The sequence below is a fragment of the Ursus americanus genome, chromosome 15, assembly GCF_024610735.1.
Source record: "Ursus americanus isolate L20-20 chromosome 15, mUrsAme1.1.p, whole genome shotgun sequence".
NCBI classification, from domain to species: domain Eukaryota; kingdom Metazoa; phylum Chordata; class Mammalia; order Carnivora; family Ursidae; genus Ursus; species Ursus americanus.
In genome coordinates, this window is record NC_142141.1 from 26177592 (window position 1) to 26321770 (window position 144179).

At 44.1% G+C, this 144179-nt stretch overlaps 1 protein-coding gene and 1 long non-coding RNA gene across 10 annotated transcripts; one reads left to right on the plus strand and one right to left on the minus strand.

The window, feature by feature from the left end:
• Positions 1–358: 358 nt before the first annotated feature.
• On the minus strand, positions 359–16329 carry LOC123803706 (uncharacterized). Of its 7 annotated transcripts, none has more exons than XR_006782954.2 (5): positions 16192–16329; positions 15704–15897; positions 14898–15000; positions 6156–12021; positions 359–3863 (listed from the first exon to the last, which is right to left on the minus strand). It is a non-coding gene; the product is annotated as an uncharacterized LOC123803706 (long non-coding RNA). The 7 variants fall into 7 exon arrangements; XR_006782953.2 differs by lacking the exon at positions 359–3863 and having other exon boundaries at positions 5140–6258; positions 11903–12021; XR_015726859.1 differs by lacking the exon at positions 359–3863 and having other exon boundaries at positions 5140–6321; positions 11903–12021.
• Positions 16330–16422: 93 nt separating this feature from the next.
• On the plus strand, positions 16423–80109 carry LOC123803704 (chondroitin sulfate proteoglycan 4-like). 3 transcript variants are annotated; one of them, XR_006782949.2, is made up of 11 exons: positions 16423–16556; positions 27314–27477; positions 27815–31378; positions 32784–33251; positions 38198–38374; positions 46415–46613; positions 50100–50231; positions 58283–58455; positions 72607–72790; positions 73422–75897; positions 77759–80107. XR_006782949.2 is itself a non-coding variant. In XM_045815360.2 (10 exons), the coding sequence occupies exons 1-10, from the start codon at positions 16478–16480 to the stop codon at positions 75467–75469; spliced, it is 7188 nt and encodes a 2395-aa protein (XP_045671316.2). In that variant the 5' UTR covers positions 16423–16477; the 3' UTR covers positions 75470–80107. The 3 variants fall into 3 exon arrangements, 2 of the variants coding, with proteins under 2 accessions (XP_045671316.2, XP_045671318.2); XM_045815360.2 differs by having other exon boundaries at positions 73422–80107; XM_045815362.2 differs by lacking the exon at positions 38198–38374 and having other exon boundaries at positions 73422–80109.
• The last annotated feature ends 64070 nt before the right edge of the window (positions 80110–144179 follow it).

The window sequence follows — 144179 nt, forward strand, 5'->3', positions numbered from 1 at the left end:
TTGGTCCACATCCGCAGTCATTGCCCAGTTAAACCCCAGACGCGGAGCTCCCAGGCTGATATGACATAGGTGTTTATTCCACTTGCTGTCTCTGCACCTGCCTGTGCTCTCTCTTCAGAGCCTCTTCCTCCAGCTCTGCCAAAAAGCGCAGCCTTCCAGGAGGTGAGGCGTTTCGTACACTGAATTACACCAAGCTTTTTCTTCATCTGGACTACTTCATCACACTATCACACTGAGGAGCATGTGCGTCTAAACTGAGGGAATTGCCGGAAACAGGGTGGGGTTTAAATGATCTCTAAAAGCAGAATTCCAGGCACCATGGAATCTGTAAAACAGGGATATTAATAGTATTTATCTTATAAAGGTATAATGTGGATTAAATGAGTAAAACACTTACAGCAGTGTTTGTTAAAAAGCAAACACTCTCAAAATACTAATGTTTGTGGTTATGATTAGTAATTATTTTTATCAACCCAAAAGACATGTTGGGAAGAGAGGTAGAGTTTACAGCCTGAACCAACTTCCCATTAAACTATTCTTGTCTCCACGACCTGACCTGCATGCCTTTTCTAGACACGTGGAATAGACCCATGCGGATAGCAGAGCTCAATGTGGAAAAATTCATCCACCCTGAAATCACCCCCTTTGAAATCACTTTTTAATATTCCACCTGGAGTCCAGAAATCATTGAATAAGTGAGGGAGTAAACTATAGAGAGAATGGACACGAATATTTGTGAAGCGTCTACCCTGTGCGAGGTGCCGTGAGGCTATCTAAAATACTAGATCTACTCTAACTGTGCTTTATAATGACGATGCGGGCACTCAAGTCATCAGGACGCAACAGAGCTCAGGCCAGTGGGGGAGCGGGTAAGGTGTACGGTGTGGCGTGACGAGGAGGGACAGGTGACCCACACACAGCGGTTTGCTGGGAGGGCATGTGCCTGGGTGGGGGAGGAATGTTCTGAGCCTTTATTTTGGGGCCCTGCAGTGTGAGTGTGTTACCAGGAAGCCACTGCCCCTCAATCACAGAGTCTATGCTTGGCGCACGGGGTGGGGCGGGGGGGGGGGTCACTCATGTGCCATTCGCAACGCAGCATTTGTGGGATCTGAAACCCCAAACTCACACAAAGAGCCTTTTCTGAACCTTCCAGTCATGCGGCCAGCACTCATGTTCTCTATGGTTTCTGGAAAATGCTCCGTGGAGAGTAAATGAACTAAGTCACGAGTTTTGCTGAGCCAGAGAAATAGGAGCCTCGCAAAAGTGCACACTTTGCCTAATTTCCTCTGTCCCTTCCCATTCAGGCCGAGAAGTGTGTGGAAGATCTGTGTGCGTGTGTGCGTGTGTGCATGCATGTGTGTGTATGAGACAGAGAGAGAGAGAGGGGAAGGGGAAGGAGGGAGTTATGAGTGCGAGGGAAATAGAAATAGAAACGGAGAAATTGATGGCTAGTGCTTTACACTGGAAGGAAGGTGAAAGCTACCCATGAGCGAAGGGCACTGGGGTTTCACTCCTGGCAAGTAGCGGCAGAGTCAATGATATATCGTCTTTAGATTAGTTTACTTTAAAATAATTTGTATGAACTATACTTTTTAAAAGATTTTTTATTTATTCATTTGAGAGACAGAGAGCGAGCAACAGCACAAGCAGGGGTCGGGGGTTAGAGGGAGAGGGAGAAGCAGACTTCCTGCAGAGCGGGGAACCCAACACCGGGCCCGATCTCAGGACCCTGGGATCGTGACCTGAGTTGGGGGCAGACACTGAACTGACTGAGCCACCCAGGAGCCCCTAAACTATAATTTTTGTGTACAAGTTCAGTCCACGCTTCCTCCTAGAGGTGGCGAGGAATTTTTGAAAATCACAGGGTTATTAGTTATGCAGAATGCTAAACAGAAATCTAAACCCCAGGAGTCGATTTCAGGGCACTTAAAATATTCTTCTTGAAATAAAACCTAAAAGAAGCATGTTAATTAGTTTAAGGGATGTCAGATGATTATAAGTATTCAGTTTCGTGGTGTGAGAGAGAGTTCGATTTCGATTCTCTGTAAGACTCACTGCCCTTGAATGAATGGTATTTAAAATTCTGCAAAGCCCAGGATTTTAATAATTGGTTTCCAGATCTAAAATCCCTTTGGACCTGCTTCTGCTGGCTACAAGGAGGACGTTAACACTGGGCTTAACTACGAAGATGGGCGCCCACTCACTCATGTGAAGGCAAGTGTGTGACATGGGCAGATATGGGGCCTCTTCTCCCCCACACAGGAGAGGGGACTGAAATGGGACTTCGGGTGGAATTTGTCCCTCTCATTGTTCCACCGCCTGGTAGTGGGTTATGGTGAAGGTGGTATCTTCCAACCCTGCCCCCCACCCACTTCGAATCACCAAAAGATCAGTTCCAGTATTGACCAAAAAAGCACCAGACATGTGCTGATGGTCAAAGAAACTTAGGCTGGTTTGCAACAGTGTAAGCAGACCTTTGACGGCAGTTCAGGGGATGGGGAGCTGGTCAAGACCTCTCACTTGAAAGTCTCTTTTGGGAAACCAGGCTTCGTGAAGAGGGGGAGACACAGGGTTCCCCCACGTTCTGTGGAATGAGTAATGGAGTGAGTCACCACCGGGAGGATCTCTCCAATCCCCAAAGTTTCAATGAGGAGGCACAGAGCAACAGTCCCCCAGAACACACACCGTGGCTGGGTCACAGTTGTTTCCTGAATACCGCTCCATCAGGCGACATTTTCCAAGCCCGTGCCTGCGGCCGCTCTCACAAACTGCCTGGCTCGGTGCCGAGGGTATGGGAGCCAGGGTGGCATGGCACCTAAGGGCCTTGGCTTTAGAGAGACTTGGCTTTTGGTCCTGACTCTCTTACTGGTAGATGGGGAGGAGATTCATCACTCATCCCATGGGTTCTTTAGTCACATTTCCCTCTAGATATGTGTCTTTCTCTCTTGTGACGTAAAAACAGAAGCTGTCGCCCAGTTCCTTAATAGGAAGGAGAGATGGTGGGGTTAGAGGCTAGAGGGAATGCAGAGAAATGCAGATACATCGTGATGCTGTCACCTGGAATGCCACCTCTCGGTTTCAGCAACTCTTCGGGCAACTGTGAGGCCTACAAGGGACTTCTGGGCAGCTTGTGCTGAGGGGCTCACCGGGAATCTAATCGTGGCTAAAGGAAGAGTCTCCCACCGCCTTGAGTCTCCAGAGCTGACTCTGAGAGGAAACAGAAGAAGGTCCCCACGGGCCCCTATCTGTTTTCACCTTTCTTCCATCATTTTAAGGTCTGGCTCCCAAATGCTCTGGGAGAAGAGTCCTTGAAGTGGCCAACGGTGATTTCTACTTCCGGGTGGGAAATCTCGGCTCCTATCTTCAGCATCGGCTTTCATTAGGAGAAGTCATGAAGACAGCAGAGGAACAGAAAGGCCCCAGGGCAGCAAGGGCAGGGCTGGCAAAATGGGGTGTTAGGAGGTACACCTCACTGACGTCTAAGTTTTTTCCGGGGCCTCTAAATTCTGCTGCAGAAGGAATTCCTGGTTCTCAAGTATTCTCCCACGAAATCAACAAACAACTGGCAACTTCAAGTTGAAAAAAAAATACTTCAAATTCATTCCTTCACCAAATATTGATAGAACACCTGCTATGTGTCAGCCACTGTTCCAGCCCCTAGGGGTATGTCGGCAGAGATGACGGTGACGAGCATGGGGGCAGCAGCAGAGATGGAGTGAGGCAGGCCGACTTGGGTCATGTTTAGGAGAGATGCCGAACTTGCGATGTGAGGAGAAGAGACGAATGAAGGTTGATTCCTAAGGTTGGACTTGAACCACGGGGTCCCCATGTGGTTTTAGACACAGAGATGAGGGAGGACCAGGCTGGGGGGGGGGCAGAAATGAAGGGTTCTACTTTTGTCACATTAATTTTGAAATGTCTATTTGACCTCTGAGAGAGGAGGCAAGTAAGCTTTCCTTAGGTAGCCCCGGGCTGCTCTCACAAGATACCATAGGCTGGGTGGGTTACATGACACACGTGTATTTCTCAGAGCTCCAAAGGCTGGGAAGTCCAAGTTCAAGGCACAAGCAGATCTGGAGCCTGGCGAGGGCTCGCTTTCTGGTTTACAGATAGCCCTCTTCTATCCTCACACGGCCGAGAGCAGAGACAGGAAGACGAGCTCTCAGGTCTCTTTCATAAGAGCACTAATCCCATCATAAGGGCTCTGCTCTCCTGACCTAATCACCTCCCAAAGGTCCCATCTCCTAACACCATCACGTTGGGGAGTAGGATTTCAACACACGGATGGGGGGGAGGTCACAAACATTCAGTCCTTGACAAGGCTTTTGGCAACACGAGTAAGGCTGAAACCCAGGGGGTACATCAGAACTAGAGATACGAATTTGGGAGTCATTTCCATGTACTACTTCAAACCAGGGGATGGGAAAGAGTTTGCAGACGGAGAAGAACGGAGGAGGCAGGGCCGAGCTCTGGGGCTCTGCAGCGGGCAGAGATTGCTTGGAGCACCAGGAGCCAGCAAAGGAGCCGTGCAGGTGCAGGGACTGAGGCGGCCCCCAAGCCAGGAGCTTGTGCTGGATGGAAGCCAGGAAAGGTAAATGCTTCAAGGAGGGAGGAGTCAACTTGAACGCTATGGGTGGGATGTTATGAGAACAGAGACATGCCATCGGATGTGGTGACCAGAGACTGTGATGCAAACACATGTTGGGGAGTTGGGATGAGAGACCAGGGGAGAGTTGGCCATAAAGAGTTTCCTTTCTCTGTTATAGGAAGGAAGGTGTGTTCGGCTATAGAAACGTGATGAAATTTGCAGTCAGAAGACTGAACCCTAGGATTAAGACTCATCGGCTGGATGATTTTGAGCAAATACTGTTCCACATCTCAGCGTCGATCTGCAACGTCGGTTTGACAATAATGCCTGCTCCCCAGGGTTCTGGTTTTTGTTTTTAAATATTAATATAGTTTTTTATACCCTTGATCACAGAAACTGAGCATAGCTTTCCTGCCCAACAGATTTTCCGAGTGGGAAAGAGGCAACTCACCTACTCATATCTTAAGAATCAAGATTCAGTTACTCTCTTAGAATATCTCCCCAATTTGCCCATGAGAACTTACCAAAATTCCATGAAAACAGTCACTCTGTTAATATTCTTAGTAACCTATTCATTTATTTATTTATTCATTCATTCAACACATCGTCATTAAAAACCCATTATGGCCCAAGCATGGTTATAGATACTGGAGCGAGTGCAATGACCAAACCAAGTCCCTGCCCCATGGAGTCCACATTCTAGCGTGGGAACGCAGACAATAACTAAGCGCGCGTGGACAGCAGGTGCAGTAATAGACGCTACGGAGGGAAGCAGAGCAGGTTAAGAGGAATGGGAGTTACTTTCCAAAGGTGACCAATTAAAGGACATTTCAGCAGAGACCGGTAGGCATGAGAATGCAGAAGTGTCACGAGCAGAGGAAACTGGGAGTATCAAGCCCCTGAGGAGGGAATGTACTAGTCAGGTGGTTGTGTAGTGTGGAGTCAGCCTTTCCTTATCACTCCGCTCCAGACATAGCTGGCGTCTTGCTGTTCCTTAGAGCTCTGGGTCTCACAAACTGCTACTTAGAGAAAGGAAATAACGTTTAGTAAAATGATAGGTTGCTGAGGTTTGACTAGGAAGCATTGTAATCTCTTTAAAAAGCACACAATTGCCACTCCTTCCATGTGGCCTTTTCATGTTTGCTAATTTAGGGCCTACTATATTGCCCATCCTCTGGCGATCCCTAGATTTCCCCTCTAGCCCAAGGCCCCTCCGTCTCCGTCTGTGTATCACAGAAATCCCACACCCCTCCTTTGGCATAAGGCCGCTCTCGGGTGGTGGTAGTTGGGGGCTGTCTTCGGTTGTAAAACAGTCTGTAACTTTGATGTGTTAAGGATCTGGGCTGTGGTGTTCGCTGAACTTCTAGGCACTTCCCTCCTTCCTTCCCCTCAGTGCAGTCCTCACATAAATTCTGAGGCCATCTTCTTTGCCACAGAGGAATAAACAAGAGAGAGGGTGGAGGGTCAGAGGTGAGCACAGGTCATATGGGCCTCAGAAGCCTTTGCAAGGATGCTGGCTTTTTCCCTGAGAAATCCCTAAAATCGTAAACTTTTCTTGTCTCCTTACCTGTAGGTCACAGAAGCAGCATTGATCGATGTTATTGTCCCCATGCTGCCCAATTGTCAGAACTTTCGGGTCTCATGAAAAGCCATCCTTCTACTCCACCTACCTAGAACAATGCTAACACTGGATCAACATTATACTTTACCTCCTCTGTGTCTGATGCAGGAGTCTGCACGACAGGAGAAAAGAACACGGTTGTCAGGCTAATGAAAGACCAATCTCTCTCTCTCTCAAATATACAGTCACCGTATACTTTACTGATCCAACTGGGACACTATAGAGATTGAATGCTTACTATGAATAATTACACCATGACAATAGACATAAACCAGTCCTGTCTTGGACACACCAGGAGTAATGTCAATGTGCATACAAATAATTTTACATAACCAAAGGGAGATAGGAAAGCTGAAGGGACTCCATTTTAGAAAGGCTCCACCTCTGCTATTTTCCTGCTAGACCCTATTTAGTCATGTTCTATATTTTTCCTTGCATCTGAGTAAAAACCACTATGTTCCCACTCAAAGGAGGAAGCAAGAAAGTGAATCATTCTCTGAGAGTCTCCGAGGCCCCAAACACCTAATAACATCTAAGAAGAGCTGGATCCCAAACATGTTCCAGAACATTCGCCTTGAACACACCCTGGCTGACACTGGCATCAGTGACTCCTACCTTCAATGATTTATAAAATAACACCTAGTGTGCACCTGTCACTCTCCCCTGATGAGACCCGACTCTGGATTTCTGAAGGAACATGTGCCCTGGACCCCTTTCCAATATAAACCTCTAGCCCCAAGCAATGAAGAGACTCTCCTTTCCTTTCCGAGTCTCCCAGGTACCCCGTGTGCTATTCTCTGTCTGTCACTCAAGCTATTTAATATACTGTGTTTTCACGTTTTTTTGCTCAAGTTTGATTTCTATCCTGTGCAAACCCAGGGAACCTCTTGGCTGGTCCTGTGGGAGCCCCCTCAGGGTCCTCGGCCCCAGCCTGTCTACATCAAAAGGAAGGGGAAGAAGGATCACACCAAGGACAATTCTAAGTCTTTCCGGCCCATGTGGACCCACCTATACTTAGCAGACACCTTTCATCCCATTTCATAGAGAAAACTGGGGCTCAATTCTCTGTGTTCTGACTTATACACTTGCTATATGTCCCAGTTCATCCTCCCCGCCTCTCCTCTTGTTCCAGACCAATGTGAACTTGTGTCTGGACCCCATTTCCTCCTGCCTCTTCCAGGGCCTACTTCTAGCATCCCTCTTCTAGGATGGTCCATCTCTCCTTCTTTCCCCACCTAAAAGCAAGCTTGAATTCTAAAACTCCCTTTCCTGATATTATGTCCCCCTTATTCTTCATCTCACTTCATTCCTCCTCTTCGATCCAAACACTTGAAGCACCATCCACACATGATGTCCCTTCTTTGTGTCCCACCCACTTTCGGCACTAACATTGCTGTCTCCCACTAAGTTATTAGAGCTATGTGCATCAAAATTAGCTTTATCCAAGTGGCCAAAACCAGTGGACGGTTTTCATCTTTATCTTACTTGACTTTTTTTTTCTTTTTCGCTGCCTTTAGCCCAGTTGAGCATTTGTAATCAACACTCTGGATTTCTTCAACCCCCGTGCAACTAGAAACCCCCGGTCTCTTGGCCTCTCTCTCAGGCGGCTCCTATGTGGTCTCCTCCAGAGTCACCTTCACCAGTACCTTACTGATGAACTAATACCAGAGGAAGACAGAAAATACTTGGCCATTTCTACTTCCTGAAGGTGGCGCCAGAGACACAAGATCACAGGCAGGTGGGCTGAGACGGGGCTGTGCAAAAGTTGCTGCTGCTCCTTATTTCTGCCTTGAAAATACTCAATACTCAGGGCTCTCTATCTGGAGGAGCCGCGTGGCCTAGGGGTCTCCTTAGGGCATGTTTATCTTTCCAGGCTCACCAGTTGGGGGTGGAGGTGGGACTGAGTCATATGTATAACTTGCCTAAGGGGGAGGCCAAGCGCAGCAGTAAGTAGTCTTTGGAAAGCATAGTTCAACAATTTAAAAATCAATTTTTTTTGTCCTGAGATAGCCCAAAATGGTTGCTCGTGGTTTCTTATGTTTCTTTAACTAGGGTTACCAGAACCCAGCTTTGTATTAGAAATGCAAGCTTGGCAGAAATGTGTCTTCCCTAATGAGGCCTGGTGCCTACTGCTATTGCGTCTGAGTCCCTGGGGCTGGTCAGTGGGTGGTGGTGGCACTCTCTGATTTCCCAGTTGCTGAGAAGTCCACAGGCCTCCTGTGGACATACTAAGTGGCCATAAACTACCCCGGAGCTTGGGGACTCAGCACAGGGCTTCCACACGGGGCCTAACTCTACAGGGGCCCTGAGGGTGGGTTTGTGGGGAGAGATTCCCACTTAGAGCTGTCCACGGGGACCCCTTGTCACTCAGGGGGTGACTTTACATCAAAGCCTGTGGCCTGATGGAGCCTTGGTTCTGAATGAAGCCAGGCAGAAAATGGTACAGTTGGAAACGGAGGATTCACCACTTGTGGGAAGGTTACAAGAATTCCATTGTGGCTACAGATAAGAGCCAGCTTTGTGTGCTCTGTGCTGCTGAAAAGCCTCCGTAAGAGTGGATTTGTTCAAGGCAACATGGAATGTCCAAGCTGGCAGGGACCTCCCAGACCAGCTAACCCAACCTTCTCATTCTTTTAAATATGGGTTTCAAAATGCAGACTATGGTGGGACCCCCATCATGGCATCCAGTCACATGATCTCAAAAATTCTTTTTCCCATCCCTTCAATGTTAAGCTATTTGTTACCAACAGCAAAACAAACAAGGATAGTCAGGTAAAACATGGAGATTTTCGAAGCTAAATTCTTCACACTGACTGCTTCCGGGACGACCCTCATTTCTTTATCAACCCATGGCCAACTGACTTCTGCCCTCAGTCTCTATAAAAACAGTTCTCAAGGGCTTTGGGTCCCCCTTCCTCTTGGGTTCTTATGCCATTTCCACTGACCCATTCTTCAAAGTCTAGCTTGAACATTGAAGAGGGCCCCTGCGCCCCTCATATCCATCATATATAGTCTTTTGTTCTAGTTAAAACCCCCTTTGTGGGGTTCTATTCCTGGCAAGCAAACTAGTACGGGGGGGGGGGGGTAATATTTTTTAAATGAAACAAATCCCTGCATCCTTCCACACCCATCTATTTCTTTGTTCCCTTGATCTTCGCACATCTTTGAACAGAATCTTTCAAGGAAGGGATCACTCACTTTGCTTAAGGGCAGGGATAGTGAGCAGTCCAAAATGCTGCCTCCCACCCAGTGCCAAGCATATTATGTAGATGGCCTCATCTCACCTCAAAACATCCATACGGAGGTAGATAGGACACCATGTCCATTTTTCAGATGATAAAGCAGAGGCACGTAGGTTAAATAGCTTGCCTTACTGAGCACTGGAACTGGGATTCGAACCTCTCACCACTCACCCAGTCAGAGGCGATAGAGCCTACATGAAAAGCTGCCTCCACAAATCATGGGGCTGTTACCAAACTGCTGCTCAGCTGTGCTATCCCCCACCCTCCCCCTCCTTACAGTTACTACTTAAACTTGAGTCTGGGGGTTCTTTGATGTCCTGAGGAAAAGGGGGCTGAATGAGCCTAGGTTTCTGACAGACTGGACCAACTCCAGTCTCCCAGGTTCCAAGCCTCCCCCTGCCAACCACCCGCAAATATGCCTCAGCATCCACATTAATAGCTGTGGGTTCTCTTCTGATGTAGAATCTGCCAGAAAGTGTTTATCTTTCTACAATCAAGGAAGAGCAAAAAACATCTGCCTTTTCCCACTTGGAGAAATTTCCCCTTTTCTACTGAGAACAGCTATCTTGAAACAGTTAGCTCGGGCTAGGCTGAGCGCTCCCCTGGCCTGAGTGGAGACTGCGTGCGCTCCAGGCCACGGTGGTATGTGAGTGTGGCATTAGCTGTGTGGGTTTTGCAAGGTAAGAAGGAACCTCTTGGTTGTTGGAGATGGTTGGTTTGGCTGGAATCATTCTGCTCCCCCTGCTCAGTGGTTCTGCTCTTTGAGAAATTCAGAATCCTTGACAGAGGCCCTTACTTTCCTCAGGTAGCTTTCTAGAACTCAGAGAATGTAATCTCTGCAGCAAACTCCAACGAGGTTGCATTTGCCCTTTCTTCTTTTTTTCTGTTGACTTTCCAGGAGATTTCAAGCATCGAGAGCTGTTCTTTTGAAGACTGGTGTTTCCAAAGTTAGCACTGACTTCTCAGAGTTCGCCTCATTTCCAGATATCAACCCCGCTGAGGTCACAGCCATTGCCTCAAAGAAACTGGTACAAATTAATCACCTTTAAACTAATCTCAGAGTAGGTTAGGTTCCATGAGAGTTCTTAGCACTCCTGGACAGGCTCCTTGATATGGCAAATACAAATCCCAGTCTACACCTCAGATTTGCAAGAATGGTAACATTATTTTTCAATAATCAAACTCATGATTTCATATCCTATTCTGCTGAGTGGCTAAACGCCATCTTGGTCTATACAGTGCTCTTTCTCAACACCCAACTGGCTTAGAGGAATAGGGTTTCCTGCCTTGGGGGACAGGATGATCGGGGGGAACGGCCAGAACAGTGACATTAGTGGATCCCAAAGAAGGGCGGGGCCCCGTGGAAGCAGTGCAATCCCTACATGGAGATTTATGGGCCTCAGGAAGATGGTAAGACACCAGGACAGAAAATGTCTGTGGTGAGTTTTGGCAGCCAAGGCCTTTACCCAGCCTCACAAAGAGTTCTACCCCAGATTGGCTGAGAACATTCCGAGTGGCTTGGAAGAAATAGAAAAGTTTCTGACAGAGCCATTCATGTGGGAATGAGATTGTCTCTGTGGAGTCTGTATGGACTGACATCCAAAGTCCACATGGGGTAAGGAATGTCTCAGAAGTCGCCCCCACAAGAGCACTAAGGAGCAGATAACCACCATGGCTCTTTTCTCAGTCTTCCCTGATGTCCTGGCACTACGTAAGTCCCACAGAGTGTCAACACAACGTGGGGAGGGCGATGCGGGAGCAAAAACCTCAGTTGACTGAGAAAATTTTGCATCCACCACAGCAAATTGGGAGGTCAAAACGGAAAGCAAGTTGAGTTTGGGAAAAATATAGAAAAATTATTATTCATGCACCCCTGAGTTCGTGAAGCTAGAGTTGTGTACTAGCTCTAGTAAAGTGTGGATTTATCAAAAGAGCTCCGAAGAATGTCATGGAAACAAAATTCCAGAGGTGTATCTGGGCTTCGAGAAAGCCACCAGCAGCTGCTGCCTGAGGCTCTGACTGCCCCTCACAACCAGTTTTTCTCTGGGACATGGTGCCAATCTCCTCTTGCAAAGACTGAGACGGAGGCAGGTGGTTTTCTTTCCTGACTCACAGTCCCTGTTCCTCCATAACGTTGGTGGACATGGGTCTTTGCTTGGTGCTCATGAAGAAGCCATCTCCACGTGACCTACTGGCCCCATGACTGCCACAAACTCATTGTGTTCTTAGTGCCTCTTGGTTGAAAGTTTTGAAAGGGTATCACCTTTGACATTCTTGTGTGCCCTTTAGATCAGGAACCCACCCTGGTTCCATTCTGTGGGGTCAGAGGGCGAGGAGTCAAGTAAATCAGACAGGACTGCTCAAACCAGTCATGTCATCAAGGTATATGGGTTAGAAACTTTAAGAGAACAGGATCTTGGGCCCAGAAGCCTGGCCCAGTCTCTAATTTACCTTTGTTAAAATTACTGCTACATGGGTCTTATACCCTTCTCTATGTTGTCACATCCTTGAAGGTAGAAGCTCGAATTCATTTCTGTAGGCACCGTGACATCTTCGTGTGCCTCTTGCATCTGGGAGAGAGAGTTCAGTGAATACTGCATGAGTGCACATCTCTCTACTCTTATCCCTTCATTTCTCTATATTCATTCTCTTTTCTTTATACCTTAATTTCTGAGCAAACAGTCTTCAAGTTAAAACCCAAATAGAATAATTCTTGCTGCTGAGGCATACCAGGTGAGTGCCAGCCACAATGACTGGATTCGAGTGTGACCCTCATGCAGGTGGATTTTCTGACCAGACACTAAAGAAACATCCCCAGCGTCACCATATTTACATCTGGGCTTTCCCTAACAACTGAGCATCTGAATTTCTCATTATTTTAGAGCTGTCTTAACTGCTATGGAAATTGGAGGGAGACCACATTCAATGTTTGAAGCATGTAAGTGATAGATTACAACTAATTTAAAGAAGAGGAGCAAGTGGCTCTACAGGAAGAGAGCTCCTACTCTCATCTTGACGCTTTGAGCGATTTTTCCAAATTAAAGCTTCAAGTTTATCAGCAACCATGGCCTTGGTTTGAATAACGAAATTCAAATATTTCAAGTTTCTCTGTGAGCTAATTAAAAGAGCTCTGTTTAAATGGCAGGGCTGTCCTGATGCCGATGATGACAAATGAGAATCATAAAATTTTGAGCCTGGAGGGAGCTTACAGATCATGGAATCCAATCCTCTCATTTAGTAGGGAAGGACAGAGAAGCAGCTGCAAGGTGTGTCATTCCTCACACTTCTAGAGCCAGAGCTACAACTCCCACCCACGGGGCCCAGGGTTCTTCTACCTCAAAAAAATCAGAACTACTATGGGCAGTGGGGTAGTGCTAGAAATTAGGAACATGGTATGATTTGTGATTTATAATAAGAAAGAAATACTTTGTCTTCATTTTTTGCTTGTCCTAAAACCCTTGGAAGTTCCTAGACTAGGAGAATGATAAAAAGTATCTTTTGTTATGTTAATGAGGTGATATCTGGAAAGCCCCAGGTAACCTAAAGATAGTGGCTGGTTGCCAGAGGAACCAATTATGTGATTAGAAGGTAGGAACTTTAAGTCCCATCCCCAGATCTCGAGGGAGGGAGAGGGGCTAGAGGTTGAGTTCAATCACTAATGGCCAATGATTTAATCAATCATGCTTATGTAATGAAGCCTCCATGGAAACCCAAATGGAAGGGTTTGGAGAGTTTCCAGGGTGGTGAACTGGAACGTTTCCATGTGCTACTGGGAGGTGGGGCCCTAAGCTCCACCAGGACAGAGAAGCCCCTTTGTTTTTGACCTTGCCCTATATATCCCTTCACCTGGGGCTTGATTCCTGTAACAGTTTCAAGTTCACCTTGATTCCTGTAACAGTTTCAAGTTCACGTTGATTCCTACAAGTTGATTCTTTCAAGTTCTCTCTATGTGGCTGGGGTACAGGGGTGCCAGACCAGGTTCAGCCACTCAAGGCTGACAAAATCTAGAAGGCAGAGAGATGAGTGGTGGTGAAACCAGAAAGTAATTTATTTCGGTGAGGCCAACACCGGAAAGACAGTGTCCCAAATTAGTGTCCCAAAGATGATCTCCAAGTGCTGAAAATACTTCCAGGTTTATGTGAGGAAAACATGGGACAAAGGTCGGGTGGGTTTGTGCAGGTGGGCGGTAAAGGTCAGGTCAATCATTGTCTTGGCATCAATCACAAGGAGTCTTGCTGGCTCAGGGCAGTCCTTACTGTGTGAGGGGGTAGTTTCGTTGCCATCAGGGGATACTTTGCCCACAGGGTCTTTGGAAAGGAGACCTTCATCAGTTAGAAAGTTTGAGGTCAAAATGGAGGTAGTTGAAGTCCTCTTTCATCTGCACTAATTAAAACAGCTCCTTCATATCCTTTAACGTCCTTTGTCATTGAACAGGTTCAGGACAGGCTCTTCTCTCCCCTCAACCCCCAGAATGTGCCATTTGGGCATGCGGATCATTTTGAATTGAAGGCACTTAAGATCCTGCAGGTTCAAGAGAAACTTCTGCCCCTCCCTTAACCACACAGAAGAATTTAAGTTGGGGATTTAGATATTCAGAATACGAGTTACTAACAGATATAAATTTTACCCGAGTCACCCATCTGTACAGTAGGGCAAACATTTAATTACCAAACATCTGCTCTTCTTGTCACCTTGTGAAATGCATGCAATGCATTTGTTTCCTCCAAAATCCCAGATCCTCACCCCCTTCTCCTTAGTTCAGAATGACATATATAAACTTCATTTTGTCTGACTGTCTTTGAAATTTCTATGTCTATGTGGACCCCCATATTTATGCCTGCTAAATTTGAATTTCTCTTGTTAATCTGTCTCATGTCAATTTGATTCTTAGTCCAGTTAGAAGGACCTTTGAGGGAACAGAAATTCTCGCTCCCCAACATAATAAACCAGTATGTAGCGAGTAAACTGGTTTCCCGAGTCCTGTGAACCACTCTAGCAAATTAGCTGATCCCAAGTAGGGAGTCGTGGGAGCCTCTGATTTATACCCAGTCAGTCAGAAGGCCTCGTAGCAATCTGGACCTGTGATTAACATCTGCGGCTGGGGGCAGTCTTGTGTGACTGAGCCCTTAACCTGTGGAATCTCATGTGCCAGAATTGAGTCCAGTTGTACCCAGCTGGTGTCAGGGTATTGCTTGATGGTGGGAAAAAGCCACACATTGGAACTGGTATCAAAATCGTTATGTGGATAACATGAGTAGTCTTGAACGGTATATATGGCTAAGCTCATGGAAGGAAAATAAGACAGTCCTCCATCCTGAAGGAAAGATAAAAGATGACTCATTTTTAGGAGTCTGTGTCTCTCCAGGGATGCTCAGAAACCAGCCAGAGAAGCCCCACAGCCCCGACTGGAGTCCCAGATACAATGAGAGTGCCAGGGATTCCTTACCAGGTACCAGGCATCGTGCTCAACAAGCACTCCTCCTGAGCTAGCCGAACCACACAACCCACCTCTTGGGATCAGCGTTATCTTCATTTCTCAGAGGAGGAGCCTACAATTAAGACAAATGAGAGATGTGCTCAAGGTTACATACCAACGTCACTCACTAGTACCCAAGCTATCTGCACTCAGTTCTCTTAAAGTGCCAGGCCTGTGTTCTTAACCAGAGGTGACATGTGACTAAGCCTCCTTGGTGCACAGTGGGGCCTCTCTGGGGAATCCGGTTCTGCACCGCCCATATTTTCAATTTATGTGCGTACCTGAGGCTGCCAGGAGAAATTTCGCATGCCTGGACAAGTCTGAGCTAAACTGGCCTTCCGGCCCCAGGCGAACGTACATGACAAGCTGCATCCCCAACTCTTCTGTAGGACAGAGCCAGCCAGTGGTGGCGGGCAGGAAAGGGGCAAGAAGTGGGAGCAATTCCCCTAGGGAAGTAGGGTGACGCTGCCAGGGGGGCTGCTGAGCAGGTGACACATGTCCGCTCAAGAGTAAAACAAATTACAGATTGCTAACAAAAAGGCCAAAATTGGATTCTATGCTTAAAAAAAAAACCACAAAACTTTATTACAGAACTAAAAGAGGAAAGGAAGGGGATATGACATTATCCTTAATTTTATTAGGAACACAATGTCACTAGCATTGATTGCCCCTATAGCACATTCGTTAGCATTTTGTCAAACACCAATGTTGCAGAGAACACAGCCAGGGAAACTGACAGGAAAGAGAGGTTGAGCTGGAAGGCCCTTGGCTCTTACTGGTCAAATCCTGTCCTTGTCAGATCCTGGTCAAGTCCATTTTACTGGAACCCTCACACCTGGGTGGAGGCTCTTCTTCCCTAGGAGCATGTGGCCCAGATCTGAAGGTGAGTTTTTGCACACGACTCTTGGGCCTCGATTAATTCTCTGATAGCGGCTCCAAAAAATTCAATGGAAAAACTCGAGGGACGGTCCTTTAAATACAAATGAGGTTCACATTTAATAAGGAACGATTATGTCACCTTATTACCTCCCACTCTAAGTCACTCATCCGACACGCACTTGCTGGTGCCAACGCGCCAGGTATACAGTGGAGATACAGCAGTCCGCAGAACAGACCCCTGCGCTCCAGGAGCTCCGTCAGTCAGTCCGGGGGAGCTAGCCCACCTCCTCCATTAGTCCTTCCCCAGCCTCCCTTTGTCACCACCTCCTGCTAGCCCGTTTCACCCTACCACACCTGTCGCCCGGCTGGGCGGGGGGCCACGTACCCTCTGTCGTCGGCGCCTCTTTGGGCGCCGGGCCCCCTGCCGGCCCGGTTCGGTTTCGCCAGCGGCTTGGAGAAGGCCCCGGCCGGCGCTGGCGCTAGCGGCGCGCAGCAGCTGCAGGTCGCAAATGGCTCTCCCCGCCCCGGCCCAGCCCCCTCCCCCCCGCGCTGGCTGGGGGCGACGCCCCCTGGCCGGGCTGCGAGCCCCGGCCGCGGGGCGGAGAGGGGCCGGCGCAGGTAGCTGGGGCGCCGCCCGGGAGTGAGCGCGACCGCGGGGCCGCCGCGGCGGGATGGGGCGGCTTGGGGCCCGCCGCCTCGTCCTGTTCGCCGCCTGCCTGGGGCTCTGCGGGGCGCGCAGGGCGCTCGGAGGTACGCGCCTAACTTCCCCTCCCGGTCCCGTCCCCTGGCCGCGCCGCGCCCGCTAGCAGAGGGTGGGCGCGCAGGGACGGGGGCGCCGGCGGGGGCCCTCCCCGGACTCCGGGGGCCCCGGGAAACCGCGCGGCGACCCTGACTCGAGCTCTCGGGCTGGGTGTCCTGGGCTGGGCGGCGGGGAGGAGACTGCTCGGCCCTGCGCGGGGGCGTGGGCGCCGCCGCGGAAAACTTCCAACTCCCGCCTCCCCCCCGCCCGCGGCCCCCGCCTCGCGCGGCCCTGCCCGGCCAGTTCGGGGGAGCCCCAGGGTGGGGGTCCTTCCTGAGCTTCGCGGGGCCCTCGCCGCCGATCGGGGGTTTCAGAGTTGGACTCTCGGTTGCACTCGGAGGAGCAGAACGAACGAATCCTGCCGCCCTCCCTTCCGAGCCGTTGCAGCCCCGGTGAGAGGTACCAGACCCTCTGGCGCTTGGGGCCTTAAACTTTTCCCGAAATTCTGTGGTCGCTGGCCTGGCCTTTTGTTCTATAAGTACCTCCACAAGCCCACTTACATTTTCTGGACCTAATTCACTGGAAAAGCTTTGCACTCCCATGGCGCGTTCCAGAAGTCAAGGATTACTAATAAAAGCATAATTATTGGGACTTTTTACACAATGAGCCCCGCACTTGGGCCTTCTCGCCCTCCATGGCTTCTTGAAATTTAATTTAGTTCAATGAAAGGCTTCCTTTGAGACTTTTTAAGATAAAGCATTCTGAATCAACGGCCTTGTATCTCTTTGTAGGATTCGAATTAAATTCTGAACGCTTATTTACTTCATTTTGGGCATAGAATAGACAAATAGTGCCATTGGGCCTACACCGCCTGATGATTTCACGAGGAGCTTCGGAGTCAGGTTCCAGCCACGATGGCATCCGTAGTATGGACACTTCACTCTCACTCCGGTTGCTCAGGGTCTGACCGCACCCCCCCCCCCCCAGCTCTGCTCCCACCCTACTGTATGTGGGCCCTTCCAAGCTCCTTCTCCCATCTTCTTCCCTCCTTCCTGATTCCTGCCTGGCCCGGGAGTGGATTGGGTCAAGAACTGGAGGTCTGGGGCTGTGGTCTGAAGCTTTGATGTGGCTTTGAGAGGGAAGGTTCCAGTTCCAGAACAGGGAGATCTGGGAGCGCAGTGAATGGTTCTGACTGGGTGGTGAGTCAGTGAGCCAGTGGTCAGTGTAGGGTGTTGGCAAGTCCATAACTTTGGAGTCAGATGGACTAGGGCTTCAACCTGAGTGCCATCCTATGTTCTCAGAGTGGCTTTGGGAAAGTGACTTTGCTTCTCTAGGTCTTAATTTTGCATCTGTAAATTTGAAATAATGACTTCTTCAGAGAGGCTTGATTAAATACTGTGTTAAGATTTCCTTACCACCAGACAACTGCTCAGTAATGCTCATTTCCCTCCTTTTCTACTCATTACCCTCTTTCCTCCTCATCTGTGCAATTACCTTGGGTATAAGGCTGAGAGCCAATGGATTAGATAGCCATCAAGGGTTACAGAACATGGATAGGGAAGTTTTCTTGAATTCCATAGGATATACAGTAGTTCCCCCTTATCCAGAGGAGATACATTCCAAGACCCCCAGTTGATGCCTGAAATCATGGATAGTACTGAATCCTATATGTACTATGTTTTTTCCTATAATACATACCTATGATAAAGTCTAATTTGTAAATTAGGCATAGTCCATGATCAACAACAACTCACAATAAAATAGAACAATTGTAAAAAATATACTATATGAAAAGTTACATGAATGTGGTCTCACTCTCTCGAGATATCTTATTATACTGCATTCACCCTTCTTGGGATGCTGTGAGATGTCTGTGTGATGAGGTGAGCCAGGTGGATGATGTAGGCGTTGTGACATAGCTTTAGGCTGCTGCTATTGAACTTCTGAAGATAGGTCAGAGGGAGGATCATCTGCTTCTGGACCGTGACTGACCACGGGTAACTGAAATCGTAGATAAGGGAGGACTCCTGTACTTTTAACATATATACTGTTTCTCATCCGTGGTTCTAATGGCCACACACATATTGGATACTGCAGTCTTACCAAAGCTACTTTGGGGCACTTTGAAGAATATCTTCTTGAGTAGCTAGAAATCTGATTTAGGTTTCTTTCTGACTTCCTTGCATGATTCAGGCTGTGCTTTGAAGAAATTTAATTGTCAAATATAGGTGAACTCTGCTGTCAGTGCTTGAGGGCCTGATGTGTCCTCAGCCTGGAGAGTCTCGCCACAGCAGGGAGCCACTTTGTCTGGGAAGCGGATACTGTCTCAGTAAGAATATCCCTCCGCTTACCTCTCTTTGCAAATCAAATATCAATCCTACTATCACTAACTACTTTCTCACGGTATGACATGTACTTAGCGCTAGACTCATGTTGTCAATAGTTCAATAATTTTTGACTACCTTCTTATCGGATCTCATTAGAATATTAACGCTTTGACCTTGTACCAGCGATGATCAAGAGCTCCAACAGGAAGAGGAGAAATGCCAGCCCTTCCAATTCCTTGTGCATTTACTGGTCCTCGCATTGTTTCTCTATATTTTTAATCTATGGCTTATTTGCAGGAATTTTAAAAAACCACTGATCCTGTTAGTGAGGATTTGTTTAGTTACAGTGAGATAACACGGTTGTAAGGCCGGTTGTCCAGGCAGACTGCATGTGGTGTGTCCCTGACCGGGAGAGAGAGTGAGGGCATCAGCGTCCATCTTTCTGTCTTGCACAGTTCCCGCTGCTCCCTCAGGGAGACTTGCGTACCCAGCCGGTGAGACACATGGCTGGTCTCACCTGGGCAACAGAGGCAGGACACCCATCAATCTGTAAATTAGAGATGAATAAAGAATCCTGATTTTTTTAGATTAAGGCAGCCTGTGAATTCATAATATTTTCTTCTGGCTCCACGGTGAATATCTGGGCACCCCACTTTGCCGATTCTTTCTTTCTTTCTTTTTTTTCACCTTGCCGTTTCTACCCGAGGCTGTGGTGTCTGAACCCAGATACTCACTGTGGCCAGCGTGTTATGGTCAGCCAGACACCAGCTTGTGCGGCAGGAGGTGACCCAGTTTGGTGGCCCCTGGAGCTGGCTCATCCAGCCCCACTCATGGGTGCTGTGCTGCAGGAGTGGGTAGGTCCCGGGGTGGCCTCATCAGCCGATGAGTTCAGGTGTTTGATGCAAATCTCTTTTATTTAAAATATCTTAATATTTTAAAAAATAGAGCTGCACAGGCCATACAAAGCACAAACAAAACTCATAACCTCTGCTTCTGGGCCTTTCCCAACGCTCCTGCTTTATTTCCCTCTGTATTTCCTGCACTTAGTCCGGTACCTACAAATGACAGGTGCTCAACAAATCCGAACACCTGAATGACAGAATGCACCTGGGGACTGTGGAAGGCAGAGCGACAGCTCCCCAGGGAAGTTTGCATCTTAATGCCCAGAACAGAGAATATGTTGCTTTACAAGGCAAAAGGGGCTTCATAGCTGTGATCCAATTACGGATTTTGCAATGAGGAATTACCTCGGATTGTCTGTGTGGGCCCTAAGCAAACGCAGTGTTATAAGAAGGAGAAGGTGATATGTTGGAAGCAGAGGTGGGAGTGATGTGACTGCTGGCTGGGGCCACCAGCAAGAAATGGGGCAGTTTTCTAGAAGCTGCAAAAGGCCAGGAGACTGATTCTCCCCTCCAGCTGCCAGAAAAAATGCAGGCCTGCAGACACCTTGATTTTAGCTCAGTGAGACCTATGTTTGGACTGCTAGTCTCCAGAACTGTAAGCAATAGATGGGTGTCATATTACGCCATTACGTTTGTGGTAATTTGTTGCGGCAGCAATAGGAAGTGGGGGCGGGGGAACCAACATAGCCCTGCACGAGGGCCACGTGCGGAACATGCAAGCTAGGACCCGGGCTCTATGTCAGTAAAGAGGGAGCTGTCCGCTCAGCCAGCACCCAGCTAGGGGCCAGGACTGCCTCACCGCCTCATTGCTGCGGGGCTACGGGAAGCTATGGAGTCTACAGGAATAGCCACCCCCACCCCTGGAGTGGTGCGGGGCCCTGTCTGTGTGACCCTATGCAGCAGGTATAAGGTGGAGACTAACCCCTGGGAGGAGCTCAGGGCAGGGCAAGGGCTAGTTTTCTTTTTGCAACCTGAGCGGTTGGCATGGAGACTCATGTTTGGGGAAGGAATGAAAAGTGAGAATGTGGTGGGTCCTGTTCTGCAAGAAGAATTCCAGGGCCCCAGATTGCTCTGGCCTCACCTGCAAACCCAAGATCTGCATCTTCACGGTGGCCCCGGGCCTGCTACCCACTCCTTCCCTGCCCTCCTACAGGGCCGGCAACACGGTTGGCCGAGAGATGTGGGGCCAGAGGTCCCTGTCACCGCCCCCCTACCCCCCCGGCCAACTAAGCACCTGCCCGTCCATACCTCTTCTCTCGCTGACTCTCTTTCCCAAGCTCTATGTTAGTGGACCTGAGTTTTGTGGGAGAGACTCTTAGAGCTTCGCTTGTTGGGGTTTGCTTTTAGTGAACCAAGGAGGTTGGGCCTCTCAGGCATGTTAGATGCTTGTACTAAGTTATTTCATACTTAGAAGTTTTCCTTTTCGCAGAGTGTTCTGGATGGTTAGTTATCTCTTGAATAAATATTCAGCTTCGGTTTGAGAAAGCGTGCAACATCAGTGCCACAGTAAAACCCTACAGACATTCCTCAGAGCAGATTTGTGAGGCAAAAATGTGGTTTTTCTTTCCAAGCGCAGTGACTCCCCTCACAGGGTCAATGTGAGGAAGAGCTGCTTCATAATGTTGGCCCTCGTCGGAGCACCTCGTCTTAGGACTTTGTATAATGCAAATGCTTTAGCAGAGAAGTTTGTTTTTGTGGTATTGTATTTTATTTTTTAAATAAGCTTCTACGCTTATGCTATATCATCTATAGAATATATTTGGAAGAATGGCAATACATAAAAAGGTACAGTATAAAATTGTCGACAGTGTGATATTATGAAAAGGCAGCTCTTGTTTTCAGGGAAAGCAGACAGTTCTGAAATCTCTTTTTTGGGAATACTTTCCTAATTAGTTTCTATCTCACTCTGGCTTTGCCCTCATACCATCTCCAGGCCGATGTTTTTAAAATCCAGAACTGATGTGTCTCCTTCCAGCTAAAAACCATATCTTCCCCATTGTGTGCAGAATAAGGTGCACCCTTCTTCAGATGGTTTGTAAGGCCCCTCCCCAACCCTGTCAGTGGGTCCCTGCCCATGGGACCCAGTTGGTCAGTCAGCCATTTGCTCCCCAAATGTTCATTGAGAATTTCTTGTCATATATGTGCCAACAAAACAAAGCAGAACAACACCGAAGCTTCCCTCCCAGGGTCCCCCTCTCAGGAAGTGGATACCCAGCCAGAAATCTGGAAATTCATCTAGATTGCCCCCCGTCCTCTCTCTTTCCCTTCTGGACAGTCCAGCTTTTAAAATATCTCTTGAACTTAGCCCCTTGTCCTCCTGCCTGCTTCCCTACTCCCTACCATCCCTTGGAGCCCATTTTCTGCCCTTCCGCCAGAGTCATCTGAATTGCAGTCTGGGCACAGCATCGTCCTGTTTGATCCCTTTATGGCTGTCTTCGAATAGAGTCTGAACTCTTACCTCGGCTTCCAAAGTTGTCATTTACTGAGGGCCTCCTATGTGCCGGGCACTGTTGTAGGCACTGAGGACGGAGCAGTGACCAAGACTAGCCAAGCCTCCTGCCCTCAAGTCCTCACATTCTGTTTGGGGTGGTGTGGGACTGCAGCTGGGTAATAACCCAGGAAATAAATAAAGAAGGTAACTAGCGCTTACGATAAGAGCCTTGAGAGGAGTCGCTACTTTAAACTGACGGTTCAGGGAAGGCCTTTCAGCCCTCTGACCCTGTGCCCCCTGACCCCTCATAGCCCTGGAGCGTCACCCCAGTTGCTCCCCCCTCACACCGTGCTCGGCCAGACTGGACCTTTGGCCCCTTACAGACACTGGCCTCTTTCTCTCTTATCTCTCCCTTCGTTTCTCTCCTCTTGCTCTCACCCGTCCCTCACTAGGTCTTCCTGGAAGCCATTGTCTTGCCTGCCGGAAACACCCTCAGTCCATCCCCTTGACCACGCCGAGTGCTTCCGTTGTGGTCTCCGTTTCCCAGGTGCTGAGCCGCTCTAACTGTTTGATTGGCAGTCTGTGTCATTCACCTTTGAATCCCCATGTTTGTGGTTTATTTGGTATATTTGTGGGCAGCATAAGTACAGGGAGGATGGGCCACTTCAATCTGTTATGGGCACAGTGCTCCTTCCTTCATACCCCAGCGGGGCCTTGAACACGTGGCTGTTGTACCAACTGTGTGCTATCGCCTGGATGGGATATACTCTTCTTTTTGAGCAGCTTTCTCTTCTGACAGATGCAAGCCTCCTTAGTCTCAGCAACTTCCTGCTTCCAACTCCTGATACCTGGCACGTAGTAGGGGCTCAATAAATAGTAAACCAAAATACCCCCAAACAAGCAAAACCAAAATCAGACAAAAACCAAAAAACCCAGGAAGATGTAGTTTGGAAAAAGAAATGGGAACCATTTCTAAGGTAGATAAAATGAATCGAATAATCACACACACACCCACACACCCCCCGGGGAGAAATTATAGACAAATAGAAATGTTTACTTTCCCTGAAAAGTCTTTTACCCACCTTATTACCAAACTTTGGCTTCCATTCAACCATTTCACCTTTTACAAAAGCACATAAAACCAGGAAGTTGCTCTGATGTTTGTTCACCTTGACTTGCCCTACCCACAGAACACTGAAATCACACTGTTTCCTTCGCTGCAGGTGAAGATCACCTTTCTTTTTCTAGGACCCAGTTTTTGATTGGCTCGTTGCTGTTATTTTGAGGCACTCATCAGGAGCCACAAAAGTTGATTGAGGTCACTTCGGAGATCAGTGAGGACACGACTGGCTTCAGGCTGTCAAACCAGAGGTTTTAAACCTGCTTCCTTGTTTTTCCCCTGAGGCAATGGAAATTTCTAGCCATCAGCTGATCCTGGAATGGATTTAGTGCCAGGGAGGTGAACTGTGGGAAAATATAATATGACTTAGTCATTCTCAGCGGTAGGTTTTATGATTTAGAAAACATTTCCTGGTTTTGAGAGCTTAACAATACAGCCTCTACGTCTGTCAAAAATCAGAGTGAGGGGGATTTGGTAACCGGAAGGCCAGCACCATACACTCGGTAGGATAGCTAGTGGGTTTGTAAACGCTTGTTTCGTCTTTCTGACCTTATTGTTACATTCTTGTTTTCCTGAATTTAATTATTACTGGAGAAGAATGCTTATAGCTACCTGAGAAAGTTTGTAGACATCATATTCGTCTCTATATCCGCTTTGTATCTTGGTGAAAACACTGGATCAGAGGTGGGGAGTACTGGGTTTTTGTCTTAGCTCTGTTTTGACCCTACATAAATCCCTAACCTTCTCTGGGCCTGAGTTTACTCAACTATAGAATGAGGGTCTCCTAGGTTAGTGTAGTTTGGCTCAATAAATGCTTGCTTGCTACTTATCTGACCTTGGGTTCCCTAAAGACCGCAGCATAGGCAGGGATTCTTGTGCAAGTAAAATGCTGAGTGAGGGGACCAGGAGAGAGCTGTAAGGAAGGAGGGAAGTAGGATAGGGCAAGAGAAGAAAGCAAGCAAAGATCTGGGTGTAGCTGACCTAATCTCTGCCTGATCCCAGAGAGAGTTCTAGGATATGAATGGCAACACAGAGCTCTACATATTTTATACGTCTGTTTCAATCAGTCATTGTCTATAGGTCCCCCTTTGGTCAGGGGGACTGAAATTTCCAGATAACACAGTGAAACACTAGAAGGTGGGTATAGCAGCTTGTTAAAAGGGATCTCAGGGGGCTGCCAACAGAACCTAGCATGCCACCTGTGGCCAGGCGCTATGCTAGGTATTGGAGAGGGAAAGATAAACAAAGAGATGGTTCCTGATCATAGGAAACTCATGGACTATTCCAGGAGATAGATGAATAAGCAGGGGATTTCAGTACAACATGGTGAATGGTGGAATGCTGGAAGGAATATGCGGAGTGTTGTAGGAACAGAGGAGGCGACATTGCAGATCGGGTCCCGCAGGAAGCAGAATCCAAGATGGAGATAATCATGCAGGAGCCTTACCGAGGCCTGTTCTTAGGGGTCAACATTTGTTCTCAGACCCATATATGGTACCTCCTGGAGACACAGCAGGAGGTGTTTAAAGATCTTTCATTAAAGTCTGGGACCCGCACTCCGATAGAGTGTTGCTTCTGAGCCGGCGATTCAGCTGTACCTTCGTTAGATGGTTCCAACACTCTGTCAGGTCCTCAGCTTCCGTGGGTGACATACGGCAGGACCAGTGATCCTATGGCCTTAGGCCCATTACCACACCTTCCTCGGAGTAAAGGGTGTATCTTTGACTGCTGTGATGCTATTTGGCCTCCGCTGAGTGGAATAAACACTCCATGAGCCCTTCATATAGTGGTGCAGTCGGAGGCAAGAAAGGCAAATATACGCCCAGAATATGTGTCTATTTTATTTTTGGAAACAAATCACTGGCCACTCTAAAGAGAAAGGGTTTCATTGAGATCAGCTCAAAACCACGTAGACAGTTGATCTCTCTTCAAGGGATCGTAACATACTGGGGATTGGTGTTGGACCCCGTCGGAGGCATGTTGGGCATTCCAGTAGCAGTAGCTAGGGAAGCCTTGGTAAGAAGGAGCCCAGACTCCTGGGTGCTTGTGTAGACTCCACCCCTGCCACCGTGGCTCCCTGTTGTGCCAACATGGGGGGGGGGGCAGATGCCAGAGGCTGGCTGAGGTCAATTGACCAAGTCACTCTGTCTGCCTGGTTGTCGAATGCACATTCTGTGTGGCTGTTTTCTGGTGGGCATTAACATGCAGTATACAGGTTTTCCCACTTCAAGCGTCAACCCCAGACCTCCTTGTTCCTACTCTTTCAGTCTTTTGCATCCTAGGTTCTTGATCATCTGGCCAGGCCAGTTGCCACTCTCTATCAGCCTTTATTTATTTGAATCTCAGTCCACGTTTCTCTGTGTGTAGGGTGGATGATTGAGTGTTCTACCAAAGTTCTATCCACTGGGAGGATTTTTTCTTACTAGTGTTTTTCATGGCTACCGCTAGGAGGCGCTATGGTGCAGTTGGAGTCTGTTTTCATCACGCAGCCACACGATGAAGCTGACTCATCTGTGCACCACGCCCAGGTGTTCTGTTTCTCCATCAGCTGGTACCACGGGATTCGCCTGTGCAGACGTCTGTGTGACCTGAGGAAAGGTGCCGGCGCAAGAATGGCGATGATGGAGCACTGGGCTACCATCCTGTGCACTCGCTTGTGCCTTCTGGTCTATTTATTCTCAATCTTGGACCAACCGTTTTCATCCCTTTCATCCATCTGTCATGGTAATTCTGTCCTGTCTCACAGCGGGTTGTTGCATTTTCTGTGCATCTAGGAGTCACTGTAGCAGTGAGTTCACACCATTTCTGGTAGTCTTTGCCAGGGTGTTATATCCTGTATCCTTGGAGAGTCCTCCCAAATCTATAAATTCTTCCTTCCCCAACTTGACGCTTTGCCCCCTTGATCAGGCACCCTCAGCGGTTTGTGTGTTCTGGCAGCTGCAGGTGGTAGAAGACCCCTGGAGAGGTCCTACAGCTACATCAGGGTCTAGTTCTCTTCCACCCGTGTCAAGCGCAGCATGCCCCCACACACGTTATGTTGTGACTTAACCTTTGTTTTGTTTTTGGTCTAGTGGCCAGGAGGGGAGATGGGAGTTTATCTTCAGAGGTCAAATGCTGCTTGTGGGGAGAAGCCTCTGCATCCTCTTTCAGCAAGGGGCATGCCAGCCTTAAAGGAGGAATAGGCCACTTCTGCAGGCTAAGACGGTTCAGAGACAATTAGGGACCCAAGGTATTTGAATGCATCCACCCAGATGTCTCCAGTTCCTTATGTCAAGGTTCTATTCTTTCCCAACCAGGATCTTAGCTTTGTCGGACCGAGCCTGTCATAGATGGGACTTTAACTCTATTTTCAGCTGGTTAGTCTGACGATTATTTCCTGGGTGGGTATCTTACCTTCCACTGGTCTCCTGCTGTAGGAAAGGAGGACTCTATATGCTACCACGGAACCCCTCTTGCTTTCACACTTAGCTTGTAATTTTCAACTGATCTCTCCTAGCGTTTCCTTATCTTTTTCCAAAGCTTTATTCAAATTAGCAATAGACACCCAATTCCATAGTCCTCATGGCTACTATTTGCCCTGTATCTTTCATGGCTTGAACTTTCATAGCTGGCTAATATGTTCCCTTCTGCTCTTACACCAGTTCACCACCAGTGGCTTGGGATTATCCCTGTGACAGGGAAGGAAGCAGGTTTGGGTACATGGAGAAATAGATTTGCAATTCAGTTTCAACAGAAGCCTTGACCACCCTTCTCGAGAGTTCTGAAGAGAGACTGACCCATCAGAGATGTTTGAGTTGGGGCAAGAGAACACTGAGCCTTTGTACCCCCACATCTGATCTGTGGGCTACCCCAGGAACCAGCTGTGGCCTTGGGCAAGGCAGCTTTCTTCAGCAGGGTCAGTGCCTGAAGGGAGATGGCACTCTAAAATGGAACTGTCATTGTGTAATAAATTTACTCATTTATACTCCTTTTAAAAATCTTTCCCTAGCATCTTTTTATGGTGAAAGCTATGTGGAGCTCAACATCATAGAAGCTTCATCTGAGTTATCTCTTCAACTAAGATTTCAAACCAGCAAACCACAGGGATTACTTTTTCTTGCAGCTGGGAAAAATGACTACTGTATAATAGAACTTCTATCAGGAAACATACGGGTAAGATTTTCTTAAATCTTTAAAAACGTGTAACTTTTCAATGACTGGAGGAAAAACTGTGGGAGAGAAAGAGAACAAAATAGCTATCCATTTGATTACTGTTATTTTACTAGAATAAAATCATGTGCCATTTGAAAAGTTAGGATGTCCTCTGATTTTACCAGCATGCCTGAAATATTCTGACTCTGAAATTTTTAAACCTCATTGTGTAGTCCGTACATGTGAAAAGTGGTTTCAGGTCCAAGTTTCTCTCTCTCTCTCTCTCCTTGGATGGCCCTGTGTTCTCCATAAAACACTATGAGATGAGACAGATTAATTATGGTTCTTTCTCTTTCAGGTGAGGCTGAATTTGGGTGCAGGTGAACAAGTCCTCCTTTCTGAGCAAAGACTTCGTCTGGATGACCTGCTTTGGCATTCAGTGGAACTGTACTATGTTAAAAACAGTATCTCTCTGGTTATCGATGAACATTATGAGACAACTGGCCAAATCACTGGTGGGATGCACAATTTGCACTTTCAACATGGAATCTACATAGCAGGCCATGGCGGACTTACCGTCCCTTACCTAGAGGGAGAGCTCCCCAGTTTCCGTGGATGTATGGAGGATGTGGTATTTAATCAGAGGGAGATCCTCGCATCCCTTAGGTCTTACCCTGGTTTTAAGAAGGTTTATGAGGTGTCACTAGGATGCAATGATGAATTTTTTGCAGGGGAGGGTGAAGCTATCAATTTCTTCAGCTCCAGATCCTATGTCACTTTCCCAGAATGGAGGGTGCGAAGGGAAGGGTTGTTGGAATTTGCTTTGCAGACTGGAACTCAACAAGCTTTGCTTTTATTTCAGTCAGGTAGAGAAGGAAATTTTGTTGCTTTGGAAATAGTTAATGGTCTGTTGAAGGCTCATGTAGGAAGGAGCAAAAGTAACACCCAGCTCTCTTCTTTTAGCTTAGTTAATGACAATAAGTGGCACATTATTCAACTCAAATTCACTGGAAGGTATCTGGACCTGATGGTGGATGAGCAAGGGGAAAGGACGTTGCTGCCTTTGCAAAGCAAACCATTTGTATCAGAAGGTCCCCTCTTCGTGGGAGGTCTTGATAACCGCAAGGGAGAAGAAGTTAAGAAGTTAGAACTTGCCTCTGTGCCCAGGAAATCTGCTCGAGGAATCTCTTTCAAAGGGTGCTTAAGAGGCTTGGAAGCCAACTCAGAAAAGAGAGCATTAAAGAACGCCCTTGTGTCCAAAGACGTAGCTGCCGGGTGTAAATTGCAGAGTAGTGATGATGAGAACCCTTTCATAGCGACAACAGAAAGCCTGCTTCGGTCAGAAGGTCCCCTTTCCACTAGCGGCCCTGAGGCGGGCAAGCCTTTTCCTCACCATGCGAGTAGCTATTTCCTGAATCTGAATAACTTGGTGGTCCAGGAAGGTGGGCGGGCCGTACTGGAACAAAGGCATATGAACATGGCTGTGGCATCTGAAGATCTGGGTATCCATCCTTCTCAAATATTATTTAACATAGAGGAAATGCCCCTTCATGGGTTCCTTCGAATCGATGTCACCCCTGCACAGGAAAGGGGGGAGGCTTTCACTATGTTAGATTTGGGGCAAGGGAAAGTTTGGTATGTCCACGATGGTTCAGAAGAACCTAGGGATTTTTTCACATTTTCAGTCTCATCCAAGAGCAAGAAGGAAATGCCATTATATCTGCAAGGACATGTTCCATATGTGTTTAACATTACTGTCCTTCTGGTAAATGATCCCCCAGTCCTTAAGCTCCCCGAAGGAAACTTGCTTCTCCTGTTTGAGAATTCTAAGAAACGACTGACTCCGAATATAATACACGTGTCAGACCCTGACACAGATTCCTTGAGTCTTAGTTTCTCAGTACTTGGCAACTTCAATTCAGATGCTGGGTTTTTAGAAAACACCAATGGTCCTGGGAAAGCCATTACTGGTTTTACACATGGGGATTTAAGAGATGGCAACATTTTCTATGTGCACAGAGGTCATCGGAACTCCCGGATCCTTCTGAGAGCAAGCGATGGAGAGCTGGTTAGCAATACGGTAGTGTTACGGGTCATGGCTGTTCCTTGGGACTTTGAAGTGGCTGTTAGAACCGGGGTAGTCGTCCAGCAGGGTGGCACGGTTCTGATTACACAGAGCAACTTGTCAGTGGAGGTTAACGGTGAACCCCATGAGATGGAGACCCGCTATGCTATCACTCATCCACCCCAGTTTGGCCAGATTCAACGGCAGGGGTCAAGGGGCGAATGGAAACAAGTTAGTTCCTTTTCTCAGCGTTCCATTGATCGGGGTCGGGTCCGGTACCATAGTACATTTCAAGAATTACAGCTAGAAAATGTTACAGATCACTTTAAATTTAAAGTTAACGTAGAAGGAAAAATCAGTGAAGAGCTGATGTTTCCTATTACTGTACGCTGGCTAAAGTTTATACTTCTGAAAAATGTGCCTCTCGAGGTCAGTGAAATAAGCAGACAAGTATTAAACTCTGAACATTTGCAGGCTCTGACAGAGGGTGTGGACGTAACTCAGAGAGAACTGCATTTTAAGTTACTGACCCCACCTAAGAAAGGAAAATTGCTAGTTGGCAATAAAGTTCTAAAAACAAATTCCGTCTTCAGCCAACAAAACGTTGCAGACTCTAAGCTAAGTTATGAGCCACAGGAGAGGCCCAGGGAAGATACACATGATACCTTTAGGTTCCTGATTGCCGCAAAGCACATAGAATCAAAAGATTATACTTTCAGAATAAACTTTGAAGGAGATAAGACACGCATTATTGTAACTAACAGAGGATTACTTGTAAAAGAAGGAGAAGGGAAATTAATTACGAAATCGGAATTATTTGCTCAAACGCTGGACAATCAGACCTTCCAATATAAAATCACCAAGAGTCCTCAGCATGGGAAACTGAAGCTGGTTGACTTTGCAGATCCTCTGGGAAGTCGTGACAATATCACCACGTTCACTGATCAAGACATACTGGGTGAGCGGCTGATGTATGTCCACGATGACTCGGAGACCCAGCAGGATAAATTCCTCCTTGTGGCCTCCGCCACAGGACCAGGCCCAGTGGTCAGGCATCTCGACATGGAACATTTATCCACAGAAATTCAAGTTGCCGTTTCTGTAGAGTTAAAGAATGATGAGAAACCAGTGCGTGTGGTAGATAAGGCCTTTCATGTTGTGAGGAATGGCCAGCGCCTACTGACCCTGGCAGATCTCTGTTACCATGACCCCGACTCAGATTTTGATGATGGGCAGTTGCTCTACACCCGGCGGGGCATCCCAAATGGGGACTTGGTGAGAGCCAGTGATCTCACTCAGAAACTCTACCAGTTCAGGCAGGATGACCTGCGGGAGGGGCGAGTGCTCTTCCGGCATCGGGGTGTGGACTCCGCCCGCTTTGTGCTGTTTGTGACAGATGGTGTCCATTACACATCATCCCTTCTTGAGGTCAGTGTGTCAGACCCTTACGTCCAGATAGCCAACAACACGGGGCTGGTTGTACAAAGAGGAGAGGACAGCAGCCTCACAGCCTCTAACCTCAGTGTCACCACAAACCAAGATGTCAGAACAGACCACGAGATCGAATTCCACATGCTGCAGCCCCCAAAGCATGGCAGAGTGCTGGTCAACCATTCAGTGTCCCACTCATTTTCCCAGCATGACTTGAAACAAGGACGTGTGATTTATAGGCATGATGGCAGTGGCAACTCTGATGTGTTCAACCTGACAGTGAAAGTTAAAGAGATACATGTAGACGTGAGCATCTATGTACGAGTGTACTCAGAAGACCACCAACATCACACCCAAATTCTGCTCATCAAGACCCTTGTAGTTGAAGAAGGAAAACCAGTAAAACTGAGTAGAGGAAGACCCCAGGTAGGTAGTTGTCCTACCACCAAGCATTCTCTCTCTCCCAGAGTAATCTATTTCTAAGGCTATTTTTGTGTTGATTTCTCCGTGGTATTCAGAATGACTTTTTTTCTAAATGTAAATGCCATTGAAAAGCAAAGCTGGAAAGTCTCATGATTTGACACTACTGATTTTCCTATGGTTGGAAATGGAATATAAGTGATAATAAGCCTTATGGTAAAGCCAAGTGCACACCAGCACACAAGTATGTGTGTTTGTTTACTGTACAATGAACAGGTAATGAGGAGATGATGTATGTATTATAGTAAATTAAGAGATCTTTACTTTTTAAATTTTTTATAGAATCACTGCCAATATTTCATTTGATCTGCGTTATATTTGTGATGTAATGAAGCAGGGCATAAAAATTTAGAGCAACTTAAACATGAAAAGGATTCCTAAAACAGCAGAGGATGCTGTCTTATGCAGTTAGTTTCCTTAGCTCCGAAGGTGGCCTCATTTCGTTTCCTGAAATTGATGGATAAAATTGGCACAGGCTAGTGGAATGCCAGGGGTGAGACCTTATACCAGAAGCTACCAGGTTTCCTGGGTCTCCTACTTAGAAATTCCCAGCAGGCAAAGCTCTGTTGATCAGAGTTAGGAGAGAGTGTTCGTTATAGGGTAATCCTGCACGGGGTTTGTGAACTGTGACTTAATGACAGCTGACCATAAATACAGGCTATTCTGAATCTACCCTCAGGACTGCAAAGGAGTTTCCTTGTTTGCTAAATGCAGCCAATAACATCAAGGAGAAATGAACTCAAATCAGAAGCAGTTTACTAAATGTGTTTGCTTAGGGAAATATGGGGCTCACCAGCATTTCTCGATTCTTTTTTAGGGTCTTGGCGAGTTTATGTTTTACCACCAGGGGGCATGTGTAGTTCAGTGACTATAACTCAGTTACAATGAGTTTTGAGGTGGATTTTGCTGAATCAATAAATTAAATCTATATTGAAAACGCTGAGCTAGTTAAAATGGAAGAGAAAACTTTCCTTTACAGTCTTGCAATTTAAGTGATTCAACTTCTGCTTCTTCAACCATCTTTTATTTCTTCTCCTTATACCATCTTATTTCTTTCACCTCAACTTGCTGAGTCCTGGGTGTCTTGCTGCTGTGAATGATGCCTTGTTAATGCATTAGTAGCTAGTCAGATGTTGTCGACAATTATTTTTCTTTGCAACCACGGCTAAATGCAAATATTGACGTGGTCACCAGAACAGACCCAGGCTTAAACTCTGTATCAACCCCGATAGTAACTTAAGCCATTTGTAGACGTTAATAGAGAACAATTGGGTTCATCAAGGGTCTTGACTCTGATGAGTATTGACGTGTTTTTCTTTTTGTGTCTGTGTGCTGTATATACGGACTCAAGGCTGTCCGTGAAGATAGTATTCCTTCAGAGGCAACGTTCACCGTCAGAATTCCGCCAATGCACGGACACCTCTGGAAATCTTTCCCAGAAGGCAGCTTGGGTGCAGATGCCAAGTCCCCTCTGATTTTCACACAACAGGATATTGATGACGGGGCTATTCTTTATGTGCAGACAGCTCCTGACCAACAACAGGACCGTTTTTTACTGGATGTGGTGACTGGTTTCCAAGCTGTGAATGGAATTGAAATCTTAGTGGATATCGTCCCTAAGCGGATTCCTCTGGAGGTACAAAATTTCACAGTCCGAGAAGGTGGTTCCAAAGTACTTCTCGAAGACTATCTCAAAATTCCCAACAAATATTTTGAGGGAGTTGACTGTGAATTTGTTCTACTCAGACCACCGAAACATGGTTATGTTGGAAATTCTCATTTTCCAAGAGTAAAGCTAATGAAGTTTACCAGGAAACAGGTAATCATTCTCAGTTAATACATTTGGGTATGTGGGATAAGAGAAAAATACTCCTATTTATTATTTAGATGAATGGATTCTCAGGGGTGATGAGACTTGAAAGGGTATCTAGTTTAACCTCCTAAGAGATGCTAGAAGCCCCTTTCATGGTAACCCCATAAAGAGGTCATCTAGCCATTGCTTAAATATATTCAGTGATGGAGAACTCACTAGTTCATGCAATGGGCACTTCCAGTTTAAAAATACTTCAGAATTGTTAGAAAGCTCTTTCCAGGGGGGTGCCTGGGTGGCACAGCGGTTAAGCGTCTGCCTTCAGCTCAGGGCATGATCCTGGCGTTATGCGATCGAGCCCCACATCAGGCTCTTCCGCTATGAGCCTGCTTCTTCCTCTCCCACTCCCCCTGCTTGTGTTCCCTTTCTCGCTGGCTGTCTCTATCTCTGTCAAATAAATAAATAAAATCTTTAAAAAAAAAAAAAAAGAAAGCTCTTTCCACTGACCTGAAGTCTGCCACTTAGACACTTCTTCAAAGTCCTGGTTCTGATAGCTCATAGCACAAGTCATACCTCCTTTCCTGAAAGCTCTTTAAATATTTGAACGAAAAAGTTATCGAGTTCCCTTGGATTTTATCTTCTTTAAGTTAAACATCTCTAGGTTCTCCCACTTTGGCTCATAAGTCATGTGTTCTAGCCCCTGTGCCATCCTGGCTGCCCATTTCTAGAGGAGCTCCACACTGTCGCTGTCCCACTCAAAGTGTTACATCTAGATAGCTAACACAGACATGCTTTAGTCATTAGTGGGTTTACTCATTTATTCATTCCATTGTTCAGTCAACAGATGCTGACAGAGTGCGTACTGTGCCATGTCCTGTGTAAGCACAGTGATATCAATGGCTAAATGGCCCAGTCAATGGCCCACAATCAAGCAGCTGGACACAACTTCTCATCTAGTGTTCAGCATGAAATAATCACTCAACTCAGAGCTGCTATCATGTTTCTTTGCTTTGGGCTAGGTTGGTATTCCTGTGAGACTTGGCTTTCTTATCAAGAATAAAAGAATGATTTCCATTATTTTCTAAGTATTGAAAGGAGCTTGCCACCATCTTCTTCATTAGCTCCTAGGAATACATACTCTTCAAGTTGGAAGCTATTAGCAACCACCTGGCATGTCTGGGTATCTTTGTCCAGTTAGCTGCAAAGCCATGTGGGCTGCTTTATTTTGCTTCTAAGGATTTCATCTTATCAACGGACTTGAATTGATTTGCTAACCCCTTCCTCTTCAAGTTACTGGGCAAGGTTGCCATGATAAGGAGCCATATTCCTTGCCCTCAGGAGATGCTGGGGGTGGGGGGAAATAGGCACAAAAGCCTTCATGTAAGTACACCCTTCCGATGCTTCTCAGAGCATTCTCACAGTGGTGCTAAGGAAGGGCAGAGTCGGCACATCTGACTCTGATTGAAGAGAATAGGGAAGACTTCACAGAGGGAGTAGCGTTTAAGCAAGACTTGAGGAAAGGAAGAAAGAGCAGGCAGGTAACAGGAGAAACAGAAAAAAAAAAAAAAAAGCAACTGAGCAAAGGGAACAGTGTGGCCAAGGATATGGAGGCATTGAAGTGAATGTGTTCTGGGGCCTGGGACATAGCCCACAAGACTTGCAGGTGGGCTCAGGAGGAGCAGAGAGAACTGAGGCCAGACTGGGGAGAGTCTTGAATTATATGTCAAGAGGGTCAGACTGAACCAGGAGGCATCAGGGAGCCATGTGAAGAAGCAGAGAATCCTGAGGGCTGGAAACGACCTTGGAAATCAGTGCTTCTCTGCTGGGGACCCTGGGAAGGTGATCCTTTAGTGACTTCCTATAGACATCTCTTCATCATGGCTTCCTTCTCAAAGGCTGGACAAACCATCCAAGACAACCAGTTGCTCTGGTGCAAGTTGAATTTAGTACTGTTTACCTCAGGGACGCTAGGGGAGAGACTGAGCACTAAATTTTAGTCCTGTCTTGGTCAATTCATTATTGATGGTGCTTTGTAAGAAGTGTGCTTTTAGAATGGTTGGTTGACATCTGAAAGTCAAGTATGTGTGTCCCTTCTAGGGTCTATGTTATCGTGTAGCCTTGTTCACAGTCAGGGTCATGTGTCCCTGCTCTTCCAGATGACCCCTTGGTACTTTCTCTTCCTGTATGACTCCAAGGTCTCCAGGTTTTGAGACATTGTTGTTTTCATATAAAGTGGCACTAACTCCTAACAACAGGTGGCTACCGTGTTTAGTGGCTTGGAGGAGCCCATGGCCATGTTTGCCCTTCATTCATTCAGCAGATCGTTTTTGAGTATCTTTCATGTGTCAGGCATGCCAGTTTTAGGTAGTGGGGATACAGCAGTGAACAAAGCCAGCAACAAGCTGTGCCCTGATGCCCTGGTAGGGGAAAGAAGCGGCAGAGAGAGACTGCAGATAAAATAAATGAAATAAATGGCATGTTGAGTGAAAATTAGTGTTGTGGAGAAAAACCAAGCAGGAAAGGGAGCTGGAAAGTGCTGGAGCCATCTGTGGTGTGTATGTGCGTGTTCAGTTTCAAATCAAGTGCTCAGGGGAGGTCCCATTGAGGAAGTGGCATCTGAGCAAACACCTGGAGGGGGCGATGGATGGGTGAACCAGGGGGACATGGAGGGAGAACATTCAGGCAGAGGGAAGAGCAAGTGAACAAATGTGTGGAGAGCGGCAAGGGGTTTGGTGGGACTGGGACGCGTGCCGTGGGAGGAGAGCTGTGAATGAGGTTAGGGCGGTCCAGCGTGGGAGGGCCTTCTACCCCCTTCAGCCCTGAGGGAGATGGACGGCAAGGGGGAAGGGAGGCGAGCAGAGGCATGACACAGTATGTCCTGAACATGATTGGTGACAGGGGACTGAATACTTCTCAAACTTTTAAGATTTTCTACAAGTGTGTTCTGCCTTTTCATTTCAGGTCAACAGACATTTTTCTAGTGTTAGAAGTCGAGGAATAGGCAAACCCCCACCAAATCTTCTCTTTGCTTTTACATTAGTACATATTAAATGGCATGTAATTTGGGGGAGTGCCACTCCTTTGAAGAAATGCTATATTTCTCCAGGAAAGATACCGAGGAGGCAACTTGTGTTAACTACGATGTTCCTGAAGCATTTTAGGTACAAATTTTCTCACATTCGGATCAATGCCATCTTCTGTGTTTATTTTCAAGTAGCTTAAAACAGCATGTTTCAGAACTTGGGGTCAGGCCTATGGTCTGGGACTTCTCTGCCCACAGAACTCCAAAGAAATTCTCATAGCACCTGTGTACAAACGGCCACAACTTTCCCTTGAGACGCTTCCTGAACTTTTCAACTCTTGTCAGAAACACCTCTGAGAGATCAAAAGTATTTGCTCAAGGGAAGTGCACTATAGGAACAGGCAAAGTTGAACTGCTAAAATTTTTGGCAGTATTTTATCAAAACAAACACAACCCCAGAGACTTTTCTAGAAGTTCAGCTACTCCTGTTGGGCTTCAGAAGTTGTCTGCCATTTTATATTTGGGTCACAGGCTCACTGAAGCCAAGTTTCCTTCTAATTTTAAAATTCTCTTCATCTCTAATTATGATCCTGTGCTCTTCAGCATTTTCCATCAGAGCCTTAAAGACATGAAAGGCATTCTGATCAAATGTGTGGTATTACAAATCCAACAGGAATAATTAATTCATTTGATGGCCGTTTCAGAATAAAACTTAGAAAATGAAATCTAACAGGGATAAAAGTGAGTGTTTGCATTTGTGGTGTTACAGTAAGGGAAATCTGCCTTGATAGAAATTTTTCGATATATTTCATTATGTTCTGTCCCCAGGAGATGTTGGGCAGCTAGTTATGGGTAGCATCTGCTGAGAGAGGCACCAGAAAATGATTGTGTTCTGAGGGAGGACCAGGATGAGGAGGTAGCATGTATAGTCTCTCATACAAAGAATAGTTAAAGGAAGAATGCATGCTTAGTTCGGAAAAGAGAAGTCTGGGGAAACTTAATAGTTGCCCTGGTCCAGATGTCTCCAAACAACAGAAATCCAGCAAGTGGATAGACGGTGGAAGCTTCAGGGCTTACACCTAACATTCTGAATTGTCTAACGAAGTAATCCACAACTTCAAAAATTAGTCACTGGAAGGAAATGAGTAGCGTCTGAATTTTACTGCATATTGCTCCTTTGAAAGAACAGTGGAATTGTGTCGCTTACCTATAGCAGTGTTAGAAATGGCCTGTAGGGGCTCCTGGGTGGCTCAGTCGTTAAGCGTCTGCTTTCGGCTCAGGGCATGATCCCAGTGTTCTGGGATCGAGCCCTACATCAGGCTCCTCCGCTGGAAGCCTGCTTCTTCCTCTCCCATTCCCCCTGCTTGTGTTCCCTTTCTAGCTGGCTGTCTCTATCTCTGTCAAATGAATAAATAAAATCTTAAAAAAAAAAAAAAAAAGAAAAGAAATGGCCTGTAGGGGCTCCTGGGTGGCTCAGTTGGTTAAGCATCTGCCTTGGCTCAAGTCATGATCCCCGGGTCCCGGGATGGAGCCCCATGTCAGGCTCTCTGCTCAGCAGGGAGCCTGCTTCTCACTCCCTGCTCATGATCTCTCTTGCTATCTCTCTCAAATAAATAAATACAAATCTTAAAAAAAAAAAGGAAGAAATAGCCTTTGACTCAGGTCTCCTGATGACCAGTCCAGCGTTCTCTTTCCTACCCTATGTGCTACATCGCTCCATTCCTCCTTAAACGTATTCCTAAGATGTGGCGTCACTTCATAAAAACTATCCCATCCATCATAATTTCCACTCTGAGCGCCAGAATCAGACCTCATAGGATGAACACATGCTTCTGTGTTTTAGAGAGACATAAAAATTAGGATTATAGAAACGTATTCATGTTTTTAAATCATGTTTCAGTCAGTTGGTGATTTTCGTTGGTGGTGGTTACAGGTGGAAAATGAATTGATTTACTACGTGCATGATGATAGCGAGGAGCTCCTTGACAATTTCACCATCTTTGCAAATAGCTCAGAGCTTGGAAAACAGAGTTTGCCCCGAACTCTTTTTGTAACTGTGGAATCCATAAATGATGAGGGTCCAGTAATAACGGCCAACAAAATCCTGCAGGTAAGTGCTCCGTGCTTTTTCATTTATCATAATAACTTTACGGCTACCAATCTGATTTTTTGTATTATTTCTAATGTTAAATAGTAAGACATATGACGATGTATGTACGGTTAACATATTCCTACTGGTTTTAAATAAATGTTAGCTGTTACCAGGACATTCTGCTGGGTAACTGTTGGGAGTTGATGAATCCCAATGAGTAACTGTCTTGTTGTATTTCTTGAGTGGGTGTCATTCACACTGTATTCCCGGAGGCATCGCCTTTTCCAGTTAGGGTGGGAAGGTGAGAATCAGCTCCCCGGTATTGAATGTGTGACCTTGGGCAAGTTATTTAGTCCTTCAGTGTGCTCTCATCCAGGGGGTAGGAAATGGAGAGTTGTGAGGAGCAAGAGATAAAATGATGTAAAACTCTCTCACAATTCCTGACATGTTGTTGGGACTCAATAAATGGTAGCATTATTACTGAAAACCTCCAAGGCTATACCAGTATTAGAATAAAAAAGCCAATGTACTGTCATGTGATGGTATTTTGCTGTTTCTGGAAACTTCCGTCACCCTTCACTTTTTCTGAGAATCCCCTGGGGGTGCTTCTTAGGCACTCACAGATAAACATGTTTTGGCTATCACATGGTGTCCACTATTTGGCTCCTGTCCTGATTTGGGGCCCTGAAGCAATGTCATGGCTTCTACTGGCCACACAAAGGGCTTGACGCTCAGGAGTCCCTCTGGCTCTGAGGGCGCCATTTCCTCCCACACCAGCACTACCCATGTCAATGCTGATGAACCCATTTGTGCCAGTTTACACTCAAGGATCCCAAAGCTTTCACTCAGTAGATTTTCTTGGTCTTAAATCACTCCTTCTTACTGTCCCTTCTTCTAAGGAATTGGGCATGAATTTGCTATTCTGGCTTGGAGAAGAGTTATAGCTATTATAATAGTAAATGTTCAAAAAAAAATTGTTAGCTATTATTACGTACCAGGTATCCCTCTAAAGGCTTATAGCTCACTGAGAGATGTGCTGTCATTTCCCTCATCGGACAGATGAGGAAATTGCATGACAGCTGAATGACAGGCTGAGGACAGAGTGACAGAACAGGGGCCTGATGACTTGTTCATGCCTCTTTTCAGGCTCTCTGGCAATGACTGACACATAGTAAAGAAGAAATATTTGTTGAAGGGATGAGTAAATGAGAATATAAACTGTCCATTTCTGCCCCACATTGGCTCATGTTTCAGAGAGTGGGCTTTTGCCTTGGCTCTTTCTTCTTTTAGTCCAGCTGCATTTCTGGAAGAACCCTTGGCCCCTCGCACATTTCCGCCTCTAGGGGGCACATTCATCAGGTATGCGCAGGCGTGGGAATCTGAAGGCGTTTACTTTGAAATTTGACAGAGACACATCTTCCACATAAGTTTTTGACAACTTCAGCCTCGTTTATACCACTCATAAGACTAAATAGTTAATAATGGAGTCTTTAGAAGTCCAGGGAGGTTGGGTAGTCAGAAGAGATGCAGAAGAGATGGACGCGAATAGAGCTCCCTGGGGGCTGATCTAACTAGAAAATTTTATGTTGTTAAACATGCCTACAGGCTGGGGTTTTTAAAATCTGTTTTTATTTGCTCAAAACAATTGGATTTAGGAATAGGCTCTTTAGTGCTTTTAGTTATTTTAAGGCTTGGTTCATTATTCAGCCTCTATATTTTAAGTGAAAAGCTAAAGGTGTTTATACCTTCGGAATGTGTCGCTTTATCTTTAGTTTACTCCACACAGTCGTTGTCCAGACCGCCTGGGAATGGGACGTTCCAGCTGGTCACATCAGTAGGCCTACCTCTGTTTTCACAGGGTCTTGCGGTGTTACTATCTACTGAACGCCTTCTCAGCAAAGCGCTCTAAGAGTTGCGTTGTTGGCTCGAGGGAGGGATCGTAGGTGTCAATGATTACGAAGCACAGTTATAAAAGTTGACATTTATTATGTGCTTACGGAGTACAGTACTGAACAGCTTCCAGAAGTGGTGTCATTTTCACAACCCTACAGAGCGACTGCTGTTACTGATGTCCTCATGGTAAGGCCCAGAGCGGCACCAAGGGAAGGTGTGGAAAGTCTGACTGGGTCACCACCATGCTGTGCCGCTTTGCCCACTACCCGTGACTGCCTTCAAGCTCTCTCAGTGCAGCCACGTGATCGAGGGCTGTCTTCATTAGGAAGAAAAAAGCCCCAAAGCCGTGATGCGTCTTGCTCCTGCTCACGTGGACTTCCTGGAATAGGTTCACTGCAGTTGTATTGACACACGTGTTCACCCAGGAAACCTCAGCAGGATATTTGGGCATTTTGCTGTGTGGTGCGAAAGACCCAGGGGAGGGCCCTAAAATCTGGACACATAGGGGAGAAGAGCTGGAGCTGGCTGAGCAAGAGGAAGACCAAGGAATAAAGTCGTGAACTCTTGGGCTTCCTTCTGAAAAGGAACTGAAGCCCTATTGTGGGTTTGGCTTTCAGTCCTGAGGTGCCGTTAGTTATAAGATGCACCATCAACTCAATAATAGCTTTATTATATTGAAATAGTCCTGTCAATGTAAGATCTTCAGAACATTAAATTGTGAGAGGAAAAAGTGCATGTGCTAGCCTTTGTCTCTGTTTTCCCTTTAAATTAGGGAAATATAGTCTCTGCCAAGAACCTAGAGCTTGCTCAGGCAGTTTGCCCGCACCCCTCCCCCATCCTTGATTCCAGAGTGTGTCTCTCAAGAAAAAAGGAAGAGTTGCTGGGGGCAAGGGCCATTTCCTTTATTCTTACCTTCTTCCCTGGAGAGCCTGGATCCAGGCCAGGCTGCGACTTCCCGGTTTCAGTGGATGTGGTCGTTTGACTCTGGCTCTTTCTGAGTTTATTCATTTATTTATCTGGTAAGAATCTCATCCTCTGCCTTAAAAGTTCTGGATTAAAGTTAGAAGACCAGAGTTCAAGATTCGTGAACTGCTCAATTTAAGCAAAATTTCTCTGAGCCTCGTCTTCCTGGGCAGCAAAACCACGATTCAGTTGTGGGTTGGTGTGTGTGTGTGTGTGTGTGTAAAGACATATATATATACACCTGGATTTATATGAGGAATTGGCTTATGTGATTATGGAGGTGGGCAAGTTCCAAGATCTGTAGGGTCAGTCAGTAGGCTAGAGACGAGACCCAGGAGAGCCAATGGTTTGGTTCTTGTATGAAGGTCAACAAGAAGAGCTGATGTCCCAGTTCAAAGGTAGTCAGAGAGAAAAGAATTCTCTTTACTCACAGGAGGATTAGTTTAGTTTAGTTTTGTTTTTTCTACTTGGGCATTCAACTGATTGTATGAGCCTTACTTATGTGAGGGAAAGTCATTCTGCTTTACTCAGTCAACTGATTTAAATGTTAATCTCATCCAAAAACATTCTCATAGAAACACCCAGAATAATGTTTAACCAAATATCTGGGCACCCCATGGCCTCGTCAACTTGACACATAAAATTAACTATCATAGGCTTGAGATTCTATGCTGTCTTTGACTTTTCAAATAGAACTTTCTCAAGACCTTCAGATTATCCCATATGACCACCCACACTCCTCACTTGTCATCAGAGCTTGGAGCAAGTGGCAAAAAGTGTTATTTGCAGTCTACTTGGGAAAAGGAAGTGGAAGCCTAGGGAGTAGACCAGCTGATAGCATCTCAGACTCTGGATAGGAGTTCAAAGACAGAATTCTGAATGTTAACCATTCTATCCTAGCATAGGATATACTTCTTTCTCCTGAAGTACTTTATTTTTTTTTTCTTTTCCTTTCTTCCTTCCTTTCTTTTTTTTTTTTTTAAAGATTTTATTTATGTATTTGACACAGAGAGAGAGACAGCCAGCAAGAGAAGGAACACAGGCAGGGGGAGTGGGAGAGGAAGAAGCAGGCTCCCAATGGATGAGCCTGATGTGGGGCTCGATCCCAGGACTCTAGAATCATGCCCTGAGCCGAAGGCAGACGCTTAACGACTGAGCCACCCAGGCACCCCTTTCCTGAAGTACTTTAAACAACATTTCATTAGCCACAGAACTTGTGACTGGCTGGTCTCCAAAGTCATTCAGTGGTGCAGGAAATCATTTCCTTCATGACAAACTGGAATTAGGAATTGGGGTTAGACCTGCTCCATGAATCCTTTGCATTTTGCTATGAAATATATTCTACTGAGTACTTTTGTATTCAAGCACCACCAGAAATGTTGGTGCATAGCTGATGAAATGTATTTGTGTCCACAAGGGGGCTTCATTTTCCTGTTTTTCAACTTTGGCTTTCAATACTGTACATTTTGTTTTGTTGTTGTCTTTTACACCAAAAATAGAATCATTTGTTTATTTCTGAGAAGCACTTGTCATCACTAAGAAGAGTGTCGGAAGCTAGGAACAGTGGAAGAATTTAGGCAGCAAAGCCTGAGATTTTGACGGAAGGCTTAGAAGGGTCAGACAGTGGGATAGTAACTTTATAAACATTTTACATCCCTCATATGAAACTCAAAACTAAGGTCTGGGTTTCTAAACATTAGAATCATAATTAGGATTGTATTCGATTATAGTTAGGTTTCTAGATCCCACTGACCTTCTGTTTAAGTTAAAGATGAATTTTTAAAAATGTGTTCCAATTAGTGTGCTAATATGTTTTCAGATATGTATTCCTTAAACCATTATTTCTTGGGCTTTGGATCACGTGGAATACTGCACCCAAGTTTGCGACCTTTGTTTTTCTTCTCTCCATCTACCTGAAGTTGCCATGGCCAATGCCCGGGCACGAAATCAAGCCTCACCCAAAGCAGTGGGGCTGTTAGTGGAACTAAATTTGGTTTGAGTGGAAATAAAGATCAGAAGTTACCAGCTCTTGTTTTGAGTGGCAGGTTTTCCACTTGTTTGAAAGATGGTATATTCCAGAGGCAAGAGGGGGCAAAAGCAGAGTTGCACGGAAGAGTAGCTGCAGTGGAAAACATGCTTCCTCCAGCTTTTGTGCACGGTGCTGGAAAAAATGAGTATCTACGAGTCATGGGAAGAGAATGGCAGTACATTTCCAAATCAGCTTGAGTTCTTAAAGAAAGGAAAATAAGATACATGGATGGATTTTAAAATGTAAAACGTGAAAAAGTAGAACCAGTGGCCTTGGAATTTTGTCAAGTAGTCCAATCGTGTATTTTATAAACACTGTAGCCTTTCCATGGATTAACGGAAGGCCAAAACCCTATCATTTAAACATTAGGTTGGTGAGCATTTCTGGTAGCTATTAAAAAACTGATGTCTAAATTTTAACTGATTTAAGAGTAGGTACCAGTGTTACACACTTTTTATAAAAAAAATAAAAATAAATTTTAACTGATTTAAAAAACTGATGTCCTTAGAGTTTAGGGCTGAAAAGTCCTCAGTGGCCATATTCCAAAAGCCAAGACATAGGAGCATCCGTCAACGATACGATCATGAAACAGATGAGCTATCTCACCCCAAAGTATGGAGAGATGCTGTGGGATTAAACAAAACCCACAGTACATGCTATAGAATGGCTCCAGTCATCGTAATCATGACACTCCAAATGATTTTTAAGTATTGTTGAAAAAATCATATTTATCTTTAGAACTGAATCTGATGAAGAAGATGGATGACATAGATCTAATGTTTTCTGAATTCTTCCTATCTGCCAGGTGAAGCTTGCTCTAAGTACTTTACATATCTTAAATCACTCATTATGCATAATAATTCTATCATTCCTGGTTTACTAATGACGAAATTAAGGCACCGGGAAACGAAGAAATATGCCCAAGGTTACATAGCTAACATGGAGTATCATGCCTCCTATGAAAATGTAGGAATCTTACATATTTTCTGATACTCCTTTCTCAAATTCTGTTTAAATAGTTATTAGATAATGAGTGAGCATGATTTAAGGTGTTTCATAAACTCCCTATGTTACCAAGGAAAATAGCCTCTTAGACCAGAGAGATAGCTATTAAATCACTCAGAACTGAATTTTTAAACAAGTTGGTAACAAGCATAGAAGAAGATAAAGGTTCTAGTTAGAGAGCAAAGAATGACATAAGCTTGAAAATATGCATGGTGTTTCTGTAGGGAAGACATTTATAAATACAGATAGAAATGTGAAAATTTAGTGAGTGATAATGCCACCCATTTTTAGTGTTCGTGAAATACCATGTGACTGTATGATTATAGAAACTCAAAACAGCCTCATTCCTTCAAAGGGGAGTTGATGTCTAAGTACACGTTTTCAGCTCAACATGTTCACAACTGAACTCCTGATCTTACTTCCTGAATCCACTCCCTCTGCAGCTCTCCTCATTTCAGTTGATGGTAACTCTGGCCTTCTAGGTGTTGAGGTCCCAACCACGGAGTCATTCTCAGCCTTTCCGTCTTCCACACCTCACCACGTCCGATTCGTCAGACACCCTGTTGAGTTCACCTTCAACACACACCCAGAATTTGACCACTTCCTACCACCTCAACAACTTCCGGCCACTCTCTCCTCGCATCTCTCTCTAGGATTACAGTAGTCACTTCCTAACTGGTCTGCCTGCTTCTACCCTGGCCTTCCCATGGTCTGTTCTTAACACAGAAGCCACGGTGTTCTGTTAAGACCAACTTACTCCTCACCTAAAGTCCTGTGATGATTCCCCATTGCGCTCAAGTAAAAGCCAAAGTTCTTACAGTGGCCATCAAGATCCTGCAGGATTTGGCCTTCCATTACATTCCATACCCCTCTTCTTGTCCTCCTTATCACACTTGCTCTGCTCCTGCCATACTGACCTCCTTGCTGCCCCTCAAACAGACGAGGCTTGCTCCCACCTTAGGGCTGTTCCCTCTGCCTGCAGGTTCTTTCTCCAGATATCCATGTGGCTCCACCTTCACCTCCTTTCAGCTCTTCTCAAATGAGCCTCTGATTTAACATTCTCCCACTCCTCAGCCCTTTATTTAGCTTTATTTTAATTTTTTTCATAGTGCCCGTGAACTTCTAAGAGACTCTATAGTTCATTTCTTTAGTGTGCCTGTCATTTCTTCCCTACACTCCTTCATCCCCTCCTGCGGGAACATAGGCTCCATGAGGATAGGACTGTGTTTTGTTCACTGAGGCATTGTAGGCACCCAGAACATTGCCTGGAACATAGTAGATGCTCAGTAAATGATGAATTGTGGAACTAGGCTATTTAGGCAAGGTAAACAGATTTTAAATGTAATTGGAAAATAGAGACTATTACTCAGCAATAATTATAGATGAGCTATCAGCACAGCAGACATTGCTAAGGACACAGGGGCCAGCTACGTGTTTTCCTGCAGGACAGGTAAAATAAAGGGCAATTTTTAAAATATGCGATGTGTGTTTTCCCTCAAATATTTAAGAGCTAATGAAATCATTCCCTTCTTAAAACGGTGACTAGAAATCCTTAAATCAGCCCTATGAGGTAGGCTCTACAATGATCCGAGGTTCCCTGTAAAATCTTAACCTACGCTTCCCTATTTAGCATACGTCAGGCATACAGAAGGTGCTCAGTTACCATCAGCTTTTATTGTTATTATACTTTATATAAATAAATATTCACATTAAACAAAAATTTTGAATAATTATGAATACTGTTTTTATTGGGACCTTATAAGCATCACAAATTAAACAAACATTACAGCATGCCCTGAATTTCATCTGGTATTTAATTATATGTTTTGAATTAAGAATCTTCATGCTTTAGGGGCGCCTGGGTGGCTCAGTCGGTTGAGTGCCTGCCTTCAGCTCAGGTCGTGATCCCAGGGTTCTGGGACCGAGTCCCACGTCGCGGGCTCCCTGCTCAGCAGGGAGTTTGCTTCTCCCCCTGCTCATGGTCTCTCTCTCTCTCTCAAATGAATAAATAAAATCTTAAAAAAAAAAAGAATCTTCATCCTTTAAGAGCTCTAGTGAATCACTTTAGTTTCTAAACATTGTGCAAGAGGCCAGAGTAGCACATCACATACTTACGTGATATGATTGGAATTGGTCTTTGCAAGATCTGTGCCCCTCTTGTTTTTAAGGTATGGGCGAATTCTGTCACTGGGATTACCAGGGGTGACCTCTGTGCAGAAGATGAGGACTCCTCCCCACAGGACCTCACCTACTGGGTCACTCCACCCAGCAACGGACATTTGGCTCTCCAGTCCTTTCCTGACCGAAGCATCCAGAATTTCACCCAGGCTCAGATCAACGAGGGCCAGCTAGTGTTTGTACACACCGGTATGTCATAGAGAAAAGTAATGCGAAACTAAAATGTGTTTCAATCAGAGGTTAGCATGATAGTCGAACCCTGTAGTTGCTGACTGAAAACCACAAGCCATCTGAAAACTTGCTGGGGTCTGTAATTTTTTTTAAGTGGCACGTTGTAGTGAGGCTGATGATAGCAAACATCAGAGAGTGCCTGTAACTCACACATGGTTTATTCCCCTGGTCGTGTAAGGTCTACGCTCAAATATAACATTCCCAGAGAGCCTTTTCCTGACCACCCGTTAAAACAGCATCTCCTCTCTGTCCCTCTCCATCCCTTCCTGACTTCCTGCCCTTGTAGTAAAGCTTGCTTCGTTTGCTTGTGTGTTGGCTGTCTTCCTGCTGGAGCGTACAAGGGCAGGATCTTTGTTTTGTTTGCTCTGATATCCTCAGCACCTCAAAGAGTGACGGCAACAAGTAGGTGCTTAATAAAAATGTTGAAATGAAATAATGAAATGAAATAAAAATGAAATAATATTGAATACCTTCTATGTGCCGGGTCACGTTCCAGATGCTAGGGATGCCTTAGCGAACAAAACAACCATATTTGTTAAATAAATGAACACATGGATAAACTAATGAGTGAGCATAGCTGTAATTCTAAGCGACTCGGACATTAAAAGGCTTTTTTTCTTCCTTCTGTTAATCAGTAAGCCAAATAGCTCCTGTAAATCTGGGGAAGGGGTGATCTAGTCTGGCTTTGTTTCCAGGCTGCCCCTGTCACCGGACCGAGAGGGAAGTGAGCCCACTCCCAGGCTGCAGGAGCGAAGGGGGTGGGGGTGGGGGGTGCGTGAGCCAGGGGGCATGATGGGAAAGCTAGCAGTCATAGCTGGTCAGCCATTTTTATTAACTTCTTTGAAAATATAGTCAAGAAAATAAAGACAAAAAGTCTTCTAAATTCAAATGGAGTAATTTCCTGATTTTCTTTGCAGTTAATGCAAAGAATCCGTAGATAATCTGAAAATAATTTACTGTAGAATGCTGTCAACTAGTGGTTCCACACCTGTAGCCTGGGGACCTGGAGGGTTAATTTTTATTGCAACAGAGATACTAAATCTACTCACATATGTACCAAAGCCTTGTTTCTAGACTGGATGATCTTTTCCATGTATGTATGTTCTCATTTTTTAAATGTGTACAGAGGTGCTGATTAATAAAACAGGATTCATTTAAAGAGGTACTGAAGTAATAGGAAATTTCTCCAATTTTGTGTGGTTTTGATTATTAGATACCAACAATCCAAGTATTATTAGATGAGGGCCTAGAAAGGTGGTTTTCTTGAAAGGATCTTCATATTTGCAAAATGGAGAGCACTGCTCTGGAGACTCCCCCAAGGAAAGTTTCGGATTTCTACAACGATGTGGTTTGCAAGGAAGAGGCCTCATTGACTCTCTGGCCCATGCGGGCACCAGAGGATGTGCTTACGTGACCCATTTCATTTCCTCTGCACAAGTCCTCTGAGCCATGTGGAGCAGTCCCCCCATTTTGGAGATGAAGAAACTGAGGCTCAGAACGACGTAAGCTGAGCAGCCCCTAAAGCTGGACTGTCTCTGCTGGCTGCCACCTGTGGAAGGACAGAGCGGGTGAGAGAACCACACTTAACTATTTGCAGGACTAAAATGAACATTAGCTCTCAGGATGTATTTATTAGTCAACTACCAGATCCATGTTCACTTTTGGCTGGTAGAGGAAATAATTTCTCCTAAAAAAAAAAAAGCAGGAAGGAGAGTTAAAGGCGAGCTCTTTGAGAATCAATCCATTGCATTTTCTAAGTGGCTGTGGAGGCAGTAATGGCCCACAGAGTGGCCGGAGCCCCCCCCTCCCCCAAGGCTGTTGTGGAGACCAGCTGGTTCTCCTGCTACATCTGTCCATCATCAGCCCCAAACAAAGGCTTAGGTTTAATTAGTCTCTCTTAGCATTTATATTTGCAAAGTGCTCTACCATTAATCTAATTCATTTTTCACATAACAACCGAAGTAGGTTGATAAAGCCAAGATGTGGGAGGCTGTGTGATTTAAGACCGCACTTTGCAAAGCAGTGTCGGAAAGATCTGAGGTCGTGCAACAGAAAATCTACAGGTCTCCTCTCCCTTCATGTTTCCCTCCTTTCCTCTCTTTGGTCGTAGTTGGTGTGATAAGTTAGGGCATTCCCAGGACACTATTCTAATATGTATTTTGATAGGATTCCTTTTGATTCTTTTCCATGTTGTTTCTGGATTCATGAAATGTGGAAAGTGCCTGGTGGCAGAAAGCGTTCTCTCCCTCTTTTCATGTTTCATTAAATGCAACCTCAGAGTGCTCTTTCTAGTAAAAAAACAAGCAAGGAAACAATCAAAATTTGATTGTGGGCCCCTGTTCGAAATTAGGCAGACTCAGAATTTTCTCTCTCTCTCTCTCTTTTTAAAAACGATGACTCTTGAGTGTGTTGGGACCTTTTTTAAAGTCTGTAACCTTTTTTGTGAGGACTGGGAACTCTGGGTTTGCATAGATAACGGAAACTCAAGAGGCTGTCAAGCCATCGACCAGCCCTTTATTAAATCGTGTTATTAAGGGAGTACTTGTATGTAATTGCAGAGTCTGACCCTGCCTTCTTTGTTCCTTGCCACATGTCCCGGAGGGGAGGGCAACAAAGAGGACATTTCTACCCATTACATGATGCAAAGACCTGTAGGCCTCCAGATTTACCGCTGGTTTAACATTTTCAAAGGGGGATGGGGATGCGAGCATCAGGCTCTCCGCTTTGTGAGTCAGACTGGTAAAGCACTCCTGGGAACGGGATCGATAGGGGCCCGTCTCAATTTCTCTTACACACATAAGTTAATTTATAACTTTATTGATATCACTAATCCTTTGACAGTAGTATGGGAGTACAATTCTCTTCCAGCAGGAACTTAACAAAAGCCGGCCTGGATCTTTCCCCACTCTTTACCAGCTTAGCAGAAATCAGCTAGTTCAGTGAATAATCACAAGTTATTTGGAGGGAGGGGCTGAGTGTTATTTACTTCCCCCTAGTTTGGATTTTCGACATTATTAAGTCAGCATTATCAATATTTCAGAAATTGCTTGTCTGTACGTATGTGTGTGTGCCGTGCACACGACATGCATGCATTCCTTTTGCTCGTGTAAAGTGATTCCAAAATATTAAAATGCAGGTGATGAATATGTTTAAAATGATTTTTTAAAAATTTCTTGGAGGTAACACCTTTGCTTTCTTCTATTAGGTCACGGGGAGGAGGGAACGGAGGGGAGGATGCATTTTAGACCTTTATTAATGTTCTTTTAACTTCCCATTATGTCAATGTTTGGTTTGGTGAGTTCAGTGACTCTATTAACACATTCTCCAGTTGATAGGGGTTGCTTTGCGGGGGAGGGGGGGAGGAGGTTAGGTGGGAGGGAGAGCGAAAGTGGGTGGCTTTTGCCAAACAGCCAAAGTGACCAGAGTATAATTCTTCTTTTGAAGGAGCCATGTCAGGAGGCTTTAATTTTCAGGTTACTGATGGTTTGAACTTTGCACCACGACAAATTTTTAGCATCACCGCTCGAACCCTGACCCTTCGCTTAGAAGTAAACCGAGGACTGAGCATCTTTCCGGGTAAGATTTTACTTGAGTGCATTTGGGGTGAAGTGGTGTTCAATTTATTTAGAAAGCTCTACCTGCGTGGTGAAAAGCGTCATTGTTTACCCTAGAGTGATACCAACAACAGTCACAAAGTCCCAGAGAGAACCCTCTGTTTGCAGGATTTAGCGAAAGTAAGGCTGTCTCTGTCCACCTGCTCTCTCTTGCCCCTCCCTTGTTTGGCAGAGAGGGTGTGCTGGTGAAGGGCCATGGGAGAGGAGGCCTGATCCACGTGCACGCTTCCCCTACTCTCTCCATACGGTCCAGGCTCCGCAGTGACCATCGAGATCTTGCATATTCTTTTTCTAAATATAGAAACCCTGTGCATCCGGGGGCCTTGAGGGATTTCGCTGAGCACTGGCTTCAGGGCCCTGAAGCCTCTGGACTGTTGTTTGCCCAGAACCTCAGCTTAGTGAGATGGAAAAGTCAAAGTGAACTTCCCTGACTCAGTACCGTCATGGCAGGGATAGGGAAAGATTTACCCCATGGTGGGGGTAATAAAGAAGAAGAACAAACATTTAAACGTGTTATTTTTTTAAAAAAATGCACTGAGGTAGACCTACCAGAAAACAATAAAATGTATATTACAGTTAAAAAAAAAAAAAAGCCCTTACACAGTGACTCGTTTACTTGATACGTGTTACCGGTCAAACAGAGATGGAGAAAGATAGTAATCACTTTATTAGTTATGGCTATAATATGGTCACTCTAAGCCAGTTCTCAACCAGGAAGCTTCTAAAAATAGCTGCGTCTGGGCCTCACCTTACCCCAGCTGAACAGGGAGTCTCTGCTGTACGGCTTGGCCATCATTATATTTTTTTAAGTTCCAGGTGGTTCTGAAGGACGGCCAGGATTGAGATTCATGGGGCTGGGTACGGTACTAGTCTTTTACGCTTTACACGCATGTGAGGTAGTTGACATATTTACAGGAAGCTGGCGGGATTTGTGGTTTAGAGAGATGATGTAATTTGGCTGTGTGACCGGTAAATGGTGAATAAAGCTCACATCCTTCTAAGGTAGACCGAGAGAAAAATCACTGTAACTTTAACAGACACACAATTTTTGAGGAGAAATGTTGCGATTTTTAGTTGCCTTAAGCACTTGAGCTCATGAAAAGAAATCTTATTAAAATCTAATTAAAGATACGTTAACCCAGATTCTTCCATTCCAAAGCCTTTTTATATTCCATATTTTTTCTCTGGGAATAACTGTGATGTGTCTATCAATTTTTTTCAAGGAGATGAGGGTGCCATTTAGTGTTTAAAAATAAGCAGACTACTACGCCCTAGTGATCTGAAAAATGTAGCAATCTACCGGGAAAAAGTGTTCTAAAGTCAGAGTAAATCTGGCTGCTGCCAAAGATGAGACACTTGTCATCTATTCTGGCTCAACTCTGGTTTAGTAATTGATGAGAGTTGTGTCAGATTAAAGGGGGCATAGAACACTACAGCTTAGAAAGCCTTGTGTTTCTGGCCCCTGTTTTACTGAATATTAGTTTAGCAAGAAAAATATATGAAAGTGGTCCAAATTCCCTTGTCACCTTTGTGGAACTATGCAAAACATAGAGTTCTCGTAGCCCTCCGTCTACTATTTGGACCCAGCCCGAAGTGAGCGTCTCCTTTCTCCAAGCTTCCCCCTAGCTAGCCCCTGAGGTCTATTGTTCTTGGTTTCCACATTGCCCTCCATTTCCAGCTCCAGCTCCTGGCCGGGGGAAGGAGGATGGATTTTCGTGTCCATTTCCAGTAGGTGGCTGTTACATTTGATAAAATCTCCATTGGAGCGGGTGTGGGAATGACTACTGCAGAGTCACAGATTTTTAGAGTTGGGATGGACCCTATGGGTCACTCGGTCCAGTGGTCCTTGCCATTTCTCCTATCCTCATGTCCCAGGTGGTGGGGGTCCACTCCGTTCTGCATCGGAAGTCCCTGCCAAGGGTGTGGTTCCGATGACTGCATCCCCTCCTCTCTCCAGGGACACATGTGAGCCTTGCTCAGCGGCATCCACAGTGGCCACCCGAGGATGTCGGTCCCCGCTGCTGTGTGAAGTTGTAGGGGGGTGATGACAGATACCCCACTCTCCCTCTTCCCTCAGGACTGCCCCCCCCCCCCCAGCATGACAGGTCCTGCAGGGAGCAGGCTCTGAGTGACCTCTGCCTCCCTCATCTGTTAGGCGGTACTTTGGCTGAGAGGGAAGGGGATCATTGTACCCCTCCTCCCTGTGTGAGTCCAGGTGTCAGCTGTCAGCTACTGCTCTTGTCAGACTCCAGTTGACCTATATGTTCTGAAATATCAGGGAAATCGTATTCCTTTTTATAGAACAATAGATTTTATAGAACCATAATAGCAGGAAATCTATTCCTGTTCTAGAATGGACATCCAGATACTATTAATACCTGTGCTTTTGTTGTGCTTTACATTTGCGTCTACTGCACTGGATTGTTTGAAGGAGTTCAGTGAAAGAACGTACAGAAAAGTAAGTGGCATCATCCCTGTTGGAGCATGATGCAATGTTGATAGAAAACACGGGGGCTCAGGCACTTTCAAGGTCATATAACTAACAGGAATCATAAGCCTCAAGAGCCAGTGCCAACTCCAACCCCAAATCTTATGCTGGAAGCATGGCAGCTTCTCTCCTTTCTGGGCGTGCCCGTGTTCCAGGCCCGGCTCAGTTTTTAGAATAGCAGTTCTCTGAGAATGCAGTCATCATGGAGGCTCCTTATTTTGTCTCCTTGATATTATTGATGGATTGACATACACCATCAGGAAAATATGCATAGCGATTTCATAAACAGCAAAGATGTAGACATTTTGTGTATTTCATTCTCTTGGAGTAGGAAAATCTTGCAACCCAGCATCCGTCAACATTTGTTTTCACTCGCACTGATCCCATACCATTTGGACTCTCCCCAGCAGCCTGGCAGACTTTGGCCGGGCTGCTTTGCCTTCCTTGTGGACTTAGTCTTAAAAAGTGGCCCTGACTTGAGACCTGTAAGAATTTGTAGGGTGAGCCAAAATACTTGTAAGAATACTTAATGGGTGAATATTTTAAGGTTAACCATAGCTTCTGTGCCCTGCCAAATTTGAAAGTCATTTTTTAACTCAGTTATTTTAAGGTATGAAGGACTGCAGTTCTAAATGAACTCTTTTTGTGTATGAACGAAGGAAAAAATGTCTACTCAATGTATATTTTCATTTTGTTATTTTGTGTATGTATATGTATACATAAATACACATACACACATGTGTGCGCACACACACACATGCACCTTCTACTTCTTCCTGCAAAATTTATTCCCCAGAAAATTTTATAACCAATTGTACACCTTGAATGCTCCCACGCAATGCATTTGTTTATCTTCAGTTGTGACATGTTAGAACATGTTGTGGCCTTAGGACCTGGTTTTCCTGCGTATCCAAATGGTACTTGGCTCTTTTACAAAGAGTGTTGAGGAGGGGTTGACCTTGAGACTTTTGTCAAACTGGTCTAGAATATAAGCTTACACAGTAGCTGATGAGTGAAGGGTATTCATAGCAGACTGTGTCACTTCAATACCCTGGGGGTTTGGTCATGCTATAGAGGGAATCACATCTCACTGATGGGCCATCTGTCCCTTGTGGTGGGAATAGAGGGAGAGAAGAAAGCAGGAGGAAATCACAGTGTGTTGCTAGAGTTTAGAGCAGAGATCTGTCGGCTAGTCTTGTAACACTGATTTGAATATTGCAAGACGTAGTGGGAGATAATCAAGGACTATAAGAAAAGATTGTCAGTCCTTAAGGAAAAAAATTAAAGGCTTACTAATTGGGGAAATAGGAGACCTACCCTCACGAGTACACTAACCATGTGAAACCTATGCTAAGGGTCCAGTGAGTGGTATAGATTAGGAGAGTGACACGAGTTCAGGGGAGGGAAATTTCCCATCGACTGGAATAGTCAGGGAGGGCTTGTTGGCAAGACAGGTCCTCAGCTACCTGTGCAGAGCGAGTGGCATTTCGATGAATGGCAGCAAAGAGGGGCGAGCATACCAGAGAGCACAGTATGGCTGCAGAGGTGAGGACCAGACAAGAAGGCTGGCAGTGTGTTCGGAAGGTGGAGAGGAGAATCTGTTGGATTTGTTGAAGGATTCATCACATTTCCTAACTCAGTAATCATTCCAGCACTGAGCTTAAAGTAGTACGGTGTAGACAATATAGTGTCAACTTGAAAAATACTCATTTTGGAGTCCATAAGACCTACATTTGACCATTAGTTAAATAGCTTATCCTCTCTGAGACTTGTTATCCCTTCTTAGTGAGGATACAAATCTGTCTTCCTTAGGGTGATCATGGTATCCAAAAGGAATGGCAGGACCATGTCTGTGCTGTTTCCTAGCATACCTCTACTCCTGATTAGGGCTTGTCACGTATGAGGCCCTTGATAATGTCTGTTGAAGAAATGAGCAAGGCCGCCTAGCCTGGTGGCCATGAAACTCTTGCTGGTGTGGAGGTGGTTGTTTGTCATGAAACAAACACAACAGGAGAGAAGTATGTTAGAGAAATGCTGTATTTAAAAGAAAAATAAAGTAGATTTCTGTACTCCAAGACTTAGAGTCTTTAACATGCTGATTTGCTTTCAGATCTCTAAGAAGTGGATGTGGAGTGAGGGCTTGCCAAACAGATACAGTTATGAGCTCTTGTATTATCACCCTTCTTGTAGGACGGTTACTGTTTGCAATCTACAGTTAGGGGGCACCTTAGAGAAATCCTTCCCATGTTAAGTGCCTGGAGCTTAACCGATGAAACTATCAATGCTTGGATGAAATGAGGTGCGTGGGGGGTGGGAAACGATGTTTGGCTTTCTGTGAATTGGGCTGAACGAGAAAAGATACTCATCAGGCCGTGACAACATGTTGCTGGCTAGTCTTGCTGACTGAGCATGCCCAGATGACTGCGGACTAGGAATTAAACCCTAGACACCCTTCTGGGTTAGACAGCTGGACAAGGGAATGAGGGATTGATGTACCCTGGCTGAGAAAAAAAGCACTCTTGGCCTGGAACACCTCTGGTGGGTCCTCTCCCCCGAACAGCTAAGACAAATTAAATGATATTGTCTTAAAGAAAGAGTCCCTCCCATCCCCCACCTGCCAAAGGTAGCCCTGGACAGGGAGGAATAAGTGAAAAGTTAGAGTCCTTTAGAAGAAGGAGATTATGAAGAAGGCACAGTGGAGGAAAGGTCTAAAAAAAGCTGAAGGTAGAGAAGTTTGGGTGTCCAAAGACTGCACACATAAAAACACGGTCCACCTGACAGATGAGAGAAGCCTACGGTGGCAGGTAACAAAGAATGGGCCTTAGTTTTGACTTCATATTAACACTGACTGCAGGTACAGAATAATTCCTCTCAGCCTCCCCGGGTGGCCTGAGACCCCAGGCCCCCAGCACTGGAAGCTAGAAGAGGGCAGTGTCTGCAAAAATGTCAGCAGCAAAGGAGTAAGAGAAATGTGGGAGGCACTTCCAAGCATCACGTGAGGACTTCTGTGTAACAGCCAAAACGGTGCCAAGACAGCCCTGAACCTGGGGCCCAACTGTGTTCCTGAGGCTGACGTCGCCAGGCACTCCTGCCTCACCCCCGGAGCCCCAGGACCCAGTGTCCATCCCAGGGGCGCAGACATTTTGTTTTGTTTTGTTCTTCCGATTTACAGAGGTATACACTTAACAAAATGTGAAGCTATTCACAGTATACAAAATGATGATTTGATATAGCTATACATTATGAAAGGATTATTCCCCCATCAAGTTAATTAACACATCCGTCACCTCGTATTCTTACCTTGTGTGTGAGAGAACATTTAAGTTCTACTGTCTTAGCAAATTTCGATTATACAGTATAGTGCTATCAACTGTAGTTACCATGTCAGACCTTAGCTCCTCAGACAGTACTCATTTCATAACTGAAAATTTGTACCTGTTACCAACCTCCTCTTATCTCCCCCATCCCCTGGCAAACACTTCTCCACACTCCATTTCTATGAGTTCAACTGGGGTTTTATTTTTAGATTTTTTTTTTTTTAAGTAAGTGATCCCATGCAGTATTTGTCTTTCTCTGTCTGGCTTGTTTCACTTAGCATAACGCCCTCCAGTGACACCCATGTTTTTGCAAATGACAGAATTTCATTCTTTTTTAAAGCCTGAATAATATATATTATATATGTATTTACACATATAATTATTTTCTTCAAGAAAATGGTTTTGTTTCCTTTGGATACATACCCAGACATGGGATTGCTGGATCGTGCGGTAGTTCTGTTTTTCATATTTTGGGGAACCTCCGCGCTGTTTTCCAGAGTAGCTGCACCGATTTGCATTCCCACCACCGGGGCACAAGGGTTTTCGCTTCTGCACATCCCTCGTCAGCATCTGTTCTCTTGTCTTTTTGATAATGGCCATCCTAACAGGTGTGAGTGATCGCTCATGGCGGTTTTGATTCGCCTTTCCCTGACGATGAGCCCTTTTTCATGTGTCTGTTGGCCATTTCTCTGTCTTCTTTGGAAAATAGTTATTCGGGTCCTTGGCTTATTTTTAAATTGGGCTATTTGGCTTTTTTGCTATTGAATTGTGTGAGAACTTGTGTGTTTTGAGTGTTAAGCCCTTACCAGCTTCGTGGCTTCACATGTTTTCTCCCATTCCATGCGTTGCTTTTTCACTTGGGGGATGGTTTCCTTTGCTGAGCAGACGCTTTTCAGTTTGATGTAGTGCCACCTGCTCATTTTTGGGTTTGTTGCTCGGCATCTTAGACGCAGCCTCCATACCGAAGGCTCAGAACAATCCCTGCACGTCTGAAACTCTTACAAGCTGGCTTGCCCTTGTGTCAGCTGTAGTCGGGTCCCACTTCTAAGAGCCCGGTACGGTTACACACTATAATTGGCGGCCCTCGCTTTCTGAGGCCACAACGCGCAGTAAGTGAACCAAAACAAATGTCGTTCACGAGGCTTCGTTACGATTGGGTGGTTGACTCCACTTCCTAAGCAATTCATCGGGTCCGACTCCAAGGGCTACCCTGTGCGAGGCACAAGGCTAGAGCCCTTCCTTAGCCAGGGCTAAAACGGAAGAGATGCGGTGAGATTCTGGGCCAGGAGGACGATGAGAATCTCTTCCAGACCTGCCACCCTGTATGGCTGGGGACGTTCCCCAAATCCTTGCAAACGAAAGGGATACGTGCTCCAACTCTGTGCCCCCGAACTGTGGTCTGCGGGTCTTCTGGTCCGTGAACTGGTAAGAATAGAAAGCATTTAGAATTGCTCATACCAATCTGACATTGCTGCGGCGTTTTATTGTATTTTATAAAATTAGCGGTCCACAGAGGCTTGGGGGAGGGGAAAACACCGACCCTTCACCACGGACCGTCGGAGAAGCACTGCTCTCACCCACATGGCCCTGAGCCTCTCTAGCTTAGAGTTGCCGCATTTGGTCTCACTAGCACACAAACTCGCCTGTGCCTGGTTCTTCTGCCCTTGGCATTTGCACAGCCCCTTCCCTCCCCACAGTGTCCTCGCAACCTGCCTGTCTGCGGTCCTCTGGAGATGTCTCACGTTTGTTCAAGAGCCAGCTTCTCCCCCAGATGTGCACAAATGGACGCTCCATTAAGCACCTGCAGCCACCATCAGGCCAGGGCATGTCTGTCCTCCCAGGGGAGGGCGCTGTGTCCCGTTCTCTCAGGGCGCCCAGCCGACTCCCCTTCCTGCACCTGGAGCCAAGCCCCCACACACTGGCATTGCCTCTTTTCTCTGGGGATCAGTAAGCCATGCAGGACTGGTGGAGACTGAGGAGCACATCTCATCTGATTTTCCTCCTTCATCTCCAGCCCCAGGAGCAAATCACATCCTTAAAATAGATGCCTCGAGGATTACTAGCCCCTCACAGCACAATTTCGTGCTAGCCAGTCCCCGCATGTAACCATGTGTTTTCCAGAATTTTCAGGGGTCTATAAAGATCCTTTTGTTAACTGGCAGCCTTCATATGCTTCATACGTAAGTGCATGTTTTCATCTTCGCTTAGGTTCTGTGAAGCCCCTTTCATCCCGTGACCTGAGAGCTGTGACCAATGACGCGGACAGCACGGGAAACAGAACTGTAACATTTACGGTTGTAAGTTCCCCTAGACTCGGGAGGCTGGTGCGAATCAGTTCTGACAACAGCACAGAGGATGTTTCCGTGTTTACACAGACTCTGGTGAGTCCTGGCGTCCGTGCGTGCCGCTGGGCAGGGCTGGCTGGCTGTGCCGGGTGGCCCCTTGCTTGTCTTCACCCTGTCAAGCCCGGCCGACGCGCCCCTTTGCCCAGGCAGTGACCACTTCGGCTGCGCTGGTTTTCAAACCAAACGCTCTGTAGCGGGCACAGCTTGATGCAGTTGTTAGAAAACTCTAAGCAGCCTCAAACTCTGTGTCTAAGGAATGAAAAGGAATCCTTTTATTACAAAGACAGGTTTAAAGGAAACCCAAAGCAGAGGGGCAGGTGTAAATCCTGCAGGGTATGTCTGGGTACGTCTAGATTTAATATGTAAAATTGTATACGTTATTTAGCGTAGTGTAGTTATACGTATGTACATAAATCTTTCTGTGTGTGTATTTAACCTGTATCCAGAACCACGTGTTTTACATCTCACTAGTGTTTTACCACAACCACCATCCACCTTATCCATTTAAATGGATAAGGCTTCAAGCCTTTGATATAGTTTTTTTCTTTTGCATCCTAGGAATGTGACTGGCTATGTTTGCTAATATATGACTTCATTTTCTAAAAGTCTATGTTCCCAAATGATCTTCTTGAATATAACTAATGCTTGCTTGCCATTCAGTCTTCTTTTTCCATTCTTAAGCAGTGTGTACGTGGATTCGATTGATGATTTGGCTGTGGCTTTACATTCTAAGGAATAAAAACACTCCAGAGTCAAGTTTAGAAGAAATAGCAAGAGTGAACTGCCTGTCCGCCTTTAACCTTCGAGCCATTTCTCTCCTGTGTGATGTAGTGAAGTTGAATTTGGCTTTTCCTTGCAGTTGCCTTTGTCTGGGATGCATTTAAGGAGCAGATCATGAGGCGAGCAAAAGCTCTGAGTGTAACACTGAAAGGAAGAAGTATGAATTCTCTAGTTTATAGATGCGCTCTGGAGGACGCAAAAATAAATTAGGTCGAAAACTAAATTCTGTGAGGAGCTTAATGTGCCCAACGGCATCAAAACCTGCCCAGGCTCAGGTTGCCTTTTGAATAATGACAAGAATGATATCAGCCCTATAAAGACGCCTTGGCTCTAACCCTTGTTCTTTAAAAACAAAACAAAACGAAACCCACTTTCTAGATGGTGATCATTTCAAGCATTAGTTTCCACTAGTTTTCATGGCAAATATATACTATTTTAGATGACTATGGTCTAACTAACCGTAGTGAATATGGCAGCCAGGCCCCACTAGTTACTTTGCAGTTACAAAGTAACTCCCAAATCTCAATGACTTACAATAACAAAGTCGATTTCTCACTTATACTGTATATGGGCTGAGGGCTGGCTGTGGGTCTGCTCTCCATCTCTCCTTCATTCCAGGACCCAAGGTCAAAGGGCAGCCCCTCTCTTGGGCACCGGGCTGTATTTGCAGCAGAAAAAGAAGTGAGGGTAGAACCACACAATGACTCTTTAAATTGTGCTCAGATGTGCCATGTATCACTTACACTCACATCTCACTGACTAAAGAAAGTTGCATGAGCAAACCTGATGTCAGGGGGGGTGGGGAAGGACAGTCAGTCATCTCACAGGAAGGAGGCCCTGACTGATTGGGACAACAGACCAATCTACCACAGCAGGCTAGCCTGGTAATCTGAACACTGTTTGTAATACATTTTCCTATGAAAACAAACCGCTTTTATAATACGACACAATTATAAACAGGAATTAAAACCCCAAACTAGTTATAAGGCTCTGGGGCAGGCAATAAAAGTCTAGATTGATTAAAATCCAATTATTTTAAGGTTTCATTTTTCCTCTCATTGTTCCTTCCACTTTAAGAACCAAGAGGCGGTGTCAAGGAAATATATTAGCAATGGCAGCTGTTGGCCGGGGCAAGTGAGGTGTTAGGTTGGGGCTCAGGGCTGGAAGGAACCTGCAAAGGGGTGTCTGGGACCAGGAGCCTTGGGCCCAACTGTTGGTCTTTCCTGTGGAGACAGGAGCAGGCTGGTCTGGAAGCACAGCCTGGGCAGTGCCACAAGTCAGGTGTGGTGAGAGAGGAGTTTCATTCTTCTTGAATGGACCAGGTGTGTGGCTTTTCTCAACACACAAGACTTTATCCTCTCCAGAGCAAACACCCACCATGCCAGAAGCCCAGCCTATGCTTTTGTCTCGGGGGACAAAGGCAAGCTCCTTTTATCGTACACAAGGCACCAGACGGTGTATCAGGTCTTTTACGCAAGTATACTCCTGGGCGTGACAATTCCTGTGTCATAAAACAGCATCTAAGATATGTTTAGAGGCTGTAGAAATTCAGCTCAGCGGCCCTCACTCTCTGGGCCTGTGGTGTGTGAGTGTGGAGCAAACACCTCACTGAGGAATCGGGCGTCCTGCTGTTGCTCCCTGATCTCCTGCTCTCTGCTCCTGGCTGAGGACAAGTCCCTTGACCTCTAAAATCAGACCTGGATTAGCTCTGCGAATTCAAGCAAATTACCTATCTTTCCAGCCCCAGTTTCCTCATCTGGAAAATGAGGAAAACAGTAGTAATGATAATTGAAGCCATTTTGAACATTCATCGTGTCCCAGGTGCAGTCCTAAACTTTCTTCCTTACTACTCATCATCTCACCTTGAAGTCTGGGAGCCTCAAGCACAGGGAAGTTCTGCAGCCTGCCCACAGTTACACAGCTCAGGGGCAGCAGGACTTGGATTTGAACCCAGGGCCTCTGACGCTGGGTCATGCCCCCACCTACCAGGCTGCCCTTTCTTCTAGAAGCTTGTGTGTGGATTAGCGTGGATCATGGGTACGAAATGCCCAGAACACTGCTCCTCATGCAGCAGACATGAGCTACCTGCTAGCTAAGGCTGCTGGTACTACCTTTTTGTTCGTGGAAATGTGAGACGTCCTTTGCCTCTCCCAGTAGCGGGAAGACTGGTTTCACAGGAGAAGGCCATTTTTCTGGGACACCAGAATTGGCTGCCGTGTTTATCCTAATGTGCTACGGTGATTTAATGAATGGAAATGAGGTCATTAGAAGAGGATGACATTTGCCTGTCACCCCATAACCCAATTACCGTTTCCCTTTGGGGAAGAGCCCCTGGTGTTCTAGAACACACTTCCCTGAGTGATGATGAGAGCAGGGGACTGAGGAGATCTCAGGTCCTCATGCCTGGATGGAACACTTCCACCGCGGGCCCAGCCTAGGCTGGAAGGCAGAATGAGGCCCCCAGGGCGGGGGGCAGGGTCCAAAGATTGCACCCCAATGGCCAGAGCGAGCAGGACCCAGTGGAAGGACTCCTCCCCAGAGCAGCTGCTGCGGCAAAGTTGAGGTGGGTGAGGCAGGATATGTTTGACTAAGTGTCTATGAATAAATGTCATTGAAATACCCTAACTACTCTTATGCTTCAATAGTCACAAAACACATCAATAATGTGGGGAGAGGAGGGCGTATGCTGAGGAAACTCTGTAAAGCTAGAAACCCAAGTGCTAACTCTGACTCCTTCCGTGTGTGTGTATGTTTCTGAGTATGAAAATAACACATGCTTGTTGTCAAAATAAAATTAGAACACATTAAAGCAGTGCATTAATATTGGGGGGAAAAAGCAGGGCTTCGTCAATAAATTCAGTAGAAGTGATATTAATCTGAAGGCATTCTGATAGAAAAATGCAGTTTTATTTGTGCCTTGGGAAGAGGAAGTAACTCACTGTTTATCTTCCTGGCTTTCCCATTTCCAGATCCTCTCTCTTTTTTCATGTGCAAATGGAATGTAAATCTTTTTCTAAAATGTGCAATTTTATGGCTCTGTCGAATAGGACCCTGGTTGAGTCTCAGCCATTCATCATGGCTCAGATTTACTCGGCAGCTCCAGAACAATTTGGGACATAAAAAAAGTGGTAGAGGCAGGCTTTGGAGGTGATGAGGATAATCACAAGCTTTTCTTTGAAATTACTTAATGGAGACATTTATTGAGCATGTATTTCGTGCTTTGATCAGCCCTCTTCACTCTAGTTGGTTAAAAGAGATATGACTCAGGCAGGCATCAAGTTCAATTGTAGAAAGAGTTCAGAACTATTCAGCCATGTTCATGTAATCAAATGGCTTTGATTGCTTTTTGCCATTCTTTACCAGTTTTTCTAATTTCAAATTTTCTCATTTCACTTGGCCAATGACCTCAGTGTCCAATTGGGAGAATGTTGTAGGCAGTTGATGGTTGAGTTTGTTTTCACACCTTTACCTTAAAGGACGAAAGTGTTTCCAGCCCTCTGCCACCCTCAGCTGGGGAGGCAAAGCCATTGTATCATTTTGCACACAAAACCCACACGCTTTCTTGCTTTTTTGATGGATAAACAAAAATGACCATTTTAATCAGTGACTCTGGGCGGTTACAGATTGTGAAAGAAATCTAGACACTCCATCATGCTTAATACCATACACTGGATGTAGGAATAATTGTACGAATACATTTGTTATGTTATAGCTCAAAATATTTTCTTATCCCAGAATAAATTCACTATTTTTTAAGCCATACCATGTCAACCTACCAAGATAATCAAGTAACAGGCTTGTTTTTCACCATCATATCCCATCTGCCTAAATGGGAAAAGCTAAATCACGAAACTTGGGCTGAAAATCTTATACCCTGAAAAAATAAACACACAGACACAGAGAAGGTGAATCATCAAATTTTATGAAATGAAAACTTTTTATAATTTTAGAAATTTAGCGTTCATGTCAAATAATGTGTGAACAAAGTACGAATTGAATTCTATAAAGCACTCCTAGTAGAGCAGAGGGCTAATTGAGTGATTTTCTTTCCAGCGCCTGTTTAGATCATTTGGAATCATTAAAAAGCAAAGTGTTCTGGTTTTGGGGTTTCTGATGTCTGGCCTTTTTTCTTTTCCGTAAAGCCAGTAATTGCATTGAAGCCACGGTGCCGTTGAGGAGGGAAGGTCATCCATCTTCGTCAACGTTGCTGAAATACAATAAACACAGCCTTCCAGGGCCACACTTAGAAAATAATACAATGCATTCTGTGTTGTGAATTTTGTCCAATTACCTCTTCTCCCGGAGTCTGAGTTTGTTGCTCAAGATAACACTGATGTTTTAAGAAATTGCGAGCACATTTTCCATAGGATAGAAATTAATTTATTACCACCTAATGCAGAGCACAGTGGGATCATTAAACTTGGGCCCTTTCATTTTCTTTTCTTTCTTTTTTTTTTTAAAGATTATTTATTTATTTATTTGACAGAGATAGAGACAGCCAGCGAGGGAGGGAGCACAAGCAGGGGAAGTGGGAGAGGAAGAAGCAGGCTCATAGCAGAGGAGCCTGATGTGGGGCTCGATCCCATAACGCTGGGATCACGCCCTGAGCCGAAGGCAGACGCTTAACTGCTGTGCCACCCAGGCGCCCCTCCTTTCATTTTCTGAACAGAGAAGGGTCAGTGTCTCTGTGTTAATGATCACTCCAGTTTCTTGGGGTCTCTTCAGTAGCAAGCTCCACGGCGACTAGGCTCAGTGGTCATGTTGGACATTTCCCACCAGTGTTTCATTTTGGCAATTTTGGTTTTGCCATCACAGTTAACTGAATTATGTGCCAGCATATTTTCCACCTGTAGAAATATTCAGTTGTCACTTGCTCGCCTATTCATTGTTCAAACTGGAACTTGGCTCGTGGGTCCTGGCTCAATGGCTTTGAATAACCAGAAATGTTTCTTTTTCTTAGAACTTTTGGCTCTTCAGAACTCATTCCCATTTCAGTGAGAGGGGTTTATCTTTTCTCCTTGTATTAATTTCCTATGGCTGCTCTTATGAATTGCCACAAACTTGGCAGCTTAAAACAGCAGAAATGTATTACCTCACAATTCTGGTGGCCGGAAGTTGACACTCCATTTCACTGCGTTGAAATAAACGTGTCAGCGGGTTGTTCTCCCTCTGGAGGCTCTAATGGGGACTTCCTTCCTTGCCTTTTGAAGCTTCTGGTAGCTGCCAGCATTTCTTGGTGTGTGGCTTTATCATTCCAATTTCTGCCTCCATTGGTCACTTTCCTCTCTCCTCTTTCATCTGAGTCAGATATCCCTCTGCCTCCCTCTGTATGTGATTGCAGTTAGGGCCCACCTCGATAGTCCAGGGCAATTTCCAATCTCAGGATCCTTGTTCACATCTGCCAAGTCTTTGCTAAAGAAGTTAATATTCAGGGAGCCTGGTCACTCAGTCAGTTAAGCGTCTGCCTTCTGCTCAGGTCCTGATCTCAGGATCCTGGGATCAAGCCTGTGTTGGGCGGGCTCCCTGCTCAGTGAGGAAGGCTGCTTCTCCCTCTCCCTCTTCCATTACCCTTGCTTCTGCTCTCTCACTTGTGCTCTCTCGCCCTCTCTCTCTCAAATAAATAAACAAAATCATTTCTTAAAAAAGGTCATATTCACAGGTTCAAGGGATTTGGATCTGATATTTGTGGGGGGGGGTGCATTTTTAGCCTGTTGCACTCATCTGTAAAAAAGCAAGATGTCCCATACTACCTTCTGTTGTTTCCTAATGAATCACCTTTTCTGTGATCTCGTTTGGTAGTTTTATTAAAGGTTTCCATTGCTTGTAATGGCATAAAGCCCGTGAGAATCCATGTTCACTTCTATATAAATGTGGATTTGGATCTTTCTGCCGAGTAGGGCTACAGATGGCTCTATTGCGAGGCTCCTTGAAAAGCTTTCCGATCTAGCATTTTTTATGTGGAGATTGGCTCTATTATGGAGGGATATGGGTAATTATTTGCACCCGGTTTTCAGTTGCCCATTTCTAGCTGGAGATTTCCAGACGGCACCATTTAGGAATTTAGGTCTTCTATCCATTAAGGAGAATCACTTCTAAGACTTAACCCAGTTCCACTTTCTTTAGCATGGTACCTGGGCACCCTCCGAGCTGCCACTCTCTGGGCTGCCCCAGACTTCTGACCTCTTCTGGGAACCTTAAGCCCTCCAGACCCGACTGCTGTCTACACACATGGAAGGCACATGAAGAGGTGTCCTTTGTCTGAGCTCATCCTTCGGGAGCACAGGACCTTGTTGTCTTCCAAATCTTAGCTTATAGGACTTTTTGGTTAACCCTTATGGAACCTTAGAGACCTTACCTTTCTGAAGTGTTTGGCTTTCTGCAGTCTCCCTTCTCCGTGAAGATCTGCCCAAGATAGAGACTTTTTGGCCAGTTCTGTTTACCTTGCTTCTTCTGGACAACAATTATCCTGTCTAGAGACTGGGACCTTTGTGTTGTGGAGAATCAAGTGAAGGGACTGCATGTCTTCCTTTCTTCCTCTCCCTTTTCCCAGCTGACTTCAAGATAATTTGGTTACTCTCTTCTCCATCGGGAATTTCAAAGCTGAGCTTGACTTTTAAGCCCCACCATGGGAGAGATCAGTATAAAAAACTAATGCTCTGATGTTCTTATCAGGACCATAGGGAACTGGATTTATAAAGACCCTCAGAATGAAGAGATGCTCCAGAACATTCTAGCCTGTGTTTGGCCGAGTCTGACAGTTTTATTCTCTAAACACTCTGTCCTGTCCGCAGGTACTTTTGTGGATCTACAGAATGTACACACGATTTTAGGGAAAAAATTGTCAGATTCTGTCTCATGGTTGACTCCACCAAGCATGGTGTATCAAAGCTCCCCTCCAACCCTGGGTTCATCCGAGGCACTCATGACCCTTTGTAATATTTGAATGTTTAAGAATTATATCTTGCCCCAAAAAACAAAAACAGACAAACAAACAAACAAAACAACTATATCCTGCCCACCCACACACAAAAATCTGAACGCTGAGGTTTGTGTAAAATCATGTGGTCACACAATGAGGAACTATACAAAATGCCTTCGGGTTTAAAGAGCTTAGCCTGAAGAACATAGATGTCTGCCAGTCACCTTGGGGCCAGAAAGGAATTGCCCTCAGTCTTGATCCAGGTAGAAACTCTTTTCCCCTCAATCCACCTTCTTTCCTGTAAGGTCCTATGAGAAAGCTTATACCTGACATACAATGGCAGTAGTATAAAAGAAAATATAAAATACAGTTTTTCTTTAACTTTCCTTTTGTAATAAATACAGTATATAGAATGAGCTATTTCTTTGAATCCTCACAAGTTCTGGCCAATAGTGATTATGTCCTAGCCAGGCCGGGCCACAAAATGGCATTTGTCTGCCTTGGCCATATCTCCTAACCGACTTTTTACATTACTAAATTCCTTAAATTTGGAGTGCATCTCTTGTGAGTCTCTTAGTGGCCTAGAATCTCATTGAGCTTTCCATGGTGAAGGAGCAGGGCAGTGGAAAAAAATGTGAATTCTGGAGTCACATGGGACTAGATTAAAAACTGGGCTTTCCCACTTGTTGACTGTGAGTGAATTATTTAAATTTTCTGAGCCTCAGGTTTTTTTTAATCTGTCAAGTGGATATAATAAGGGCCCGAAAACAAAATTAAATAAAATGAGTTACATAAGATGCCTTGCAGAGTGTCTGGCACATATTTAGGGCTCAGTAAAAGGTACTGTTTGTGTTTTTGTTAAATGGGTAAGAAATGTCTTGGATGGCTTTATTTCTATGGCTCCATGATATAAACATACTTATAATTAAATTTTGTAAAGCGCTTTTTAAGTAGCTTATTCATTAAACAAATATTTATTGAAATGTCAAGTATAGGATGGTGAACTACTGCTTATTTACAAAGCAACTGGAAGTAAGCTTCCGGTGTATGTGCCAAAATTCCAGTTTAACTATTTTTTTGTTTTATGAGAAAAGATTTATTTTATTAGGCTTGTTTTAGAAATTTCTAATTGCTTAATATTTTCATGCCATGGTTCTTTATAAAAAATAAGTATAGGCTTCCACCGTAACCAGAACCCTCTGATGTCCTAGTAAGGAACTGCTTAGTGAGGACTTAGATGCTTTCCTGAAAGACTGAGAAATGCCCAGGGCATGCCTTTTTGAACGTTAATACGGCAAAAGACTAACTAGGTTAGATACATATTTACAAGTGAGATGTTATTCCATATTTTAATGCAGAAATGAGGTTCAGAGAGATTAAATGACCTAAATAAAAGCCACAGAGCTGAATGTTGAAAGCATTTATATTTGAATGTACATCTGATCAACTCACAGTTCGAATTCTACTACACTCCTCTGCTTCCATTTTTATATTAATGTGTGTCCTTTTCTTCCTTGGAGGAAGAAGAGTAATCATTCAGGCAGTTGGAGCCAAACAGTCTCCAATAAAGTGCTTTAGGAGAAAGGGTTCTTATCTACAAGTGTGGAGATCTGGCTTCTGGTCTCAGCTCTGCCCCCAACTAGGCCAGTGACTGGGGGGATTCCTACCCTCTTGGAGCTTCTCAGCAGCCTCTCAGCTGTTAACTTTAACCCATCATAGAAAAGTCAGTAGGGCCCTGGCCTTCTTGGAGCCAAATCTGTCTCTTTGGCCTCTGACAAATATTTTTCTTTGTGGTTCTGTAGGAATCAAGGATATGAAATCCAGAAAGTTTAGATCTCAGGGATCCAAGGGGTGTTATCATATTGTCATTTCAAATAAAAGGACTACTCAGGTCTAGGATTTTGACCTGCATATTCACCCACTCATAGGTTAGGGAAGAGTACAGCCTGGTTAAGGTACTAGAGAAACAGACCAAGTTGGAGGGGGGTGGGGGGGACTATGTTGGGATAGGAAATGAGTACTTCTTGATGTCAGAGTGCCTGAGACATGCAAAGGTTCTCCCCCTCTTCCCCATTCTGCACGTATTTGGTCATCAGAGAAAAGAAACTATTGGTCCCTTCCTGAAGTTGATATAGTAAAACACTATGGGATTTACTTTTTAGAATTATTTTTTTTATTTTGAGGTAATTTCAGACTTACAGAACAATTGCAAAAGAGTACAAAGTATACTATTCATCCATATTCCCCAATGTTAGCTTTTAACTGTCTGCTTTATCACACCTCTTCACATGCATGCGTGCACACACACACACACACACACACACTTCTAAAATTTTAAGAGCCAGTTGCGGACATGACGTACCTTTACCTTTAAATACTTCAGTGTACACTTCCTAAAAACAAGGCCTTTCTTGTATAACCACATTATAATTTTTAAAATCATGAAATTAGCATTGATACAATGCTATTATGTAATCTATAGACCTTATTCAAATTTCACAAGTTGTTCAATGCATGTCCTCTAGAAAAAAGAATATCCTAGAATACCCTGAAGAAAAAAAATCCACAGCATAAAATGTAGCGTTGAGTAGTCATGTGTCCTTGTTCTGCTTTAATCTGAAAGCATTCTGCAGTTATGCTGATTTTTGTGGCAAGGTCATTTTTTTAAGGAGAACAGGCCAGTTATTTGTAGCATGTCCTCGGTTTGGTTTTATCGGATGTTCCTTCACAGTCTGATTCAGGATGTGCGTTTTGGCGGGAATGGCATGAGAGAAGCTGAGGTCTCCTCCGGCCTCACATCAGGAAGCACCAACGCCCACTCTGTCATGTTACTGATGATGGTCGCCACTCAGTCAGCTGCTATCTTTCAGGTTTCTCCTTGGTGAACTTACTATTTCCCTTTTTGTTATTGAGTATTTTGTGAGGGACTACTTTGGAACTATTTAAATACCCTGTTTCTCATCACAACTTAGCTTGCTAGTGTAAGCAATCATTTTAGGATTCTTACCTGTGAAATATTTATTACTGTGGTGATTGCCAAATGGTGATTTTGCTCATTCTGTGTTTCCTTCCACATTTACTAGTTGGAATTCTACAAAATTTCATTTCTAATGACATTCCAGAAAGGCTTCATCTGTAAAAGAGAAAATATCCGGACTAATCTAAATCCATGGGAAATAAAAACCTTCCCTCTCTTTTCTCCTTAATCTCAGAGCCCAGGTATTCAGCTAAGTGGCTTTTCTATCTATATTTAATACCGCAGAAATATGCAGAGCTGTTGGAAGTTGTCCCGAAGGCCACTTTCTATTTGAGGTAACGAAATTCCTGATCATGTCTGAGATCCTTCTCTCTTGAGCTTTACCTTATACTTTTTCCCATAAAATCTTGGTTTTGTTCTCCCTTTTCCAGCTCTCTCCACCACACACACACACACACACACACACATACACACACACACACGCACACCTTAGACACTGTTTCTTATGTATATATTTTTAAAGTAGGCTCCATGCCCAGTGTGGAGCCCGACACAGGGCTGGAACTCACGACCCTGAGATCAAGACCTGAGCTGAGATCAGGAATCAGATGCTCAACTGACTGAGCCACCCAGGCACCCCTAGAATCTGACTCTTAAAGCTCCCTGTCTTCTAAATATTAAAGACTCTGCTCACCTCAAAGCTCCTTCAGGGCATGACTGCCAAGTTGACACCCCACAGGCACACTCATTCCCTTTGGCCTCTAGCTCAGCACTTTCAGTTCCCTGCGGTTCGGTCTTGAAGCTCCGACAGTCGAGATTAATCTAATTCGATTCTCTCACACTCTAGCATCAAATGAGTCAATAAGTTATTCACAATTTCTCACTTTTGGAATGACTTTTCAAAAACAGAACCGATAGCAGACGTCTCCTCCCGGAGTCTTCCAAAGTACACAGCTATGGTTAGGGCTCCTCTCCAATTAATTTCCCTTAGATTTTTGACCTTCATATCAACTGTTCTCATCTTTGAGAACCATTCTTTCCCTGGGACAATCACTCTTCATTCTGTAGACATCAGAAGACCCTTAGATTATTCCACTAACTTATTATATATTTTTCAGGGAAGTTAATTTTTACTTAAACCAAAGAAGCAAAGGACGAGATCGACTAGCTTCCAACAAAATTTTTCCTCCTGGTCAGTAGACTGTTACTTCTAATATTAAGAAGCTGGATATCTCTTGTCTTAGAATACTGTGCCCCTCTTAAGCAGAATGGGAACTTTAGGAAGCATTCACCAGTCCCAAATCCATGGCACAGTCACTTGTTTCTAGGAAAAGGAATACATTTACGATGAATATTTTATCGTAAATCTTTAGCTAAGAATAGAAATAGTAGAACTGCTAAATAAAACTGATTTATTTCCCAGACTTCTAGGGAATCGAGTCAGTAATCAGTACCAGAAATTCTCTTTGGGGAAACCAATTTTTCATGAGTGACCTTGCTTCTTGATGAGGAAATGTTGAGAAACAATACTTTCTTCTCCCCATTTAATATCCCCAAATGACAGCATTTCCTTGCCTTACCCTTAAATACGAAAGGAACAAAAAACTCACCAACAGTTTTCGGACACTCTGGAAACAGGAAGCTCACATTTTGTGGAAACTCACTAGAGCAGAAGCCTTTCTAGAACTCTGATTCTAGATGCATCGTTTGCACCTGTGTTAAGCCGGAGCAATACACCACCAAACTTCTGTTAATGAATACAGTATTTCCAAATACTGACTGATGAAATAGACTCAACTGCTCTGTAAATTATGTGATAGTTTATCCTAGGCACCTTCGACGTGGACATAAATACCTTGAAAAAACCTACCTGTACGTTCAGATACTATAATAGAAGGCAGGTCAGAAAAAGATGTGACCTATAGGAATGAAAGGGTGAGACATTTTATGTCTAGCCTTCCCTTCTGGGGTTTGAGATTTAGAACCTTCAGTCACTGTTGTTAGGGGAAGGATTACCCACACGGGATGTGGCCAGCGAAACACTGGCTGGGGCCCAGCTCCATCAGTTGAGCTAGAAAGGACATTGATAGGCAACAGCCATCAGGGACTTAGATTAAATCTTGAGAAATACCCTAAGCAAGGTGGGAAAATTTGAACATCAAGGAGAATAAGAACTGCAATGGAATGAAATACATTATATATTAAAACTCTTGAGTTTATAGTGATTCCAAAACAAAACAAAAACCACTGGGTATTTTTGGATATTGGAGCCAGGGGACTCATTTTTCTGAAAATTGGTATAAAGGGAAAAAATCAAATACTTACCCTGTCTTTCCTGCATACACTGTACCTCAGTGTAGCCAAATAGCTGATGAGGGAAAGTTCTTCTTTACAGAAGAATTCCAGATAAGAGTGAAGGAGGAGTGATTAAAAATATCCATACCTTGCCATTGCAAAATAAGGGACTTAAGCAATCATATCAATGACTCTGTAAAACTATCAGGTGACAAGGCTGATGGGGAACGTTAAAAAAGAGATCAACCTGGCAGCACTAGAATTCACCTGTTAATCCTAATGTATCCAAAAGAGAAGCAACCTTGTAATGAGATGCAGGGGAAATATACAATACAACTGTAAAACATTCTTAACAAAAACTTAAATCTGAGTCTTACTGCATTTCTAGATTTAACTACTAGTGTGTTGGAAACATAGGGGACAGAGGACACGTTAAACAATACCACTGGGACACAAGCAACAAAATCTAGACTATAGGAAGCTCTGTAAGACAAACAAGCCAATCTCTTTAATAAATAAATTACAAGAAAAAAAAATTAGAGAAGGGGAACCTTAGACTAAGAGACACCTATGAGAAGCATCAAACAAATGTGATGTGGAGACTTCTAAGGGTCCTGACTCAGATAAAGCAACTGTGTTAAAAAGACAAACAAAAAAGATATGTACTGGATCATCAGATACATTTGAACACTAATTAATTGGATATTTGATGATATTAAGTAACTATTAATAATATTTAGATGTGATAATGGTATTGTGATTATGTTTTTAAATGAGCCATCTTTGTCAATATTTACTACAGTATTTATAGATAAAATGGTGTTTGGGGTTGGCTTCAAAATAAGCTATTGAGCAGAATGTGGGTAGGAGTATTATATGAAATAGGATTGGTTATGAGTAGATAGTTTTTAAAATTATCATTCAGGCAAATGAAGGTTCATTATATGCTTTCTATAATACACAAAGCATTGCTTTAGTCATCTCAAAATCAATGTGCTTTTGTTTCTCTGATAAATAAACGATTTTTGCAGCAGAACACTGAGGTTTGACATATAAGTTACCACGTGGTTAGTGCTCTTGTGTTTGCATAGATATGTGCGTAATTTGAGCATGAGAATAAACCCTGAAAAACCTTGTATCTCCTTCAGTTAGGATATGTGTTAGTCCTCATATTATCCCTGAAGCCAGGGGCTGATTTTTCTTCCTGTCTGGACAGGTCAGTGAACGGCTGATATTATACCAGCATGTGGACCATGAGAACACTGGCTGGACTGCAGAAGACTCTTTCACATTTACGACATCCTCCCCACCAGCAGCTCTAGGCCCTGAGGAGTTTCATATTACTATTTCATATGAAATTACTGAACCTGGTCGGCAGAGTCGTCTGCTTGCAAATACAGGTAAAGCCACCAAGAGATATGGTCAGTGGCTTATCTATAGTTATTAAAGTAGGGACAATTTGGAAATAAATATTCCCCTTATTAATTGGAAATGCCATGAAATCATATCAATACCATGATATCAACCTTTGAAATAAAACATACATGGTTATAAAAATTTATTTCTTTATGGTCTTTCTCTGGGCCTCTTCTTTTTCCTCTCATAAACTTTACTAGTCGTACTTGGGGGGAAGATGGAAAATTAATTCTAAAGAATTTTATTTGTACCTCCAAATAGGGACTTTACCATGCCTACGACTGAAAACAGGAAAGGGGTATTGAAAGCTGCACCTGTTTGCATGGCAAGAGAAAGTCCAGTAGTAGATAAGTTAGGAACTTAGCATTCTGTAAGTGACTCTCAAGATTTAAGAACTCTCTTGCCTGAAATACTGACTTAATCGTTAGATATGTATACTTAAAACACAATTTCTTACATGCCTTAGGTAACAATGCTGATTCAGGTCCTTGAGCAACCCATGGGTTTAGAATAATCCACTGGTATATGGAAATTTGAGACAGAAAGAGCTTTACAGGTGTCATCCAAAAGTTCTAATGAAATACCACTTTGATCTTTACATTTATATTTTCACAGGAGCTGCTGTCAAGGAGGGAGACAAAGTTCTCATTGACCAATCTAATTTAGATGCTTCCAACCTCTTACTGAAGTTGCCCAAATCTCAGCGATCTTCCTATGAAATCTGGTTCCAGGTTATGTCTCTTCCTCACCATGGAACCATTATGGTTGGAGAGACGAATATTACCAAAGGAAAACCCAATTTCTCCCAGTATATAGTTAATAAATTTGGAATCATATACATTCATGATGACTCTGAATCACTGGCTGATAATTTTACCTTTGCTGTTTGGCCAAAACAAAAGAGCAAGTCCACCACCAAGCCAGAGGCTGACTTCCTTGAAGAAATGTTTAACATCACCGTCTCTCCTGTTAACGACCAGGCGCCAGAATTAAAGACAGAAGGGCTTCGGTTGAAAGTCCTGCAGGGAAATAGGTTGGTCGTGGGACCTGAAAACCTAAGAGTGGAAGACTTAGACAGTCCTCCAGAGGAGATCAGCTACAGGATCATCCGCCATCCTAATAATGGCTTTTTGGCAATGGCGCACCATCCAGACATACCTGTTCACCATTTCACGCAAGCCGACATTGATAACTACCAGGTATGGTTTGTACAGGATGGAAGCCCATCTTCAGGTGTGTTTTACTTCAGTGTGACTGATGGCCAACACCGCCCGCTCTATAAGCTCTTCCACCTGGATGTCATCCCCATCTCCATCACCCTCGTGAACCTCATGGACCTACTTCTCCCGCAAGGGCAGACATCTGTCCCCATCACCAATACTCACTTGTCAGCAACGACCAATGGGAGAAGCCCCGAAATCACTTACAGGATGACAAGGCCCCTCCGACATGGGCATCTGCTTATTAAAAACCAGGTGGTTGTCAGCTTTGGGCAGGAAGATCTGCATTCAGGAAGACTCTTTTACCATATGACAAATCTCACAGCCTCAGAGGACCAGCTATATTTCTCACTATTTACACCAGAAAGCAACCTGACAGGACAAATGCTGAACATCAGAGTGCAGCCCTTACTGCGGGTTATGTCAAACCTGACAGTCGCCAACACGGTGGCTTATCAGCTGAGGAGAAAGGACCTTGATGCTACTGAGCTTGCTAATAGGACTAACAGTGATCCCAATTTTGAAGTGACTGAACCCCCTGTCCATGGAAGACTCGTGCGGAGAGTGGGCCGAGGCACAGCAATAGAAAACGCTACTCTATTCACTCAGAGGGACATTGACCAAGGGTTGTTGATGCTTCATCCACAGGCCAACCTAACAGGCATCGATAAGCTGAATGACTCCTTCACCTTCTTGCTCAGGGCAGACCAAGTACAGCCAGCAATAGGTCATCTCCCCTTCACCATAGTGCCACCTGACCCCTTATGTTTGCAAACCTTTACCCCTGATGTTTCTTTATTAGTCACTGCAGATAACCTTGTGACTTCAGCTCTCTCTCAGGAGAAGCCTGTATTTTCCTCAGGACCCACGGCAAAGACAGAAACTCTGGGGAAGCTGACCCAGACCAGGCAGCAGGAAGCAAATCCCTGGGGACGACGCCATGGTGAAGAGCCTACTCTGGATAGCAAGGCCTCTCCAACCAGGGTCATTTGGCCACCAGACACCACCGACGCCAATCCTGGGGCACCCACCCAGCCCAGAGAGAGCAGTTATCCTTTGATGGTCATTGTACCCTTGGCTGTGGTGGTCTTCCTGCTGATAGTAACGGCAGTGGCCTTGTGCATCTGGCTGCTGGGCCAGAAAGCAGAAAAGACAAATCCTCTTATCAAGCCCCAGACTAATCTGGAACCTACAACCCCCAGTCCTAGGCCAGAAAGGAGCATAACTGTTCCCACTGTCACAGTGACGCCCCTTCTAAAAAGCTCCAGCAGTCCCCCAGTCAGTCTTTTCAGGGACCCACAAAGAGAGCAAATGGCTTCTCCAGCCACTGAACCAGTGGAGAAATGTGCTCCTTGGGAGACATGGGTGAATCTGGATCCTGATATGGTCAAGCTCTGCCGACAAACCAACCCAACACTGAAGCACAACCAGTATTGGGTGTAGACTGAGTGCTTTTGTTCCTGATTGACCACCTACTGTACTGGGATAGGCACTGGGATATAAAGGCAAAGACATGTTGGTTAGATCAACTGAGAAGAGCCTGGCCCTCCCAGTCACTCGGTGCTCAGTTATGGCCCCATGGTTAGATGTGGGCGAGTGTTTATTGTAACTCATACAACACTCATCTGATGGGCTCTCCACAAAGAGCTTTGTCTGCCTTCTTCTGGACCTGACTCTGAGTATAAGATGTTGTCAATTATTTCAATCCTTTATCAAGGTGCTACCAAACATGCTGGTCCGACTGGGAACAGCAGTATTAACTTGGGTGCTAGAGTTAATGGAGGAAGACTTTGGATATTTTTCACTAAGGATTCATTCTCTCTAAGTGAGTCAGCAAAGAAATGCAGGAACTGTTTCAGCAAGCAGAAAAGGTAATTTATCAAATCAGTGAGTTTGTTTCTAGTGTATTTCTGTAATGTCTTTTCCTCCTTGGGGTCTCCAGCTTTGACTTCCTAGGACAGGAAATGCCTTGGTGTTCCAGACGGTAGGACAGTCTGACCCCCTTCGAAGGTATTCACTGAGCCTATTGTGTTTCATCAAGAGGCTTTATCTGTTCAGATTTATAAAATCAAGCCTGTGGTACAAATATGATTTGAAGCCCTAAGAAATGGAAAAGTCTGTTAAATGTTTTACGATGCCTCAATTTGGCTTAACTTTACAACGAACTGAAGTAATGGCAAATTTGTATTTGACTTGCTTGGTTGAGCCTTCCATTGGCAATTTCAAGCTTCCATTTCTGTAATTGTGAAATGAAGATATCAGTCCTTGTTTTAGTTAAGAATGCTTTGGGTTGCAAATCACAAGAAATTAGCTATGAGTGCTTGAGATTGGTGATTGGCAAACTTTATCGACGCAGGGCCACGTAGCAAATATTTAAGACTTTGTGGGGCCCCTATGGCTGTTTATTTTTAACAACCTTTGTTTCTTAACAACCTTTTAAAACTGTCAAAACAATTCTTAGTTCCTGCATTTGACCTACAAATCGTAGTTTGCCAACTATTGATTTGGCTAAGCAGTAAAAGTGTTGAATATTTCAACCAGCAAGCAGCCTGAGATGGACATTCCAAGGCTTTTCAGTGGTTCAAAGATACCTTCAAGGACTGAAGCTCTTTTGTTCTTTCTGCCATACCTTCCTCAAGCTGTTGGCATTTCATGTTTTTGCTTGGTTCCTTGTGATCGTGACGGACTGCTCATATTCCAAGCAGTACAGTCACGTTCAAATACAGACATTCTAGTGGGGGAATAAACAGATATGGCAAAAAGATCTTTTTTTTCTTTTAGAGAGGATCTTATTTATAATTATCACTATTTTTAATCCCGTAAGGGGAGGCCTTCTCAAACATTTTCCCCCTTTTATGTCTCAGTCTAGAACTGAGAAATGGGCAAAAGGGAAAGGAATTCTCATGGCTAACAATCTCTCCTGGGGCTGGGAGAGGATTCTGCCCTGTCAGAGATCAGTGGATGAGTCTACCACGTAATTAGGGGAGGCTAAGCAGTGAATAGGATCTGCTAAAATATTCTTCAAGTATGAAATAATTGGGAAATAAGCATTTTGATCTTTCATAGGGAGGTCTACTTGAATATCTCCTTTTCATATGTCAATGATTTCCTTAAAACCAGTGGCTGGTGTTTCTAGGGTGGAAGGAAGAATGGCCCCTGGAAGGGGGGCATTTGGCAGGGTCTGGAGACATTTTTGGTTTTCACAACAGGTGCTATTGGCACCTATTGGGTGTAAGCCAAGGATGCCGCCGAATATCCAACAGTGCACAGAACAGCCCCAACAAAGAATCTTCCAGTCCCAAACTTCAGCCATGCCAAGGTTGAGAAACCCTGGTTAATGCCATAATGAAGAATCTTCTTGTCTACCCAGTGATCAATTAATAAACCCATTACCAAGTCTAAGCAGCAGTTATATTCTAGAAACAGAATGAAAGGGTGAAAATTCCATTGTATGGTTGAAACTCTGGTTGGCAAATGTGTTTAAAAGAGAATGTATTAAAAACCAAACAAAACTTGTGGGCAGACTCATTTCTTTAGATTCCTTGATAAAGGAGAAGATTTTACCTGATATTAGCAGGTGGGACATAACAGGAGGAAATTTTTTTAAAAAGTGATGTAGGATATTTACAAAGGTAACAATGAGGTCTAAGTGTCCCCAGAAGTCTAACGGCTCTGATGTGTTCCATGTGGACAAGACTTTTTTCTCATCCTTTCCCTTTTCTGCTTCTCTAGGTTGCTTTTCTGTCCCAACCCAATTTTAACTGCTCTTTGTGGAAACAGACTTCATAATCTACAGAATAAATGGAAGCAGAGCGTATTTAGACCTAGAAATAACTACCCGTGTCTTAAATCCCTGAATCTAATGCTATGACAGCTGGTACTGAAGAAAACTTCTCTACTCTTCTTCCTAAAGTGATTCTCCCCTACCTTTCTCTATTCCTGAATTATATGTAGCCCCTTTCAAGTGTTTTTGTACTTGATCCTTTTAGAAAGGAGGAGGACTGAATGTCTTAACCCAAGGTTGGTTTGATCACTAGGCAGCTCAGAATTAGTCTTAAGCTTGTTCTAAGTAGCCAGGCACTCAGACGGAACGGAATGGCAGTGCGTGCTGGAGCCTGCACGCAGAAAGGGAAGGCTGAGGAACATCTTTGCATCCAGTTAGTGGGTTTTGTTTTCTCTCTCCGCTGGGCAGGGAGAGAGCTGCCTGTTCTTTGTGGAAGAGCCAGATGTAGTTGGCTCTATGACCATGTTGGCCTCTTCCTTGCTTCGACCACAAGATCTGTGAAGTTAGGATTACCAACCTGGCCAAACAAAAAAGCGTGATTTCCCTCCTCTTTTCCTGTTAACTCTGTAACTTCATACAAATAGAATTAGTGTCTGTATTGGGATGAAACAGATATCGAAGCTCTGAAATGATAATGCACATTGTTTGTGAGTGTGCCTGCTGGGGCAAGAACATCAGCATGAGGTCCAGATGTCAAGAGTCGGTAATTAATATAGAGCTTGGAAAGTTTTCTTCCAGAGCATCTAGAATATTCTTCTGATTTACAGATGGATCCAATTAAAAGAAAAATAAATGCCTACCATTTGGTGCTGGCTCAAATAAAAAATGAAATAAAAGTTTTGGCAAATCCTTGTTTAGTGTTGAAAATTAAAGTTTTGGGAATTGAAAATCAGTTTGAAATGGTTTCTCCCATACACAGAGCTACAATTGCATAGTCTCTGTCATAATTAATTCTCTCCCTCTCAACAAATGACTGGAGAATTAATAAATAGATGCCAAAGTTTAATATCAGAAGAATGGCTGACTATTGCTTAAAAGAAGGTATACTTTGGGGTGGGCTGGGAGTGAAAGGTCTAACATTTTTCTGTATCTGGAGGTATTGACAAATTCTAATCTTTCAGGGACCCTGATCCAACACGTACATGCGCTTCCTAGACTCCTGCATTAGTCAGGTGGTATGGGACAGGTGCTCTCCTTACTCACTGGTTTTTCAGATTTCCAGGACTGTAGTAGACACATTTGGAGTGTGGATGGTAGGTAATGGAAGATGATGGCACATATCAGATGACATTCTCTGAGTTTGAAAATGGAACTGTGCTACATACCTCCTACATCTTTTAGAAGCATTGTAATTAATAATGAGTTTGAGGCTGGCCATGTGTAGGGAGAGATGTGGGGTTGAAAGTGGGCATGGAGCCCCCTGCGGGGCATGCTCAGCGATGGAGCCTTTGGCTAGGGTGCTCAAGAACACCACTGGCTGCTTGACAGAGACCTGGAAGAGGCTGACTTCTCATAATGATTGCCAAACATTTATTAGGCACCTACTGTATGTGAGATACTAAATATTAGATCCTGCTCCTAGATATTGCAGATGCAAGACGTTGTCCTGAAAGGATCTTTCTGGTTTGTTTCCTCTAGTAGTTTCTTCCAGAATCACACAAGGAGTGCCAGGAGAGAGGAAGGTATGGAAAAGAAGGACAAAGAGAAATAGAGATTAAGAAAGGGCTTCGTGTTTTCACTTGAAGCGCTTTTAAGCTAGTATTGCCCATCCAGCAGTACCGTGAGAATGAGGAGCTCACTGGCCCGCTGAACACATCAGCCCAATCTTGCACCACCGGTCCCTCGAGGTGCCCCACTGCGCCTCGTGACACCATCTGCATCTGTTTTGACCCTGGCTGTCCTCTTCCAAGCAGTGTGGCTTTGAGTAACTTACACAGCCTCTCTGAATTTCACTTTCCTCAGCCAAAAATTGGGGATAATATTAGCACCTACCTTTTTGGGTTTTGTTAGGATTTAGTGATATTAATATTCTCATCATTATCATCCTCATGATCTTTGTACAACATTTTCAGTGCGGCAGGCACTAGGCTAACTGCCACAGAAACATTTTCTTACCTACAGTTTTAACGCATTTCAAAAGAACTGATGCAGAGCGCCTGGGTCGCGCAGTCTGTCAGGCCTCGGACTCTCGGTTTCCAATCAGGTCGTGATCTGTGTGTAGGGCTCCATGCTCAGTGCGGAGTCTGCTTGTCCCTCTCCCTCTGCCCCCCCGCTCATGCTCTCTCTCTCTCAAATAAATAAATAAATAAATCTTTAAAAAATAATAAATAAAATAATAAATTAATATAAATAAAAAATCATAAATAAAAAATAAAATAAAATAAATTTTAAAAATAATAAACAATTAAGAACTGATGCGTTCACTTAAGTAAACCAGAGGCTCACCTTCTGCCTCAGCAGCACATTGCTGGTAGTGGAATTTCAGTGGTTGAGTTGAGGGGAGGTGACGTATTCTTAAGAGGAGCTCGCGCGGCGCTCAGGTTCCACTGGGCAGGCAGCGCTTTCCCCTTCATCTGTGGACGGAGCCTTGGCCAGAAACTGGATGAAAGAAAGAACACACCAGGAACATTCGTAAGGGCCAGCCTGGAGCTCAGGGGTTTTGACGGTTCTCTGTCTTGTAAGGGGTGCTGAACCTTTGATGAAACACCCTGCTTTGTTCCCTTCCTGTCCCAGCAGGATCAAATCGCTACATCCACCAGGCCTTTGATTTTAAACCCGTACCCCCTTCTCCCACCTCCCGTCTGTTATTCTCAGGCATTCACAGGCTAGGAATTTTCTAAGTCCAGGATTGGCCAAGGACTGCCACTTAAAAACAATAAAATTAATATCAGACCTTACCAAAATAAAAAGTGCTATTTACCTTCACCATCATTTCATTTCTTAAGTAAGGACAAAATCTTATAATAAAGAACTTTATGGGGAAAAAACTAAGCGGCTTTACGAAAACTTCACCCCTTTGCCCAGATTTGACCATGGCCGGGAAAAACCTCAGCACACACCGGCCGGGTCAGGAACCCCGTGGAGGCCGAGCTTACGGTTGCGCCAGAGCTGAGAGAGACAGAGACAGGGAAGAGAGAAGTCAGCTCCTCAATGTCTGTGTTCCTTACGAAGATGTGGTCAGGCGTCCCTGGTGTGTGTGTGTGTGTGTGTGTGTGTGTGTGTGTGTGAGGTGTGGGGATGACGGGTAATCTGCTATTTAAGAGTCCAGACAAGGCCAGCTGTGTGTGTGTGTGTGTGTGTGTGTGTGTGTGTGTGTGTGTGAGGTGTGGGGATGACGGGTAATCTGCTATTTAAGAGTCCAGACAAGGCCAGCTGTGTGTGTGTGTGTGTGTGTGTGTGTGTGTGTGTGTGTGTGTGTGTGTGAGGTGTGGGGATGACGGGTAATCTGCTATTTAAGAGTCCAGACAAGGCCAGCTGTGTGTGTGTGTGTGTGTGTGTGTGTGTGTGTGTGTGTGAGGTGTGGGGATGACGGGTAATCTGCTATTTAAGAGTCCAGACAAGGCCAGCTGTGTGTGTGTGTGTGTGTGTGTGTGTGTGTGTGTGTGTGTGTGTGAGGTGTGGGGATGACGGGTAATCTGCTATTTAAGAGTCCAGACAAGGCCAGCTCCAGGGGCACAGGCAACCGGTGCAGCCACACGGGGCTCAGGAGGACCCTGGGCTTGGCTTAACGCTCTGCTGAAACCATCTTAAAATTCCAATAGTTTTTGAGCGAAGCGCTCACACTTCATGCCTCCCTGGGCGCTGCTGATCCTGTGGCTGATCCTGAGACCTCACAGGACTCAGTGGCTCGTTGCCTCCGCACCTCCGCATGGCTTCACGTTCTCTCCACTTGGCTTCTTCCTGCCGCTGTGCCCCTTGCCGGCGTAGAGCTGTCAGCGAGCGCACCGTGTTCCCGCACCCCTCTGTCTCCACAGCATGCCTGCCGGAACCTGTGCTGGCACAAGCCAGAAGTGGGAGGGTTAGCCCCCCACAGAACAGCCCTTACCCAGCGGCAAAGAGGAGCAATCAATACTTCTTCTTGTCATCCTGCAGGTGAACACTTCTAAGATGTGTTCTGTGAGGCTTCTCAGAATGGCCTGCAGATTGAAGACGAATCATACGGGTGTGTGGACTGTCTTCCTGCCCTGAGTACTAACCCTGCCCTGGCTCCTCCTCCCGCTCACAGATGAGCCAGGCTAGGACAATAGGCTAAGGCACTGTTCTCCCTTTATCATGTGCCCTGGGACTCGGAACCCTGCTGCTAGGGGTCCCCTGCCTCACGGATCTCACAGGACCCTTAGAACGGTTAATTCCGGGTTACTTACCTTGAGGGCCTGCACCCTGCAGGACCTCTTATCTCAGGCAGCCCAGGTCTGCTGGGACAGTGCCGTCTGCCTGCAGCTGAGAGCCAGGAGGCCTTTTAGTCGTTGCAGACCCTAACCCGAGGCTCTGTTTTGGAATCAGCCAGGGAGGAGTCGGGACTTGACAAACCCCATCTAGTGAAAAATCTCAGTGTTCAGTGCAGTTTCTCTGCTGGTTGTGTTGCGTTTAAGAAACAATAACTCATTAACCACAACTTTTAACAAGACCAAGATTTACTGCATTTTGTAATATTTTAGAAACTCTCTTCTGCATTTCATTTCTCAAAGTAAAGACTACCTCAGCATTTGTTTTAGTAACAGCTTTACTGAGATATGATTTACATACCAAATAATCCACTCAGGGAATACAATTCAATAGTTTTCAGTATTTTCATGGGGCTATGCACTCATGCACTTGGCCGTTTGTAGATCTTCTTTAAAGAAATGTCTTTTGAGGGCACCTGGGTGGCTCAGTCGGCTAAGCGTCTGCCTTCGGCTCAGGTCATGATCCCAGGGTCCCACGTCGGGCTCCCTGCTCAGTGGGGAGCTTGCTTCTCCCTCTGCCTCTGCCTCTCCTCCCTGCTCTTGAGCACGCTCTCTCTCTCTCAAATAAATAAATAAAACCTTTAAAAAAAAAGTGTGTGTTGAGATCCTTTGTCCATTGTAAAAATTGGGTTATTTGTTCTTATTCTTGAGTTGTAAGAGTTATTTACACATCATGGATAGTAACCCTTATCAGATATGTGATACTCAAACATTTTCTCCCATTTTTCACTTCTTCCATGATGTCCTATAAAACACAGAGGATTTTAATTGTGATATCTAATTTAACTATTTTTTTCTCTTGTTGCTTATATTTTCGGTCTTGTATCTAAGAAACCATCTCCTAATCCAAAGTCTTAAAAATGTAGGTCTCTGCTTTTTTTTAAAAGACTTTATAGTTTTAGGTCTTAAAATTATGTCTTTGATTTATTTTGAGTTAATTTTAATATATGGTGTCTATGGTATGAAGTAGGGTCGAACTTCATGTGGGGATAACCAGTCCCAACATTGTTTGTTGAAAGGATTGTTCTTTCTCCCATTTAATGTCTTTACTCCCATGTCAAAAATGAGTTGACCATGAATGTGAGAGATTATTTCTGTACTCTCGATTCTATTCCATTGATTGATATATAATCAATATATAATCATCTCAATATATATCATATATATATTACATATAAAAATAATATATAGTCATACTGGTACCACTTTGTTTTGATTACTGTAACTTCACAGTAACTTTTAAAATTGGGAAGTGAGTTCTCCAGCTTTGTTCTTCTTTTTCAAGATAGCTTTGGCTGTTCTGGGCTTCTCTAATTTCCATATGAACTTTAGAATCAGCTTGTCAATTTCTGCAAGGAAGGCGGCAAAGATTTTGATAGAGATTGCACTGAATTTGTAGATAAATTTGGAAACTACTGTATCTTTTTAAAAAATTATTTTAATTCCAGTATAGTTAACATACAGTGTTATATTAGTGTCAGGTGTACGATACAGTGATTCAACAATTCTATACATTAGTCAGTGCTCATCATGGTAAGTGTGCTCTTTAATCCCCACCATCTATTTCATCTATCCCCCTACCCACTTTCCCTCTGACAACCACCAGTTGTCTCTGTATTTACGGTTCATTTTTTGTCTCTTTTTCCCTTTGCTCATTTGTTTTGTTTCTTAAATTCCACATATGAGTAAAATCACGTGGCATTTGTCTTTCTCTGAATGACTTATTTCACTTAGCATTATACCCTCTAAATCCATCCGTGTTGTTGCAAATGATGAGATTTCATTCTTTCACTATTTTTGAGTAATAGTGAGTCTTCCGACCCGTGAATATCGGATGTGATATCTTTCCATTTATTCAGGCCTTTTTTAAATTTTATTTTTTCCCTAATAATGTTTTGTTGTTTTCAATGTACAAGTCTTACACTTCTTTGGTTAAATTTATTTCTAAATATTTTATTCTTTGTGATACTATTATAAATTTAATTCTTTTCTTAATTTAATTTTTGTTTTGTTTATTGCTAGTGTACAGAAATACAACTGATCCTTGTATATTGATTTTGTAAACTGCAAGTTTGTTGCAGTATTTTTATTTTAATTGTTTTGTTTTTTACCATTTACCATTTCCTTAGGATTTTCTATATACAAGATTATTTCACTTGCAAATACAGATAGTTTTATTTCCTTCTTTCTAAAGTAGGTACTTTTTATTTAATTTTCTTTCCTAATTACCCTTGCTAGAATTTCCAGCACAATGTTGAATAGGAGTGGTAAGAGTGGACCATCCTTGTCTTGTTCTTGATCTTAGGGAGGAAGTTTCACTCTCTTGTCACTAGGTATATTGCTAACTGTAGGGGTTTTGTAGATGCTTTTTACTAGGTCAAGGAAGTCCCCTTCCATTCTTAGTTTTTGAGGGTTTTTATCAGGAAGGATGTTAAGTTTTGTCACATTTTTTTCCCTGAATCTATTGAGATGATCATATGGTTTTGTCCTTTATTCTACTGGTATGATGTATTACATTAATTGATTTTTTAGAGATTTAACCAACCAATCCCACTTGGTCATGGTGTATGATCTTTTATATATAGTGCTGGATTCAGTTTGCTAGTGTTTTTTGAAGATTTTTGCATTCTGTTAGCACTCTTGGTATAAGCTTCCCGTTTTAAGGGCATGAGCTCAAACAGAAGAATGTATACTGAGTGGAAATCAAACAAGTTTTATCCAGGAAGGTTGGTTTTATTACAGAATAGAAATAGAATGAATTTGGGCATTTGAAATGTTTGAATCTGTGAAGAAGCAGCAGAAATATTTTGTCTTTGTTTAGTGTACAGATCATATTTGGAAAGATAGCTGACATTTGACTAGGCCTCTAGGACAAGAGAATCCATCAGAACTACACTGGAGAAGTTGACCATATATTGTTCCACCTTAGGGGGCTGTATCTGCTGCTGTCCCTACCCCAGCTCACCCCAAGATGATTGTTGAAGTTTATGTTGTTCTAGCAAGTAGGAAGAACCAAGAGGGAACATATAAGCTTTGTTTGCTTTGAAGATGGATATCCAAGCATCACAGGATGTTAAAAGGGAAGATTGAGCTAAAACACCAAGCCAAGAAATACCACAGCTAAAAGTTAAAGGCTTTGCCATGTTGAAATATTTTCAAAAGAAATGACAGAAAACAGGCTAGATGACTCTTAAACTCCTCCTCCACGTTTTGGGTGGAAAAAGAGTCAGGAATTAGAAATAGGTGAAGAAGAATTTTAGAGTTGGCTTTTTTTCCATGAGTCCTACCCCTCAAGAAAAGGGATGGGAGTGTCTAAACTTTAACTTAAGCTTCGGGAAAAGGGTTTCAACAGATTTATGTTGAGCTTAATATATGTTCTCTGCACCTGAGGAGCACAGAATAGTCTAAAGTGTGAGAGAGAGACTTACTGTTTGCTTTGATGGTGCTACCTTGGAGAGGTGCCCATGATAAGAGGGAGGTCAGCCCTTCCAGAGTCTGTCAGGTCAATGGGTGAATACATGAGTGTTTCTTGTAGGCTAGAAGTGGTCCAGAGAGCAAGCTGGCATGGGGTCATCTTAGGTCCTTTCCAAGAAGATGGCCTAGAGACCTAAGACTTGAGCAGAGAGAAGCTGTGGAATTCCTAGATTCCTAAAAAATGAAGGAGAAAGGCAGTGACCAGCCAGAGAAGACTTGCATTTGCCCTACCAAGGAACTGCAGATAAGAGATCTCCAAAAGTCTCTGAAGAACCTTGTCAAAGCTCATGAGAAAAGTCACTTTGAACCTGTGCAAAAAACAGAGATTATAAATTCTAACTTTACAGGTAAGCAGAAACTTTTCTGCTTCCTTGACCTAGTACCCTTACAGTGCTTCAACCCTAGAGAGGTTGAAACATGATTAGTCAGAAGAGCAGATATGAGAGAAAAGTGACCCTTTCCTTCCTTGACTTCAGGCTCAAACCAGAGGAGGGGAAGAAGGCTCAACTGAGAAGCAAATTTGAATTTTGACTATTACATAAGGCTGACATTTCAATGCTAATCTGAAATTGTAATTTGTGACTTGAAATGACCCTTAGAATTTTGTGTATTACTCAAGAGTGACTAGAAAATTCTTGAGAACTTTTCCTACTCCTGACTGAAAAAACAGTAGACACGGCCCCACTGAGTTGATTGGAAGGGTCAGTAGAAGACAAAAATAGAGTGGTTTTCTTCTTACACTTTATGTACTGCTTGTTCAACGTAACTGTGTGAGAATGATGCATTTCTATTTATCAGAATCTCACCTCTGCTACAGGGTTGAGTGCCAAATGCTGTTTAGTTTTATTCCAAATCTGATTTCACTACAACACTGCCCTATCTACATTCTAATTCCTCCAACGGGGCCTTGTTTGACCACTCCAGTTAGATGATCTCAATCACCACCATGGACATTATCCTTATTTCTGGCCAGTAAGCATACTTATGTCTGGGAAATCTCCTATTTTATGAAATAGAGCTCCTTTCCAGAGATAGAACTGAAATGTCAAATACTCAAGTCCCAACCTCCCTGCAGCTAGTGTGTATAGCCAGCAATGGGAGGAAGCAGGGGCTGTCCCAACTCCATTCTGGTGACAGATGGTGGTAGCAGAAGTGACATCCAGTTTCTAGAGGCAGCAATGACACATAAGCGCCCAGTTTTGTGGTGTTGGTGGTGAAGCCTGTAGTGTCTGTGCCCAGCATGGGCTATGTAGTCTTTGTTGGTCCAGTTTTTGGGCCAAACACTGTGGGTTTGGCAACAGTTCCTGGCTCTGTAGCCACCACAACTGGTCCTCTGGTGCTCCTGGAGATTCATTGAACTTCTCAGTAGGGTTTGGGTTTTTTTTCCTGCAATAATTATAGATTTACAAAAAAGTTACAGAGATAGTATACAGAGTCCTCATATACCCTCAACCAGCTTCTCCTAATGTTAATATCTTATATAACCATGGTACATTTATCAAAACTAAGAAACTAATGGTGGTGTGATGCTATCATCTGAGCTACATACTTTATTTGGATTTCACCAGCTTTTCCACTAATGCCTCCTCTCTCTTCCAGGATACAAATCAGGAAACCACCTTCCCTTTGGTTGTCATGTCTCTTCTGTCTCCTCTCATCTGTGACAGGGGCTTCTAAGACTTTCCTTGTTTTCTAAGAGGACTGGTCAGTTAGTTTGTAGAATGTCCCTCAAGTTGGACTTATCTGATAATTTTTTCATTATTTGATAGGAGTTATGAATTTTAAAGCAAAAATACCACAGAAATGAAGCGCCTTTTCCCTTCAAGGGATAAATAACAGGGGGTATGTGAAATTTACATGACTTGTCACTGCCGAGATTCACCTTGATCAACGGTTATGGTGGCATCTGCAAAGTTTCTTCACTATAAAGTCACTGTTTTTCCTTTTTGTACTCTATTTGTTAGAAGGGAGTCACCAAGTCCAGCCCACACTTAAAAGGAGGGGAGTTAAGTTCCATTGACTGAAGGAGGAATATCTTCATATGTCATGTGGAATTCTTCTGCAAGGAAGGTTTGTCCTTTCTCCTCCATCTAGTTATTTATTCATTTCTCAATCAAGCAGAAGAATAGGGCATTTGTTAGTAAATTTCAGGGAAATCTCTTCGAGTCCAACAGCAGGAAAAAGAGCCAGCATGCCAGAGTTTGCACAGGTAGTAAAAGCCGAGACAAGAGACCACATGGAGAAAACAAGAAAGATGCTCTCTGCGGCCTGCTCTGTACTGTCGGCAGTGAACTGGCTTCTGCCACAAGGGGCTTAGTTTCACTTTCCTCGTGGCTTCAACTAGCTGAAGCCTCTAGAAGGCCTAAGCCTCTCCCTTATACCTGTGCCACGTGACTGTTGCTCTACGGCATAACATCATTTGACGACAACTGGAGGTCACATGGCTCAAATTCTCAAGAGAAAGCAGCTCGTTTTCTCAGCCGAGCCTATGCATGCATTTCTTCTGGGCCAGGTGTCTGCTTGAACGCATTTAGCTGTGGCCAGTGATGGGGGTGGGACTGCAACTATGGTGCCCCCTCTGCATTAGCGCTCTAAGAACTAGTCGCTTCTAAAAGGAAGGAAGGTGGCAGTCAGGCAATGCAAAATGCTCCCATTGTACTTTCCTTCCACTCTTCCTGGAATACACGTTCTTCTACTAAAATGGCACCATGTCTTGTGTTCATTTCCAGTGTCCGCACCAGCTTTTCTGCTCAACACACCATGCTCTCTGGCAATCATCTCCGTTCTTTGATATTTTGTTGTTTCTGCTGAAAATTGTGTTAAGCGGATAAAAGAGAGCTACCGTCATTGAAGCATGGGTGGGGGTTTATCGTGTTGCCCTCCACCCTCTCCATCCTCCCTCCAGTGGCTGCCAGAACGCAGTTTAAGGGAGGTAGACCCAATAAGTGATCTACTTCTCTGGACCCCAGTTTTCAAGTTCAAGAATGGAAAGTCACTGCTTTCATTGAACATTCTCCTCCCTGAGACTATATGGAGGGGTCCTGGGAGATGCAGAGTCCCTACCCCTAATAACACCATGAAGCTGAACTGGGTGATAGAGCCTTCAGGGTCCCAGAAGACACACCCAAACTATGGCACTGAGAAGTCTCATCATGGACTCTATAGAGATGTGGGCAGGACGCAGGAAAAAAAAAACAAGTATGGCTCAATACCCTCAGGGCTTGCAACCTTAGAGAGCCGTCACTACCCCTCTGAAAGAAAGGACAAAAGAAAGGAGTGGTTCCAGGGGTTGGAGAACACGGCTGTCTGGCTGTGGCTTCCAGTGGACGGAAGCAGCCAACCTTCTAGAGTCAGGGGAAAAGCTGGGGAACCAATGACCAGTCCACCTCTTCCCTCTGATCTCCTACCATCAACTGACCCCAACCAGAAGTTAGAGTGTCTCGTTGCTTTTGGTTCAGCCCTTAGGGAGCAGCCTCTCAAGACAGACAGCAGGGTGGAGAGGGTGGGAAATGGATCTGAAAGAAACACAAGGAAGTTCTCCAGCACAAGACAGACAGATGGTTTGTGGCTGAGCCTGGCCTCGACCCCCTTTCCTGACTTACATCGTCATTCTCCCTCCATCCCATCACTCATCTTCTCATTGTCTCCTGTGAATCGGCACTCTGGCCAGTTAGTTCCAAGCTTCTTTTCATGTCACAGATGAAGGAGCAGCTTAGTTTTGAAGACTGTAAGGTCTCGTTTGGCCTGCATTTCACACACGCTTCAGCAGTGAAAGACCTGGGCCTTCACTCCTGCTTCTCTTGGGTTTCCACCCGGCTCTGGAGGCCGCAAGTCTATGTGATGGCCCCTTCATCCTGACCTCTGATGGACTTACTTCTACACAGAGTGTTTGCTGAGAAACCTCTCCTTATGAGCACAGGAAAGCCCCTAGTGATTGTTGTTGTGTGATGGAAAAAGAAGCCTCAAATTACTTTCTGAGTAAGTGAGGTTTGCATTCTTCCTGGAAAGAGTTTTCTTCTCTGAGGCCGCTATTGCCACGGTCAATTGAAAACTAGGAAGCTGCTTTCAGAAATGCTCACCCAGGCTTTGGAATGTAATTGAAAACAACTGTTCTTACTGAAATATGTAGGGAACTGGAACCAACCCTAGCGACTAGTCAAGGAGTGGGTGGGGACAGCATGGTCCTGAGGAAGGGAGGGGGAAGATAGTGGTTGGGTCAGGGCAGCAAGAGAAAAGTGCCTTACTGGTTAGAAGAAAGGAAAATAATTTGAGGTTTCTATGTAGAATAAATTTCCATCTGACCTTCCCTGATGACAAAATAGGTTGAGGACAAGAAACGTTGGGTGGCTTTCTAGAGTGACACCATAGCTTCCGGTCTAGGCCATCAGAAGACCAGTCTAGAGCGAAAGTCTGCAACTCTAGTCTCTTTAGAGAGCAAGTCAGTTGGAGACAGGCATTTCTACCCCCCACTTTAAAGAAAAGACACGGAGGCTAGTTCACAAAACTACAGGGGGTAGTTCGCAGAAGACACAGAGATATCCTCTGAGCTTTCAGAAGGAAAGTTCCCATTAACTTTTCAGGGATTGTCTCATTTCAACAAAGAACACTAAAACATTTACCCCAACATATCCTTTGCCTTGTGTTTCCCGCAGGCCCCATATTCTCTAGCCTCAGGCTTTCTGCATGAATCATAATTGTCTTCCTAAGAAAACAGCCCATACCAAATACAGATGCTGGCTGAGTCTCTGCCAACTAGGTCCACACATGGAATAAATCCCTCCCTGAGCAATGTACCTTCCAGCCCTGCAGAAATAGGGCCTGGGGCTTTCTCTGGGAGGTCTGACATACAGTCTTCCAGTGCCTTGAAGAATACAGAGAATGTGGGAGCTAAGTTCAGAGCAGAGTGCTCTTAAATGTCTTGCCTTACAAGAGAACATTTTCCCCATTATATCGGAGAGGGATCAGAGCTGATTACATTCAGAAGCATTAACAAAGACATTTTAAGGCAAAATCACAACAGTTTCTTCCTAGAGCCTTTTGTGGTTGTAACATTAGGAATGAAGGTCAACTGGTTTGAAGTCCTTCATGCTAGGCATTTTGCCTGGGAATCTGGGCCTCTGAGAGTCAACAGGCCAGTCATGGATAGGTTTATGAGGGGCGTCTCCTTCTTTTCTGGTCTCCTATAAGGCTCCCATTAAGGCTTTCTAGATGTGGAATCTTTGGTGAAAGGCTGAGAGATCATCCGTGTGTTTCCCATAGAATTGCATCTTTTTGACCCAAAAAGAACCTTGGTCAGGAAACCCCACTTTATCCTCTACAGACAAGGACACTGAAGTATGGAGAAGCAAAGGGTTAACTGGTGGCAGAAATAGCGCTGGAATCTTGTACATGGACAGCCACTCAAAGGCTCTTTCTGTGCTTCTGTTCTTCCATTTGGAAATCTCCTGGGACATTCCCAATATTGTAAGTGTGCCGTAGATGTGCCATAGATGACTGTGATTATTCCATGTATTCCTCTAACAACCACCAGCCTCCTTTACATTTAGGTTAGAATCACATGACCATCTAGCATTTAACTGTGAGTAAAAGTGGAGTATGTGCCTATTCTTGTAAATTCAGATCAATATTCCTTCTCCATCCTTCACATGCTCTGCAGAGGAGAACTTGGAGATCAGATGAAACATACGGCAAAAGGTACAAGATGGAGGAAGGCCTCCCAACTCATATGCGATGTTACATGAGCATGAAATAAGCCACTGCTCTCTGAAGAAACTGAGATTCCAGGAGTCTGGCATCTGAAACAGCTAGCATCTACTACTCCGAGTCCATGGGATTCTATTTTAGCCAGTATGCCTGAAAAAGACATAATGAGCAAGGTTTGACGATGACAGCCCACCATTTGGAAAAAGTCAACAGGAATGTGACACTTATCACTTGAACACTCATTGCTCAACTCAGAGGCAGAAGGTCTGAGAGAAGGCAGGAGTTCCAAGGTAGAGAGAAAAAAGTTAGTGGCTAGGTGAATACACCTTCCCACTCTTCAGGAAATCAAGCTTCCACAATTGTAGAAAAGGCTGAGTTAGACAGTTTTGGTGTGTTCTACCTTGGTTCTCTTTCTACACCCAAGGGTGGGTTGTGGCCACATTGTCAGTTTAGCCTGAACCCAGCTGCATTCCCTCTCACAAGTACGCTAGGAACTTACAGGAGGAACTGAGTCAAGGCAACTTCTCTGCGAAAGTGCTGCTGCAGACCCCACTTCATGTCCCCACCTGCAGTGGGCCTCTCAGGACGGGGCTCTGACCTGGGAGCTCATAACACTTCCCCTGAGAGGCACAGTGGGACTCCAGACAAAACCCTGCTGACTTGCTGGTCTTACAGCTATCACTGGGGACTTGTGGCTCTGGGACCTCAAGTTTAAAAGTGGATCGTTGGCCTGTGTTGAGTTCTGTTCAACTGGCCTTGTAGTCTCTGCATTTCCTGCCACCAAGCCTGGCACACCTGCAGCGGTGAGGGAGGCCTGGGTTGTCTGTGCCATTCTTCGTCCACAGCAGGCGTCTTATTTCGGAGTGAGTCCACATTGGAGGGTCATGACCACACATCCTGGTGCCAGCAGGTGCAAGGCCAGCCTTTCATACCCTCACTTCACGTAGCTTCAGATGAGGCTGGCTGTTTGAAGTCATTGATCTGTTTCTTTGATCTCTTTTTTTAGATGTCATTCTAATCCAGAGTGTTTTAATTACTGTGGCTTTAAAGCATGTTTTGATATCTGGGAGGGCAGATCTCTGCTCATTAATCTTCTCACACAGTTACTCTTCCAAATGAAAGTTAGAACCAATGTAGTTTCCCTACAACAAAAAAAAGAGAGAAAAATTGCTCTTAAGACTTTATTAGATTGTGTTACATTTATAGACTCACTTGGAAAGAATTGAAATTTATATGAGATGGACTCTTCCTAAGCAGAAATGCAATATAAAAATCCATTTATTTAAGTCCTTTATGTCTTTCATGGAAGTCTTAAAAAAATATAATTCTAAAAAGATCCCATTAACAATAGCATAAGACTATTGTTGGAACTTTGTAAAATATTTAGGAATATCTAAAATATTTCTGTTATAGGCATAACTGTTACATAATTAAATATTTATCTTTTATCTGAACATCTTCCTAAACTCTCTTAGTTCTGGTTTTGAGGTACAATCCAATTGCAAATAATGACCCCCTGTCTCTTCCTTTCTGATATTTTAGCCTGTCTTATTGAATTGGTGGGGACCTTCCCAAAAATGTTAGATAATAGCGTAAAGTTGGTCATGTTTGTGTTATTTCTGATAGAATTTATAACACTAGAATTAGCTCCATTTGGTACGTGTACTATCTGTTTGACAAAAGCTCCTTGCCAAATACAGGAAATGTCCTTCCTTATCAGGTTTATAAGTTGAGATATAATTGCATGTATGAGTGAGAGAGCAGAACTTGAGGGTAAGGGACAAGTGTCATGTTATTTTACTTGAACGTGGCATTTACTTCCATCTCCTTTCCTCGTTTCACTAAAAATAATACAGTATTTTTAAAAAATGTGTTTAATGAGACAGTAAAAGTCAAGATAGTTTCTCCTTCTTTTTCCCCCCCGTGTCTGTCTCTTCTACGTGCAAACCACCTCTGTAAGACTGTGTCTCTGTCCGTGCCTGCGTTAGCTTGTTTGCCTGAAGTGAGTTCAACGATATTTTTTAAAACTACGTCAACCGGTTTTTCTTTATTAATTTTTAATGGTGCAGAGAAAGTTTACCTTCCTCTTCAAATCCTTTGATTAGCTACGTTTATGATTTCTCCATCCTATCCAATTATTATTCTAATAATTCAGGACTTTTCCCTCTTTGTCTACATCCTGAAGAACGTCTCTGGATTATCCTTCCCACTGTGGAAAGGGCTGTATTTTATCTGTTTTAAACCTCAGTTGGCATCTCCTTTCTTGTCTCTGTTCCCTACCTTACCAACAGTTTCCCCACCCACCTTTTCAACCTTTTGAATGCCATATTTGAACACTAATCAGGAATGGAAGGAAGGGAATTTTGTGAAGGAGGGGCTGCAAAGAAGAGCTCCAGGGTGAGGAGCTGAGATGTAGGTGAGGTTAACCTATTTGACTAAAATGTCATGAGTCACTTACAAAGGCCCTTTTCAGCTTGGATACTTTGATTCTACAATTCTTCTTTACCTGTTTGTTTTTTGACTCAAAACTCTCTCTTCCCGTGACATCTTGTAAGTAGAGCAAATTAAGAAAAATGAGGGGTTTTTATTGACAACCAACACAGAGTGCAGATTCTCGCATGCTGGGGCTCTCCTTACCCCAAGCCCCCCCTTCCCTTACACTGTGACCTCGGGGAGGCACTACACTGTATAACTCCCGACAATGTGCAGAATACAGTCAAAAAGCCATTGGACCAGGGAGGCTCTGAGCACTCTCCCTGCTCTGAAACCCTATATACCTGCCCTTACCTGTCCTCCCCACCTATCCAAACCATACCACCTTTCGAAGCCTGCCTTCTCCAGCCCTCACCCCTGACCTCACATGGATATTTTATCTTCCCCCCTCTGTGCTCTTGCCATGCTGTTCCCTCTACTCCTACTTCCCTTCCCACCTTTCTTGGTCCTGTAAAAGTATCGAATGTTCAAGTAATACATTGTATTGCAGTTTGGGGCACAGGGCTTTTGAGGGAAAATGATAAGAAAATTGGGTCCAGATCAAACGACTCCATGGTTCCTTTCCAGTCCAGCAGCCCTGACTTTAATGATGAGGGAAGCCAGTAGGTCTGACAGCAGGGCATGGGCAGACTGGAGCCGGCCGGGCCAGGGCTAGCACCAGGTGTTCTACTCCTTGGCCTGTGAGCTGCGTAGGGTAGAAGCCGCAAAGAGCCAATGTCCACGTGAGCATCTTTCCTTTAGCGCTTTGTGATGTGTCTCAGCGCGTCTTCTCTCTCTCCACAAGACTGGGGACTCTGAAATCACCAAGCATAAGCACTTAGGTGGCAGATGGGGCTTTTGAACTCCTGGCCTCTCCATTTCTCTCTCTCTGCACAGGTGTAGACATTACCTAGCATCGGTAACTTCTTCTTTTTTTTTTTTAAGATTTTATTTATTTATTCGACAGAGATAGAGACAGCCAGCAAGAGAGGGAACACAAGCAGGGGGAGTGGGAGAGGAAGAAGCAGGCTCATAGCGGAGGAGCCTGATGTGGGGCTCGATCCCAGAACTCCGGGATCACGCCCTGAGCCGAAGGCAACCGCTCAACCGCTGTGCCACCCAGGCGCCCCGCATCTGTAAATTCTTGAAAGCACTTCCATATCCACAATGTCATTTTATATTTATAGCAATTTAGTAACAGGAGAAATTATCTTCATTTTACAAAGGAGGAAATGGAGTCCCTCGCAGGTTAAACAATTGGCGAAGATCAGACACAGTAACAGACATTCATGGCCAAACTGCAACAGAAAAGTGACGCACTGGGAGCCCAGGGGCCAGGGAGACACGTGCACACTCCTGGTGCCAAGATGATTCTGCGGGAAGGGGCTCCTCCCTGCCACCGTGCCCACTGCCACGTTGGAGCGACACGAGCCCCGTGAAGTCACAGTCCACTCCGTGTGAAGATCTCCACCTGAAAGAACATGTTTTTGGACCAATGATCTTTGCTTTTCAAGATGTGGGTTTGGGGGAAAATTCGACATTTGGGACGGTTCAGGAGCCGGCGCCATCAGGACAAGGGAGGCTTTCAAAACTGGTCGGAGGCGAGTAGGCCAAGAGAATATGGTAACCAGATTTTGCACATCTAAACTACATTCCTATTTAAGAAAGAGAGACTTTCTAAATCAGCTTAAAGTGGTACAAGATGGAAATGAAGGTCCTATGCCAAAAGTCCAGCCACCACACGGTCTGTCCGGTCCCCTCAAAGTCGGCTGTGCCGCGTGACAGGCTGTCTCCCACCCCTGTCCTGCTGCTGCTCCCCACTCTGCCAAACTGTGGTCCTCGTTCACAGGCGGGGCTCTGGCACCTTCAGAAGCTCCACGTTTGCAAGGGAAAGCCAGGGCGTGGTGGGGGGCTCCGTGAGTCCTGGGACAGGGTGTGGGACCCGGGCTGTGGGCCCTGAGGCCCCGCTGACGTCATCCGCTCGCCTCCCTCTGGCTCACACTGGAGCAAGCCCACGAACACTCCCTTTTGCAGCTGTGCAAACTCTTCTCGCTGAACTACAATATGCCCACTGCTCCCTGCAGCTCTTCCAAACCTCCAGTTTCCCTGGCCATATTCAGAGGGAAATAAAAAACCTATTTCCCAGTTGGCCCCTTTTCAGTCAGACGAAATTAAAATAAAGCTTGAAGATGAAATGCAAGGTTCTTCCAGTTTATGCTCCGGAGTTTCCATGCTCCTTCCCTGGTTAGGGCAGAGCGGGCCAGCTGAAGGCTTTTCTTCCAGTGTTTGCTAAGGAACATCCTGGAAAGTTGGCTCTAAGGCTGCATTTCTGTCTAATATGCTTCTGCTTCAGGCTTCAGAAGTGCCTCCTTCCCTTCTAGTGGAATGTGGAACAGTAGGAATCTATTCTAAAGGCAGGGCCCGTAGAGGGAAGGGAGGAGGGCCCATCAGATGTGTCCTAGGTCTTATGAGAGCTCGTTGTCCCCAACGCTCAGGCATTACACAAACTGCCCAGGACTCTGTCTCCCTCTCTGAGGGTCCCCAGCGAGGAAGGAAGGCCATTTTCCTTGGTGGGAATGAATGTTGGAATCTGTACCTTTCATTGGAAGCTCAGGTCAGAAGGGATAAAGCATCGCTTCCAAGACCTTCTGAATTGTGCTCTTAGAGTTTAACATCAAGAGCGGTGTTAGGGGTGTCTGGGTGGCTCAGCTGGTGAAGCGTCTGCCTTTGGCTCAGGTCATGATGCCCAGGTCCCGGGATCAAGCCCCGTGTCAGGCACCTGCTCAGCAGGGAGTCTGCTTCTCCCTGTCCCTCTGAACCTCCCTGCTGCTTATGCTCGTGCTTGCTCTCTCTCTCTCTCAAATGAGTAAATAAAAAATCTTTAAAAGAAAAAAAAGTGGTGTTAGAGGTTTGGGAGCAGGGGAAATGTGGCACTCTCTCAGTTCCTTCTACTCTCAAGTACCCTGTAAATCCCAGTAGTTTGGGGGCATGTATTGGAAACACCTATGGAGCTTTCTAGAAATAGAATTACTATGCTTCAAACCCAGATAGTCTTAATTTTTTTAAGATTGATTTATTTATTTGAGAGAGAGAGAGCATAAGCAGGAGAGGCAGAGGGAGAGGAAGAGAGAATCTCAAGCAGACTCCACACTGAGCATGGATCCCAATATGGGGCTCGATCTCAGGATCCTGAGTTCAGGACCTGAGCCAAAACCAAGAGTCAGACGCTTAACCAACTGCACCAACCAGGCGCCCCACAGATATTCCCAGTAGGAAGGAGTGCTGCAGGGCCTTAGCATTTATGTAGTTCGAAAAGGTTTACGGTAATTCTTCTGCAGGGGGTTTCATATATTTACCAATTTCCTCAGCTTGGATATGTATCAAAACCTCCCCTAAGGGTAGAATTCTAAAATCACTAGGGAAAAAAATCTTTTAAGTAGAGATCTGCAGAACACCGGAAAGAGATAGCCTTTTTTAAAAGACTGGAGCATATAAAACCAGGCAGAGTTAGTGTATAGAATAAATGTCTCGTTTGTGTACAAATGGAGTAAGGCCGCTCCCCCACAGCAATAATCAATGGATAAAATTAATTGTACCCTAGCTGCAGAGATAGAACTCAGCCGGGGGTGGGACAGAATAAGAAATATCATCTCTGGAGGTCAGGTAGACAGGTGACATTAGACCCAGCCCCGTAGTCAAGAAGCAGGGATATATGGGGACAAGCACAACATGGCTCTGGGAAGGAACGTGGGCACGTAAGCACCAATATTTTGATCTCTCCTTTCTACTGGTATAAGACACCTTGGATATGTTCCAATTATTAGGATTTTTATTTATTCCTTCACTAAATATTATTGACCACCTGCTATTTTCCAGTCATTGGAGCAGGACTCTGGAAGCACCATGGTAATGCCACCAGAACTCTTCTTTTTTCTTTCTTTCTTTTTTTTTTTTTTAAGATTTTATTTCTTTATTTGACAGAGACAGCCAGTGAGAGAGGGAACACAAGCAGGGGGAGTGGGAGAGGAAGAAGCAGGCTCCCAGCGGAGGAGCCTGATGTGGGGCTTGATCCCAGAACGCCGGGATCATGCCCTGAGCCAAAGGCAGACACTCAATGACTGCGCCACCCAGGCGCCCCCAGAACTCTTTTTATGATCATTTCTCTTCTTGCTTTATTTTTACTTGGCCTTAGATTTTCATTTCGAAAAACTGTCTACATGGTAGAGAATTTGCTTTCTGCAGCCACTGATTTACACCCTTCAGCTTAGAGAAACTCCAAGAAAAGACGTAACTCCTTTCTTTTGGCAGCTATTGTAGCAGCCCAGGGCAGGCTGCCCCAAAATGGGCCACTTTGGCCTGAACATGATTTTCAGTTAAAAGTAAACAAAACCCAGCAGATGCAGAAAAAGCTCTCTTCTTGGTCCCTGACTGCGGAAATTTACATGGGAAAGGAGAAACTGAACCAGGAAGAGAACTATTAACAGAGACTGGCCTTTCCTTAAAAGACTCTTCTGAATAATAGGGCAACTTTTGCTTTCCAAAACATCTCCTTTAACCTTCCTACTACTGGCCTGTCTTTGCCCTCCTCCTCTCCTTAGCTCAGACAAGCTTCCTAATGCCTCCTTGTCTTTGGAATTCCATGTCTTTGTGGGGTCACCCACAAAGGGACATCATTATATCTGATTCTCTCTTCATCTGTTTCATGTCAATTTGATTCTAAGTCCAGCTAGAAGGACGTCGAAGGGAAGAGGAAGGTCTTGCTCCCCTGTACTATCAATCCTTCTAAGGCAATACTTGGGTCAGCTCTGATACTTAGATCCCCCAGCTGATGAGGGAACAGAAGGCAAGCTGAGGACAAAGCAGGATCCGACACCCTGCAACATCCCCTCACACCACCACCAACCCCCCTCCTGGGTGGGATTTGTGATGTTCTCCAGGAAGTTCCCAACCATCTTAATGCTAATGCCTTGCTAGAGGGAAAAACAACCTTAACTTGACAATGGCAAGGCCTCTGGTATCTTGTGAGTCTTCTTTAACATATGAAAGTCCTTTCTCAACCTCCCTTTTTCCTTACCTCCCCCAACCCCATGGTAGATAATCAGCCACCCCTCACAACCCAGGGCAGCAGCTCTTTCTGCCCACGGGTCCCTTCCCCGTGCTTTAGTAAACCACCATTTTGCACCAAAGATGTCTCAAGAATTCTTTCTTGGTCGTCGGCTCCGGACGAACCTCACTTTTATTCCACTGAACCTCACTTTTATTCCAAAACTACATCACAACCACTAGTTCAACCATGACAGACAATATTTTCCGTGTATGGCGGCTCCTTAAAGACCACCGCAGACCCTCCTTGTTAAGACAGCTTCCAAGGTCAGCCTCCTTACATAGCTGAAATTCAACTTGTGCCCAAACTTTCCTCGTAACACTTCTGAAGTCTCATTTCTCAGACCTTGCTGCATTGAAATCTGTTGCCTAAGCAATAAATCTGAGAAAATAGACGTATATTACCTAGGTCACGCTAGACTACTCACGGCGTGGCAAATGGAATTCTAGAGTGAAACCCAGATCTGTTTTTTCATTTACTGTTGGTGATATGACTCTGGCTTCAACTGTTCACTTGTATATTTATTTATATTATATATATGATAAAATAAATATTATTATATTTTGTGTTATAAATATAAAATTGCACACCTTTCCTTGGCGACAGTCATGGGAACTCCTCCCGGGGTGATTGCTGTGGGTTGTGGGATCTCTCCAGCTTGTCTGCCTAGCTACCTTTCACATCTCTTCAGGAACACATTTGCTCCCCTGCTTCCAGAACTCTATCTGCCAGGCAGCAGAGACTGACTTCGGATCTGCAGCAGATCAAAGGGAATTTGCATAACTTCAGGCTGCACCTGAATTCCTCATTAGCAAGAGAAAATATGCTTTCTGGATCTTTCCAACATAAGTTGTTTTTTTGGTTTTTTTTTAGTTTTGCTTTATTTTTTTTTAAGAGAGCCTACCAAAATATATTCTCAAACTATATTGTGTGTAGTTATTTTCCGATAAAACTTCCCATATCCAGACCCATTTTAAAAGCTCAAAACACAAGAGAAGGCTGGGGCGCCTGGGTGGCACAGACGGTTAAGCGGCTGCCTTCGGCTCAGGGCGTGATCCCGGCGTTACGGGATCGAGCCCCACATCAGGCTCCTCCGCTATGAGCCTGCTTCTTCCTCTCCCACTCCCCCTGCTTGTGTTCCCTCTCTCGCTGGCTGTCTCTCTCTCTGTCAAATAAATAAATAAAATCTTTAAAAAAAACAAAACACAAGAGATGGAAACTATAAATTAAGCAGTATCTTAAATATGCTCTTTCTCGCTCACACACACACAGTTAACTCTGTGGTCAATTTAAATATAAATTTAAATTTATTTTTATATTTTTATATTTATTTTATTTTTTTAAAGATTTTATTTATTTATTTGACAGAGAGAGAGACAGCCAGTGAGAGGGGGAACACAAGCAGGGGGAGTGGGAGAGGAAGAAGCAGGCTCCCAGTGGAGAGGCCAGCAACTGGGCTTCAGGATTAGGGGCTGAGATAGGGAATAATGACACTGCATTGAGGCTCACCTATAAAGAAGAAACCCAAAACAAGCAGCATTGCGATGTTGTGTTTGTGAGAAAGGCAAGCTTTGGGAAAGAGGGAAAAGGTGAAGTTCCTTGACCACATCTCCCTGGTGGGACGGTGGTCACAGAATAGAATGTATCCTCTGGCCCATTTTCTTTTCAAACACAGAGATCGCCAGGAAAAAGACTACATTTTGCCTCTCGACCCCTCACGTTAAGCTCCTCATCTAAACTGATGTTGGAACAGGAGAGATGCAGCCCACTTCGTAACTGAGCAGGACTGGACCCTGCTTTCTGAGCTAGGATGAGAGTGCTCATGGATGTGAATCTTAGCCAGGCTTTTAAGAATTCGATTTTTTATCACGATAACATTTACACAGCAAAACACGTACCATTTTAACCATTTTTAAGTGTACATTTCAGTAGCTTCACCCTGAACACTCAACTCTGTGCACCCGTCACCACCGTCGCGGTCTCCAGAACTTTTTCATCTTCCCCAAACTGAGGCTCCTGACACCCTAACTGCCCAAGCCCTGCCCCCAGCCCCTGGCAACCGCCCTCGGACTTTCCGCCCCTATGAAGTTGCCTACTCTAACTAAAAATCACACTTATTTGTTACTTAGTGGCTGTCTGATTTCACTTAGCATTTTCATATTCAAGCATAAGTCAGAATTTCTTCTTAAAGGCTGAATAACAGTCCATGGTATGGAGGCTCTCCATTTAGTGAGTTTTGAAGAGGATGGATCATTTTCTGCAGTGATAATACTCGGGACAGCCTTTGCGGTTTCTGTCATCTTCTCAACATTAAACATTTGTTTAAAGATGACTTGATTCTTCTGAGTTGTAAAAATTATATCTGGGTTTGTTTGTTTGTTTTCCTTCTTATCTCCTCTCTTTCCTTCCTCCCTTTCTGTGTCTCTTCCTCTCTTTCTCTCTCTCCTTTGTAATAGCAGGTGACATGGACTGCTTGTATCCTGACTATATAAATACTTATCTCTCCTACCAAACTGTCAGTTTCTTGAGAGCAGGAACCAAATCCTACCTCATGAGAGGCCCTGAGCAGAGCTGAGTTGATGTTCAGGAGACAAAAGTTGAGTTTGACTCTGATACGCAGAGCAGACAGCTAATTAATGATCCCATCTACAGATTTCTTAAAATCAGGTAAGCAAAACACAGATCCTTATGTCTACCCACGTATTCATTCTCTATGGCTGCCGTAACAAATTCCCACTAATTCAGTGGCTGAAAACAACACAGATTTATTATCTCACAGTTCTGGAGGTCAGAGGTTTAGTACGGGTCTCGCTGGACTAAAATCAAGGTGTCAGTGGGCTACATTCCTTCCTGGAGGCTCTAGAGAACTGTAAGTTTCCTTCCTCGTGCAGCTTTTGGGAGAATTCGGTTCCATGTGGCTGTAGGATGGAAGGCTCTATGTCTTTGCTGGCTATCAGCTCGGGGCTGACCTCAGCTCCAAGAGGCTTTTTCCTGTCTTTGTAGATGGCTCCTTATACTCAGAACCAGCAACAGAACATCAAATCCTTCTTGGGCTGCCATCTCTCCAACACTTCCTGGACTGTTGTGTCTCTCTCACTACAGCCTGGAAAGATTCTATGCTTTTAAGGACTCGTGTGATTAGATTGGGCCCACCTAAAAAATCAGACTCAAGGACCATAACCTTAATCACATCTGCCAAGTCCCTTTTGCCATGTGAGGTGACACATCCCCAGGTTCGGGGGATGAGAGTATGGACATCTTTGGAGGCCATTATTCTGCTTACCACAATCTGCAAGTATCCAGAACCCCTTGTTCCTGGTCTTCTAATCTCTCTCTAGGGCCTTGCCTAGTTGGCCAAGTCATTCACCAGTCTCCACGGGTCCACGTATATTCCAACCTCAAGTCATTTCTTCTGTACAAAATGGACGGTCAGTTGCACCATCCAAATCTCTGCCCATTGGGATGATTTCCCCTCCTCACTGTCTTTCAAAGCAGCCCTGAATGGGGCTGTAATGCAGCCACAATTCATTTCCAGTGCGCACACACACTGACCTGACCCTTTGAGAACCAAGCTCAGGCTTTTTCGTCTTCCATTAGCGGGTCCGAAAGGATCCCACATGCGGCCACAGGTGTGAGCTGAAGGACAGGTTCTAGAATAAGAGTAATGGCTGACATGGTGAGCTGGGCTACCCACCCATATAGCTGGCTTGCGTCCTAGTGCTACCCGCGAGCTGTCCTGGATGCAGCACTTCTATTGTGTGATGGATTGCTGCTGCCTCCATCTGACTTTAGGACTTGGTGGCCTCGATGGTGTGGTCCAAGCACTGTAGCCTGGACCTACCACAAACCCTTTCCTTCTGGACCCAACACAGAGCTGGCAGCCCTTCATGTCACCCAGTCTACCAGTCACAGCAATACTTCCCAGTGAGGACTATTCTGTCTCCAGAGTCTGAAGTGGCCTATCAGTTGTTATACTCACTTTTGAATGGCAGGAGGTACAGAAGGTATTTTGTTTGTTTATTTATTTGTTTGCTTATTTGTTTTGCTTTGGAGAGTATGTCCTCGCTGTCCTCTGGTTTTGGGGCAGCTAAAAATTTTACTGTTGTAACATACCCTAGAATCTTCAAAGGATTTCTCTTACATTCTCTAGAGTGCATGAGTCTCACCAGAGCCTCCAACGAACTGGCCACTTCATGCTCATCTTGTTTGATTAATATGACGCCATCCATAGAGTAACCAGTGTGAGGCTCTAGGGGACGTCCAGGTCTTTCAGACTATTTGAAGAGAGAATGAGAGAATTCACATAGACCTGGAGCAGGAGAGTGAACATGTACCATTGTACATTCCAAATGTACAAGTAGGAAGCATCAAACTCTCTTTTCGAGAAGATTGTAAAAGAATATATGACCCATACTGTGAGCCCAGGACAGTATTGATCTGCTCTAGCTATTGCAGCAGCGGCAATTGGGGCCACTGCTCTGTAGAGTTTGTGCCCATCCACTGTCATCCTTCAGGATCCATCTGGTTTCTGCAGGAGGCCGACTGGTGAATTAAATGGAGATAAGATGACTGTCACCTCTATAAGGGGGGAAATAGAAAGGTGGGTGAGGGAGGATTGATTGATTGATTTGGGAGCTCTCTCCTAGAATATAGAACTAAATGACCTGGAGAAGGCCCCAAGAGATGTTTTTAGCATAATGCTAGGAAGGCCCAACCAAATGAGGCAGAGGCCGGATATTGCCAAGGCATACTGTGGAAGGGAAATTAAAAGGCTCAGAGAAGAGGGCATGCTACAGTGAATATACTATGTAAAACCAAAAAACCTAATTGTGTTATGATTTAACCCTATTTATTGATCTAGTGGCCAGGAGGGAAGTAGGAGCAGATTCTGGGGTGAGAAGTTGCATGTTGCCTTACAGGAAAGAGACCTCTGCATCTTCTTCAAGAAAGGCAGGCATATTATCCCTTAGTAGGAAGCAGTGGTGCCACTTTCGCAGGCTCAGAAGGTTAGGAGAAATCTGGGGAGTCCATACTGGGTGGGGAAGGGATCAATCCAGATGTCTCTATCCCATGTAACCAAGTCCCATTCTTTTTCAACCAGTGCCCTGTCTTGGTTGGGAGTTTAACTTTCCTTGAAACTAAACTACTATGTCAGATTCCTGGGCTGCTTCCCAGCTTTCTCAGCCCTCCAACCGTAGGAGATAATCCCTCTTTACATGCTTCCAAGAGGGTCGCTCCAACATTCACTGTTAGGTTATAATTGTCAGTTAATCAGACTCAGCTTTTCGTTATCTTTTTCCAGATCACTGAGCCTACAAATAGCCATCCAGTTTTGTTGTCCTTAAAAATATTATTTCCCTCATATTTCTCAAATACCTGACAGATAGCACAAGCTAATGAATTCCTTTCCACCAGTATATCATCCCAATTCATCATTGGCTGAAAGTCTTAACAATTGCATTGCTACCTAGTACCAGGGTTTACCTGTGGTTCACCTACCACCAGCAGTGGGGTCCCCTTTGCCGTGTAGGTGCTGGAGAATTCATCTCAGTGCTTGACACTGAGGCCTTCTAACTACAGCACTTTCAGTGGCTGGGGGAGTAAAATGCTTCATTCCTGAAGATGGCTGGTATATCACAGTGTCTATCAAGTAAACGTAAACCTTACTTACAAATCAAAACACTTGGATCCAACTTCAGAAGAGCCTATTTCAGACAAAATCCTTCCCCTGGAAGGCTCTCGAGAAACAAAAGAATGAGAAGGCTCTTGTGAAATTATAAAATAATCTTGTGGATCCTTGACCCTCATTTCCTTGGAAAAGCAGAACCCTTTGGAAGATTATAGCTCAGAGGCAAGTAATCAGTTCATGGTGCTTATTAGTTGGCTACTATGTTCTCTGTCACTCTACTCACCACAAAGGGAGAAAAAAGAAAATCTTACAAGTTTCTAAATGTGTCTTCAAAGAAACCATGTGATTTTTCATCACTGTTGCCAATATTTAGGTTGAGTTTTGAAGTAGTAATCCCACTGCTGTTAAAGATTAAAGAATGGGTTTTGTTTGTTTGTTTGTTTGTTTGTTTGTTTGTTTGGTTTGGTTCCTAAAGGATGCTGCTTAATTCTGGCAAAATTTCCAAATACTCTGGGGTTCATACTGGTAGGTACTCTTGGGCAGGCCAAAGTGTGGATCAAGTGTACACTGGCCAACAGTGGGTCCTGGAGAACATCAGGGACACCATCCGTCTTGATTCCTCTGTCTTCTGAGAAAAGTAGGGAGTGTGTATGTGTGATAGAACTGCTTCCTAGGGACTTTCAAAGAGCCAGATGTCAAGTCTAGTGATGCCCTCCTCTCCTTCCATTTGTTCTATTGTTTTCTGATGCATCTTATGGCCACACCACCTTGCACCCTGAGACACAGTGGCCTGCCTGATGACCTGGGACAGGAACGTAGGCAATCTCCTCCAGGGCCGCTTGCAGATACCATGACCACACCAATAGATAGCAACCACCCAGACAAGGCTTGGGAGCTCCTCTCTTCTAAGGATGTTATGGTTTCCACCAGGTAAATTTGCTCCAACTGGGGAAGGAGTTCTGGAGTGAGGAATATTCGTTCTCTATCAAATTGTCATTTGGCCATATAGTTAAGTTAACCTGTCTGCTTTTGGCCAAATTATTTTTGACCCGTTGTTTTAGCTGGATAAGCTTCTCCTAAATAACTTGGACCCACTTCCCCTTGGCTTCCCCATTGCCTAATTATACAAAAACATAGAAAAAATAATTGTCAAGTCATCCATAAAAATATCGAATAAGACAAAGATCTCTCTATCCCCACTTCCACTCTTATGTATTTCCCATCATCTGATATTACTCAGAACATTCTTGCTAAGAAACAAAGTACTTTATGGAAATATCCAAATTCTAGCTATAGAGTTATCATGGGTGGAGGAGCTTAAGAAGAGAATGAAGAAAAAACTGACCATATCTGTTTTTTATTTGGGATAACCTCTGCATAAAATGAGTTAATACATGGAAACACACTTAAATGGCACGTGTTGAATGCCCCTTATGTACTAGAAACCATTCTATTATTATTTTACATATTGAAACTATGGCTACTGGCATATTATCATTTCCACTCTAAGTATATTAAATGTACCAAGTAATAAATAGGTTGTTTAAAATTCAGTTAATTATAACATAAGTGTTTTTATTTACTTAGATGTCAATTTGATGCTTTAGCTTCTTGTTGCCTGAAGAGAATGACATTATATTGTGAAAAAAAATCTAGAAAATTTTTGATGAATTACATGTGCTTAGAAAGTATGCCTAGAAAGAATGTCTAGCCATAATGCCCATCCCTTGGGATTTCCTAGTTCTGGGAAAGAATACGTTACTTACTATAGTTTACTGCCCTATAGGTATTTGCACCTTGGAGCTAACATCCCTCTCCCAGAGGGTCTAGCTTATACACAAAAACCATTTTTGTCAGACCAGCTATGGGGGAGAGTCTGAAAGTGGAACAAAAAAGCTGGATGGACCTGTCTATGATCTATCGCCTATAAACCATGAGATCGTGCCATTCTACCTGAACTCTGAGCCTTGGTTTATTCATCCATGAAATGAAAATGAAAATACTTACCTCCCAGGGTCCTTGTGAGGATTCAGAGGGAACACTGTATGTAAAGCATGTAACAATAGCATCTTTACTGCTATTGCTGTTACCATTAGTTGGGATTTTTAGGAGACGTACCAGTAGCAGTGATTTCTCTTCTAGTAAACTGAGCACCTCTGTGGTATCTGATTCCTTATAGATAAAATGTGAATAATAATGGCATCTATTCCAATGCTTATCATAAGAATTAACAAATTAATACATGTAATCCCTTAGAATAGTGCCTAGCACATGGTAAGCCCACTATTTAAGTTCATGTGCTTTCAATTTAAGCTAAATTTCTTCAACTAACTCATAAAGTTGTAAACTAGTTTTTCTTCAAAGGAAAATTTGATTTAGTCAAAAGCATTATATCATCTTTTCCTACTCATTGGCCACAGGTTTCATTCTTTATGAAAAACTTTCCTTATTAGCTGGAAGAAATCAGGTATGCTCATTTTATGAAAAAAGCACCAGGCTTTACTAGGGAGTGGTGGAAGGCTGGACCCATGTGGCCTTGGGCAAGTCATGCTCTGAGCTTTGGTTTCCTCATCTGACAAATGGGAATAACATTCCCGCCCTGAGCACTTCCCTGGGTGGTTTAGAATCACCTGGGATAATAGCTATGAGGAGACTCTTGTCTCTTATGTATGGTATTATTAATGTTTGAGAATAATGCTTGGCTCATCTCAGTCCACATAGGTGACTCTCAGGCTTCTTACTTGACTGTTGGATTGGATGTAAATGAGGTAGCAATTTGAGGTGTTCTTGAGGTTCACTAAGGGTGATAACTCTGGAAGATAGTTCAAGTCACTTAATCGTAACATACAAAATCTTCAAAAAGTACCATTGAAGGATGAGTTAACCACCTATTGTAGAAATATTGGACACTGAAGCTTAATAATGCAAAGGATTTTAGTGATTTTGTCTGTAACGGGCTGAATTGTGTCCCCTAATATTTGTATGTTGATATGTTAACCTCAAATACATATGAGGTCATTAGGGTGGGCTCTAATCCAATATGATTTATGTCCTTATAAGAGAAAATTTGGGAATAGACACATACAGAGGGAGGACACAGGGAGTGTGAAGATAGCCATCTACAAGCCAAAGAAATCCAAGGACTGTCAGCAACACCAGAAGGTAGAAACAGACAAGGAAGGATCTTCCCCTTAGAGCTTCAGAGAGAGCATGGTCCTGCCTGTACCTTGATTTTGGACTTCTAGCCTCCAAAACTGTGCAAGATTCCATTTCTGTTGTTTCCGCCTTCTAGCGTGTGGTACCTTGTTGTGGCACTCTGGTAGACTAATACACAGCGTATCACTAATGTCCTTCTAAGAAGCTCTACATCTGTGGAGACTGGGGTTGACAAGAAGGGGTGGGGATTGAAGAAGAGAAGGTAGGACTCCACTCTTCTCTTCCTCAACCAATGCAACTCTGTTTGTCAACATTATATATCGAACTTCCAAGAAGAGGTTTTTTCCTAGTAAAGATTTGGAGTGAAAAAGAAGTTTGGAAACTCGTGCTCTAATGTAACAGAATTTGTCAATACTCCACTTCCACCTCAACGATCCTTCACTGTTTTCCTGTCCAGGGATTCCTGGATGCTTTCACTCCCAACAGCCTGCATCTGGGTCTTTGGCTGAAGGCCTCTCTCACACTGGAGCCAAAGCTCACTTTGCCTGCACATCGAGAACTGGAACAGAGGCGGTCCATAATCAGTGACTGACCTATGGGGGTATAAATACTGCAGCCCCCTTGCCTCTGACCAGGACAAGTCTGAGGTGGGAACTGTGCTGCCTTCAGAGTTTCCCCACCGGCTATGGCCTGGTGCCTCACCCTTGTCTGGCCTTCTACCCTTCGCTCTCCTCTCTCTTCTCCTCTACAGATTTTCCCCAGGAACACTTCCTAGTAAATCACTTCAACACAGGATTTCTCAACCTCAGCACTGTTGACACTTTGAACTGGATAATTTTTTGCTGTAGGGGCTGCTTAGTGTATTGTAGGACGTTGAGCAGCAACCCTAGGCTCCCGGCAGCACATCTCCCATTCTCCCCTCCTCTCTCCATAGTCATGACAAGAAAAAATGTAACCAGACAATGTCCACTATCTCCTGGGAGAAAAAGTCATCCCATTCAAAAACCACCATTTGAATATTACAAGTGTGGATCCTTGAGTTCTGGGAGTCTGCTAACGTAGAAAAGAAAGGATTAAAACTAAGCTTCCTGATTCCCAGACCCCTGGTTATTGCTTTCCACTACACTTGTGTTTCCCAAAATTGTCTGATTATAAGAATCACTGGTGTATATGTTGGGGGTGGGGGCAGGGCAATTGGTTTTAAATGAAGATTCCCCAGTCCCTTTCCTGAAGAATCTGACGCAGAAGGCCTGGAGGGGGGTGGTAGACTTCAGTGATTCTTCTGATCAAACCCAGTTTGGAAACTGAAATGCCGATTCTCAGATTGTAATGTGGGAAGGAATCGTCATGTGCAAGTTGTACATAGTATGCATACAAAATATAAATTCCTGGGCTCCGCACTCTGAGATTTTGACAGTTTTAATAATTTTTCCAAGTTTTTCTGATATAGGTGGTCTGAGCAATTGTTATAATACTTTCCATTAAGTTCTTTGTTAACACACACAGAATAGTATCTTTAGACATATATTAAATGAACTCCCTCAATCGACATCAGGATTCCCAGAAAATGCACATAATATACTTTAACTCTTTGGTATTTATGAATAACTTGTGTGATGTTCATCTTCTCTAAAGCACAAACTCCATGAACTCAGGACCCACCTCTGTCTTCTATCTGTTTGTATTCCTCAAGTCAACACTGTGCCTTTCCCAGAGTGATGCTCAGTAAATGTCTGTTGAACAAATGACATTAGATGGTGGGGTATGCAGAAAATGCCCCCCAAAGATGTCACCATTCTAATCCCCAGGAATTTGAATATGTTCAATAGAAATAGGAGTACGGATGTTACCCGGCAAGGGAGGATTAAAGAAGCAGCTAGAGTTAAGTTTACTCATCAGCTGACCTTAAAATAAGGGGATGATCCTGGATGATCCAGGCAGGCCTACTGTAATGACAAAGGTCCTTTAAAGTGGAAGAAAGAGGCTGAAGAGGTCAGAGTCAGAGAGAGACCTGAAATGCTACACTGCTCACTTTGAAGATGGTGGAGGGACCATGAGCCAAGGAACGCAGGCAGCCCCTAGAAGGTAGAAAAAACAAAAATTGGATTCTCCCTTAGAGCCTCCAGGATAAACAGAGCCCTACAGACACCTTGAATTTAGCCCAGTGAAACCCATTTCAGAATTCTGACCTTGAAAACTGTAAGACAATATATCTGTGTTAAGCCACTAAATTTGTGGTGATTTATTACCAGCAGCAATAGGAAACTCACCCAGATGGTAATGGAAATATTAGGTCCTGGTAGCATTTATTTATTTATTTTTTAATTTCTTGATTATTTATTTTAGAGAGAGAGTGTGTGAACAGTGGGAGAGAGAGAATCTCAAGCAGAAGCCCACTGATCATGGAGCCCCATGTGGGGCTCGATCCCACAACCCATGAGATCATGACCTGAGCCAAAACCAAGAGTTGTTTGCTTAACCAACTGAGCCACCCAGACACTCCTTGAATTTTTTTGTGGGGCTTGAACTCATGACCCTGAGATCAAGACCTGAGCTCAAACCAAGTGTCAGATACTTAACCAACTGAACCACCCAGGCACCCTGGGTAACATTTATTAAACAGCAGCCTTTCAGGCACTTTACCTCTATCATTCCTTGTCCTTATAAGACGGTATCGTCCTACTTTGCAGATGCAGCATGAGAGGCTCAGAATGGTCATTAATGCCCAAGAATACATACACCTTTACCACCTGGGACAGCTGGGCTGGGCTGCAAACCTCTCAGATCTACACTCTTTGATTACCAGTACTGCTCAAAGTGTGGCACCCAGTTCTGACTGATTCATGTCAAATAACTACAGATCTTGAGACTGTGTGTTCAGAAACTTTTTATACTAGTTCTTTTCTTTTTTTAAAAAAAAGATTTATTTTATTTGTTTTAGAGAAAGAGAGAGAGCAAGAGCTGGGGTAGGGGCAGAGGGAGAGAATCTCAAGCAGACTCCCCGATGAGCATGGAGCCCCACGCGAGGCTCAAACTCATGACCCTAAGATCATGACCTGAGCCAAAATCAAGAGTCGGACACTTAACCTGACTGAGCCCCTCAGGTGCCCCTAGTTCTTTTCTTTTTAAAAATAATTTTGAAATGTAATTTTATGTCTGTTGAATATAGTAATAAAGGAAAAGGGACTCATTTTATATGTCATTTTAATTTCATTTTTATTAATTTGTTCTTATTGTATTTTGTAAAAATATCAATTCCCCATGGATTAGAGGGGGGAAAAACTGTTTCCAAATCCCAAGAGCTTTGAGAAGCAATCCACAGACCAAAATGCTGAGATTTGGGATTGGGATGGATCCTTGCCTCTAGCCTTCCTAGGCCCCCCAAAGTGGTGAGTGTGGGGAGCCTGGCCCAGGGCTTGGGGCCTTTCTGAGGAGGGACTGGAGAGCAGAGGGCAGGCTAGTCCTTAGAGATGGTCTTTTCCCCGGGTGCAAAGCATTCCCAGTTCGGCTTCCCGGTCACACCCCAAGCTTTACCGTTTCTACCTTCTCCTTTTAACTTCAATAAAGGATTTTCAAGTTTAACTTTTTCTTCTCTTTCTTTGGTCAATTTTCTTTTATGAGAGTGCATGCCCCCCACATATTTCACATGGCCTGCATTTTTATGAATCCAAGAATAAATGCATTTTTGGCTAACAACTAAGAAGTATTTTTAGACTCCGAGGGCTGTATTTTTGTCTTCTGCAGAGCGTAATGTGAAGCAGATGCGGTGGCAGGCAGCGCTCGGATTCTGCACCCGGCTTCAGATGTCCTGCCGGCGCCCTGCACCCCTTGAGAAATACATTAACACTTTAATAAAAACTGATGTGATCCAAAGTAGCTCAACCTAGGGGGATGTGCCAGCCAAAGAACAAGGAGCTGAGATCTTGCCTGTTTCTTCAAACTGCTTTGGGTCAGCTGTGTCTTGACCTTTGCTTTTGCAATGGAGATGTTCAGCAGCAAGTCAAGGAGAGCACAGAGGGTGGTCGGCATAGGAGTTCAAAGCCGGAAGAGACTACTGAGGGCAGATGAGAACACCCCCAAACTAATCACTGCTGTTTCCCGCTACGACTCCCAGTTCCGTGACAGAGCAAGACCACAACCAAGGGGAACCTACATGACGGAGAGAAAGAACCTCCCAACATATCCCGCTCACAGAATCTACTACTTATCAACAGATCTGAAAGCAACTTCCGCCATCATCCACTTCAACATCCTTCTACAGCTGCGCTCAAGGCCAACATTCAGGTCTAGCTTTGCTTGGCACCATTATCACCTGAGTAGGTTTCGTGAATGAAATTGATACCCAGAGAAGGTAGATCTCTTGTCCAAGACAACAGAAGTCAGAGGATAACACTCATTTCTGTACAGTTCCAGCAGGCTTGCTGTCAGGACCAATATAGAACCTTTAGAATGTTCCTGGTGTGAATTCAGACTAGGGACTCGTTTTCTCCCTGCTAGCTGAGGGTAAACCTTAAAATATGCCAGCGGCATTTCACTTGCTCTGCAAACAGGAATTCTAGAGATTTATATTGAGAGATCCCGGAACCCAGTAGATGAGAAAGGTTGATATGGCCAGAAGGGCTAAGCCCGTGTGAGCATTGTGAGTTATCTTACTTCACTGTAGAGAATGAAAGCGAGGTGGTGGAGGGTCGGCCATGGTTAAAATGCTTCAAGGCAGAAGGTTATTTCAACTCTGCTATGATTGGAGCTAGGTAGGCATATTTGCTCTATCCCAAGAAAATAAAAAGTAAAAGTTAAGACCAATAATCAAGAAAATCTGGCAAGTGTTCCAGATTTAAGTCCCTATTAGAATCAAAGTTAAGGAAATATCTACAGCTTGCTGTGGCTAGAAACGCAAGTCTTCTCTTCTCTGAAAAATCTTTTGAGGTTTGGGAATAGCTCCAGGGAGAATAAATGGAATGTAATTGGGATGTCAGCCTGTCCATATCTGACCGGGAAGAAGACCAGCCTGCAACAGCGGCCACGAGGTTCGCCTCACAGATGGGCAGCCTGAACCGTGAACGAGCGCTGGGATGTGGCTCAAAGAGCTGGCCGCTATAGGAGCACGTGATGGGGCAGGTGTATGACAAGGCTTCTCAGAACCTTGTTTTCTTCACATGGAAGTGACGGTGACAATACTTTCTTCACAGAATCGTTACTACTGGGCTGATTGACGGTATAGATGAACATTTAACAATAACGGTTAGCAGTTTCCTAATCCCTACTAAGTGCTAAGGCGCTGTCCTAGGTTGGTCGGTTTGTTTGATTTTAGTCTAACATGTCAGAAGCAACTTTGGGCAAATTATTTAACCTTTATCCTTCTAGTCTTTCTTTATTCCTTATGGAGAACAAACCTCTGGAAATTAATAATTTTGCCTACCTCACAGAGTTATTGTGAAGATTCAAGAAGTTCATCTATGAGCATGCTCCTTCAAGTGTATGACCTTGTACGTGGGAAGTCCTTAGTGAATATGAGCTATTGGGACCCACTATAACATTCTGCCTGCGCCGAGCCACATGGGAAGTCCTGGTGTGGGTGCTCTGCTCTTTCACTAAACTGGGTGGATGTGTTTGTAATCTCTACATAGGGGTTCATGCAAGATCCAAATAGCAGGTGACCTACATGGATCCGTGTTTGCATTGACCAGACACCCGCCTCAGATCTTGAGACAAGTTTATTCCCACAAGGCACCCCTTGCCCAGCGGCCCAAACACCAAGCCCCAGCTCCATGGCCCCAGAATGTTCTGTGGGAGAGGTACAGCTCCCCTGCCTGCGTTTTCCTGCTGCTCCACTGTGGAGGGACACGGAGGGACCCGAGGCATGCTGGCGGCCCTGGGGCTGGGCCTCTGAGTCTGACAGGGAACACCAACCAGAGGAGGTTTCTTGAGAGAAGCCTGGGGCACAGCGCAGCACACAGGCTCACTTGGGGTGGTCAGAAGGAGGGGAACTGAAGAGAGACAATAATTTTGTGAGGAAGGAAGTGAAGCTTCTATTAAAGGACATTCCTTGGTCATTCTTTTTAGTTCCTTGCCAGTTTATTTACTTAATTTTAGTTTCGTTTAGTTAATTCCTTGCTAGTTTATTTATTTTTTTAGTGCCTTGCCAGTTTAAAACATGAGTGTGTATGGCGCATAGGATGAGTGTATATGCGTGTACGTGAATATATGTGTACGTGTGCGTGTACACGGTACATATATTCTACCCCCAGGGGAAGTGGGGTGACAACTTCCATCAAAGTAACTTTGCAGGGACCTTTTGCCACAGATTTTCTGAAAGGATCTGTATTTTAAATATTGTGGGTCAAAACATATTTTCTGAACTGGTCAACAGGATATGTGGTCTCAGTGTTTAATGTCATGTGTCATTAAGATTTCATCATTTTCCCAGTTCTCCCTAAAATACTCAAAAGTCCCCATACCCATCCTCTAAAATCATTCATTTAAAGTTTATCAAAAAAGATATTTTTGCCCTCCCCAAAACATGTTTCTTAAGGTCTTTTTATGCATTCAGCTTTGGTTCTGGCAGCATTTTCTTTTTTTTTCTTTTTGCCGGAGATTTCATGCAACTGATAAGAAAGCAAAAATGGCAGGATTAGGGTTGGGGGGGGGGCAGGTGGGAGGCCAAGGAAGAAGGGAAAGGTGGATTATTCTCCAAAAATAAGACATTTCTCCTTTTCTACTCTGAGATGTGAAGCTTAACCTAAGAGCCATCTCTGGTTTTACAAGGCTGGTCCCTAGCAGGAGACAGTTAGGTGATTGTTCTCCCCGGATAATTTGTAACCATAAAATAACAAGCCTTAGAATTTTCTCCATTCCTTTGCTGCTCAAAGTGTAGTCAGCGGGCCAGCAGCCTCAACAAGCGGGAACTTATTGGAAATGCAGAATCTCAGACTCTGACTCATACGCACTGAAAAGAATCTACATTTCAACAGGATTCCCAGGTGACAGTAAGCACAACAGTGGAGAAGCCCTGGTCTAGAGAACATTCCACTTCACAGATGTGGAAAGTGAGGCCCAGGAAGGGTGAGGAATGTGACCTAGATATCTTCCTTAGAGGTAAGTGTGCAAAACTGGCTTTATTTCCCGGTGATTGAACCTGGCTCTTGTGTCATTTGTATAATCTTAGGGCTAAAGAACATCTAGATACGAGAGAACGCTAGTTCCTTTTTGGATTTTGCATTTCTTTTTTTTTTTTTTTTTAAGATTTTATTTATTTATTTGACAGAGATAGAGACAGCCAGTGAGAGAGGGAACACAAGCAGGGGGAGTGGGAGAGGAAGAAGCAGGCTCACAGCAGAGGAGCCTGATGTGGGACTCGATCCCAGAACGCCGGGATCACGCCCTGAGCCGAAGGCAGATGCTTAACCGCTGTGCCACTGAGGCGCCCCTGGATTTTGCATTTCTTTGCTTCTTTAGAGACCTAAGTGTCTTTTTTTCAGGGACTTCAGTCAAGTGATAATCCCGAGTAAGAATCTCAATCTCTTTGGGCAGATGGAAGAATTAGGGTATTTATAACTTGACCTTAAGAAGGTAGAGATCATCTCCTCGAAGTTATGATGTCCACTACACAGCAAGTATAAGCAGAGCTGACTACATCCCGCCGGGGGCTCATGCCGCTGGCCAGGTCATTGGGGCCCTGGTTTAGTCTGAGGTGACCACACACAAGCTGAGAAAGCAAACCCTAAATAGGGTTGGTGTGAAAGAGCAGTTTCCTCAGTGGAACCAGGAAGATTGGGAGTTACATATAAAACAGTTCAAGGACTCCAAGCAATAATGTTGATGTTTTACATTAAGGTATTTGAAGATATTTTCTGTTCCATGTGCTTCTCATGTTTAAGAGAACTAGGCCTATTATAATAACAGGTCAGCCTTATAACTCCAATTTGGAATGTAATTAAGTAATTGATTTTAACTTGTTATTTTTAAGTAAAAATCTTACTGTTCCATATACACCTAGAACAGTTAAACCCAACTTTGACTCACCATACTGAAGTTTAAGTAATTCCTATAAATTTCTCAATTTCTCTTGGGAAGTTAAAAAACTTGAAGTGGAAATAAAGTGGAACTAAACATATTAAAATATAAACGTCACTGGAGATATCTGAATTTTTTGAATATTTGTAAATGAAACCAAATATTAAGCAAAGCAATTGCCCAATCAGGGTAACTTGGCAGTTACCTAAAAAGCAATTGCCCAAATAATATTTGCAAGACTAGCAAACTTTATTTATAAGCCGTACTTAAAAGCTATGGGTAAAGCCAGGTTTTTAAATTTATAACCTTAATAAATCAGATTCGGGTTTAAGAATAACAGAGCAAACCTCTGAATAGCGTTGTCTCTGTAAAACTCATAGTTAGGGGCACTAAAAACTCAGAATTATCAAGGAGCTGGCCCTCCATTGCTAAGGTCTCTGGTTCTACTGGGGTAGAGCCACGCCTTGACCCCAGGAAACACTTTCTGAGAGAACTGTCTGTGATCTCCATGTGGGGTGGGAGGGATTGCCTATGGCAGCCCTTGGCCCACATTCCTGATACCTCAATAAGACTTTCTCATTCTACCACTCAGGTACCATGGTGGTCAGAGCTTCTCTATAGGACCAGCAGCAAAGCACAGGTCCCCTCTGCCCTGGCATCCTCCTGCCCTTGGTCTCTTTCTCTCACTTCACTGCCAGGCTATTACCTCAGAAGAGAGGAGGATTCTCACCACCTTTCTCAGGGAGTCACATGCAGAGCTCCCTCTCTACCTCTCCTCCCGGACTCAGTGAAAAATTTCTCCCTCAGAAAGACAGAAAACTTGCTCTCTGTCTAGTCTCTTGCAATCTATTGTTTTATGCCTCACGGTCTTCCCTCAGATTCTGGGCAGTGACAGAGTTAATTTTCCAAAATGGTGGCACCAATAGTTCTCATTTCACATGCTCCTCTTCTATATGGTCTTCATCCCTCATCAACGGGTGGAGTCTAACTCTCCCCTCTTTGAACCTGAGTAAGGTAGGGATGTGCTTTAATGATAGAGTACAGTGACATTGGATAATTTCTCAAACTAAGTCATAAAAGGTGATACAAATTCTGCCTTGTTCACTGAAGAACCATGGGCTTGAGGCCCTGAGCAGCCCTGTTAGAAGCCTGAGTTCCTGGAGCCAAGCCACATAGAAAGTTCTGTGTAGGTGCTCTGGTCTTCAAGTCTTCCTAAGACAAAGTACCACTGATTGAGTGCCTTGAGCAAAAGAGATGTATTTCCTCACAGTTCTGGAGGTAGAAACCTCCAGATGTTATCTGAGATCAAGGTGTCAGCAGGGTTGGTTTCTTCTGAGGGTCATGAGGGAAGAATATATTCCAGACCTTGCTCTTTGGCTTATAGATGGCTATCTTCTCCCTAAGTCTTCACTCCATACACGTCTGTGTTCAAAATTCCCTCTTCTTATGAGGACACCATCCTATTGGATTAGGGCCCACCCTAGTGATCTCATTTTAACTTAATTACCTCTGTAAAGACTCTGTCTCTAAATATGGTCACATTCTGACATACCGAGGATAAGAACTTCAGCATATGAATTTTGAAGAGGACACAATTCAGTCCATAACAGTACCCATGAACATAATAAAATAATTATCATTTAATGCCATTAAGTTTGGGATATTTTGTTATGCAGCCATATTAACCAGAACATGGGCCTTGGTAATCAAGGAAAATTCTGAATCTTCAGATTCAGAAAGTGTCTGTCTTTTCAAGCACCTTTAACACGTGTGTTTGCTATGAATTTAAAACGTTCATTGAGAAACATAATTAGTTGACTCTTTTGTTCTGCATTCACTTTCATTGACTCAATGGGGCATCAGGAAAATATACACTAACAGAGAACTTATATTGTCTCAAAAGAATGTCTAGCTACACATTTACACATCAAAGTTCAGGGAGCTTCTACAATTAGACAGATATTACTAAGTGGTCAACAAAACACGAGGTCTCTGCTCTAGGAGACTCACTTTCCAGTGGGAAAGATGGACATAATTAATGACTAAATGAGTATAAAAGGGCTGAGGAGTGGTACCTGGTGTTATGGGAGCATGTAATAGGGGTTTGACCTTATCTAGTGGTTAGGGAAGACTGACACTATAGTGGGAAGGAAAATGGCCCAAATGCAGGATGGAAATAAGGCCATTGCAGCTGGAGCCCAGAAAGAACCCACCCTTCTGGAAAGAGGGGTAAGACTCAAGCCATTGCAGGAACTTGAAGTCATCCAAAGCAGCAGGGGAGGAGAGAGGTGGTGGTAATGTGATCAGGGTACACTGCATGCATTTGGGGTCACTCTTGGAGAATATGGAGAATGGATTGGAGAAAGGGAAGGTGGGTTGGGCAAATCAGAGGCTTTACTCAAAATAAGAAATGAAATAGTCACAATAAGAGATTATGTATTTTCCTCTCGGGTGGCAGTAGTGATGGAAAAGAATGGACAGATTAAAAAATATAATCTAGGAAGCAAAATAAATAAGACTTCATGAAGGATCGGCTCTGGTTGGTATAGGAAAGGGAGCTAGTCAAGAATGACTTTTGCCTTTCTGCTTTCTTATGTGGGTGGATGATGGTGCCATTTGATAAGATAGAGGCTTCTGGACCAGGTTTTGGGAGGAGGATCATCAGCTTAATCCAGAACCACACTGCCCCACACATAGGCCACCTGTGGCTCTTTAAATTAAACTTAATTTAATTTAAAGAGAATTAGAACTTCAGCTCCTCCACTGCAATTGCCACATCTCAAGAGTTCCATAGTCACGTGTGGCTGTTGACGACCATATTGGACCATGCAGAGATACGTATTTCCATCCTCATAGAAAGTTCTAGTGGACAGCCCTGGTCTAGAAAGACTGAGTCTGAGATGCCTTTGGGACATCCAGAGGGCCTTTCAAGGCAGCAGTTGATTGTATCGCTCTGGAGCTCAGAGGGGAATTGTAGCTAGAAACCTAAATTCCACCCACACCTTTTATCAAATATTCACTAAGACCTTGGTATGTTTTATTCACTGCTCTGTCTGTGCCTAGAAAATACCTGCCACAAAATCTCACAGAGCTTACTCACCGGTAGGGGTGAATAGATAATAAACAAATACAGAATTTCTTGGGTGGTACCATGTGCTAAGAAGAAAATTAAAGCAGGGTAAGTGGGTGAGAGGGTGAGAAAGGGTGTGGAGCTCTTTTAGTTCCAATGGTCAGGGGAGTGTCTCGGATAGTGTGACACTTGAACAGAGACTTAGAAGTGAGATATGTTCAAGGCATAAAGAGGCAGGAAGGTGCTTGTGGTGCATGTGCCTGTGGGTGGTATTTGAAGCCCTGGGCATGAGCGGGATGTCCTAGGAGAGAAACTACTGGTTGGGTAAGAAAGGCCATAACTGCAGAGGAGACAGAGAAGAGGCAGGGGGGAAACAGAAGAAACTTGGGTCATAGAAGCCAAGGAAGGAGAATATTCTGAGAGGCAAGGTGTGGCCAACACCTCCAATGGTCTGCTGTTGACTAAGAAGGTCCTGGGTCTGCTGACTGGACACAGAGCCTTTGGTGGTTTGGGCTCCTGTTGCTTTGTTGGAGTGTGTGTGTGTGTGTGTGTGTGTGTGTGTGTGTGTATGTGTGTGACTCCAGATTGGAATGGGTTGAGGAGTGTGTGGTAGGTGAGGAAAGCTAGACCTGAGTCCAGACAATTTGGGAAGAAGGGGACATGAACATAGGAAAGAGGGAAGGGAGCTCCTGGGACTCAAGGCCGAGAGACCCGACGAGATACCAGCTGTGCCCTTCCCCTTCCATCTCCACGCAGCATCTGTTTCAAGTTAGAACAATAGCCAGTGGGGTCAAGGGGAGGCTGGGGGTGGGTGCAGAAGGGGGGGTGCTGAGTCCTGCTAAGTTAGAAAACAAAAGCAGTAATGGCAAATGTTGAAATGTTGCCCAGAGGGCAGAGGAAGCAAGGACTAGGGGTCAGCTGAGATGCTGGACATCTTTGGATTCATTGTCATTCATTCAACAGATCACTGGCAGAGAGTATCCAGCTGCATCCTAGAACAAACAAGAATAGTAGTAGTATTTTCTGAGCGTTACTATGTGCTGGGCTCCATGCTCAGCCCTGTGAGCCGGATGTTGTCCTGCATCCATTTTACAGACCAGAAGACTTGGGTGCAGAGAGATTAGCAACTCGCCCAAGGTCCCACAGCACAGAAGTTGGGAAGCTGGGATTTGAACCCCATTAAGAACAGGGTGCTACGAGGATACATCAAGAGACAGCTACCATCCATTCACTTGCTCAGCAAGCGCTTATTAAGCACCTGCTGTAGCTCCATGCTGGGGAGGCGAGGTTAAATGGAGCGTGGTCCCTGCCCTCCTCTGACTCAGGGTTTGGGGGAAGGGACCTCAAGCAGGTGCCACGCTCCAGGGTGATAAATGTTGTGCAGGGGTGCCTGGGTGGCACAATTGTTAAGCGTCTGCCTTCAGCTCAGGGCGTGATCCTGGTGTTCGGGGATCGAGTCCCACATCAGGCTCCTCCACTAGGAGCCTGCTTCTTCCTCTCCCACTCCCCCTGCTTGTGTTCCCTCCCTCTCTCGCTAGCTGTCTCTCTCTGTCAAATAAATAAATAAATAAATAAATAAATCTTTTAATAAATAAATAAATAAATAAATAAATAAATAAATAAATAAATGTTGTGCAGGGAAAGCACAGGGCATGGGAGTGCCTGAGCCGGCTCTCAGCGATCAGGGAAGGCTTTACCAGGGAAGGGATGGGGATACACTGAGCTCAGAAGGCTGCTGCAGTTGGCTTACTAGGGGGGCTGTGTTAAAGGAGAGTAACAAGAGTCACGTCCAGGCCGACAGAGCAATGTGGGCTGTGGCTAGAGCTCAGCTGCCCTGGAAGGAGATTAGGCATCTGCGGTTCCAGCCCAGCTAGTGGCTGGGAGGCACTGAGGACGACACGTGGTCCAGTTATTAGGTGGAGGCGTGGCCACACCAGAGCTAGCTGAAGACACACACCGGCCTGCTTCATGGTGATGGAGCCTCCCTCCTCGGCCCAACGCTAGGCTCCTCCAAGCCCTCTTCTCAAGTAGGCCTCAGCCTTGGCCTCTAGAGGCATGCACAGACACTAACACAGTTTCTAACAGCTCAAAGCCACATCCCCAGGATGACCTTAGTCCCCTCACAGTGCCTGCCACAGGAGAAAACTCTGGGCGGCTGGAAGAATTGACTGTTCCAGCCGAAACTGGGCCACCCTGTCTCAGAGCATTTACTAAAAAGGGCTCGCCGTTGTAAATCCTTCCACTGTCCCTTTGAGGTAGGCCTGTACCTCGTACAACTTAGAAGGATCTTCTCAAGAACCCAAAAGGCATTCCTGGAAGTGTGATCATCAGGACGGATGCGGATATGGCCTCTGCCTCCCAGTCTCTGTGGGAGCACAGACTTCTCTGACTTTGATCACTGCCAGCTAACAGACCAGCTGACCTAATCCCGGTTACACTGACCAACGCTTTGTAAGTTTTCAGTTCCCTTGTACCCGGCTCACCCCTCCCTACCCCCCATTCTCTCATTAAAAAGCCCAGTCACCTCTGCATACATTAAGTCAAGCTGAGTTCACACTAGACTCTCTTCCCTCCGGCAGTAGTTAGTACTGGTTAGTAGTCAGTACTGGTTAAAATCTGTCCTTATTACTTTAACTGGTGTCTGGTTTTATCTCTGACAAACAGTTCAGCTTGAAACCAGTTAAGAAGCTACCAAACTCACTGGGCAGAGTAACTTTAACTGGCATACGGCCACAAACACACGGATCGTGAGGTCTGATGCACAGAGGCCCGTGCACCCTGGGCCATTCCCAAAGCTTTCAACCTCCTTGGCCCGACATGGCCAGTTATACCTCTCTGCAGAACAAGAAGCCGCTGACTCACTGAAAACAGAGCGCGTTTATAAACAGGAAGCTGAGTGTGTGACCACAGACATTCAGCATCTGATAGCAATTGCTGAATGTGGCAAAAAAAAAAAGTTTGAATTAAAAAAAAATTTGTGCCACTAAATTAGAACTCTCTAGCTCATGGAAATACAATCCTGCTATTGATCATTTATTAAATACTTAAGTAAGGGTCGTTCTTATTTGGTCGGACCAAGTTGGTGAGTCAGGCAGACTTGCAAATATTGATTGAATCCCTTGGAGCGTGTGGTTTCTCCTTTTTTCTCTCTCCTCCCTCCCCAGGCAGAGCAGAAAGGCCCCTTGGTGAGTTTCACAGCCATACAGAAGGGATCTGTGTGCCCTCTGCGTTCTGGCAGTCGGCCTGCGCCACACAGGGGCTCTGTACTATGGCAAGCACGGTCTCCACCAGGAGCAATGCACAAACACTGGCAGCTTCCAAGACGCTGTGCAGGGACACCTACGACCCCCCCTGCGGGGCTGGTGCTGCCTGCCATGCAGACTTGCTGGGAGCAAGCAGAGCGAAGAGTGTCAGAGGACCTGCGCTTCCCCTTCTCTCATTTATTTCCCTCGTGTTCCCGGTGGTGGTTGGGGGGAGGTAAGGGGGGCGTGTGTTGGTTTCAAGCATACTGACCCAACCCAAGAAGGTGGAATTCCATAGCCAAGGAAAGAACCAGTGATTATCCCTAAAAGGTTTTCTGGGAACTGGCCCCGCTGCTGCATCTGTCATCAGGGCCAATGTGCCCGAATGATGTTTGGCATCTCTCTGCTTCTCTTGTCTGTGAAGTCGGGTTGTGGATAATAATAGCACGGTGCCTGGTGCATCAGAAAGTTCTGAATAGGGAGTAGCTAGGGGCTTTACGTACACAGTTTAGTTTAACATAACCAACCACCTTAGGAGATAAGCATTGGCAGCCCTCTTGCGTAAATTGGTAACACCCCTAGTGAATCAGGGAGTGGCCAGTTCGGGACTGTGGCCCTGGGGGCCTGGTTTCAGAGCGCAGCCATTTGCCCTACTTGTCGCTGAAGTTTTGGAGCCAGTTATGTCCCTTGCTTTATATTTGTACTGTACTTAAGAGTCCTGCTCTTCACCTATTCCCTACGAAGAATCTCATCTGGTGGTTCTTCAGCTTTCCACAGAGCGTTTTCCGCTCGCTCTTCTATCACCTACAAAGAAAACGCTGTTGAAATTCACAAGTAGCAGTGGCTGTGTCGCAGGGCCTTGGACAACATATTCATATTGATAACAATAACTAACTTTTATAGAGTATTCCTTGTGTGCTGAACGCGATGTTCAGGATTTAGCTCTGCTGAGTCACAGCGAACTCCATCTCCCAAGAACACAGTTAAGAGTGTCTCTCTCCTGGGGAGCCTGGGTGGCTCAGTCGGTTAAGCGTCTGACTCTTGACTTTGGCTCTGGTCATGATCTCGGGGTCATGATCTCAGGGTCATGAGATCGAGCCTCACCTTGGGCTCCGGGCTCAGCAGGGAGTCTGCTTGAGATTCTCTCTCTTCCCTCTCCCTCTGCCCCTCCTCCTTGGGGTGTGCACACACTCTCTCTCTCAAATAAATCTTTGAAAAAAAAACAAAAAACTGTCCCCTTCGGGTAAATGAAGACTAAAGATAAGCAATCTGAGACCACACGATGCGCTAGCAGTAGCCGGCAAACCAGGCCCTGCACCAAAACTGACCTGCTGCCTGTTTGTGTCAGCGTGTGAGCTAAGAATTGCTTTATATTTCTTGAAAATAAATCAAAAGAAGCATACGATTTTATGACGTATGAACATGATAAGAGATGCAATTTGACTGTAAACAAGTTTTATTGGAACTCATGTTAGAACATATTGGAACTCATTCATTGCATATTATCTATGGCTGTTTCCCCTCTACCTTGACATTGTTGACTAGTTGTGACAGAGACTGTATGGTCTGCCAAGCTGGAGATATTCATCATCTGTCCCTTTACAGAAACATTTTGCTGACCCCTGTTCTACAGTATCAGGGAACCAGGATTCTTCTGTTTTGTTGCTCTGCCATCCTCAGTGTGTGCTATTGCCTCATGGCCTGAGATGGTTACTTAAGCTCCAGCCACTGTGTCTGCATTCCAGCCAGTGCAAAAGAGAACAAAGAAGAGTTCGCTTCCTCACTTGAAGAAAACTTCTGAGAAAGTTTATCTTCTACTTTAGTAGAAGGTAGTCTCCTCACCATACCTAGCTACACAACCTTATTTATTCCAAGAGGCTATGAGCCAGCAAAAAAAAGTGGGATCCTTTATTAAGGAAAAAAAGAGGAAAATGTATGTCAGGGACAATTGACAGTTCAGCCCCACCTTAAGACATTTTTGAAACAAGGAAACTTAAAAGAGAGGTATATAATTCTATAAGGCACAAGGAAAACTAAATTGCTCTAACTTGTTACATCTAAATAATATTTCTTCTCTCCAGTCTAAATTTCAGCTATCTCAGTCTTTACCATGGCACAGCAAATTAGTTATATTTCTTATTATAAATCACAGTATCATAGTAGACCAATGAGTAAATAAACTGATATATAATTGAAATACTACAGAAAGGTAAAATGAACAAACTAGATCTTCATATACCAACATGAAGAAATGTCAAAACATGTTGATAAGAATAATAATTACAAAAAGAAATGTACCATATGGTTTCTAATGTTTATATAAATATTTAATGCATACAAAATAATAGTATATATTATTTATGGATATATCTATATAACAAAAGTTTAAACATACATACGTGGTCAGGATCCCGGTTGCCTCTAAGAAGAGAGGTAAGAATGAGATGAGCGTGTCAATCTGCACTTAATCTTTTCTTTCTTAAAAAGAGAGAAAATTGATTTTGAAGCAAATAAAGTAAAAAATTCACATCTATTAATATGGGAAGTCAGTCCATGAGTATCTGTCAATATTCTTGGCACTTGGCTATATATTTGAAATGTCATCATTTAACATTTAAACATTTTTTTAAAAATAAGGCAATATCACTGTTCTTGTGCACAGGAAAAAATTTTTCATTTAATGACATTGTTTTAAGTTCATTCAGAGTGTGTAAATACCACAGATATTATATTACTAATTTTATTATAATATAGCATATCGTGTATCTCCTTTCCTGTGTATCTCTAATTAAAACTATTCTCAATACATTCCCCGAAAATTCTTTTCCATGAACCGTCACAAACACCTTATTTAACTACAGACTTTGTAATTTTTTAAAGAGTGCTCACTACTGGGTTTCTATTTTTCTAAGTTATGGCTTTAACAGTGGCTGAGAAGGCCAATTGACTCTGTTTCCTTGTTCTAGAAACTGCAGCTGGGCCAGCCCATGGTGAGTCCCTGGGGAGTCAGTCCAATGTCTCAACAGTCACAAGAATGCTTGCCTGCACACAGGGCAACCACAGGCTCCAGACCATCACGCCAAGCCCCGGTCTGTCTACCTTTTTCTAAAGAAGAGAGCAAGGCTGGGAACAGCCCCAACAATGCTTCCAACGTTCCTGATTTTATCTCTGGTTTTGAAAGGACGTCTTGTTTGACTTAAGAGCAGGAGTAAGAGGTAATGGATCATAGCAATGACCCGCAATTTACAGGTGAGGAGCTTCCTTGTCCAGCTGGGTAAGTGTGTTCTATCATCTCTATCGCGGTGTCAGACTCACAATTAGTATTCCGTGCTGCCCCTGCCATGGGAAACTGGGAAGTCCTTGAATGGCTTAATTGCACCTCAGATAAGGTCCCGTAGCCAAACAACCCTCCGTATCATGGGGACGAGGCACAGAGCCTGCTTATCCCTGAGTAGCAGGCTTCAGTTCCCTGCCAGCTACAGAAATATTCAAATCAAACAATCACAGCCTCCTGGAGATACCAGGAGTCCCTCCAACCTCTTGTTACTATAAAGCCTGCCCCCCAGAGCCCCTGCTGGTTCACCGGGTTCCCCATGACAACTCCTGCCCAGCTCTGGTGGCACGGTATCTTCTTTCCTTGGACAACAGGCAGCCATCAGTCTCCAGCAGTGGGTGTCATATGTGTGGCCAGCCCCCTAACCCTAGAATAGAATCTCTCCCTTATGAACAAGCGGAAGAGAAGCAACCAAAACAGCTATGATTTTTAATTTTTTCTTCTTTAGACCAATCATTATGATTGCATGAGAGAATTCTCATGTCTTTTATTTTCAACGAATTTTCCTTGGTCAGGAGGACGGAGGTGGGGGAAAAATGCATGCAAAATGCGTTTCATGATTCTTTCTAGTTGAAAATGAGATTTCTGCTTTGATGCAAAGTGAGGGTAGAGGGTGGCCAACAAAGGGTAGAAAAACCTCAGGCGGAAGGTTCCCTGAAGGTCATTCACCTAGAATGTTCAGAAACTGAATAATGATCACAAGAAAATGTTTCATCACATGATAAGAGTTGTATGATAGCAGCCCATACTTTATAACCAGCCTAATACAGACATGATGAAGAACTGTCTCATCATGAATATTACAGTGTCCTGACATCACTGACAAGATGCCACTGTGATTTTCTGCTCTGTGGTACATTTGGCCACAGTGACCTCACTGAACATTGTACCGTGGCTACACGATATGGCAAATCACCTTCAATCATTACTTTTATGTGATTTTTGTTCTACGTGGGCAATCAGAAAAATAATTGAGTTGGAATGTTTATGTTGTTTGGATGTTTCTGGTGTTTAGAAACCTCGATATATATTTCTTTTGAGTTCTTTTAAAAATGTCTTTGGTGGCCTTGGAAAATTGCAATTTATGCTTCAAAAGTGCTTTCATGTTTACTTAACTTACTCTTACATCACAGGTGAGTCTGGACTGATGATTTCTTCACCCAAAAAATAGACATAGTAATGAAACCTAGAGAAGTTAAGCCTCAAGTTTACCTAGTCAGATATATAGATTGTTGTCTCAAAAAGGCTTCCTGGTTCTTAAATCCAATGTTCTTTCTACACTCAGATTCTTTCAAATTTTGCTTCTTTGTCTTTCAGTTTCTCATAAGTTGATTAGACTAGCAAATATCTGAGGAAAATAGAATGTTGGTGCTTAAAGTGACTTTAGAGATTATATCAAGTGTCAACATATACAAAGTAAGGAAGACATCAGGTTCCTGGGATAGTGGCTGTGATTAAGAAATATTCATGAAAGCACATTGTTGATTTCAAATGTTCCACCTGGTCCACTCACATATGATTAATAATGTTCTGGAACTATACTTTATTATACCCAATATGCCAAACTGAAGCTCTAATTTGCAAGGTGTTAATTAAGTAAGAACTAGAAACTGAAAAGCCTTTGTGGTTAAGAAAATAAGTAGACTTTGTCCTTGCATTAAAGATAGAAAAATTAAAATAGGGTGGAGTTTTAGAAGCTGCTTAGTCTAATCCAACTGGCCAAAGGGGCTTCATCCCTGTCCATGTGTAGCTGGAGACAGTACCTCTGGAGAATATTCCTATGTGGGACTCATTCCCATATGTCCTTCTTGGGGTACAAAGGGACACCAGTTTTCCCTGGCTATCCTCCCAAGACTAGAATGATAACCCTTAACAACACTGTACAGCACTTTCGTTCACAGCTCTTAGGAAATTATAATATCGGTTGTTCATTTAGACTTGTTGATGGCCCTCAGCTGCTCAGTAGGACAGGCTTAGAGGATGAGAAGGAAGGCTAACCTCTTTTTCCTTTTGGTATTTTACATTCTTTGGTCAGTATAATAAAGTCAAGTTTTCTGTCTTATAATTCCATGCTCAGGCTTGGCATGGTGACTTTTGTATTAAAGTGATTACAATGTATTCCACAAGGACTTACATTTCTGATTAATATGGAGTCACAGCAACTAGATTTACCAACCTACCTGAGACAACCAAAAAAATCTGAACAAATGTGTGAAGTAATAGTGCTCAAGACATTGGATATCAGGCAATGAAGGATCACTGAGAGACGAGAAAGAAATGAGATGAACTAGATGATTGCCCAGAAACTTTTCTACCACATTCCCATGTGGTAATTTTCCATCAGCACAGGGATAAAGAACCCAGGCAGAGCCCAACTGTTTTGCCAATTTGATGAGACTGAACTCAGAATCCAGGGAAACAGAGATGGCTAGAGTTTATGATGCGGAGTACCAGCAAGAAGAGGGCTGCGCAGAGTAGAAACCCCAGAGAGCTAAAGAGAGAGGGTCCTCCTTAAGTATACAGTTGAATGTCAACCAGTGTGTGCAAGTGAAGAAATTACCCAGGACCTGGGAAAGAATCACCTGAAAGGATTAGGGGGAATAGTCCTCAGACTTCACACAGGTCTGAGAAAAGTGCCTGTTCCCTAAAGCCCTAGTGGATAAACTCATCATTCAGATAGAATTAGAGAACTATGAAGAATGTTACATCAGTAGTGGGGGAAAAATTGACTTCAGGCTAAAGGTAGCTTCAGTCCGGCCCCCCACAACTTCAAAGCAACACTTGAAGGATCACATTGTTTCCAAGTAATTTAACTGCATCCAGAATAAAGCTCCATAATATTTACCAGAATCAAAATAACCATGAGAGACTATGGACTCTGGGAAACAAACTGAGGGCTTCAGAGGGGAGGGGAGTGGGGAAATGGGATGGGTAAGGAGGGCACGTATTGCATGGTGCACTGGGTGTTATACACAAGTAATGAATCATGGAACTTTACATCAAAAACTAGGGATGTACTGTATGGTGACTAACATAATATAATAAAAAAAATTATTATAAAAAAATACCCAGCTGCCAGTGTGGTCAAATTCACAACTTCTGACATTCAATCAGAAGTTATCAGACATACAAAGAAAGAGGAAAGTATGACCCATTATGGGGGGGGGGGATCAATCAATCAAAATACCCAGAAATGACACAGGTGATAGAATTAATCAACAAAGACATTTAAATAGTTCTTATGATGATATTCCATATGTTCAAGAAACTGGAAGAAAGATTAAATGTGTTAAGTAGAAACATAGAAGATATAAAAAGAAGACCCAAGTTGAAAATCTTGAGATGAAAATTACCATGCCTTACACAAAAAGAATACCGATGGGATTACTAGCAGAATTAACATTGCAGAAGACATTGAAGAAGATTAATGGACCTGAAAATATAGCAGAGGGAGAGAGAAAGAGAAGAAAGATGACTGAACAAAATAAACAGAAAATCATTGAACTGTGGGACAAATTCAAGAAACCAAATACATGTGTACTTACTGGTTTCACCTCAAATAAGTGGTGGTGAAGCTAAAAACTATTTGAAGAAATAATGATCGATACTTTCCATATTTGATGAAAACTGTAAACACATATATCTAGAACTCTCAATAGACCTCAAACACATGAAACATGCAGAAATCTACACCCAGGCACAGCATAATCAAATTGCTTAAATCAACTGATAGAGAGAAAATCACAAAAGCAGCCAGAGAAAACGAGGAACAAAGATAAGGATACTATCAGATTTCTCGATGGAAATTGTAAACTAGAAGACAGTGAGGCAATATCTTTAGAGCACTGAAAAGAAAAAAAAAAAACTATTAACCTAGAATTTTTTTATCCAAGAAAAATATCTTTCAAAAATGAAAGCAAAATATAGACTTTTTTAGAAATATAAAAGCTGGGGAGCCTGGGTGGCACAGTCATTAAGCGTCTGCCTCCGGCTCAGGGCATGATCCCAGCGTTCTGGGATCAAGCCCCGCATCAGGCTCCTTAGCTGGGAGCCTGCTTCTTCCTCTCCCGCTCCCCCTGCTTGTGTTCCCTCTCTCACTGGCTGTCTCTCTCTGTGTCAAATAAATAAATAAACTCTTAATAAAAAAAGAAATATAAAAGCTGAAAGAACTTATCACCAGCAGATCTATACTACAAGAAATTTGAAATGAAGTCCTTACGACACCAGATAGAAGTATAGATCTACATAAAGGGATGAAGAGCACCAGAAATTATCATTACATGGGTAAACGTAAAAACTATATTCTTATTATTTCCATTTCTTTTAAAAATAATCCATTTTCTAAAGCAAAAATAACAATGTATTGTTAACAATGTATTGTATTTATTTTTGCTTTAAAAAAAGATGATACACTGTGGGGTTTATAACATATATAGAAATAAAATACGTGACAATCATAGTACAAAGCCTAGGAGAGGAGAAACCGAAGTATAATTTTGTTATATTCTTATTATAGTGAATGAGTATAATGTCTCTTGAAGGGATACTGTAAAAACTTAAAATGTATAATCAAAATGTGTAATAAAAGCCCTAAAGTAACCATAGCAAAGAATTAAACCTAATAAGCCAACACATAAGATAAAACTAAATTATTAAAAGTATTCAATCCAAGAAAGTTATAAAATGAGGAAAAATGAACAAAGAATAGATGAAACGAAAAGAAAACAAATAGCATGATGGTAGATTTTAGCTCAACCATATCAGTAATTACATTAATTATAAATGATCTAAACATTCCACTTAAAAGATAGAGATTGCTACATTGAATTATAAAGCAAGATCCAACTATATGCTGTCCACAAAAAAACCCACTATAAATATAAAAGTTTTAAGTGGTTAGAAGTGAAAGGATTGAAAAATACCATATAACAGAAATCCACAGAAAGCTATAAGGGGTAACTATATCAAAGTAGCAAAGAACATTGCCAGGGATAAAGAGGGCTAATGATAAAGGAGTCAATTTATCAAGATGATGTAGCAATCCTAAAAATTAGTTGCATCATATAGTAGAGCTTCCAGATGAATGCAGCTATTCAGGCTATGCGACAAGAATCTTGGCAAGAAACTTAGGAGCCAAGTGAAAGTCCTGAGCAAATGATTAGTCAGATTTTCATGCCAAATGACTAGTTCCCCAGCCCCATATTAAATTCTCAGTGTGTAGTTTTCCCTTAGTATCCTATACACAGCTTTATTATAACATTTGTTGCATTGTACCCTAACTAGTTGTTCAGAGTAATTCATGGATTTGTCTTTGCCACCATATGGTGATCTCCTTAATGTAGAGACTCATGTCTTACTTCATTTTGCATTTCTTGAATATGACAGGGTGTCAGACACACACAGCTAAATAAATACTTGCAACATCAGACCACAATAACATTTACTTATTCAGGCATGACTTTTCAACTATAACAACTTTAACACTAATATTAATTCTCTACCATAGGTAGGGTATGTATTCTCCTCATTTTACAAATGAGGATGATGAGATAGAATAAGTAATTGTCCAAATTTTATTTAAATATTGAGCTGTTTAGTCATTCCATTTTCTGCACTGAATTTTAATCATAATCTGGAGATGATTCAGTCTCAAAATATTAAGTCCCTTGATGAAGCAGATGGTGCTTCTTATGTATAACTCTGTTCTTCCATTTTTAGGTGTGTGAAGTCTGAATATATCTCTAGGTAAATTTCTGGAAGTGTTGATTTTAGAGTCACAAAATCAGGAGGCACACATGGTATACATTTTTGGACTTAAGGTTTATAAGTATCTAAAAAAATTTTTCTCATTATTCCACATGACCACATTTTTGAGTTTCATGTTGCTCTATGTTATGCACTGAATGTTTGTGTTCCCCTAAAATTCATATGAAGCCCTACTCCCCAATGTGATGGTATTTGGAGATGGTCCCCTTAGGATGTAATCAGGATTAGAGGTCATAAGGGGAGGTCTCTGCCCTTGTAAGAGTACACACCAAAGAATTTTCTCTCTCCCTCTTCAGCATTTGAGGACACCGTGAGAAGGTGATTGTCTGCAAGACAGGAAGACAGGTCTTGCAGAACCAGCCCATGTTGTTCTCTTGACCTCAGAATTTCAGCCTCCTTAACTGTGAGAAAATAAATTCCTGTTGTTTAAGCATCCAGTTTATGTTCTTTTGTTATAGCTTCCCAAGCTAACCAATACACTGTAAATAATAGATGCTTAAAACCCCTGAACTGTGAATGATTCTACACTCCTACTATCAAGTGTAATGATTGGAGTATTATAATAGCATATTATAATAGCAACTATAAAACTTTAACCCACCATATTGGGCCTAAGCCCTGTGAATACATATAAATCGTATAATTTTTTTTCCTCCCAAATGACCATGTATATTGTTCCTCTCAAAGATTTCATTCTAAGAGATAATTGTTCATTTCTCTACACCTGATGACTAATGGGCTTACACATCGAGGTTCTCTTATGGCCAGGAGTTAGGAAAACCATGTCCTCAATCCGTGATCCTATACTCCACTTTGAAAGCAGGGATATACCAATGTGCCTTATAAATTCCAACTTGTGACTGAATACCCTCTAGATTTATTTAGATTCTCAACTTACTGTTGCCTGCCAGCCCCCACTGAAATCTGTGATGGTGATGAAAAAGACATGCCCCGGGAGGCACCCCTTTGGCCCCAAAGTCCTGGCACTGGCAGCAGTGGGGGTTATCTGTTGTGCTCAGCTGAAGTGTCATTGCTCAAGGCTCTTCAAGACAAAAGGTGCTGAGTTGCTGGGGAGGAATGTTTCTTCATCTTCACTCAGTAAGAAGCAGGACCTGAGCTTTTTTTGAAAATACTTTCCTGAAGAAAAGCAAAGGTTTTTTTGTCCATACGATAATAGTCTCATAAATCGGATAGATATGTCAAGTACAGGGGGTGTGGACATTTTGCGTTTTGGTTCTGACCAGAAAAAACTAGTAATGGGAACAAAGACTGGAGAAAGGAAGTAGGCTAACCCTAGAAAGAACAGTGAAACAGCTCTCTTACCCTCTCCTGAATCGCTTTCTGCTCCCCAGGCATCCCCCCCTGCTCACTCCCAGGACCGCCAGACCTATGACTAATCACTAATGACCCGTAGCCTTGACCAACTTTCCTCTTCAAAACCAATTAATCCGGGGTCCCATCCCTTTAGAAAGTTGTTCTCTATCTTCGCAGCTACTCAATTGTCCTTAGAGTAAACACATAAACCAGGATTACAACATGGAAGTCACAGAGATATTTGAGACCAACTGACATGTTTGGTTTCACACTTGTATTGTGACTAACCCCATTTATGCTTTGAAAATACCTTTACATATATTGTCCTATTCTCAGCCTGCTCTGAGCTTTTGCCACCAGGCTTCTGTAACAAATGGGAATTGTGATTGCTGAAGCTAATCTCTGCTAATAGGTAAAATAATCAATAAGCTTCACTGAAATGTTTAAACTTTTGCTAAATGTTCCTAAGAAGCCATGCTAATTGGGAAGTGCCCATGGAGAAATGCTAAGAAATTTCAGCAAGAGGGAGACTCTCAGACCAGATGCAGGAACATGGAAGTAATAGTTCTGGTCTGATGATGTTCAAGTTTATGAACCCGCTTTCACAGATGGCTGGTTGAATTTAGGTGGCTTTAATTTGATCAATTCTAGAATTCAATTAAGTTTCACAGAATGAAGATATAAACTAGTAGCTATGTTTTAAATTAATAAAGCCATGAATTATTGCTTCGATTACACATACCAGGAGGGACTAACGGATGTTTTGTCTGGATAAAGCAATATAAGAGGAAAAGTAAAAGGGTGGGGGGTCGGATGAGGTCTAATCTGGCTCAGTGTTTGAAGAGTCTTTCACTCTAAAAATGTTTTCAGAGTGTTTAAAGACAGAAATACACCTCTTCTTCTTCCTTCCTCTTTCTCCTCCTCTTCTTCTTTTTTAAATTTGTCTGTGGTTTTGGACAACTTACATTTGTAAGAACTATTACAAACTGTTATGTAGAAAAAGAAACCAAACCCAGATTGGCTAATGTATGAAGGAGTTTCTAGCTACATTTTCCTGCTCTTATATTGTTCCTGGCTTGGCAGACCTATGGAGCTCATTGGGAAGAAATCTCTTCATGTTCCTATTCCCATGTTCTCTCATAGACAAAGATCTTGGAAAGACAAGCCTCGGCAGGTGTCTGCTCTGCACACAAATGAGGCAGGTGACCCAATTTGAAGTGTGTGGCAAATGCCTCCCAGCAATACCCCTGGTATTAGGTTATCATCAAAAACAAAACAAACAAAAAGACCTCTAACTCAATATTTTTTTCATTAGGTTGAAACTCTGATCATCACAAAGCAGATGGCTTAAAGCAATGGAGTAGGAGTGGGATTATTTTATAGCATGATTTAAATTACTAATAAGCCAAGTCCTACGTCATGGAAGTCTCCAGAATATCACCATCCACTTGTTTGGGCTCTGATCAATTAACATGCCACAACGGTCTTATAAGGAAAAAAAAAAAAAACCCACAGCAGATGTTGGAAATCAGAAGGAATAACATTTAGACATGAGGACTGACAGTGTGTATATGAAATGAAAATAGACCTGAGAGGTTTCAGCTCAAGACCTGACTCTATTTACGACTCGTTTCCTCCCTGTGGACCTTGACTAAGCCGCTTAACTTCTCCAAGCCTCAGTTTCTTCATCTACAAAAGGAAAATAATATTGTGACTACTTCATTGGATTACTGTGAAGATTTCACATTATATACTTTGATTTAAAAAAAATACAGCTCCTTTGTTGTCAGAATGTAGAATGAATAATAGACACTAATAATAACAGACTAAGGCTTTAGTCTTCTTGTCTTTCTTTAAGATGTTTGCTTTAGATCACCTGACCTGAAAAATTATGTTTAACTTAATCTCCTTTCTGAAAGGAGAAAAGGTAAACAAGTCATGTGATTATTCAGGTTGCCTTTAGTTTAATGAGCTCCTAGATGATTTGGGAATGACTGGGACTAACTAACTGCTTCTGATCTGTGTTCTGCATTCATTTCCAGGGTATCCACTCTCTGAACTTGGGAAGAAGTCAGAGCCAGTGGAATTTCCTTATAAAGAGAATTGTATCTCTGATACTTAAGTTTTTAAAGTTAAGCACGACACCTATGCCAGCATCACAGCAGAGAAAGTCCTTAGGGGTAGATGAGGTCATGGCCCTCTCACCATCTACACATCTGATTTTATAAGTCAATATCTTGGGATGTCCTAAGCCCCAAACAGATGTGGAATAAGATATAATTTTAATAGAAGTTTCTTTTTTTGCATTTCCTAGTGTGTGACTTTCTGGTCAGACCAAGTTATCTGGGGACCAGAAATACATTTGATTAGTGTGGAGCACCTGTTCTAAAAGAAATGGGGAAGCAGGAACAAGAATCATAATCATCTTTTACAAGACTTCCTTGAGTTTCATCAACATTTTCATATTTGTTAGCATCTGACATTAAAAGCAAGAGGTTTCAGGGGCTCTTGGGTGGTTCAGTTGGTTAAGCGTCTGCCTTTGGCTCAGGTCATGATCTCAGGGTCTTGAGATCAAGCCCCATGTCAGGCTTTCTGCTCAGTGGGGAGTCTGCTTTTCTTTCTCTCTCTCTCTCTCAAGTAAATAAATAAATAAATAATCTTTTTTTAAAAAAAGAAAGAGATTTCACAACACAACTTGAGAGTCACATATATGTGACAGAAAAAGGCTTTCTCAAATCTTTTATCTCCCATTTAATGTAGCAAGAACCACACCTAGGGCACAATTAGGGATCAGACAAGCTTTTAGCCCATGTGGCTTGTTTGCTGGGTGGAAGGAGGATCTGCAGGAAGGAGGAAAAATTTATCCTTTTTTGGCTCCTGGTGACTATAGGAAGAAGGAAGACAAAGTAGGAGACAAAAACTGTCAGGCACGTGGGTCCAGAATTTCCTTTTCTGGGCTTTTATTTCACTTCCTGTTATGAATCTGTAAGATGCCTCTATGTAGTGGACCGCATGCTAAAAGGGGGCCGTGCAGCTGAGTTAAGAGGAGAGCATTCAGATAAGGATCGGGATTGCACTCTTGCTTCTACCCTGATTCTTGTATGGCACAAACACCAAAAAGAGAGCCAGGTGGTCATCCTTGGGGGCCCCAGAGCAAATGAGGAGATCTCATTGTAAAGGCTGGCGGCAATCTGAGTCAGGGCTCCAGAAGGGCTTGACAGAGATCCAGAGAAGGCCACCCTGCAAAAACTGAGGGGATCTGAATAGACAAGAAGTGGCCACAGGACGCTGACTAAGCTGAGAAAAAATTCAGCAGCAGCACACCTCCGATTACATTTTCCATAGCCAAGGCCACCTAGGAGGTGGGAGGGTTTCAGGTATCTCTGAGACGCTTTTACTCAAGTGTTTTTCCTCTTACACCCTAGACACCATCTTGGAGAAAGTCAAGTGAGTGTAAAAATGAGCAAGTATCCCAAAAGACTAAACATTGCCCAATGAGGCTATTTAAATATGGCAGTAGACAAAGGTTTAACTGGATTGATATTTGATTATTCCTTCCACCTACCCCAACCACCAAGCTAGGAATTCATCATGAGAAAGACCAGGTCCAGAAGTACATCTCTCTGCGTATCTGAGTTGTTACATAAGCAAATTCGCAAGCCTATCACATAATTTTCCTAAGCAATGCCACTCCTTGAGATACATCTACTGAGATCTTCCTATATGCCAAGCACTGTCCTAGGGACTACAGACTCAAGGAAGCGGTAGCGTAGTCCCTGCCTTTAAGAAGCCCACAGTTTAGTGGCTGAGCCTCCTCAGGTTATCAGAATGGTCTGTTACTTGTTACATTTCAGAAGTTTACCAACTTAATGAAAAGATGCTTATTTATTTTTCATGTAATAGTCTTGGTAGGTGTTCTGGTAGGGAGAGCCATTATCCTCTATAATTATTCAGGAACTCAGGCTAATAGCTGGGCTGCCATCTTCAACACGTGGATTCCAAAGCCATCTTGAGCATCAACTGCCCAATCAGCCAACAGTGGGAGGGTTTTACGGACCCGGCCTGGAAGTGGAGCAAATCACTGTGACTCACGTTGATTGGAGAGAACTTAGACCTAGGGACTCATGTAACGACAAGGGAGGCTGGGAGTTTAATCTGGTTATCTGTCCAGGTGGAGGGGGAGCTGGGATTTTGGAGGACAACCGGAGGCCTTCTCCACAGTTGGAAGCTTCTTTGACAATGCAGCAGCTGTACAGAATGCCTTGGCAGACATTAAACTTATGGTTTTGTTGTGAACTACGGAGTGAGGCTCAAAGGATCTGTGGGCAGCCTTTAGGAGTGACTCAAGGTATGTTTTCCCTTCATTTCCAGCCACAAAGATTGGATTCTAGATTTATTGTATTTGTTGGCAAGAACCTCCTTGAAGGTAGTCACATTTTATTGTCCAAAAAGAATGCGAGAATAACCTTTTAGAGGAGTTTAGGAAAAGCATCCAGGTTTGTGTTGGGACCCATCGTACCCCCAGAATTAGGCAGGTCTTTTTGTATTTTGCCCCAACGGAGGGGCAATCAAGCTCTCTTGTCGCAGAAAGCATTTAGGATGAGGCCTGCCTGGGCTCCTTGTATTCAGAGAGTAAGGTTTCGGAACAGAACTCTTTTCTGTTTAAATGCTTTACTGTCTTTAAAAAAGCTAAAAGTCTCATGAAACTTGGCCTTGTCTGGCCTGGCGCTACTGTTTTCTCTCCAACCTCCTCACAGACCACATCTCTCCTTGACCTCAGCCTCTCTGCATTCCCATCTAGTTACGTTGACTGTCTTGTAGTTCCTGGAACCATTAACCCTGCGGCTTCCCACCTTGCAGTGCGTTGTGCCCGGGGCGTGACTCCACCATCCGGGCTGACATCTGTGCTGACAGAGTCAGCTCCTGCTAACTCGCCAGCTCCCACACACAGGAGGGTGGCTGACTCCTCCCCAGGCTGGACCAGGTACGCATTCCCTACAGTACGTTATGAGAAACCTTTCCGCCATCGCATTGAGCCCAGTGGTCATTTTATACCTAGTCACACAACTATTTGATTGACACCCATATTCTGGTCTAGACCATAAGATCTATGAAGCAAGAGACGATGTCATTTTCTCTCTTTCTGCTTTTTTGTTCTCACCATTTGCATCCTGGACCATGCTATCTTGTTTGCATTTTCTCTTTCCTCTCTGACACATAGTAGGTGCTCAATGAATTCTCACTTCATGAAGGCATGAGCAAACAAACTATAACAGCAACGACAAATACCACAGCACAGGCTTTACAGCTTTCAAAACCCTTCACACAGCTTATCTCACCGGACAAGCAAGCAGGATGGGGCAAGAGGATGCTAGGTTACATTCTCAGGATTCAGCTCCGAAGGCCTCAAGTAGAATCTGCTATCAGAAGGGCAGGATTTAGGGGCGCCTGGGTGGCTCAGTCATTAAGCGTCTGCCTTCGGCTCAGGGCGTGATCCCGGAGTTCTGGGATCGAGCCCCATGACAGGCTCTTCCACTGAGAGCCTGCTTCTTCCTCTCCCACTCCCCCTGTTTGTGTTCCCTCTCTCGCTGGCTGTCTCTCTCTCTGTCAAATAAATAAATAAAATCGTAAAAAAAAAAAAAAAGAAGGGCAGGATTTAAAAAAGACTTTGGGGCCAGGTTACAGTGTGGGATTTGATGCATGGAACCTGTGAGATGCTTCCTGGGAAGCGTGACCTTGGGAATGGGTTTAATATACATAATCATATACATTTTTATGAACTCTGCACAAAATAGGAGTTAAGAAGGAAAATAGCTGGAAAAGTGCCAAAGGGGACATACGTGGGAAGTTTGTTAAAAAAAAAAAAAAAGCGATAGGAGAGAATAAGTAGCTAAAATAAGCTGATGAGTGGATAGGGAGGAAATCATATTCAGTGGTGAAATAGATAACATAACGGCTAGAAAGAAAACAGGAAAGATAATATTGAAGACAAGTTGCCAAGAAAAAGTGCTAACTGCAGAAGGTCAGAGAGTCATTCTGAAGAAAGGGGTTAAAAGAGCAAAGATAATGACAATACCTTCCACATCACCATTCTTGAGTAGAGTTCGATTTGTGGGTGTACTTAGGTGGTTGGGTGAAAGACAAAAAGACAGCCCTCAATGTGTCCTCTTGCCTTATTTCAACTTGACATCCATCTTTATCATTAAGGAGGCAGGAACATGGAAAACCACTTAAGCAGAGTAAAGATAGAGACTCGAAGGTGGGAAGGAATTAGGTCACAGGACCCCTCAACCTTCCTTTCTTGGGTCTCGGAGTAAAGCTGGTCTTTGGCAATGTTAACCCTCTCCTCTCTCCTTCCCCATCCTTGTGCATTCCATTCAACAACCTCCCGTGTGTCTCTGGAGCCCATTCAGAGAAGAAATCAAGCGGTCGAGTGGCAGCTTTGGACTCCATATTCCCCACTTGGAGAAAAATAATTCTTTCTTTGCTCCTGCCCTTCCTCTCCTTCCCGTCTTTATCTTAACTCTATATCCTTACACTCACTAACTCCCCATCTCATTTCTCATTCACTCCTTCCACCAAAACTGTTCTTTGTCGTTCCAAAATATTTGGCTTGAAGTCTTTTATTGCATCTCGCACTTTCTGCATGTATTATCACTGTGTGCTATACGTTTTATCTATTGTGTGTATGATAGATTCTGGGATTTCCCAAGGCACAGATCCTTACCTCTGGGGATGTAATGTGCTCCTTCCTCAGTCTCCAAGGCATGCCTTGCATATAGTGGGGTATCAATAAATATTTATTGACCAGAATTGCTAAAATTTAGGGGACTATACCTCCTTTACTCCTTCCCTCTCAAATACGTCACAGAAAGGAAAAAATTCCTTTACTTGGTATACTTTTCTAAGGATTTTATAGAAAATCAAAACACATACAGTATCCAATTCATGAGATCATTAAGGAAGCATGCATCAAAAATTTGGAGAAGATTAGAAAAAGGAAGCAAGCTGAAATAGAATGTACTTTTTTTTCTATTTCATTTTTTGAATTTGATTTTTATGGGAATATTTCTAGATTTAAAAAGTATACCATATGTGTGTATATATATATATACACACACATATATACACGTTATATATATGTTATATATAAATACATGTTACATAAGATTCATATAAATATATATATAACCTGAGGCCAGGGACAGTTTTTGGAAGCCATACTGTGACTCTTTAAAACTCAGACCTAGTTCCTGCTTTCTCTATGGAGATGGAGAAGAAAAATTCCGTCAGCTGGGGGATCATGATGCCACCACTTTGGGAACTTTGGGTCTGGCTCTCTGCCCTTGGTAGATACCCACCATCTGCTGTTAGCGGACTGGAGACTCGCGAAGTACACATACCCACAGACGTGCAATACACAACTTCACCTGGACTCTCCATATCTTTATTACTGGAGCCCAGGAAGGCACGTTTGAGATCTGGCTCTGGCTTGACTCCATTAGGTAGGCCCTTCGCTCTTGGCAGCGCATCTCATTTGCAAGAAGATCTTAGAGAAGGCTCTGGAAGCCACCAGGGGTCAGCGTCTAGGGCGCTTTCACTCATCTGTCAGTCAATCAGCAAACCAACAAATCTCTACGATGCGCTGCATACGTGGCACTGCTGTGGGCAGTGGAGATACGAGGGGGATCCCCAGTCCAGGTGGCCTCCAAGCGGGGGTCTCCCTCCCTCTCCCCCCACCCCAACCGCCCCTCATACCAGGTTTCAGAGGGTTCCCAGCACTTTCCCTTCTTCTTCTCTCCTGCTCACCCCGGCCAGGTGGTGTCGGATCCAGCCCAAGCACAGCTTCGTTTTAAAGCTAAAGTAGTAAGGACCCTCGGAGTATCAAGCTCACAACGAAACGCACTCTGATGACCTAGGAGCTTGACAAAACGTGGGTGCATTTTAGGTTGTGGAGGGAACCGAAGAAGAAGAAGAAGAGACAAGGAAATGATTTACCATTTGTTGGGACAAAGGGAAAATTAAAATGAAGAGGGTCACCCAGGCTCACCGTGTTTTCCATTTCCTTGAGTGAAAGTGCGCAAGGCTTGATGGGATAGCGAGAGCACCAGCTTGGGCTGCACTCATTCATTCCTCCAACACGTTTTCACGTCTCTGCCCTCCCGCCAGGCCTCAGAAATACAAGAGTCAACAAGACAGTCCGTTAGGACACCAAAACCTTGACCTGCCTCTTGGCAAATGAATCTCATGGTCCTGAGAAGACATTTCACCTCTCAACGTCCCCATCTCTAAACTGCAACTGAGGGACACGTGAGTGGCTCAGTCAGTTGAGCAACCCACCAACCGGCTCTTGGTTTTGGCTCAGGTCGTGATCTCAGGGTTCTGGGTGAGCCCCGAGTCACTCACTCTCAGTGCAGAGTGCGCTTGAGATTCTCTCCCTCCGCTCCTCCCCCCACTCGTGCTCTCCTGCACACACTCTCTCTAAAATAAACAAATAAATCTTAAAAATAAAACAAAATTAAACCGAATTAAATTAAATTAAATGTGACTGAGACCAGAGGGCTAGCTTTCTTCTAGCTCTCTCACCCCGGACCTCTAAGAACAGAGACAAACTCTCGTCATGGAAATGGAGTTCCAGGTGCTCCCTCCCCTTCCACAAGGGCTGGGAGGCTGCCCCCTGGGGGCCAGTGTCCTCCAGACACAGCTCCCTAGGATCTAGGGGAGAGACAAGGGTCCTCCAACAGGAGTTCCCAGGCAGCGCACTCCTCTGGGCTGCGTCTGACGAGCGGGCCTCCGGCCCCTCTGCGCACGGGTGCTCTGTGCTGACTCTCGCATGGCCGTCGGCACAGCAACCGCCTTCCTCTGCGCTCTGCATGCTTCAGGCTTGGCAGCCAATGAAAAGAGCCGTTCTGAGACCGGATGAGAAGGGAAGGGCAGTGCTTGGTGCAAATCGTGGGCAGCAGGAGCTCCCAGCGCGGGCCGAGTCCACGCTTGCTGCAGAAGCTGCTCCCCCCTCCCGAGGCTAAGGCTCCCACAGGCCGGCCTGGCCAGCCGGGCTCGTCCCACGTCCTGACGCAGGCCGCTGGCCCGGCGCCTGGAAGATCCTGCCGTCTTGGCTGAGCAGGACCTAACTGCGCCTGTAGAAGTGTTCTTGGTCTCCTTGCACATCGGCAGGGAGAAGCCAGCTTCCAAACCCAGGATCCTTCACCTCTTTTGTGTGCTTCAGCCGTCTGGTGAAGCCTATGGACCCCTTCTCAGAAAAATGTTTTTAAATGCAAAAAATTAAGCTGCATACATAGGAATATAAAGGACACCAGTTAGACTGAAATTCAATTACCAAAATATTTTAATTCATTTGATAAATATATATGCTTCTTTATATTCTCTTTGTATAAATACATATAAAAACAAGTTCTGTACTTTCAGAATAGTGATAGCATATTGATTCCCTCTGTAATAATGATAATATAACAGTAACTATGATTTCTATTCATGACAAAATCCCAGGTACTACTAACACTACTGTGTTTTCTACCCACTGTATTAGTTATCTATTGCTGCATAACACAGTGTAGCAACTTCAAAATAACAAACACCATAGCACTCAGTTTTTGAGGGTTGGGAATCCAGGAACCAGTTCTGGGTGCCTCCACTCAGAGCCACGAGGCTGCAGTCAAGCTATAGGCTGGGGCTCAATCTCTGAAGTCTGGGGAATCCACTTCTAAGCTCACTCACTAGGCTGTTGGTGGATCTCGGTTCCTGGCTGTGTCTTGGCTGAACACCTTAGTTCCTGTCACGTGTCCTTAAGACATTGCAGCCAGCTTCTGTCAGCATGAATGATGGAGAAAGAGAGCAGGAGCCTGGGGCAGAAGCTGCAGTCTTTTATAGCCTCATCTCAGAAGGGGCATATTATCACCTCCACATCTTATTGGTCGCACAGACCAACCCTGGTAAAATGGTGGGGGCCACAGTGCACGTGGCTGTTGACATCAAGAGTAGGGTCATTGGGGTTGTCTGGGAGGGGGCTGCCACACAGACACTAATAATGAAAGTTTATGCTAACTTTCAGTTAAAGCTTAGTAAGACTAGAGATACAAATTTTTCTCTATGTTCGATGCACAGACTCCAGGTTAACAACCCCTGATAGATGGAGAGCATCTTTGTTTCTAGATATTTTTTGAGTTCAAAGAAAAGTACAGTGAGATCATCAAAATCACAGACCACCCTCTTAAAAACAAAGCTCTGGGGTCTATGTGCAGGCCTGATTGACTTTCCTTTCGCTTGTTGAGCTCAGGGTGGCTGGCACTCTTGGCCTTGCACAGAGCCTGACGTATGGAGATGGCATATGTTCACTGAATAAAGAGATCTTTATGTGAGTAACACATTTTGATTCCAAATGCATTGAAGTCAAGAAGGGCCTTGGAGACCATCTAGTTGATGACTTTTATGGGAGAATATACCAGCTTTGCTCCTGCCTGGAGACCTTCAAATGCTCTGCTCCCTTTGCCTGGAATGCTCTTCCTCCAGATATGGCTCCCCCTCTTACTTGCCACATGTCTTTATTTAAACGTCACTTTGTCAGTGAGGCCTCCATTGGCTACTCTACCTCTGCGAGGCAGCTTCTCAATGGCCCCCAAGATACCCATTCATTGGTCTTCATGCCCTTGTATAATTCCTGCCTCTTAAGTGTGGACCGGACTTAATGACTCACTTTTAAGGAACAGAATCCAGTAAGAGGGATGGGATGTCACTTCTCAGATCGAGTCACAAATGATCTGTCTGTGGCTTTCTTGAATCCCCCACCCTGCTCTCTCTCTTGCTAACTCTGATGGAAGCCAGCTGCCATATTATGAGCTGCCTATGGAGAAACCGATGTGGTAAGGACCGGGGGCAAGCTTCTGGCCATGAGCCAAGAAGGGGCTAAGGCCTTATTGAAACTGAATAAGAAACCAAATCTTTCTGCAAGAAACCGAATCTTTGCTAACAACCACAGGAATGATCTTGGAAGTGGATCCTCCCTATTCAAGTCCTGAGATGTTTGCAGCCTTACCAATACCTTGGTTCCAGCCTTGAGACTGTGAGCTGGACGACACGGATTAGCCACAGAAACTGTGAAACAATATATGCTTATTGTTTTAAGCCACTAATGTTTGAGGCAATTTGTTATTCAGCGATAGATAACTAAGACACCATCAGAAATTGTAACATGTCACTCAGACCTTGCCCTCTGTTTCTCCTTACCATTTTCACTATAAAATGTGTGTGTCATCTGTCTCCCCCACTAAAATGTGAGTCTTGTGAGGGCTGGTATTTTTGGCTTGACTGGTGCCTAAAACAGTGTGTGGCACATATTTGGCCCTTAAAAAATACTTGTTGAATGAACAAAGGGGAAAGAAAGGGAAGATACAATGGAGCATACCCAGAGGCAAGACAGTATCTGAGAAAACAACCCCTGGATTAGTTAACTATACATGCTACTTATGTCTCTCCACTAGAGTGATATTTCTCTCAATATCCCATCCACATCTCCAGTACTGCCCTTGACCTGGGCAGGCAGGGCCCCTGGTCAGCCTCCACACCTCAGTGGGCATCTTGCCTTGAAATGACTTCCTCAAATTTGTCCAAGTCCTCTTAGGGTAGCTGGGAC

Excerpts from the sequence above, each read along its gene's own strand:
- LOC123803704 (XM_045815360.2), top strand. The coding sequence starts at position 16,478 with ATGGGGCGGCTTGGGGCCCGCCGCCTCGTCCTGTTCGCCGCCTGCCTG. Across the intron at positions 50,232-58,282 it reads AGGACTGAGCATCTTTCCGG|GTTCTGTGAAGCCCCTTTCA; the intron begins GTAAGATTTTAC and ends ATCTTCGCTTAG. Across the intron at positions 72,791-73,421 it reads TCGTCTGCTTGCAAATACAG|GAGCTGCTGTCAAGGAGGGA; the intron begins GTAAAGCCACCA and ends ATATTTTCACAG.